At 35.6% G+C, this 144,179-nt stretch overlaps 1 protein-coding gene across 3 annotated transcripts; it reads left to right on the top strand.

Moving 5' to 3' along the window:
• Nucleotides 1-6,554: 6,554 nt before the first annotated feature.
• Nucleotides 6,555-88,367, top strand: LOC115441082 (spondin-2). 3 transcript variants are annotated; one of them, XM_037440423.1, is made up of 8 exons: nt 6,555-6,745; nt 41,693-41,948; nt 68,696-68,895; nt 80,356-80,460; nt 80,759-80,938; nt 84,974-85,194; nt 86,821-87,005; nt 87,353-87,555. In XM_037440423.1, the coding sequence occupies exons 2-8, from the start codon at nt 41,762-41,764 to the stop codon at nt 87,553-87,555; spliced, it is 1,281 nt and encodes a 426-aa protein (XP_037296320.1). In that variant the 5' UTR covers nt 6,555-6,745; nt 41,693-41,761. The 3 variants fall into 3 exon arrangements, with proteins under 3 accessions (XP_037296320.1, XP_037296321.1, XP_037296322.1); XM_037440424.1 differs by having other exon boundaries at nt 6,563-6,773; XM_037440425.1 differs by lacking the exon at nt 6,555-6,745 and having other exon boundaries at nt 41,762-41,948; nt 87,353-88,367.
• The last annotated feature ends 55,812 nt before the right edge of the window (nt 88,368-144,179 follow it).

Here is a 144,179-nt window from a genome sequence, read left to right on the forward strand (position 1 = left end):
TATTCGCAGACAAATCGATTTGTCTACATTCTAAACTTGTGTACGCGACTATACTCAGATTTCCCCGGGGTAGTCCGAGTTCTGTTGATGTTTGTACACGCCTTTATTTTGCCGGCACAATCGAGCTGAATGCATTTTGTCACTTTCCGCCTGAGTTTGTGCTTGAATTTATCCTTGCGAATGGCCTTTTGTACTGACAAAAAATAAGTCGCATTTGAGATTTTAAAACGTGTTTTCGTTTCATTATTGTGTGGAAAGATTTAAAGATGAGTCCGTTTGTGTTTCGATTCGGTTTTGATGACATTAAATTAGACTATTGCTATTAATCATGCAGTAAAAATTACTAATGGATTTTGATAATGACTATCTACTTTAATGAACTCTTTGGTATCTTTTAAAGTTTAGGACTTAAACCATTGCTTGACTAGTGGAATGGATGCATCCCACTACATCAAGAATTCGACCAGATGGTTACTGGTCTCTCATGTACGAGTATGAGAGTCCGCCTGGGCAGCACCGCAATGTCTATTTCTGTTGCCAAGCAGCAGTGTGTAGTCACTGTTGTGTTCCGGTTTGTAGGACATTTTAGCCAGTATAACTACTGGACATAGTTAGACTTAACATCTCATGTCTCAGGATGGCGAGCGCAGTGGAATACCAAACATTGTAATTCAAGGTGCTGGGTGGTGTTTTTACTATTGATAGTTGGTGGTACTACTTACCATCAGGCGAACGACAAGCTCGTCTCGTCATTCAAAGCAATAAAAAAACATGGTCAAAGGATATGCTCTAGTTCTATTGCTTACCCCTTTAGGATAAAGGCGTGATGTTTTTTTTATATCCTATTCCTATAGTCAGGTTTCTATAGCCTCGCTCTACGTTACTACAACATTAATGCGTATTCCATAGCATTGTTCACAAGTTCTTGCACACAATGCGTACGCACTGAATGCCCTTTGTGGGTGATGCGTGAAAAAATGTAGTATTCATGCAATGCAGGATCGGGTGTGACGCGTGTTTATACAGGCTGCTCCTATCGCCAGGTAGTAGAGATATAGTATAATGACATTTATATAACATCATTTTTATATAAAAATTAATTTTGGTCTATTTTACATATGATTTGTGAATGCTATAAGGTGGTGTTTAAGAAGAGCGTCTTCACAATAAGTTAAGAATTTAAAAACATTCTTGACACTTTATTTCTGTCAGTACTTACAAGTCGTAATATGATCCGAATCGCCTGTGTTATGTTCGTCTGTTTTGCGAAAAATCTTATCAGAGCACAAGTCAAATGCAGTTAGGTGGAGAATCTTAATTATTGATGCTGTTGTACCTAAATCATACATTTCTTTCTTCATTCCAGGCACGGAATGCAAACTCGTTCTCGCGAGATCTCGTGTTCTCCAATTTCGAGATCTCGCGGTATTGTTATTCGTAAACTGGCGAGATCTAGCCTGAGACCCAATCTCGCAATATTGCATTCCCTAATTCCAGATCTTAACAAACTAAAAACATCTCGTAAACATTATTTTCACTTACCATACTGTTCCTTACTGTACACCATGCTGATACCTTTTGTCCGTTCGACATCCACCGCATTCCGTTATTGTATCCACAAATTGATTTATTGAATAAAGTCATTAACGTGGTCTTTTGTCGCTGCGCGTCGGATTTTATTAAAACCTGTCAGTTCGTCGATGTTATATCGCTGCTGTGTGATTACATGTTATAGCATGTAATCATCAGCTTGTGCATATATATTTGGTGGTAGGATATATTTTATATCCGGCCGGATAGCGACCACCGTATACAAGGTGTTAAAACTCGCAATAGTGGCTCACGTAATTGTGTCGCGTTCTAGGATCAGCCTGTGTATAGCTGATTCCAAGAGGCCGGCATAATTGTGTCGACTATCGAAGGGTAATCATCTGTCGTCAGTCGACATTCTCGTGGACCTCACTCCGCTTACCATCAGATGCAGTCGATAGACAGTTATGTCTTTTATCCCCTAAATATATATCTACACATTTATTGCTGGACCAGGACAATAAAAAAATCCCTTGGGTGCGCCTTTTTGCTTGTTGTATTAAGTTCAATGCAAAATGTACTAGAAATTAGTTACATTTTTAAACATAGGTTTATTATTTCCTGGTCGCATTTTATGACTGAATTTTTACAAGGGCGTCAATAATTTATTTTTCTGTGTTAAAATTCAACTGTATATTTTTTTTTTCAACAAGTTACACATTATATTTCTGTTTCTCAGGCTGCGAATTGTACACGAAATATCAAAAGAATTAAAAAATGCTATTAGCAATGCTATATTAAAAAAAAATGCTATTAACAATTACTAATATTATATAGGGTTTGTCATATGTAAGCAGAAATAATATCGGCAAAGCAAGATGCACTAACACGCGACCACTTATGGTTTTCATAAACACGCGAAGAAACATCAAATACTATCCAACCTCGAACACAACTAAAAACGCAATGGCCATGGACACCACCAAGCCCTCCACACTCACCAATTTATCAAATTAAAACACTATTTGACAAGTTTATGGGCACACCAATTACTGAGGGTATATTAGCCGGTGAGGTCGGCCATTCGCTCCCATTGCGGGAATGTGAGTTTTATGCGAGACGTAAAAAACCTCGGCACGTTTCAATGCTTTTATTAATATGTATGCGGTCTTTCTTTCGTCCATGTGCTTAGTATTTTGGTATAAGCAATATTTTAGACGTGTTCATGGACGGTTCTGTGCAGCTATCTTAGTGCAACGAGATACCTCGGGGATGTCTCGTATGATGAAGAAGGCGACTGCGGGTTTTAGTTGGTATGCCGGTGTAGGCTGTACATAGGTTAGGAACTGGTTCAATGCTCGCTCGGATGATGCTATGCTTCCGAGTACCATTGGGCCGAAAGACCGATGAAACCAACTACCGTTCCACTCGTGGTAGCAATATCACGGTTTTATCCGCGAAGAAAAAAAGACCCGATCAGTTAAGTCAAAATTTGTCGCTTACTATTGCAGCTTGCTCGTATAGCTAAGGCAATAAAAAGACTAAAGGCGTTACACTGGCTCATGTGGTAAGCAACGCCTCGTAATTATATAAGATTTATGACGGTTTTTTTATGTGCGTAGTGGTGACTGGTCTGCAATGTATAAGGTGTTTTAGCATTTTGAGAAAAAATCTTTTATCATAGGTCATCTGTCATGTGACGTGGTTGTAAAACGCCAGCCTCTAACTGTCACTGCACACCACGAAAGTCGTCACATAAAGACTCATCAGGGCCCTTATTCTGTATGATAGTGTAAACGCGTAATGCGGCCGTGTCATGTTATCTTTGAGAAATGTGCGTGGAATGGTATTCTGTAATCCAAATTTCTATAGTCCTAAACATGACGCGTTGTGTTACGTGCTTGTTACGCACTGTTAAAATAACGTGCGGGATAGAGAATAAGGCCCTAGTACAACATTCGTACCGTAATTATATCGCCACCGAAAATTAATAAGCATTGTAAAATCAGGGTCTGAAATAACTATGGTAATGTCCCTTTACCCCGTACTGTAATCGTATGTCTTTTAAGTTAGGTGTCAATATTTTTAATAGGATACCATTTATAATATCAACTTTAAAAATGATGAAAACAAATTTTACAACTCCAACACAACAACAAATTAACCTTATCGAGGCGGTCACTATTCGCCCCCTAACAACGTAATTCAAAACTCCACTAGAATATGTTATTAAAGCCAAAACTGAGAGCCGTCCCATGAATTCTAAAGAAGGTGGTGCAAAATCTACGCTAACCGTCTCTCACACGCCATCATATATTTATGTAGAGTACAGTTAATGAACGATGTCTACAGCGTCGACACGCCGCGATGCCCGCCCTATCAATATTTATCAAGCTAACACTGTTAGGAGACCGACTGTGTGCTCGCTACTGTATGTTTAGTTTGTATTTGATTTTGTAGATGGCGTTGGCCTCTTTAAACCTAAACCTTTGGATATCATAAGACCGGCTGCCAGATTTTAGGACACTGTGAGCTCATTCTGCGTGGATCGGACCGTTAACAGCAAAAAACGATCAGCACCTCAGCCCCCCCCCCCCCTCCCTCGTGACTCTGAACGCTGCAAAGTCTCGAAACGTCAGGAGAATATCATAATATAAAAAACCGTGATAAACTCCGAAAAATAGTTTTATTTCAGTGTCTAACATTCGCGTAAACATAAAGAATCGTTATTTATTAAATTATTTAGAAAATGTATTATAATTTACACGGGCATCAATTATAATCCCTATTTTGAACTTTAAAATCTAGAGCGTTTAGTAATAAACGTCAGTTATAAACTATAATCTTTGCCGAGAAATGACAGAGCAAACAAGTTTAAAGTAATAAATTCGAGATATTCTCAGCGTATAAACAACGGATATAAGCATCCGTTAGCTTACATATTATCTCAATTCTGAAAATATATTTATTTGATAATGAAACAAAACAATAGTTGATTAATGTCTGTTTTCATCAAACCACCGCTCAGAACGATTGCGTATTTTATGAAGATATAAATGACGTTGGACTATAGCTGCATTGGGTAATGGATGTACAGTTATAAAATATAATCGAGCTGGGTTGACAATACCAGTTTCAGAATCAAATTTGTATCGCACGTTACAGAATTTACTAATAATCAAGACATGACTTTCTACTCAGATGTATATTTATTATCGTGGCTATTCAGAACTAGAAGCCTTTTAGTTCCAAACCTTGATTAATTATTTCTATCAGACTTGGTGTTTCGCACAATTTTTTTTCGCTGCGGGTGTCATAACCATTTCATCATACGCTACACGGAATTTGTCAAATTTTGTATAACTTATTTAATAAAGAAGTTCTTTAAAAGCCTAAAGGAATAATACTTGAACCGACTAAACCGCTAAATAACAAACTGAGTCAGCAAATAAATCCATATCAAATCTATAGTCATCTGTCGATAGCTAAATCTAACCACTGAAACAAAACGAAACTGAACTGTCAACACAACGCATAACAATCTCAATCAATAACTCAACGGCTTAATGAAAGCCGATCGGCTGCCCATCGGCGGCATTTCTAATCGACACCGCAGAAATAGACGTGTCGAGCTCCTAGACTATTTATTTTATGCATTCCGACCGGGTGATTTTCGGGAACAGTTAATTTAGTACCCATTATATTAACGCGGGGTGTCGGATAAATTCGGCAGGGCTACTATCTTTTTGTGTTAAAAATTGAATTTCTCTTATTGAATTTGTCAAATTTATCGCGGGATACAGAATCGCTTTATCAATTTAGATGGCTTTCAATGTTTTTTTCGATACGATATAAATCAAGCGGATTGTGAGGATCTTATTGTTTGAGTTGTGGGCTTTTAAAGGGGACTTGACTTTGGTATTTAAGGGATAACAGTGCGATGACGATAAGTATTTTATTGTTGGCCGAATTTAAAATGGAATCACGTTGAAGTGGTTATATGATATATTTTATTTTACTAATGTATTCTCGAGATTATTTTTATCGTAGTTTAAAAAATAAAAACAAACATAGCTTTGATTATAATTTTAATTAAAATAAATCCCATCTCTATACGAAGCAAAGAAAAAAGTGTAATAGAGTCCGTATTCTCACAATTAAATTCTTGATAGCCAAAGCATTAATAATACCAATATGCTCATGATTAATTTCCAGATATCCGAAACCAACTCGGACAATAATTAATAACGTTAAGTCAGGAAAAGGAAGTATATTCTTATTGACTTTATTTTACGAGGTATAGATAATACGGAATGGGAAAGATATTAGAGGTAAATCAATTCATGTTCGATTGTAATATTGAAGAATAGTTAGATGCGTGTAAAATAAATTAATTGCTGTATGCTTCTGATAATAAGAATGGTTAATGCATATTTTGTCCCCTCCGCTGTTTTGTAGAATGCTAAAATTCGTTACTTTAGTACTTTTTCTCTGTGCAGGTTTTTTTCATCGTCACAATATATGAAAATCTGTTTACATGAAACTTTAAATACATTTATAAGTTCCTTGGGTTCGAAATCTAGACGTCTATGTTTGTCTTTAATTCTACTAGATACGTTGTGTTTTTTTGTATAAAAAGACCAACAAAAGATTTTAAATAAAAAAAGAAAAGTTAAAAAAAGGGTAATAAAAAACACAACATAAAAAGATCGCATCTATTAATCGAATAACTAATAAATAAACAGATCGTGGCAAACTTTGAAACGATAACCTATCTAAATTATCAGAGCAAACTACCAGGGGGACATAAACTTTCAGTAATTATCTCAAGAGACTTCAATACTCGAAACTCGGAAAGTACGAGCTTCTGTTATCCCATTACTCGTAGCCCAAATAAACATCTAATTCTTTCCTGCGCACCTCTGCACCTTCGTCTATCCCGCTCGCACATATACCCGTCCTCTTCCAGCTCAATTCGGGTTTGGAAGACTGCGAGCGCCGAGCTCTCAATGCTCCTAGTTTCGCTCGCGGCCTCGTGGCGTGCGGCCGTGTCGTGTGCAGGGGGATATTTTAAACTTGACACAGGCGTGTTTTTTCGGGTATTATTAATGAAAATTTAATGGAAAGTCGCATTTAACGTACAGATATTGGGAACGTGTACATAAATTAATTTAAGTGCTTGTGTGTTGTGTGAAATGTAGGACTCTACCGAACGGTGAGTGCAGTTTCAGTGACAATTTCAGGTAGATAAAGCGGCTGATAATAGTACTTCGTTGTGGAGATTTGATTATTGTACCTGGTAGTTGTGTTCAATTGTTTTTGGTTGTAGCTATTGTTTGTTCAAATTGTTTGCGATAAAACATTGATATGCTTATGTCTTTCCTACATACATGTAGAGTTTTGTTATCACAATTTTTACGATAATATTTTATTTCAGTATATTTTATATGAGATTATATTTAAACGGTATGATTTTATTGAGATTTAGAGATGTTTTACGTGTTATTGTGTGTGTATTGGATTTGTTAAAGAGATCGGTAAACAATTAAATGGCTCGTCTTTTTTTTGTACTTCCTTTCGTCGGATTTTAGTACATTTTTTTATGGCATCTTATTGTTATAATATGTTGAATAAATGGGGCTTAGGGATCATTTTGCTCTTTAATAATGTGGCTTTATTTTTCCTTGCCCTACTGTTAATTTTTACGTTTTGCTATAAAATTCGTGGGTTTACCCTCAAAGTCATTTTAAACTACGTATTCCTAACTCACTGCATAATATATTCATTCCATTTTTAAAACAGGCAGTTATAATATTATTATCCATTTGTCCACGTGTTTTGAAAATTAATCGTGAATTTCACGAAAAATATATAAAATAAATAAACAAAACAAGGGGAAGTAAAATTAGGGAACAAATAACACGTACGTTTTATTAAATAAATATGGATGTACGCGAGGCCTCTACACCGTAGCACATGTTTATTCTACGGCGCTACGCTCGTAACGCGTCGCTACGGATCGTATCTATAATGATTATAGGGTTTACTCTCTGCCGTGTTTGAAAAATACTCGACGCTCGTCCGGTGAGACTGTGACTCATCTGCTTTTTAATTGGATCGAGTCTAAATAAATACTCGGATATTTGCGAAATCGAGCCTGACCTATTTTTCTACGTATGTATTTGCTGAATCACAATTCTGGTCTCATTTTATAATAATACGTAAAGCGAAGAGTATCTTTTTTTGATCATTAGGATGCTTTTCTTTGCGTTTTAATTTTACTCTATCACTAGACTCTTTGACCGGTTGTGATTAGTAAGTTTATTTTTTCTGTAATAATAAGTAAAAAAACTATATTTGTACTAACCTTACGTCGAAAAACGGAATGGGATGCTGAAAGATTTTTTTATTTATTTTTATTCTGCCAGAATAAAATGCCTCTAGTACTCCCAATATAGGTATCAAAAACGAGTATGTTGAGTGACAACGTTTTTTTTGACGAATTCATATATAGTAAAAAAAAGAGCTGTGACTCGACACTCACCTGTACTATGCCATTCTATACTACTGGATGTATACCGACTAACCCCGGAACATGACTCGTTGTTACTACTAATGGCGGGTTTTTGCATGTACAGATAATTGAGCGAATCCAAAATTTCAAATCTCCTTTATCCTTTTATGTGCTTATTAATAATCGTTTCTCTTTTAGTAAAGTAAGTTTCAAAGGGTTAACTTTATTTTAAATAAAAAAGAATATTTTGATTTACGTTAATATGTTTATCAAATCACTATAAAGTTTCGTAATTTTTCAGTAATTTATTTGGCTGATTACATGCACGATTATGTTCCGCTTTGAAGGACAATGTAGTCAGAAGTCCGTTTACGTCCCAGAAGTATCAAGCATCTCTTTGTACTTCAAAAGTTCTGTGTCGTGTTGGTATTGTATGAAGGCAGTCTTTGGCAACCGACTTGCTCGACATTCAGTTATTAAAAAAACTAATTTCGTCTAATGATTTCTTATGTTTACGCGAATGTTTGACGACCGTTAATAAATGCTAGAAAATGACATAAAACTAGTTTACAGATTTTATCGCTTTTTTTTAATATTATAATCATTTTTGACGTTTCAAAGACTATGCAGTGTTCGAAACGTTCTTTATTGTTCTCCTTTATGGTCACGAGGCAAATTGAGGTGTTGGCGTCCGAAAAGTCAAACTTACTATATCTACTTACATTTTAAAATTGTATATATTTTTATTTGTTTACGACCCGAACTACGCAGAATGAATTCGCAGTCTAATAAGATATAAATATACAAAATTCATACAAGAAGTATGAAAATTATGTGTGTATTCTTTGTGAATTTATCGTTCGCTGTAACGGTGAAGGAAAACATCGTGAGGAAACCTGCACATCTGAGAAGTTCTGTATAGAAATTCCGAAGGTGTGTGAAGTCTACCAATCCGCACTAGGCCAGCGTGGTGGACTAAGGCCTAATCTTTCTCAGTAGTAGAGGAGGCCCGTGCTCAGTAGTGGGTCAGTATATAATACAGGGCTGATATTATTATATACAAGAGGGCTATAACATTATGGTATAAGTATCCTTTGTACCGGAGATTAAATAGGCTTTGTTATCACAAAGTAACTTTTCATTTTGACGTATCTTTTACCAAAAGTTTCAGCTTTCGCTCTTCAAGGCACTTGATGAAAGTATTAACTTGCATGTAAATTATATATTAGGGTATTAAAATGACTAAACATTTTTATACCGCTTTGTACATTCACGCTCGATCCGTAGGGGGGGAGCAGAGGTAATAATTAGAAAACCTCCTAACTGCTAATAATATTTTTTGTCATTTTGCTGGCAGTTGCCAGCCGTGATTAGCAGAGTCAGTTGGCTCCAGCGACTTCTTTTTGGAAAATTAAGCCTCGGTTCAAAAACTATCATAATTTTGCTGATTCCAAATATATATAAAACTTAAACTCGCTTAAGTCAATTCTTACCAACCGATTAATATGACATCCATTGCACCCTACTTACTGTCAGTTGCAGGATCATATAATAAAAAAGCATTTATAAATGACTTCCCACATTTCCTTATGTTTTCAGTATATAAGGCCGAGCCGGAGCTTTCCGGTCCTATTTCCTGCCACTTAACTCACATCCTCGTGTTACGTGACCGCCTCGACCGTATAAAAACGTTCTTATTAGCAATACTGCGATAGAGACATGGTAGAGTCTTGGTTTATTTTTATTAGCGGGAATCCCGACTATATACTTTATTCCCAAAGAGATATGCAGAAGTGTAAGGCTTTCCACTTTTTGTCACAAGACCTGATTAGAAGTATGTTCTACTACTTTGATATATTAACTGCTTTGGTGGTGTAGTTAGCATTACGGTGCAACTGCCGTGCTGAAATCCCAGGTTTGATTCCCGGGTCGGGAACAGTAATGTTGGGTTTTTTTTATATGTCAGTCCGGAATCTAGAATTTGTGTTCAATATGGCGGTAGGCTCGCTCCTTATCACATCATGGAACGGAATACATACGGCGGAAAATGGATGCATTAGTTGCGCTTCTGTACCCTTCAAATATAAAAATGGAAGATACGTAAAAATAGTACTTACTAAAATTATATTAGGTACTTTTTCCTATAACAAATAGCCGTTACAGAGGTGGATGCCCTGAACGTTAACCGCACTCAAGAAAGTTGGAACTAATCTAGAACTTGAATATCTAGCCTTGAACAAACTCTAACAGCAGAGCTAATCGTATCACAATGTTATTTAACCACTTTTCCGATGAAAGTACAATTTCAATAGCCAATGTTACTGCAAGTATTTTTAATTCTATCTTATTAATATTTCATAAGTTTGTGATTATGTTATCTAATAATTTTTTATTGCCTTTGGAGGCAGGCAAACGATGTCAGACAGAATAATAATAAATGTAGAAATCGTTCGGATTTCGAAGAAATGTGACCCACAGATAGGATTTTTTTTGTGTATTGAACCCTGCACTCTACACTGGAATCCCCCGGCTTCACGGCTGCAGGGGCCTGAAGGAAAGTTGGGAGAGGAAGGATAGGAACCTACTTTTAGAATGAGCGGAGGAGAGAAGGACGGGAAATGTTCGCGAGTCCTCATACGCTTCCATGTGTAGTTACAACCAAGAGATATACACACAGAACTTTGTGCTTAGAGCCGGGGTATCTGTTCCCCCACACATATAGTTTCTATCCTACATTATATATGCAAATTACCAGAAAAATACAGATTTTCAGGAAATACAGAGCGAAGCCGCATGTAACACCTATCTCAAATATTTCATCCAAACAAACGTTGAATACTCTCGTTACGTCTCGAATAAAACAAAAGTCTCCAGGAAACTCAATAAAGCTAAATTACAACAATTACGCAATTTGTTTAGAAGCGAGCAATTTGCGAGGCGAAACGTTGTAGATAATATTACGTTAACAGTGTCTTGCTCGTGGAAACGTTACGCGGATAAGATCTTGTAATTATTCCCGTTTGCTTTGGGGCAAAGGAAGTTTAACGGAATGCCAGCAAGACAGCTAACTAGCACTCCTTGTACAGCGCTAGTATACCTCCTTGTATGTAGCGACAATTGGGATAGAATAAGTTGTTTAGTACTAGTATACGTTTGTATGTCACAAAGATGGCTTGGAAATCGAGTTAATATAGTATTATTTTTTTTCTATACTTGCACAGTTAAGTGACCCCACTGGACCTGATGGTAGGTGGAGTGTGGTCCAATAGATCGTCAACTGACGCCAGATGATTACTGCCCGGCAGTCGACAGGCTAATCCCGGAACACACACATTTACGTGCACCACTATGGCGGACTTGAACACGTTGTGCACGGTGGAAACTATTCGGGCGAATATAAAATATATCCTACCACCTTAAATTGACTGGTAGTGCAAATCGTAAATCCATAGATTTAGAAAATTAAAATTTTATACTTAAACTTTTATGTAACGCAGGCGAGAATACGGAAAAGACAAAATATATCTCTTTAAGTTATCCAATCACATATCATCTAAACATAAATGTCAAATGAAGAAAGCTTATGATGTTATCGGTCGGCGTGTTTAGAACAAACCTTTTTCTATTACAATTAAATGACTGGCATTCCGCTCGCGTGATGGTAAGCGATACGACCGAACATAAACAGTAGCAACATCATACAGAACTTTAAATTACAAAATACTGCGTGATATTCCACTGCACTCTTCACCCAAAAACATATAAAAACGTTTAGGTTTAGAGGTTCAGAAATTACGCTGGCTACACTGTCCATCAAACCAGAACACAACAGTGCCTTCACTGTTGCTTGACAGTAGAAATAAACACTACAGTAGTACGTAGACATTCCTCGTATACAAGAAACCTAACCTTAGATACATGCTTGTTATTAGCAAATGGAAAATGTGACTTGTGATACTTCATAATGGACTATGAAATAAATTTTCAATCGAATTGTCCCATTTGAAAACGGATCACAATGACCATAACTCAGAGTAGATATTAAATCATCTCACACTGAATTTAATGGTATGAAAGTCCATTTAAATGTTTTTGTGAATGTAATATATTTCATTGCTATTGAGGGATGATAACTCTAAAATAAAACTGTTTTAGAGATTTTATAGCGGCTTTTATATCATACTTTTATGTTATAATTTTCTCTCGACGTTTCGAAGACTTTGCAGCCTTCATGGTCATGGGGTGGACTGAGGTGTTGGTCATCAGCAAAGACAAAGTTACAATATCTACCTACAATTTACAATTAACATTTTTTTTAAATTTTAGTTATTGGTGGTCCGATATGCGCAGATTGAGCTTACAGCGTCTTGAAGTCTGGCAATCGCGATAAAATCCATAAAATTGTTTTATGTTAATGTCTAACATTCGCATAAGCATAAAAGATGATAACTCCTCTAATAGTTTTAGTTTTGCGATAGTTGTGTGCTGATGGTAGTCCAATGCTCGCTTATATGATGCTATACTCTCGATTGTTGACATTGGACTGTAAGACTAGTGAAACCAATATAACCGCTCCACTCATAAGTAGTGGCAGCGATAACGCGTATTCCTCCGCAAAAAGAATAAGGATATCTACTTGGATAGCGACTACCGTAAACAAGTGTAAAACCCGTCATAGTGGACCACTTAAATATGTCGCGTTTCGGGATCAGCCTACGTATAGATAAGTTTGAAACAGGTTTGTATATTTGTGTATAGTAGCGAGTGGTCAGTCGACACTCTATCTGGACTCCCCTCCACTTACCATCACGTGCAGTGGAGTCATTTAACCGTGATCATTTAAAAGTGATGGCGGTCTTGGGTTTGATTCTGGTATTCTAGACGTTTCAGAAACCTTCAATCTACAAATGGAGTCGATATAAATGGCCAATCATGTTGCAGAAATAATTTGGTTTAGTTTTTAGAACCGATTTGTTTGCGACTCCGCCCTTGGGATAGAGTTTTTTCGGGATAAAAAGTAGCCTATAGCATTCAGGTAACTTCGTATTTGCGAAAAATAATCAGAATTGTTTTAATAGTTTCCGAGATTAGGGTGTTCAGCCTGTTCAGCTTTATAATATTAGTATAAATAAGACAAGCTTACGTCATATATCATTTTCTTAATATCCCAAATATTTGTAAAATAAAATATCCAAAAATATATGTACACTTTAATAAAAAATAAAAAAAAATAATAAAATACTTTATTTATCACGTAGGCGAACAAAGTTGCACTTATGATACGGCAAAAGAAAGCATAAGAATAATTATTATTATTTCTAAACAACTATTAATATTACTTATATAACTATGGACATTTTAAATTAGGGATAAAATTTATAATAAAACAAGGTACAAACCCAAGTAACCAGCTCGGGCTGCCAGGTAGGGGGAAATACATGTACAATTTTATGGACGTGCACCAACCATGTTCTATCTCTGCACCACCTTAGGTTGACTGGTAGAGAATGCCTCTGACATTAAGTCCACCTTTACATGTTTTGTATAAAGTGCAATAAATAAATAAACAAATATCACTTTAATAACTACGTAATAAGTAAAGTTTCTCACTTTTTATCCAACTTTGCTTTCCTCAACTAAAATCATAAATAACTCAATACCTTTAAAGTTTTCTTACTCAAGGAATTCATATTGCCATGATAGAAAGCGCTGTTCAATACGGAGTCAATTAAGTCTACTGCAAAACCCCTGCAAATTGGAAATATTACTATTGGAATAGATTATTGGGGATTTCCGTTGAATAGTGATCGAGTAGGCTGGGAAATGCGGTCTGTTTAGATTTACTTTACGACAAGTAACTTAGAACAGTACGGAGAGTGACTTCATAAGTGGCAGTGCTATGTTGGGAAATGAGGTTCTGTGTTGGATTTCCAAGTCAGAAAAACATTTTGTTTTTGATGAAATATAAATTGTTTAGAATTGGAATTTTGGCAGTTATATGGGCAGAAATGAGTGTAACAAATCGCGAACATAATATTTTATGTAGGTAGCCTACCTGCCTCGGTGTAGTAGTTGAACTGCTTGCGCGGTACGGCAGCGCTCTGAAGTCCTGGATTCGAATCCCGGGTCGTGCAAAGTGATATTTGGGTTAGTCTGCTTAGCCTGGAGTTTGGAATTTGTGCTCGATTTGGCGATAGGCTCGCATATCACATCATGGGACGGAACACACTTGGTGAAAAGCGGGTGCCCTAGTAGCGCCTTCGGAGATAAATGCGTTAGGTGTGTATAAAGCTTTACGATGCGTATATAACCAACTATTATAATTTTCAACGCTGGCTTTCGACAACGCGTGACGTTATTTAAACTTCGGATCAACAGACAATGTCGGTTTGATCTATACGTTTAAAAATAGAACAATAGCACGAATCAGGACATACTACGCGGAACACTGGCCGAAATAAAAACAAATAAATCGTCAAATATATCAAAGGCGAAAGTTTGAAGGACTCATATTGTTCTCGCGAGATGAATGTATTTCATGTATTTTTTCGCGGTTTTCACATTAGTGTTGAGGCTCTCGACAGTACAATACATACATTATTCAGTGGAACGTTCAACAGTATTTTTTGTGTGTTCCTATTTATTTTTAAAGATACAATGAATAAATTAGGTATGCGTGAAAGCGGGCACCTGTTAAATTCTCAATTAAAAACATCTGCGTCTTGCGAACTAGGCTTACGTAATTTATAAAATTGTTTTTTTGATAAGTTTGCATTGTTATTCATAATTGCTGCTATTCATATTTGCTGGTAGTAGGATATATTTTATATCCGCCTGGGTAGTGGCCACGGTACACAGGGTGTTAAAACCCGCCATAATGGCCCACATGTCGCGTTCCGGGATCATTCTGTGTATATCCGGTTCCAACAGGCCGGCATAATTGTCTCGACTGTCGAGGGGTAATCATCTCTCGTCAGTCGACACTTTATTGGACCCCACTCCACTTACCATCAGGCGCAATGAAGTCACTTTGTTATGCCCGAAAAAAAAACTATTGCGTTTTTTTTTGTTATTATAAAGTTATGTTATGAATACTGGGTGATTTGTTTTACATTCTTCTTGTTAATAAGAAAGGAAGGTCACTTAATTTTATACACCATGCCAGCTTACCGCATCGCTTTCAATACACGTTATGTTTCGTATTGCCTCGAGATCAATTGTTTTAGAAGTTGTTATTATATCTCCTTAAGGTTATAGCTTAAGGTCCATTTTCATACATTTTGTTTCACCTTTAATCTGGGTAACTAAACAAGTATTGACAAGTAAAGAACAAAATGTATGAAAAATGGACCTTAAGCTATAACCTTAAGATCAGTTATTTTAGTAGTTGCTATGCCCTTTAATATCTACATACATACATACATAACATCACGCATTTATCTCCGAAGGTGTATGCAGTGGCGCAACTAGGGCACCCACTTTTTGCCAAGTTTGTTCCGTCCCATGATGTGATAGGGGGCGAGCCTATCGCCATATCGGGCACAAATTCCAGACTCCGGGCATCAGCCCGTTGCAGCACCACCCGTGGCATCACCCGTAAAGTGATATTTGGGTTTTTTCTGCTCAGTTGATACTGAGCAGAAAAAACCCAAATATCACTTTACCCAACCCGGGATTCGAAACCAGGACCTCAGAGCGCTATTGTACCGGGCATGCAATATAACTACGCCACCGAGGAAGTCGCTTGATATCTAAGCCGCACATAATCACTGAAAATAACTGAAAATAACTTATCTACAAGGACTATAGTATACAAATGATTGTAGAAGTTCCGATCAAATTACAACGGGCTTCGAACAATTTGGCATTAGATTAACTTGACATTTCTTTAATTTCGACAAGAAGTCAGTCGTAAAGTAACATTACACCGTCTAATTTGCGTAAGCTATAAAAAGTAAAACGAAAACTTTATACATCACGTTTACATCAAGGTAACATCTGTCCGAGGCAAAAAAATTGAAAAGATTAAGAAATTTTACTTCTGCGCCGCACAGAAATCTGTGCTTTACCCTGAAAAAATAAGGTTCTGGTTTGAATAAGCAAAGCTTGAGGAAATCGGCAAATCTCACGCGACTCCACTGTGGATGGAGACAAGTTGAGGCTTTCTCTCTGGAGGTTTTATGCCCGTCACGCTCGAAGTAAGCTATAAAGCGCTTTACGTCGAAAATTGAAAGTGACTTTAGCTGTAAAACGCACGCGTTGTATGTATAAAGCGCTGTAAGAAAATATCAATTTCTGCTTTCAGCGCTTTTATGTAGTTTTTAGTGAGCGGTTGAATAAGTTTCGCTCGTTTATGTTTATAAAGATGTCTATCAATCGAATGTACTATGTGGATATTTTTTAAATATTGTTTTCTGTCAAGGTGTCTTTGAGTCGCGGCCAAAATGTCGCAATAAACTGGGATAAATTAGGATTTTCAACATACATATATTAATACTATATTCTTGGAAGAGGCCTTTAGCTGTGAGGGGTTTCTAACTAAAAAGAAACACAGAAACGGAGTTTGTGAAAAATTTTAACATATCTTTAGGAAATATAAGGCTTTTTTATTTTATTATTTTATTTATTTATTATATTAATATTCACTTTCTTTATTGAATCAAAAAAAAAAATTACATATCATAAATTTTGTAGTACGGACTACGTATGTATGATTCACACGTAATTTTAAACGGACTATATTGTTGATATAAGTTTACATTATGTATTTATTGTGGCCGAATTGGTTCAGTTAAACTGTATATTTGTTAATTTCGTGCATTATTGGATTTGATTTATGTTTAAATATTCGTGGTTAACGGTTTATTATTTTTTCTTTTTTTTAAGTAGGGTAAAGTGATATAAAATACTTTTGTTACTGTTATCTCTTTTTTCATATGTGCACCGAAAAATGACCTTAGTGCACCTGATGGTAAGTGGAGAGGGGTCCAATAGAATGTCGGCTGACGAGAGATGATTATCCCTCGGCAGTCTACATAATTATGCTGGCCTGTTGGGTCTGGGTATACACAGGCTGATCCCGGAACGCGGCACACTTACTTGGGCTACTATGGCGGGTTTTAACACCTTGTGTACGGTGGCTACCCGGGCGGATATAAAATATATCCTACCATCAAATATGATTAGCAGGAGTTATGAATAACGATGTAAACTAATCAACAAAACAATTTTAATTTCTATTCTATTTTAGTTCTTAAAAATTATGTTATAAAATATTTTTTTAATCAACCTTTTCGGCTTAAAATCAAACCCAAAACCGGACACTTCACAGCTGACTGCGCCACGACGATTCAAATATTTAAACATTAGTTTTCTGTTTTTAGTTACAGCCGATGCCCAGTAAATCGACTCACGAGGGAAATTAAGGGTTTAAGCGCGTACACCCTGTAATCGAATCTACCACCCACGCGCCTTATATTAAAGGTGCTATCCGATATTAATACAAAAATGATTTAATGCATAACCCAAGGTATGAAGGTCGAAAACAGACGAGCGTTTTAATCGGCTTTAGTTATCCGGTAAAGAGCGATTTGTCCGACGTTTTGCCCGACTGGAACGTACTACGATGTATGTTTTGTAGTATGGCTAGTGTGTTGAAGTCTTAGGTACGGTCTTGGGTCGGGCAAAGTATTCTTTCGTTAGCACAATTTTTCTTTATTATTGCTTTGAATAACGAGATGAGTTTGCCGTTCGCCTGATGGTAAGCGATTCGACCGCCCATAAACAGTAGAAACACCATTCAACACTTTAAATTACTTTGAATTATGTTTGGTATTCTAGTGCGTTCGCAATCCTGAGACATGAGATGTTAAGTCTTATTATGTCCAGTAGTTACACTGGCTACAATGTTCTTCAAACCGGAACACAACAGCGACTACAAACTGCTACTGTGCGGCAGAAATAGACATTGCGGTGGTACATACCCAGGTGGACTCTCACATATGAGAGACCTGCCAGTTAATATCAGGCCGGAGTCTCAAATTTGCGCATTTTAGCGGGATAGGCTGGTTCTGGCACATTGGACGGATCTTTTATGACGGAAAGTAGGTGTTCTGGTCTGGCCTTCCCTTTTGGGGATAAAAGGCATCAATATGTGTGTACGGAACACTCTTTTTTCTATAATAGAGAGGCAAAAATGAATCCAAATAAATATTTACATACCACAGGAATCATAAATGCGTAGTTGGATTAATCTTAATAGATTAAGGCACTTTGAAGGTTTAAATAGTTAAACTTTGAAATTTTAAAAATGTTTGACTATCCGAAGCTTGAGAAAGACCTAATATTATTCAAGGAAATGTTAAAGTGAGGTCTCCTTTCGAAAGGCGAGACAATTACGAATGGGTACAAAACACAGGAAATATAAGAAATAAACGCGACACTGCAATGGGTCCATGGATCAATGGAGTAACGGGGCAGGATGCTTAAACCGAGACCAATGTTGGCGTGTTTGGTAAATATTTGTTTATGGTTTGATAATGCTGGGCCCTTATTCTGTATGCTAGTGTAAACGCGTAACGCGGCCGTGTCATGTTATCTTCGAGTAATGTGCGTGGAATGGTATTCTGTAAGCCAAATTTCTATAGTCCTAAACATGATGCGTTGTGTAACGTTCTTGTTACGCACTGTTAAAATAACGTGCGGGATAGAGAATAAGGCTCCTGGATTGAAACTTTCTCGATTAACATGATGTGTGTGTCGGATTAGGGTTGTGTGCAATTATCCACTGCACCTGATGGTGAGTGAAGTGATGTCCAATAGAATGTCGACTAACAATTATGCCGGCTTATTGGAACTGGATATACAAGGCTGATCCCGGAACGTGACACACTTTGTGGGCAACTATGGCGGGTTTTAACACCTTGTGTACGGTGGTCGCTATCCGGGCGGATATAAAATATATCCTGCCACTAACAAAGATAGTTCGTATACTCGTTTCTATAGATCGAAAGCAACACTCATTGGACGTCAGCAATTTATTCCGACCGGCCCGGTGAGTTATTATTGTCGAAATATGAGTTACGCTGCGGGAAAATAGGTTAACAACTGCAGTTTTGGCTGTTTTTCCACGTATCAGGGTTGCCACTAATCAATTAATTGAATTAAAGTAATTTTTACGCAAAAAAGCGGCCATAGTCTATTTGGTCATGGAACGGACTGCCGATACGTATATATGCATTTTCAAAACCAAAAGGCACGTCTCTCTGACTTTTCTCAAGTTATATGTGTATTCTTTGTGAATTATCGCTTCCATTAACGGTAAAGGAAAACCTCGTGACGAACCCTGTATAGCTAAGATGTTCTCTATAAGAATATTGGGGGTATGTGAAGTCTGCCAATCCGTACTATGCTGGTCTAGTGCAGATTAAGGCCTAATATCTCTTAATGGTATAGGAGGCCCGTGCCCAGCATTGGAACATACTTACTAAAAGGCCCGATATTATTACATTTTTATTATTTTTTAATAATAAACAACTTTGATTGCAACTTGTAGTTTACGCCAATCATATTTTTAATCACTTAATAAAATAACTATTGTACAGAATATTATGTTATTATTTATTTTTGGTTTTCGTATTTTTTTTGATGATTTGACAACCCTATTCTGACCACGCTTGTTGTGTTGACGTGAAGTCGACGTGTACTGTTAATTATTTTTTTAATACGAATATTTGCTGCGGTATCAATAAATTCATTTGATTCAGCTATTGAAATGTTTTCCAACAAGTATTCAATTAAAAGCGTAGTACATATATATCGATGATTAAAAGTATTTTATTATGTATGCAATGGCAGAAACAATCAATTTCTTTGTATATTACGTCTGTAGCGAAAGGGTGTCTATTTTAATGAATGTATAAACAAAATAATTTAAATCTTGCCTTACTCATTAAATATTTGCCGCTGACCCGGAATTCAAAATTATACCCTGCCATTACTTGTTACAAAATGTAGAGGAAAATGTTTTTTTTATTTCTGTTACATGTGAGATGTTTAAATTTTTCCAATTATTACCAAATTACATACAATCATTATAAATTGTAGTCTTTGTGTTATTTTGATGTATAACCAATATTACTGTAAAGTTTCATCCACATTCGTTCAGTAGTTTTTTCGTGAAAGAGGAACAAACACATCCATCCTCACAAACTTTCGCATTTATAATATTAGTAAGATTAGTGAAAAGATAATTAATAAAATTGTCTTTCTTTTTTGTATTTGAACATGAAATATTTTCACTCAAATTCGTCCATACTATTCAGTTAAAATGCGAATTTTCCTAAGTTTGCTTAGTAATTATAGCGCTGCAAACACAGTGGTCCGCGGCTAAGTACTATTAATTTCTTGGCTTTGTGTGATGAAAATTGCTACGAATTAATCCAGGGATAATTAATAAGGGACGTTTTGGGACTTCGTGTTTATTTCTCTGAATTCCTTTGGAATTTGGAAAAGTACGGCAGGAAAGTGAGGACAATTTAATTATTTAAAGAATCGTGGCTTTAAAGTGTCTATTATGTCAAAAGATGAGTACCATACAGACAACAATATCGAAAATTCTCTATTGCAAGACTGATTTATTTATTTTTTATTTACACTTCATAATTATAACACAGAAACAAATCACGCATTTATCCCCGAAAGGATATGCAGACGCGTAATCAAGGCACCCACATTTCGCCAAGTGTGTTCCGTCCCATGATGTGATAGGGTGCGAGCCTATCGCCATATCAGGTACATAATTAAAACAAATGAAAGCAATAACTAAAACGAGATTTTTTTCTACATTCTCGCCTCTGTAATACTAGATACTTATATAAACCCTATAAAATTCTCTGTCATACGAACTACACGTGTAAATGAGGCATTAGTAAGCCAAAACTTAAACCAAAGACCGCAAAACAAGTCGGCGAATGAGCTCCGCTGTATTTAGCTATGGTTATCAGAGCTATAACTCGACCAAATTACGTCTGTACCAGCTTAATGAAGTTTAAATAATTCAAGACCTTCTCAAACTGTTGCCGTTAAGTTTTACCCGAAATGGTCGGTTTAAAATGTTAATTGGAGGACTTTGGCTGAGCTCTATCGGAACATCGATTTCTTAAACTAAGTTATTGTATTGAATTATCGATGTTGCTTGAGTGGAATGAAATTAAAACTTATGGAGCGTTGCATCTTAAATTGTCTTTTTAGGGGTAGGCAGGAAATGAAATAGTCTAGATTTATGTTAATATCACAAAATGTAATAGAAGGAATGAAGGACATGTCCGCTTTTTAATGGGCGCTGGTTCTTAATTTCGAACAAATTGTAATCAACGAGAAAATATACATTCACAGGTATTCTCAGAGAATAAACTAGATTTATGACAACTTTATTTTCTTGGGTATGCGTTTCAAAGCAACATTTATATTTCCAAAGAGGTCATTTTGAACGTGATATTGGTTTAAGTAAAAGTAAAATTTTAAAAATTTCAAAAACTGTGGTCTTTAAAATTACATTATTAATTTCAATAAGCTCGTTTTTAAGATTTATATTCAAATATACATGCATTGGAATTTATGACGAATACAAAACCCATTTTTGGACAGATCCTTTAAAACACGTTGTGGATAGTCATTAGCCACGGACAATAACCGTTTACATTTTTTTATTTGCCCGAGCGTTCACATAATCCCGTAATTAAGATAGAAATATTGCTCATTCATTACACCAGAATACGGTTCCAATAATAGAATATCTATCAAAATAACTAAGGTGACACATCCAATCATCGCTGCCAATGAGTGGAAATCGAAAATAGAATTCCATCTTAATGACTTCGCACATTAGGCGCCGCGCAGACGATTGCTGGTGGTACTATGTGTTTTTATCCGTGCATGACAAAATGATCCTACTGCTCCTGATGGTAAATGGAGTAGGGTTCAAAAGAATGTCGACTAACGAGAGTTGATTACCCCTCGACAGTCGACATAATTATGCCGGTCTGTTATACACAGGCTGATACCGGGACGCAACACACTTACGTGGGCGACTATGGCGGGTTTTAACGCCTTGTGTGCGGTGGTCGCTATCCGAACGGATAAAAAATATATTCTACCTTTCTTTTCTATATGGACCTTTCTACTCTTACCATTAGATACAGTGGGATATTCAGCCGTGCTCGTAAAGAAATAGAAAGAAAGAGAACACTGTCAACTATGGCAACATGTACACATTTATATAACATCACGACTTTTTAAGGGTAGGCAGATGAATATAATATTTTGATTGCCATGTTTGGTACTACAATATAGAGCTTATCGCCTCTCAAATATGATTGATACCAAAAAAAATACGACAGACTTATGACACAAAATAGTTAACGAACCGTAACTATTTTGTTTCAAAATTCAAACCACATTTCGCTGACTCACTATTACAGGGCTCTATGTTGAATTTTTATGTATGTTTCAAAAACGATATAAAAATCATGTTAACAATTAAAAATCACAGTGACTCATGATTCCGCCTTTATTTACCTTCAGAGATTATTGGAAATTTTTACTGAGGAACACATAGAATTATGTGATATATAATTCAATTTGTACATCAAATATAGCATAGAACTTTGTAATATTGATCCAGAGGTTCATATCTTAGAGTCTATTTTACAATGTTCAAGTAAATGTTATCATTCAGTTAACGTATTGATTATTATATTTGAGACCATGACTTTTGTACTTAGTCGACCTATAAAATTCAACGATTATCGTTTATTCAGAGATCGTGAACAAGCTTTTAGATTTATAAACAAGTTTTTACTTTTTATTAGAGATTTTTTACTATACTTTTAGCTAAAGCAAGCAATAACAATTAACACATTCGTATTTTAAAGTTATAGGTAACTAGTAAATTCGATCTTTGTCATCACAAAGATACAATAAAATGTTTCATTTCCTACTCTCATTCGGTTAGAGGTGATTGTTTATCTAGAATCAAAAATATCGCGCAAAAAATTTTGTATGCGCTCTCCCATAAACGACTTACGCATTTCCATTTGATTATATCTCATTAATTATAAAAATATATTTATTCTCAATATGCAATAAAATTTCGCGATGAGTGATGTGTTTACTTTACAAATACGAAAGATTTGATCGATTTGCGACGCTTTTGCACGCAAATCAGATATTCTCAAGCATTCGCCAGCTCTGATATATTTTCTTTGTACTGAAATACATTGAGATTATTATTGAAAGGTAATTTATATTTAGAAAGCATTTATTAATATAATATGTACTTTAATCTTGTAATTCTCATTCTTACTAATATTATAAATGTAAAGGTTAGAAAAATCTTTGGAAGTTTGTGTGTCAAGATGTTTAAGAAGTAAACTCAGGAACAGCTAAATGGATTTGAATGAAATTTTGCATACGGGTACATCATGTCCTAGATTAACAAATAGACTTTATATCCTGGCATTTTACTCCCATGGGAAATATGTTTTTTTTATCTGTTCAGCTACTTTTGTGGCTAACGGTACATGGCGTAATTATTATTAAAATTCAATTATACTACTCTAAAAACTATAAAAAACCATGAATAAAAAAAATTATATGCTAAAGGAATTTTGGATGAACGTATTTTCGTTGCTCAAATGTTTCAACCATCTTGCCAAATCAAAAGTCGTGTTTTAATGTTAAGAGATTTGTCACAAATGTATTACAAACAGGCGTTGACAACTTTAAATATCGTCGTTTTTCATAACAAATATTTTTATTTGTTAAATTTGGATATAGGTACTTATTTAAATAAAAACTAAAAACTATTTAAACGGATTTTATCGCGGTTTTTTATATTATTATTTTCTCCCGACGTTTCGAAGACTTTGCAGCCTTCATGGTCACGGGGGGGACTGAGGTGTTGTTCATCCGTAAAGTCAAAGTTACAATATCTACCTACATTTTTAAATATACAACTTTTTAAAATTTTATCTGTTGACGGTCCGATCTACGCAGAATGAGCTCACAGTGTCTTGAGGTCTGGCAGCCGGTCTTTTGGGATCCGATTTAATTAAATGTAGAACAGGATCCCAGGCTTGTGCAAGCTTCCAACCATCTTCCCTCTTGAAATGTGGGTGTTTTTAATTTCAATAGCCTCGCGAATCATCCTAGGCAGGAATCGGTGTTCTTTGGCAAGGATTTGTGGCTTGTCTAATCGCAAATAATGATTGGAGCCTCCTTCAGAATGTTCAGCGACTGCAGACTTCGTAGAGCGTCGGTGTTTCACGTCAGCTATATGTTCTTTTACGCGGGTCCCTATATTTCTTTTTGTTTGTCCTATATAAGAGAGGCCACAGTTGCAGTCTATCTTGTATACACCCGGTTCTTGCAGAGGTATATGGCACTTGACAGGTGGTAAAAATTGACTAATCTTCTTAGGCGGCTTGAAATAGGTTTTTATTGAAGCACGCTTCAGGATGTAGCCAATCTTGTCGGTGACTCCTCTCACATATGGTAGTACAACCGGAACACGTTCAACTGTGGCTGGTTTCACTCGGTCTCTGTGACGGCGGCGTGGAATTTGGAGCTTGTTGTCTCGCAGTACTTGCTTGACATGTTGTAGCTCAGCGGCCAGGTGTTTCTCGTCACAGATTCCTCGTGCTCTCTGAAACAATGATTTGCCCACGGTAGCTAACTGTTTTGGATGGTGGTGAGATTCACCGTTCAGATATTTATCAGTATGGGTCTGTTTCCGATACACAGTATGACTTAAGGTCTGATCAGGATTACGAATGACTAAAACATCCAAGAAAGCAAGAGATTTGTTGTGTTCTAACTCCATAGTGAATTGGATTTTATTATTGATGGAGTTAAGGTGATTTAAAAATGCAGATACTTTGTCCGATGGTAAAATTGTGAAAGTATCATCTACGTACCGTTTGTAAAACCTTGGAGAGACCGGTGATGTTGTCAGGGCTGTCTCCTCGAAGTCCTCCATGAATATATCGGCGACTACCGGAGATACAGGGGAGCCTATCGCTACACCCTCTACTTGTACATAGAACTGATCATTCCACAACATATAGCCAGATGTAAGGCAGTGTTGGAGTAGTTCTGCATATTCCACAGGTATGTTATTATCTACTAACTTCTTAGACACAATTTTGATGCAATCTTGTAATGGTAAGCTCGTGAAGAGAGACTGGACATCAAAACTGACCATTGTTTCATTGTCAGCTAACTGTAGGTGTTTAATGTCGCTGACAAATTGGTATGAATCCTTCACAGATGCTCTAGTGTTTCCTCTGAGGGTTGAAAGCACTTTTGCTACGTGCTGAGCCAATCTGTAGGTTGGTGTGTCGATCTGACTCACAATGGGACGTAGTGGAGCATTTAACTTGTGTATCTTCGGCAGTCCATACAGTTTAGGCGGTTTTGCACACGAAGGAACGAGTAAGTTTACGTCGAGATTTAAGTTATCGGAGTAATTTTTTATTAAAGTGCTAGTAGCCTTCAATATCTTGTTAGTCGGGTCTGATTTGACTATTCTATACGTGCTTCCATCCGATAAAAGTTGTTCCATTTTATGATTGTAGTCTGACGTATCCATTACTACTGTCGCATTCCCTTTATCTGCACGGAGAATGGTAAGGTCTTTCCTTGATCGCAAGTTCTTCAAAGCGATATATTGATGTTTTGGAAGATTTGGTTTCGGCATTTTCTTTTGACGCAAAATTGACGAAATGTCTTGGCGTATTGCCTCCGAATCTTCCTTTTTTATATTATTCATGAAAAGACTGTTCTCAACATTGCAAATAATGTCTTCATACGGCATCCTTCGTGGTGTAACAGCAAAATTTAAGCCTTTGGATAAAACCATATATATAGGACAAACAAAAAGAAATATAGGGACCCGCGTAAAAGAACATATAGCTGACGTGAAACACCGACGCTCTACGAAGTCTGCAGTCGCTGAACATTCTGAAGGAGGCTCCAATCATTATTTGCGATTAGACAAGCCACAAATCCTTGCCAAAGAACACCGATTCCTGCCTAGGATGATTCGCGAGGCTATTAAAATTAAAAAACACCCAAATTTCAATAGGAAAGATGGTTGGAAGCTTGCACAAGCCTGGGATCCTGTTCTACATTTAATTAAATCGGATCCCAAAAGACCGGCTGCCAGACCTCAAGACACTGTGAGCTCATTCTGCGTAGATCGGACCGTCAACATATAAAATTTTAAAAAGTTGTATATTTAAAAAATGTAGGTAGATATTGTAACTTTGACTTTACGGATGAACAACATCTCAGTCCCCCCCGTGACCATGAAGGCTGCAAAGTCTTCGAAACGTCGGGAGAAAATAATAATATAAAAAACCGCGATAAAATCCGTTTAAATAGTTTTTAGTTTTTATTTCAATGTCTAACATTCGCGTAAACATAAGAAATCATTAGGTACTTATTTTTATATAATATTAATTAATTAATTAATTATATCCAGTTTGATATTTGAAAGAAAGAAAGAAAAAATGTTTATTTGGAAATTGTCTGTGGACCAGATAGCTGAAAGTAATAAATAGGTACACACGGCAGTACAGGTATAGCTCTTGTTATGCTGTGAAGAATAATATGTAGGTAGTTTATTTTTAAGTTATGATTACTACGGAGTTAAATATCTCTATAACTGTCTGCCATTATCGAATTTTATAAATTGCATTAATCTTTTCCATACTTCTTAATTTGTTATCGTACATGTTTATTGTAATTTCGCTTATAATATTAATTATAAACTGCTAAACCGATTTCAATGCTATTTTTATTAAGAAAATAGCATAGGTAAAGGTTTAGCTGTTTTTATTATGACTAACTGAAAATCTATAAATGTGACTAAAGAAAAAACTAGTTATAAATGTTAAAGTAGGATTTAACAATTCATTGAAATTCACGTGTATGAAGGAAAACATGCTTCTATTAACAAATTCGTACGAGTCTCGCCCACAGAGCGATTCATTCAGACGAGAAGTGGGCTCATGAATAAATTATTATACTGGTTCAACTATTTCAGTAACCGCGCTGAGAAAACATTCAACTATTTTTGTGTCAACTGTAAGGTAGGACACGATGATTTTCTGGGAGTTTATAATGTTTTATTTTGCTCTCTGTTTTACTCTCAGTTCGCATACGTGAAGAGCCTTGCCAGTGCCAAAAACCCTTAGACGTTTTAGTGATTCCTAGCGTCATCTATATGACACTAACGCCATCTGTTTAAAAATCAGATTAAATAATTATATTATTCCCCATGGAAGGAAATTATATATATATAAAAAAATACCTAAGTGTTTGTCCAGGACATGGTTTATATATGTGCGGAATTTTATCTAAAATCGTTTAGCTGTTTCTGAGTTTGTTTCTAACAAACATCCACACATTTTTGCAAGATTTCGTATTTATGTTACTAATAAAAAGTATGATAAGATGTAAAAGAAGCAGGTAGAACTACACATAAGTTATTTTAATATGTTACATTAGTAATGTAAGTACTATATATGTTCATATTACACGAAATGATAAAATCAGCCTTGTAGTAATATAACAGGTCCTCCTCTACTACTGAGAAGCCCTTAGTCTACCACACTGGCCTAGTAGTAAGCTTTCCTTACGATATTTTCCTTCACCGTTAAAGCAAGCGATAATCCACAAAGAATACACACATAATTTTAGAAGTCAGAAGTGTGTGCCCTTGGGATTTGAATCTGCGGACATTCCTCTAATCCCCTCTTATAGTTATCAAAAAAAACCTTATCGCTTGCTTATGTTTGACAACGCGATCGATACAGCATCATTCCATATTCTAAAAATCGTTGATTTATTGCTTATTCCTGTTGTTTCCAAGTGTATAATGGCAATTTATCACCAGGAGACAAGTACAAATTGCGCTAGAGGTGAAATTCTGCGACCTAAAACCCACATGAGTGTTTCAGAGCTTATATACATAAATATTTTCCTAAGGGAGAAAGTAATCGTTGGTAATGCAACAAATGTAGTTGAGATATTGTTTAAAAAAATACTTTATTTATAACGTAGGCGAACATAGTGAGCGATAAGTCAAGGTTCATGAGAATATTTAATTATCACTTAAATAAAGTTGCTTATATAAACTAAAGACAATTCATATAGGATATAAAATAAATGAAAGACTACAAAGTAAACAAAGAAGACAGCTCGGACTGGCAGGAAGTGCCTGTTTTATAGGACTACCTTGAAGGTGTTGCGTCCGCGATACCACATTTCTCTAAGGACCCAGGTTCGACTCGGGTCGAACAAAGATATAATATTTTGTTCACAGTACCCAATAGTAGAATTTTAAAAATTCCCACTTACATCATGGGATGGAATACACACGGTGAAAAACTGTTGCTCTCGAAGTACACGTCTGTCTACCCCTTCGAATAAAAGAGTCATGTATGTTGTTTTATGTGGATATGTTCTAATGCTGTTATTTTCTAGAAAGAAAATAATTTTACTGTTAAAAGCCACATTATCCATGAATGATAGGGTTTATTCCTGTGAAGATTACGCTAGCGGAAACACGAGTAAAAGCTATCATTTCGTAGAGTCGTATTCTGACGTGCTAAGCGTAAAATCGGTTTGTCAGGGAAACCTTATTTCGAGATAATTGAAGTATTTTAATAATAGTTTTATAGTTTTTTAAGTAAAATTGAGACAGAGAAAACTCTTAAAAGGTTTTTTAAACAAGTTCTAAACAAGGTACCTTTATTTAGGTGAGTTCACTGGATGGGCATTTCTTTAAGCTCTCAAAATCAAGTTTTTTTTTGAGATACCGCTTTTGGTCTTAGCACAGCAGTATTGATATAATATTAACGATGTCCGAATGCAAGCTATTTACTAAGTTATATGATGATTTGAATAAACGATCTTAATATTCGATTGGATTTTGGGAACAATTAAATCAAAATAAGTCATTTTCATATCAAACACACTTGATTCTGATTAGTTCATTTATACTATGGATCGAAACACGGTCGAGATCGACTATAGAAATCAGCGGTAGTTCCACTAACTTAATACCTCATTTGAATACTATTCCAAAGCATCGATAACCATTCATCTTGTTGAATTATTTTTTAAAGCAACATCCATTAGACTAAATCAAATAATGTTTGTCCGAAAAAAGTGGGATTATGTTGACTATTAAAATGGGTAGCTATCTTTAGAGCTCATTTATTCAACCAAATAATATTAGAATTTCACTCAAGGTCCTTAAAATTTATTCTACTTATATTTTATAACTTCCTAATTGCCCGGTCCCAAAATTATTAGTAATAAGGCGTACAAATGACTAAAATAATGCCTAGATATAATAGTATGACGTGTCAATTGGACACAATGCCAAATCGTAAATTTATTTCTACACTCACGAAATTCTGGAGTATTTTAGAAGATATATTTTAAATGTCGCATTTTAATGCAAGTGCGGGAAGTTCGTTGAGTGCTAAGCGCCACAACTGTTAAAATTTTCTGAATTTTGAGTATAAGATCGAGTAGACTCGTAGAGTATCCTCGGTGGCTTAGTTGTACGGCATGCGCGGTACGAGAGCGCTGTGAGTTCCTGGGTTCGAATCCTGGGTCGGGTAAAGTGATATTTGGGTTTTTCTGCTCGGTATCAACCCGGAGTCTGGAATTTGTGGGGTGAGTGTCCTGGTTGTGTGATGATGTATGTCTCTCTCTGTGTGTGTGTGAGTATCTTCATCAAACTGAACCAATAGATGTTAAATCTCAACTCAATAATTCACTGGTGGTAGGATATATTTTATATCCGCTCGGATAAAGAATACTGTACACAAGGTGTTAAAACTCGCCATAGCGATCCACGTAAGTGTGTCGCGTTTCGGGGTCAGCATGTGTATATCCGGTTCCAACAGGCCGGTATAATTGTGTCGACTGCCGAGGGGTAATCATCTCTCGTCAGTCTAAATTCTATCAAACCCCACTCCACTTACCATCAGGTGCAGTGGAGTCACTTCGCTGAGAATCATAAAGAAATCGTTAGTAATAAAACAGTAATAATCCATTGCTCATTTTAAGTTCAGTTATAAATGCTACTATTTGAGTATTGCGTTAGTAAATTTGTACTACAAATTATTAGTAGAGGCAATATCAGTTAAAACCGCGTGTTCTCGGAAATCCGGATGATGTTTTCATTTGCAACTCGATTTTCAATAAAGTAACGTTCATATGCTTTTTTAGTAGTATAGTGTTATTTGATAATGGAGCCTATTTTTAATAGCATAGAATTTAAACTCCTAACAAATGTTTTGTATTAATTAACCGGCGAATTAAGAGATGTTTGTATTTTTGTCAAACGTAAACGTAAACCGTTGAATAGATTTTGATGCAATCCAGCATGTAATATTATGCTATGGATAACATTATCATCTTTTAAGACCGGAAAAGTCCTCAATTGTTCTTTTATTCTGGGATTTTCAAAAAAGCAAAGTCTTGAGCGAAAGCAAATATTGTAAAAGGCTATCAACACAAACCGTAATCGAGACTTGAAAGTTTCTTACTTTATAACTTCCATCTTCACAGGTATCAATCATTGAACTTCTAACAATTTATACGCTAAACTTAACAAATATGATAATACCTCTCATATACCCAATAGAGCTGTGGTAGAGACTTAACAGTGTAAACCCGCCATAATTCATAGCATATTGCATTTCTATATATATAAAAATGAATCCCTATTTCCCTTGGTCACGCCATCACGCGTGAACGGCTGGACTATTTCACAATTTTTTTTGTTGTGTTTGTTATTGTCAGGAGAATGTTCTTATGAAAGAAAAAAATCAAAAAAATGCGCAGAAAATTAGAAAATTTAAGAAAACTTAACGAGAATATTAATTTTATATAACCGTCAATTGTTTGAAATAACTGTCAGCGATTGACAGAATGTGCGCTGCAAATTCATAGCTAAGACAGGACAACGTCTATCGGGTCAACTAGTCTTACAATAAATCCAAGACAAAAAACATTTGAAGATAAGATAAAACTAAAAACAAACAAGACCGCGTCTACACCGTAACAATAACATTAACATTTCGCTCTCGCAATTCCTGAAATAGCCGCTGAAAATGCTGAAAATATTTTTGTGTTAGTGTGTCATAACTTTTGTTTGAGCAAGGTCAGAGATTTTATTTCGTCGCTTTAAATTTTTCAACACTTTTTCGAGTTGTTTTAGATTTTTACAATTTAGATGTCACTGGGGCTTGAATATTACAATCGTAATATACAACCAGGAAATTGCTGATATTTTTTTTAAGAGTACCTGATCTCCCTCTTCTTTTTCTTGCAAATCATATTCTTCATCACTGAAGGTCCTACCCGTCTCGGAATGGCTTGGCGGAGTTAATGACGAGCTGTTTCCATGCCCTCCTGTCTTCAGCTTTCCCCAAGGCAGTGGTAATACGAAGTGCTGTTACAGTTATTATTTGAACAGACCAACGGGTAGGTAATTGTCCACGTGGTATTCTACCGTCTACTTTTCTTACAACCGGCTTGGTCGTAATTATCTGGTCTGCGGGCGATGTGACCAAAATAACTTAGAACTCGTTGGTAGCATATTGTGGAGGGCCAAATCATGATCTTCAATTGTGCAAGTATGAACTTGGTGATTCTATAGTTCATGATCAATAATTACCCAACTAAATAATAGAAAGTTAACATAATGCAAGTGAAATCCCTCCATACCGTTGCATTCCAGGGTCAGCCAGGTCATTTAGTAAAGTAGGTCATGATTCTACGATTATCGACAGACGGACAGTCTGTGGTTAGACGACATTCTATTTCGAGTGCGCTGTATATTTTAGCAGGGGTACATATTGGACCTTGTACTCCACAATTTTGATTTTAGAAATATCTTTCTCTACAGAGGATCGTTGTTATGACGTTGGTAGAAGAAACTAAGGAAATCTGCAATATGCTTGATAAACTATTGCACTGACCCCACTTCAGTTGGTAAAGTTTTTCAAAAGTGCACGGAAAAGTGACTCCACTGCATCTGATTGTAAGTGGAGTGGTGTCCATTAGAATGTCGACTGACGAGAGATGATTAACCCTCGGCAGTCGATAAAACTATGCCGGCATGTTGGAGCCGGATATACAGGCTGATCCTGGAATGCGACACAATTACGTGAATCACTATGGCGGGTTTTAATACCTTATGTGCGGTGGTTGCTATCTGGGCGGATATAAAATATATCCTATCACCAGAAATCGTCCCACCAAACCATCAAATCCAACATAGCCCACGTGAATCGCGTTTTGGGATCAGCCTATCAGGATTCAAATAGGCCGGCATAATTAAGTCGACTGGCGAGGGTAAGCATCTCTCGTCAGTCTCTCAATTTTATTCACCACCTAAGTAAAAACTTATCAGAGCATTTTCTTATGGCACGATTAGCACACTGAGCAATCTGGTCACCATCACATCGGAGTCTCCACTGTAGCGACGTAGAGATGATCGCCATTCTAGAGGAACTGATGAATGTGTCCCTTTATGGAAGGGCTACAGCCGATCAGGCGCAACATCTGAATGACTGAAAATATTTTCTTATCGTCGTCTAGTTTCATCTGTAAAAATATCAAAATAGCGTCAAAGGATTTAGACCACTTCTACATTATAATTGATGAATGCGTCCCTTTTTGGAAGAGCTACGACCGGTTAGGCGCCACATCTGAATGACTGAAAATCTTTCCTTTTCGTCGTCGCAGTTTCATCCTTAAAAAGATCAAAATAGCGTCAAAGAACTTTGGCCAATTTTGCATTATAGTCTAGATGGCCTATACCATCTAAACTCACGTAGGTATGCATAATGCATGCCTTATGCTCACAATTATTACCTATTACTATATACTAAAAACAACCATTTATAAATCTGATATGACACCCCAAATCGATTTTTGTTATGCTCGCGGAAAGTCATTAAAATAATAAATAAAATTCATTACAGATACGTTTCAAAGCCTTTCAAAATTACTCCGTTCACTCATCGGTCATCATTAATTACACGTCGTTCATTTTTCACTCGTTCATTCATGTAGACCGTTGTGGAACGTGACAAAATATTGAGTGATTTATCAAAATGAACTATCAATGCAGCCATCGACGCGTTTACATTTTGTTTACGTTGTTTCGTCCAATCAGTACAATAAAAATTGCCTTTTGTTTTTTTTATGCCTTAATTATGGCCAAAGATTACTGGCTTTATTAAGCTTCTTTTGAAATTATTCCCAGTATTCTTGAAATGGCAGATTTAAGTTATTTAAATTATCGCTGAGCATCCCTACCCAACTAGATATTTTTTGTAATCTAGTTGGGTAGGGATGCTATATATCTGCCTAATAGTTATTATTTTGCTATTAATATAATATAGGACATTTGTATTTGCCCAGATATCGACCACCATACGCAAGCTGTAAAAACCGCCATATTAGTCCCAGGTATTTGTGTCGCGTTCCGGGATCAACCTGAGCATATCTAGTTTCAAACAGGCCGGCATAATTGTGTCGACTGGCGAGAGATAAACATCTCCCGTCTCTCGACATATACTGACCTCACTCCGCTTACCGTTAATGCAGTGTGGATATTTTAATGGTATAAAAATATTACCACGGAGACCATACAAAATGCAACACTTTAATACACGGCGAGGTTCTGACCCAGATCACGAGCAACTCCTATGGTTTGCTCGTGCTTATATATAAATTGCACCATTTGCTAGAAATGCAGACGGTCACGTGACTCGCTTCGTAATATCCGCTATGTCACACGTTTTGAAATAAGAACGATTGATCGATAAAAAGATTAAAAACAAAGTAACGTTTTGTTAGATTATATTTGATCAGAAGTGTACAAAATAAGCGCATCTATTTAAATAGGGGTAAGGTCCATTGTTATTGTAAAATGCCTTAAATAGACAGATTTTATTACTTGAAAAGAGTATGATACAGTATTTTAAATTAGTGTAATTTTCTTACTACTACTATATATACTATATACTTCCAATTACTATACCAAATAGGGCTTTAAAGTTATTATACAATATGTTAACACAACCCATACTACAAGACGTATGCCTTGTAGTACACATATTTACGACTATCAACTCTGAAGGGGTAGGCAGAGGCGCAACTAGTGCATCCAGTATTCGCCCGGTGTATTCCGTTCCATGATGTGATAGGGGTGAGCCTCGTCACATACACACACAAATACATACACACAAATTAGCCACAAAACTCTCTTGTTCTAAACACATCCAAAAATATATTCCATAAAATCTCAAACACTAAAAACCATTTGACATAGAATCTATTCCCTAAAGAATTAATTATTAGTTCAAACGCGCCAATTATGCCACCAACGTTCCATTTCGACTATGTTTATTGGACAATGTTGAATGATAAATATATCTGTGGCGGGTACCGTGCGGTTGTCACCGTTCGATGACCTATTTCAAATCTATTTCTGTTCCACATATCGAGGGATCACTTGGCTGAAAGCGTCGTTTCCTACGAATGAAAAAAAGTGACGCGTGTCTATGGTTTTTTATTTAAATATGGCGGACTGTGTCATTAAAATTTTATTGTTTGTTGACGTTTTAATCGATTAAGTTGACTGAATATTGGGTAAACCGCTTTTTATGCATAAGGTAAAGGCATACAAATAATGGATTTTAAAAATCATATTTATTAAAATTACAGTAATCGTTTAGAGCATGTTGTTAAAAAAAATATATATTTTACAAATTGGGTTGTCGTTTTATGAACCAGAGATAAAAGTTCCATTTGCTGTTATGTGGAAAGATAATAAAATTTAACAAGAATTTTATTGGAGCGCTTTAGTTATTTTATAACACAAATAACTTGATTGCAAGCTCAGAACGAATAACGTTGCAATCGAATGCGTAATCGATAAAATAATACGTGCTACTGGACGCTTAAAATCCCATGTTGTTTTATTTTAAAATTGAAACTTCAAGCCCTTTTGAATTATTATTAAAAACATTTTTTTAATCTGTGCAGCTTTTAAAAATCGAATTTAAACCACTTTTCACTTAAACTTGTATTACATTCAAAATTTAGACTTAGAATTTCTAATAAACACTCCATTATTCTTATTTCCCGCATTAAGCTATTAGGAAATCATAACTCTATAGCAAAAACTTGTTCAATATCCAACATAACAACCTACCTGTGAAGAATACGAGCACAACAATCACCGATCCATCCTGAGTGGTTCCCCCTGCAAACAACTCCAACTTGCTCCCCCTTTGTTTTTCAACTCTCTCTACGGAGCGATAATTCGATTACATTATTGTTTTATGGTCTTATATTTGCAAACTGTTTCGCGGTTTTTGATGTTTTGTTAGGTACTGAGGGGGAATGAGTTGAGTTTTTTTTAGTTTTACTTGTTATAAGGTAATTCAACACCTTTTTGTTGTTTTAAAAACTAGATTTGAAAACCGCTCGAGCAATACTCTGGGATTAAAATACAGCTATGTATTTAACGGGAGGAAAAGTCACCTTTATGTCTATCTACAATAAGTCTTGTACATAAATGTGCAATAATTAATGAATCCTTCCTAGCCGAATTTCGGTCACGACGGCCTATCTCAACGGATATCGGCCAGGTACGCAGGAGATATTATAGTGCACAAGTGCAGGCGCAGTACACACGGCCACTCGCTGTTCCTTCACTCTCATAGTCCGGTGAGACGGTAATCTGTGATAAGAGATAGATGAGATGTACAATATCAAGTACCTTCAAGAATTGAATTCATAGTTTCCAATCTTGATCAAGAGTTCCAGAAGATTCCTAAAAACTTCCTAAGTCCCACATAATCTAAACTTATTACATAAAGATCAAGTATCAAATACGGAATTCGAACTCTTTTCGTCAACACAACAAAAGTAAGACATCCCGTTGTCTCCCTCTGTCCCACAGGACTAATAAAGCGACCAATCCTACATTAAATTCGCGGAAGTGTTTGTTTTGCGTATAAATACCTTTTGGGTCATTGAATAAATGTCTAGTCGGAATAACTAATTTAAAAGCATTATGTCGAAGTGACTATTATACAATGTAAATTAAATAGTTTGAAAGGTTTTTGTATAATTTGAAATCTATTTTTATGGGTAACGGTAAATCTGTTATTGATGACAATGATTGGTAGTTTGTTACTAGAACATTTGATTGGGTTGATTTTGAGGTATTTTAGGTACAATTAAGAATTGTGTATGACATATTTCGGCCTCGGTGGCGTCGTATTGCGTGCGCAATAAGACACTGTTCTGAGCTCCTGGGTTCGAATTCCCAATCGGACAAAGTGATATTGGGTTTTTCAGTTCAGTATCAATTCGGAGTCTGGAATTCGTGCTTAATATGGTGATAGGCTCACCCCCTATCACATCACGGGACGGATCACACTTGATGAAAAGTGAGTGCCCTGGTCGCTCCTCTTCCTACCCGTATCGAAATGAATCTGGTGGTAGTAAGTATATATTTTATATCCGCCCGGATAGCGACCATCGTACACAAGGTTTTAAAACCCGCCATAGTAGCCTATGTAAGTGTGTCGCGTTTCGGGATCAGCCTGTGTATACCCAACAGATCCAACAGGCCGGTATAATAGGGTACCGGATTCATTTTTGTTCTTTACTATTATCAAATATTTATATAATACAAATTATAACACAGAAGGAATTATTAAAATCCGGTAAAAAATCAACAAGTTATAAGTTTTGGAATTTCGTTGGTAGGGGTATTTAGCAAGAAACAGAAAAGAGACGAAAAACCTACATGTGACGTCATCGGGAATTACGACGCGTGCGAAAGAAAGAGATGAAGCAATATCCCCACATCGCGCCCACTTCTGCATGTTACAATATTTTAAATATGAATAACTCGCTCATTTTTTGACCAATTTTTATGCAGTTTTCGCAGGAGTGCTTCTTTTTCGTATTATTAACCATTACATATAGAATAATGTACAAAATCAAGCATAGGCCGGTCCCCTATTGTGTGGACTATCGAGGGATAATCTCTCATCAGTCGACATTTTATTGGACTCCACTCCACTTAACATCTGATGCAGTGGAGTTACTTTCCATGCTCGATAAAAAAGCGTGATGTGTGTTCGTTAATAATAATAATAATATCAGCCCTGTATTATATACTTGCCCACTGCTGAGCACGGGCCTCCTCTACTACTGAGAGGGATTAGGCCTTAGTCCACCACGCTGGCCTAGTGCGGATTGGTAGACTTCACACACCCTCGAAATTCCTGTAGAGAACTTCTCAGGTATGCAGGTTTCCTCACGATGTTTTCCTTCACCGTTAAAGCAAGCGATAATTCACGAAGAATACAAACATAATTTTTTTTTGAAAATTCAGAGGTGTGTGCCCTTGGGTTTTGAACCTGCGGACATTCGTCTCGGCAGACCGTTCCACAACCAACTAGGCTATCGCCACTTTTTTTTCGTTACCTGAAATAATTCTAAAAATAAAAAGTGAAAAAACAACAACTCGATAAAAAAAACTGAGAGCGTAGAAAAACGTCTATAAATATTAATAACATTATCAATTTATCCAAAGAATTTAAAATTCTTGACAAATTACTAAAAGAATTGGTAACTTTCGCTTAATAATCAATCTTTAAACTCAAAATGGATATAGTCGAGGACAAGTCGAAGTTTCGCTCAAGCGAGTCACGCTCGCTCGTTTCGCTCCCGAGATATGTACTGAATGGCTGATTATTTCGCTCTTTCATACTTTCAGATTTCAGCGGAAACTTCAGCTGAATTCGTGTAGATATAAAGTTTATTGGGAAATGTTATGTGGCAGTTTCTCCCATATTTTCCGTTATTATGTTATCAGAAATGTTTGGGTTATAACTATTGAGGAATAATGTCTTGATATGTTGTTTTTAAGCGGGTCAAACAAACATGGCGGTAGGATGTATTTTATATTCGTCCGCATAATGACCACAGTATAATAATATCAGCCCTGTATTATATACTGCTGGGCACGGGCCTCCTCTACTACTGAGAGGGATTAGGCCTTAGTCCACCACGCTGGCCTAGTGCGGATTGGTAGACTTCACACACCTTCGAAATTCCTATAGAGAACTTCTCAGATGTGCAGGTTTCCTCACGATGTTTTCCTTCACCGTTAAAGCGAACGATAAATTCACAAAGAATACACACATGATTTTTTTTAGAAAAGTCAGAGGTGTGTGCCCTAGGGATTTGAACCTGCGGACATTCGTCTCGGCAGACCGTTCCATACCCAACTAGGCTATCGTCGCTTTTTGACCACAGTATACAAGGTGTTAAAACCCACCACAGTAGCCCACGTAAGTATGCCCCGTTTCGGAATCAACCTGTGTATATTCGGTTCCAACAGGTCGGTATGACAGTAACTAGATCCCACTCCGCTTACTATCAGGTGCAGTGGGTCACTTTGGCCGTATAAAAATACCAAAAGAGTTGGTTGTAACGCTTCTCTTTCTGAAGTAGAGTCAGTTTGAGAAGTGTCAGTAACTAAGAATCGTTTGTCTTAATAATAGAACTTAGCAGTTATAAAAACATAATTATTTGTTATGTTTTAAATGTTCAATATTAAATTCAAATCAGTTTTTGGATATTATCCCCGTATTTTTTTTATTTATATAAAAAATTTATACTTGTTCAATTTAGGTGTACGGTACATATTGTAACTTTGATTTTCGGTCGACCAACACCTCAGTCCGCAACGTCACCATGAAGGATACACTCTTCGATATGGGGTAACCATGATAAAATCCGTAAACCAGTCTTATTTCGATGTCTAACATTCGCGTAAACATATGAAATCATTATCCATTACATTTATGGAACAAAACTACGAACCAATTTCTTCAAAAGTCAAACCAATCAGCCCGGTGGAGAACGTAATATACTGTAGTGGCCAAATAAACGACGCACCCACGGCTTGACGTCATCCGAGCCGCCCTTTTTGATGTATTAGCAAAATATTTGGCAAAGCTAGTTTATGGACACCGCGTTGTGGGCGATTCATGGAATATAAATGATAAGCCGGCTTATCGTCGGCGTTGGCTTCAAAATGGCGGATAAAGACTGTTCGAAATTCGAATGTGACCATTGACAACTTGCTAACGGAAAAATGGCTTATAGTATTATGTATATTAGATTAAAGGTTTATAAAATATTATTAAAATTATAGAGATTAATGAATACGAAATTGGACAAAAAGTAATTAAATTAGGGCGTTTACCGTTAAAATAAAATAATTAAATTAATCTTGGGTTCTAGTATGGAAAACATTTTCTTAAAATCTATAGTTAACTTACTTTCCTATATCAAGGAAATTTACCAAATATCGTACTAAAACATGCATTAAATCACATTTTTACGACAAAAAAAGTCTCAAACCAATCTTCATATCCATTAACCGAAATGACGAAAACAACGCACATTATCTGCCGGTTCGCCCGGTCTATCCGGACATCCGGATGTTTTTCGGTGGAACATGTGAAACCGGCCAGTCCGTTACTGTTTTTATTCTCTCCGACCGGCTAACGAGTTGTAGTGAGAGCCGGCGCAGGTGAATTATGTTTTACGAAGTTTTAAGTATCTGGTTTATTTATTGATTTTTTTTTTAAATTAAGAATGGACAGGAATTGCAGCCTTAGTAAGAATTAACAAAAAAAACGATATTATGACATTACATTCCTTTTTTTATATAATGTCTACAATTCAAAGCACCTACACACTGCACTGCACTCGAAAATATACTAATATATTATTCAAATCAGGCGTAAGATGGCAAAAATAGACTAATCCCGCCATACCTAAATAACATGCCTGATATGATCAATATAAATTATATATTCTTACCAATGTGATAGACATCGGCAGACTAAAATTTGTATTCTTTGATAAATGACATACTCTCAATAAAAGTTTGTACTCAACTCTACTGAAAGCCTGCATTCATATCTACCGAAATTGTATTGACACTGGCAACGTTACAAACAGCTAGACAACGTCCTTTCATAGATGGATGTGTTCCGAGAGCCGATATCTCACCTCAAAGGCACAGAAATAGACGGTTCGATGACCCCTCTAACGAGCTTATTTTGTCTGGTTTGATGTTGAGGTATTCCTATTTTAAATTAATTATGTTGTGTTTTTAAAATGTTTGTTTTTAATTAATTAGAGGTTGATTATAAAGTGGCCTATTTAATTGGCCTTTGGATTAGATTAATTATAATGGTTTAGGAAATTATTATTTTTTGTTAATTATCCAGCCAGTTCAATTTATTATATATAATATATTTCAATTAAGATTTCTGTTTGACTTATATTGGCAATAAACTGAAGCTAAGGCATTTTTGATACAATTCTAGCATGTTATTAAAGACTATGAATATCCTTGGTAGTTACAATTTCGAAAAGCATGTGCTTTATATGCTGAAATAATCATTTACATGCTGTTTTCGTTTCACTAGCAGCTCTTCTTTTCAATACGATAAAAATACTTAAATCATATATTTTATTCCAAGTAAATTTTACAATGTTAGACTTAGAACTCTATTTCAAAATGCTCTAATGTTGAACGCACTGAAGTCCCAGTCCCTGAGTTATTGATTAAATTTTCATGTAATTTAATCAATAGCTCCAAAAACCTATGATTAGATTTACACTAAAACAGAATTGAAATAGTTTGATGGAATTTAGAAATCTCGTTACGGCGAAATGGAAGTAAATCCAAATTGAATTTTCAGACAGGTCGTATGTAAAGCATAGGGGCGTGATATATTTTACTCAATATCAGAATTACGACGGGAAATAAAATACATTTGGGAATTCATTTTTTGAAGAATAAATTCGTAGAAAAATGTTTTGGTTGGCTGGTGAGATTTTTTTATATAGCTAAATATGGGAACTTGTCTTATAGTAAGGAATACGACTTTATCCATACATGTTATAAAACAAAGTCTCCTTTTCTGTCTGTCTGTATGTTATCGATTTTCTCAAAATCTGCTGAACGGATTTTTATGATATTTGGTATGGGGATATTTTAAGACCCTGGGAAGGTTATAGGCTACTTTCTATCCCAGGAAATATACAGTGGGAGTTTTATCCCGGAAAACACTTTCACGTTGGCTAAGCCTCGAGCAAAAGCTAGTAAATGTTATAAAGCACCGCGCGCTCATATTGTAATGTAAAAATTGCGCAAAACTTCGTAAAGAAACTAGAGATTCTACAATGTCCTCATGAAAATTTCACATTTTCTAGTTTATTCACATTAGCTTAATAATGTTCCTAATACCATATTATGGTCTTATTTAACTTTATCAAACCTAGCTGATATTAAATCTCAGCAAAGGTCCTGGGTCACAACCCGGTCTTCTAAACTATAAAAATAAGTGCTGCCGTTAACACGCAACTTCCTAAAACATGTCAGAATGCGTCACGTGTATATTTAACATTTTTCTAACGTTAAAATCTCTTCCGCAGGTACGCGAAGTGACATGTTGTGACACAGGCCAACGATGTTAGTGCAGTGACAGTGTCGATATCGATAAAATGGCGCGGCTGATGCTAGCGCTGCTTGTGCCGGCGATCGTCGCCGCACTATCCCCGGACACGGACACTTGCAACCCGGACAAACTGACCATATACAGGATGGTGTTGCACACGTACTGGACCCGAGAGAAGTTCCCGAAACATTACCCGGATTGGCGGCCGCCTGCGCAGTGGTCTAAGATTTACGGTGAGTTGCTTTTAAAATATCATCTTTTAGAGGTACCTAGTTAACATTACGCAAGCGTACTGTTTCAATGGTCGCTGGTAAAAGCTAAGGCAACTTTAAAAAAAAAAACGTGTAAAGTGTTGCACTGACTACATTTAAGTGCGTGATGCACAGGAAAAAAAAATTAAACGTGTCGTCTATAATCGAAAGAAATATACTAGGCAGGCTATGGCAGCATAATTAAGTTCCTTAATTTGCTTTGTATGATTAGATCTAGTTCTGTTATTAAAGTCCAGATATCTACTGGGACTCTGATATTGATTCTAGCATTAATATTGTCATCGAAAACAATCGCGCTACTGCCGTCACCGCATATTTGAGATATATTTTCCTGAACTGATGACTTTATATTTAAGTTAATTAACCGACTTTTATAAACTTTAACTAAAGAACTATTAACCTACCCTTAACCTATAAAAAATATAATAATCCAAATTTAGAATAAAATATATTTCCCAACGTAAAAACAATAGCAAACTGTTTTAAATGCCGATGCAAAAAATGACAATAATCAAACGTCAAAAAATAATTGTGAAACCACTTTCGATCGAAGAACGAGACACTCCAAAGTTTGAGCCAGACGAATAAATTATAGTCCATTGTGTGAATTTGTACGTAATAACCAGCAATGAATAAATTACAATGACAATTTACATTCATGCCGCAGTTAAATTGTAATAAAAACGTAAAAGTGAAAAGTTTTCGTGTTGACAACGATGTATCGCTACACAAATGCAAACTGTTGAAATTCGCTACAAACTTGTTTTTACAAATGTTTATGTTTTTAAATATAACTCGTAATTTAATACAGAGATGATTATTGTATTTCGTAATATTTGATTTGATATTTCTCTTACAATTCTAGACTAGGAGTTCCCAATTTTTTTTCCCTTACGCCACTTTAAAATTTTGCTGGATCTGGTGGAACCTTTTTCTTTTTTGTTTCGCGAAGAAAATGCTTTACCTATGCTGCCCAGCCTTCGCAGGGGGTGGGGGGGGGGGATTGGACAGTTATATTGCGATCACCGTGCCTTACGACCCCTATCAATATTACCTGCCTACATTGATATGTATAACCCAACATTTAAGTTCTATACTATCAAACCAGATACATTTTCGTGTGCACACTTTTTCCACATGACTTCCACTTTTAAAGAGATGTTTACACAATCTAACGTTGACTCAACGTATGTTTTGCTATTAATTAAAATATTGTCACTATGCAGCGGTATGCCAGCTTTGGTTTCAATTGCTTTTAAGGTCATCAGGTAGTATAATTATCCGGTATTATGAGACTTTTATGTCTACCACTTTCAAGGTGACTTCAACCAGTATAATTATCAGGCATTATGAAAGTTAACAATGTCTCATAGAAACAAGCGTAGTGTCACGCAATGCGTCCTATTTGTAAATTAGGGTAGTAAAACTAGTGTTTAAATTGTCACGAAGCCTTATTTTGGGCTAGCGGTCGAGTCATCATTGTTACACCATTTATGTAACCAATTATTGATTAGGAGATTAACATATCACGTCTCAGGATTTTAACAGTTTGGGATGGTGTTGCTACTGTTTAGGGGGAAATATGTTGGTTACCATCAACCTTATTTCTCATCTCATTATTACCACATACATCGCTAATATAAACATAATATGCTCATTATTTAGGCATTTCAATATCCCATTTATCGCAGTAAATGCTAATCACATTTTTGACGCATTCAATATCAGTGGAATCCATGATTGCATGATTCATGCACCACAGTAAGTGTATGCAGCCTCCATCAAGTTTGCAACGTACTTATCGAAGCAGCTGCTATACATTATTCATAGCTGAATGGAGTTTGGAGATTTCATTATTCTTGTTAAATTATTCCATAATTATAAGCGCGAGGGTTTTAGAAATATTTTATCGTGAAAAAACTCTTCATAGAGCTTAAAGATATTTTCTGCAGCAGGTCAAAAAGCAGATAGGTTAATCTGGTGGTAGGTAATCTCCATTTTGTATGGACCCTTATTTTAGAGGAATCATAGATGCTTTACCCTTTAAGTAGGAGAAATGGACTTGGAATCTTTAGGTATCAGTTAATTAAATGAGATACTATTTCACGACATTTTTATGTAAGGCAATAATATCTCTAGAAGTCTGCCATTACAATATGCATGACAAAACTTTATAGCGTGGCTTTACCACCCGTAATGTATGTTTTATTGGTTTCATAATAAATAAATCTTTTTTACCACAATTATGTAAATGTACATTTTATTTTGAATCCCAGCAGTCCCAAACTAGTATTAACAGTATCTCGGGAGTCAGACTTCTCACAAACGTTATTCATAATTGCTACAAAGAATAGAAATTACTATTTATTAATAATATAAATTGACGATATAAAATTCAAACAATATTGTTTAGAGTATGAATTTAACTTCATTAAAAAAAGCGAAATATTTCACATTTATAAGACTAATATACGTTGCTCTGCCAATGCCACTACAATTATATTGTCAAATAAATTGTATTCGTATATTTTAGTAGTCTAGTATATTTTTAGCAGTTATAATAACCATTCCCCAAGCCCCGATATTTCATTCATTTTGATTCACATGCTAATCCTAATTTAAATCGAAAATGTGTCATCTTCGCGTGCGAGTCGGTCTGTAGGGACCACTATAAACTTCAAACAGCTTTAAATATCATATGCAAATCATATTAAAATATGTGTATGAAATATCTAACTCATTCATACGCTCGTTGCTCTGGTGTGAAGATCATTTGTATGTCACGTGGCATTCCTTTGAGATTATTGCATAAGTCTGTATGATGATGTAATAGTGCTTATAAAATTTATTTATTCTTTCTAATTTTTTATAACAGTGAAGGAAAATTTTGGTTAAATTTTAAGTTCTTCTGATCAGTTACATTAGAATAACTAACATAATATGATTTTTTGAATGAGAAAATGGTATGTTCCCCAGATTAGGTTTTTATCAGCCCGGAATCTGGAATTTGTGCCCAGTATGGGGATAAGCTCGCCTCTTATCGGATCATGGAGGTATTTGTAGATATTTTTAAATTAAAAAAAATGCTACTGATATCCCCAGATTAGATTTTTATTAGCCTGGAGTCTGGAAGTTGTTCTCTATATGGCGATAGGATTGCCTCCTGTCACATCATGAGCCAGGACACACAGATGAGTAGTGAGTGCCCAGTTTGCACCCCTGCCTACCCCTTTTGAGATAAAGGCGTGATGTGTGTTTATTTGCTTTGATCTCCAGACAATTCGGAAAGAACAAGAGTGTAGTAGTAGTGTACTAAATGATTAAATCACAATTTTACCTAAGACTAATATGGTTTTATGTTCTGAAAGAGTATCAAAATACGGCCAACCTTTCAAAAGCAACATTATTACATTTCCAATTTACGAATTACAGATAAAGGAAATAATTGAGGCAAACAACGCACGAGCCCGTCCGATCTCCATTCGAAACGTATACAAAAAACAGAACGCTTTTTCTTTTATAATAACACAAAGGAACGTTACAAATGGGAACACCCTTTATCCGTTGGAACACGCCTGCCTTATTAACTCAAATGAGTTTTGTTAGATTTATATCGTGTATTAATAATAAATCTTTAGAAAAACTTACACCGATTCAATTAATAGCAGAGACTGGCACGGCGCCAGACTAAAAAAGATATCGATAAAGCCAGGAAACGTGTGTGTCAACACTATTCGGTTACGGGAAGCGATTGATATCGACAGATTAGAAAATTTTAGTGACGTATTTATGTTATATGTTATAGTGTTAATTATGGTTGCTTGTAACTGGGTATTTTGCTCAATGTTTGTTTTCTTTTATTTTTAATGTATTAACCACTGACGACCCGAAAAAATTGTGTGTTATTTATTCCTTTCTAATAAAAATGCGAAAGTTACTCTCATTGTTACACTTTGACAGTTAAATCACTGAACTGATTATGATGCAATTTGGTACGAAGTAAGCTGAAACTATAAGTAAAGACGTAGAGAATTGTATATTTCGGAAAAGTAAACGGTGGAGATTTGATCAAATAAAACTTTTAGACGTGGGCAAAGCCGCAAGTAAAACCTAGCGATATATTAATAATAAGACATAAAACAGTCTCCCTTTCTGTCTGTATGTGATTGATTTTCTCAAAATCTACTGAATGGATTTTTATGAAATTTGGTATGAAGATAGTTTAAGATCCTGGGAAGGTATATGCTATTATTTTTTATGGTAGGAAAATATATAGCGGGATTTTTATCCCGGAAAACTTCTTCACGCGGGTGAAGCTGGGAGCAACAGCTAGTTAATAATATTGTATGTTTGTTCAAATTACATTATCCTCAAATATTTTTTCAACAGAATCAATAAATTAAATAAATTCACCATTCAATGTTTCCATTGTCGAAAAAATAGTGCATTGCTCGCTTTACAAGAGTGCCTCTGAATGGTCGGCTTGTTTGTTATTTGATCACACTCAAATAGTTAAACTGATTGGCTATTCACTACCATACTTTATACAATCGAGTACCAATTGTTATTTAATATGTCCACATTAGCTAAAAGGGACGGCCGTATCACAAAAGGAAACATTATACTCAAAAAGATACTTTTCTAATTGAGGGTCAGGTTCGATAATACTAAAGCGCACTATTCTATCCAAGTATACAACGGTAGATCCGGTGAAGTCTGTACAGATGTACTATTTAGCTTGGTCTATTTCTGCCTTCAGACAGCAGTATGCATGTCCATTAAATGTGATCAATGTGCCACACACACCAATTCATGCCTTTAGAGGCCTTCCAAGTATATACGTAACGCAATTTGGAGGGGTCATGTAAAACGTTACGGTGCGTTACAGGCGCGGGAGGGGCGGGTTCGAACAACGCGTTACGTAACATTGGATTTTTATTTTAAAACAATAACAAAGGTATTTTAGCGATTTTTTGGTACTTTGTGAAAAAAAAAAATTTTAGAGTTACATCACTTTAGGGGGGGGGGGGTACAGGAAAACGTTACGGAGCGTTACTTAGGGGGGTAAAATCTTCAAAAATTGCGTTACGTAATACTTGAACGGCCCCTTATGCCTGAATGGGTTGGCAGAGACGTAACTGGTAGACTTTCTGCCGTGTATATTCCATTTCTTGATGGGAGCGAGTCTATGGCCATATCAGGTACAATTCCAGACTCCGGGCTGGTACTGAGAGAGAAATCTAACATCACTATGCCCGACCCGGTGATCGAACCCGAGACCTTAACACTGTTGTTATTTCGTAATGTAACTGCGCCGAGGCAATCTCATTGTTCTCATTCCAGATATAAAATAACTTGTAGACTGAAAAAGATTAAACAGGAAGCCATACAATCACAAGGGCGTCCTGCGATCTTTCAATAAAATTAAATGCGCCGAAATCGTTCAAACTTTAATACGAATAGCTTTCAGAGCTATTTACTAAAAACGTCGGTGCCTAAGTCTCTGGAATAATAGCCTAAAATCCCGTTAATTACTTCGGAAAATTTCCTCCGAGCATTCCGTTTTGGGGTAATTTTATTATATTGAATAACTCCGTCCAACACCGTGCTTTGAAGTCGGCCAACTTTAATAAAATAATTAGGAAAATTCTCGAATCTTACAAGAGATTCGTGACCTAAATTATGTATATTCGGAGTGTTTTTCCACTGAGGAGCTTCAAATTTAATTTAATTGACACGATATCGTTGCTAAAATGGTGGATTATTCGTTACTAGCTTTTACTCGCGGCTTCGCCCGCGTGAAGGAGTTTTTCGTGATAAAAGTTCCGCTTTATATACCTGGATTAGAAAGTAGCCCCTAACCTTCCCAAAGTTTTAAATTGTGCCGGCCTATTAGAACCGGATATACACGCTGATCCCAGAACACTTACGAGGGCCACTATGTCGGGTTTTAACACCTTGTGCGATGGTCCCTATCCGGACGGATATATACTACCACCACTTTCGAACAGCAGCATTTGAACTGTTATTGTCCTTACATTAACTAGTCATTATCCCCCTCTCACATATAAAAGACAGTCATCCAACTCGTCGTCATTAGGCGGTGATAACCTAGTTGGGAGTGGAACGGACTGCGGGGACGAATGTCCACAGGTCCAAAACCCATGGGTACATAACTTTTCTTAAAAAAAACATATGTTTATATCGTTCGCTTTAACGGTGAAGGAAAATATCAAGAGGAAAATTGTAGAAGTATCTGAGAAATTCGCACTAGGCCAGCGTGGTGGACTAAGGCCTAATCTCTCTCAGCAATAGAGGCCCGTGCCCAGCAGTGGAACAGTATATAATATAGGGCTGATATTATTTTCATTTTATACTTATTCAACTCGTCCTTTACTTGGCCGCAGGTGCAAAAAATAAGTTACAAAACACACTTAAGTATACAAATCAGAATAACTAACATTTTTCATCCAAAAGTCGTTTCACAACACCTGATCCCTTAAGGTGACCCCGTAATGCCTCCAACTTTATAACACAACCCATTTTAAAGTTGCCTTGTTTATAATGTAGTGAAAAGTAATGAGTAATGTTTTTTTGCTTTATAAATGTCACGGTTAATTGAAATCGTGACGTATTACTTTTTTTTAAGGTTGAAAATATCATTAATTCCTACGCGTTAAATTGATTTTTGTTATTAAAATTCTCTGTGGTGTTTCTCTGGTTAGTTTTATTGATCTAGTACATCGTAATGGGTCTATGAATTATGGTGTTCTAGGTATGATATCCAGGTAACAACATTTCTTTTTTATTTATGTTTGTTGTTTTTGTGCTTGTCTTTTATCGTGGGACAGATATAATAGGCCCAAAATGTAGGTTAAATAACCACTGCCTACCTATTGAAAAGTCGTGATAGTGTAGGTATGTTGAATAAAATACATGAAATATTATTCCCATATTCTATCTTCGATGATATTATTTTAATACATCACGGGACCCAATTTTCTGTACCATAATATAATTTCATTCGTCAAATCATTTTATATCACTCGGGGGAGTTTATTTTGTGTCTTAAAAATACAGAGTCCTTTGACATGGCTTTAAAAAAAAATCACATGCTCGTCTTTACTAGCTAACGTTGTGTCAAAACACGAATAACGAATATTTTCATCAAACATCCCTGTTTCACTTTTCTGATTTTTTTATCATATTGTAGTTTATTTTGAATATGCGTGAGTTCTGATTGAAAATGTGATGGTACCGCTGCGACGAATTCTTTTAGTGTAGTGGCATTAGGGGATGTTAAATGAAAAGTCCTTTACAGATGATTAAAAAAATAAACATGGGACACTCTTGGGTCCTCTCAATGTGACATTGACATTTACGTGTGTCGCGGGAATATAACCTTATATACTACATAATAAGGTTGTTTTTCCCTGACACGCGTAATGTCACGCGTAATGTCATGTGGCTGTCGGGCTCGCCGGCAAGCCAAGAGCGGACAGACGAGTTAATAAAAGATTTTTTTACCATTTAACCATTTATTTTTTTACACACACGTAAGAACAACAAATAAAGAAGTATAAAAAAGAACACACACGAACATACATTTTTATATTTGCGACAAAGTTTTAAAAATGCAGATGTTATCGAATATTGTATTTAAAAACTATATTTTTAATATTATTATTAATTATAATATTATATATTCACCATAAAAATCATCCATACGTAAAAAATCGTATTTCATGGTAAATTCAAGCTAATTACCCACATCACATTCCACTGTACTTACTTGGCATGGAATATTTTAGAAAAAACACATATTTGAGAGTGAATCACGCTACACGTTCAGGTAAATTTGCATCAGTGTAAATATAACCCGGTCATTGTGTCGCTGATTCAATATTCAACAGGTGTATTTCTGTTTGACGACGACATTGTCTTCACATTTCTCCGAAGAATACTGAGTGTAAAATAATGAGTGAATTTGTATGTTATATATATTTATTACTAGCTTTCGCTCGCAGCTTCGCCCGCGTGAAGGAGTTTTCAAACTTACTCAATATGTATCGTTATATTATGACCAAATTACACAAAATTATTATCAATTTTAGCCTATGTGTTATTCTAAAGTAAACCCAAGATTATTGTAAAGTTTCATCCAAATCTGTTCAGTAGTTTTTTCGTGAAAGAGGAACAAACATACATACATCCATCTTCACAAACCTACACATTTATTATATTAGTAGGATAGGATGTTTACGCGAATGTTAGGTGTTAGATATCGAAAAAGAGACTAGTTTTCGGATATTACGGTGGATGTCAGTCCGCCCCGTAACCAAGAAGGAAGCAAACTTCTCGAAACATGGGGGGCATAGTAAAAAAAAAACTTTCTGAAAACTAGTTTTATTCTGATGTTTATTAAATACTTTTCTTCATGGTTGCATCCGTTTGGTGTTCTTAGCGCGATAGTTCTACTCTGGTTTCAACAAACAAGTCAATATAGGTTATGGTTATCTGTGTGTCAAATATCCAAATCTTGTTTGATAATTGATATAATAAATACAAACATGTAAATAATCTTTTTTAAGTATTATATTAGTAAACCTAGTTTTCGTTTGCGGTGTCGCTTGCGTAAATAATTTTTGCTTACATAAAAGTTATCAAATAAAATATAGCTTTTGTTTGTCACACCCAGTGATATTAATAACGATATGATGATATAAATGTTTTTAACTACGCTATCTTTGGCAGAAAATCCAACTAAAACACACTGTTTTCGAAGCAACTTCTCAAATCAGAATGAGGAGATGCTAAACCTTTTATTATTAGGGGTAAACATTCAGTTAAGAGGATTGATGACGTAATTAACAAGTAAATATACCGGCTCATTACCAATGACTTAACCATTGTCAACATGATCGAAATTACAGAAATTGACAGTCGTGAAACCACGGCTCGACCGCGCTCGTGTTAGGCGGAAGCGGTTCGACTGTTTACGACAGTCGTAAACTTGTGGGGGATGTCGGATAGTAAAATGGATTGTGGTGTTATTTATTTTAAGTACATTCTTCCGTATTTCTTGTTATGTAGGCCGATGTTCAGCGAGTAAGATCTCTTAAATGTATAGACGATCGTGTCATCTTTGATAATGTCAATATATTATAGCATTACATAAAAAAAAAAAACAATAAGTTAGTTTGTAATGAGCCATTTTTGCAATCTCGTTATCAAATATTGTGCCTACTCAAAGATGAAAAAGTGTATGGTAAAGCATAAGAAGTGGATAAAGAAAGGCTCTGTCCAGCAGTAGGACTCTATTATACTCTGATGATAACTAATTTACTGTCAGTATTATTGTGTTTTAGATAACTATTTTCTACATATAATAATAGAAAATAAGCATAATATTTTTTTGTACAAAAAAGCGGCGACCGCCTAGCTGGATGTGGAACGGACTGCCGATACGAATATCCGCAAGTTCAAAACCCAAGGGCACACACCTCTGACTTTTCTAAAATGACGTGTGTATTATTTGTGAATTATCGCTTTAACGGTGAAGGAAAACATCGTGAGGAAACCTGTATACCTGAGAAATTCTCTATAGGAATTTTGAGGGTGTGAGAAGTCTACCAATCCGCACTAGACTAGCGTGGTGGACTAAGGCCTAATCCCTCTCAGTACTAGATGAGGCCCGTGCCCAGCAGTGGGACTATTTTTTTTTTGTACCCCCAAATTAACTTCACAGCTAGAAGACGCAATACATTATACATATTTATGACTCAATCAAAACAAAAACAAGTAATAAACAACCAATTAAATATAGTGGTGAATCAATGTTTCCGATTACTAACAACGTTCCCAGGCGAATTGTTTGCACTACTCTGCATGAAGCAACTTGCGGTTGAACATAAAAGGCATCCATCGCAGTTATTAACCTACTGCAATCCAACTATTTAGGTCACCGATGAGCAATATTAATTGTTTTGTTTATTTATATAAAAAACATTGTTTTTGTTAAAGGTCAAACTCGGTAGTTTGTTTCTTAGTTTTTTGTTTTATTGAAGATGATCACCTATATACAATATTATTTTTCAATTACCTCAAAAAAAAATAAGATTATGTGCTGCCGTCAGTAAACACATATTTCGCAAAAAAAATTAAACCAAAAAAACAATGTTATAAAATTGTCTTCCATAAACGGTAATTTTTGGTCAAAGATTACATTGATTTATAATTAGGGGTTTCTAGCGTCCATTAGTCATATCTCTTGTTTTAACTTTGTCTTGCTGTGATTTATTAAATAATCGTTTCTTATGCACATAATATATTATATTCTATGATAAGATATATTTTATATCCGCCCGGATAGCGATCACCGCAAACAAGGTGTTAAATACGTAGTGGCCCACGTGTGTCGCGTTCCAGGATCACCCTGTGTATTTTCGGTTCCAACAGGCCAGCATAATTGACAACATTTCATTTTTTCAACATACCCAAATGTTTATATTTTATGAAACTAGATCTGAACTTATGAGACCCATATTTTTTCTTTTTTCGAAATTCAGATATTTTCATTCATGATTTTCACTTTGAATTTTGTTTTATTCTAAAACGACGTAAGCACCAAATGACGTCAAATATACGGCTCAAAACGCAATGACCTTTGCTTTGCAGTAAAAAAGAAGTGAAGTGACAGTTTTTTATTTATTGCACTTAATATACAAATGTATACAGGCGGACTTAATGCCATAGGCATTCTCTACCAGTCAACCTTAGGGTGGTGCAGAGATAATCAAGGTAGGTGCATCACGATAATACGACATTGAAAAAGAAGGTATATATAAAATACCTATAATAACTATAAATATAATATAAGTAACATTGTAACTATCAAAATACATAAAATACATATTATAATTATATAAACATATACGTATAAATATACATATATACATAAGAATATATACATATATACATAATATTATAAGTTAAGGTGGTGACTATTCCGCTTCATTCAGCAGTAACTGTTGAACTCTTTTTTGAAGGCAAACCGAGTGGTCGACGATCTGATTTCGGTTGGGAGTGAATTCCATAGAAGAATAGATTGGACAGCGAAAGAACAGTGAGTAAAGTCAGAGCTATGACGTGGGCATTTAAGGAGAAGATTGTTAGCTGAGCGAAGGTTCCTATCGTGACTATTACAGAGGTATTGGAAATTTGAAGATAAGTAAGTAGGAGGAGTAGGGGAGTTAAGAAAAGAGAATAAAGTAGTTAGTGCTCGCAACGAACGCCGCTGACGTATAGGCAGCCATTTAAGTTGTAGACGATAGGAAGAAATGTGATCATATTTACGGAGGTTAAACACAAATCGAATGCAGTTATTTAGAAGTCGGTCTAGTTTGTTGAGTAAGTCTGCATTCAGATCAAAATAGCACACATCACCATAGTCGATTATAGGAAGGATTAAGGATTGCACCAGCAGAGTCTTGGTTTTGGCCGGGAGAAAGTTCTTCAGACGGTAAAGAGCACGAAGGGTACCGGTGACTCTCTGACAGACTGACGTTACCTGGGGCCTCCAGCTCAGGGTAGAATCGATATGCAGACCGAGATCTCGTACACTAGAGCTCCAAGGAATGATTGTATCGTTGAATCTAACGGGTGGAATGATCGTATTATCCACCTTGCTGATCATCCTGGAACTACCTACAATAATGGCCTGACATTTCACAGGGTTCACGGATAAACCGAAATTGTCGGACCAGGTTTTAATCTTAATTAAGTCCCTGTTCACCCTGTCAACGGCCGCGGATACGCTATCGACTCCATCCTGAGAATATATTTGCAAGTCATCGGCATACAGGTGGTACGCACACTGAAGTTCTTGAGTTAAGAGATTGATAAATATTGAAAACAACAATGGGGAGAGTATGCCGCCTTGAGGGACTCCAGAGTTTATATGGCACCAACTGGACGAGGAATCGCCAAGTCGCACCAACTGCTGGCGTTCCTGAAGATAAGACGAGAACCAATCCAGAGCCGAAGGAGAGATCATGAGGTGGGAGAGGATGGCTAGAAGGATGTCGTGGCTGACGGTACCAAAGGCGTTCGAGAAGTCAACCAAGGCCAATACAGTGACCTTGGTGTCCTCCATGCCCGCCCTAATATCGCCAGTCACTTTGAGTAGCGCAGTTGTAGTGCTGTGACCATGTCTGAAACCGGATTGCAGTGGGCACAACAGGTTGTTCAGGTGCACAAACTCAGACAATTGTTTATGTGCACAAGCCTCAAGCACTTTGGAGAGGAAAGGAAGAATGGATATAGGACGGAAATCTTTCGCATGGGAAGGGTTAGGAATTTTCGGAAGAGGAATCACAATGGCTTTCCGCCACAGAGATGGGAATATGCCAGAGGAAAGGGAGCCATTAATAATGTCCGAAATGGCTGGGAGTAGGTGATCCAGGATAGGGATTATCATACGACGACTGATGTTATCGCAGCCAGTCGCATTGGATTTAATGGAAAGGATGTTTTTGTTTGGATGTTTTTTTGGATGTTTTTTGTTTCTCTCTCTCTCTTTGAAAGTAACAGTTGTGACGTATCTATTGTAATATTTTTTTTTTTTTTTTTTTTATTTATTTAAGGAACAAACAGTCACACAACAAAAAATATTACAACATTGCTAAAAGATAAAATGTTATAGACCTATAGTTCCCTATCTGTATAACAAAATATTTAAAGCATTGTCGAGGGTAGTTGAAAAAAAAATACTAAGTACATATTAATATGTCTGATATTACACAGGTATATGTTACAATGTTTGTTATAACTCCAGATTGCAATTCGAGTACAACAATACAACTACAAGAAATAAAATCAATCACAAGGCAGACTTCAATCCATATCCCGCCCGGAAATGTAATTTAAAGCTTTTTTTTTAAACATACGCAAGGTTTCATTAAAAACATCAACATTAACAAGTTTGTTATTATATAATCTACAAGTCCTTCTTATAAAAGTATTACTGGCATAGCAAGTTCTACAACCAGGAATAACGAATAAATGTTTTGCACGACAATCTCGCTCACGCCTGCGAGGTACTCTAAAGTTAAGTTCTTGTAATAACGCAGGAGCATCCGTACTATTATTTAAGATTTTATAAACGTGCATGGCATCAGTCAAATCTCGACGGTGACTTAAACGTGACATATTGTATCTTTGTAAAGAAGTATCGTAATTTATAGAACTGTAACCAGTACGGTAATTAAGAACCTTTAAAAAATATTTTTGAACCGCTTCAATTCTATCAATATGATTATTGCAATAGGGATGCCAAACAGCACTGGCAAATTCCAAATGACTACGAACGTAACTATTATATAATACTTTATAAGTTAATATTTGTTTAAAAGGTTTACCAACGCGTAGGATAAATCCTAATTGTTTATAAGCCCTATTTAAGGTTTTATCAATATGAGGAATAAAAGTAAGTTTTGTATCCATTACAACACCAAGATCACGAATCTCTGTTACTCGTGTCAGTACTGTGTTACAAAGTTTATATGTATAGTTTATGAATGATCTTTTCCTGCTGAAACTAATAACAAAACATTTTTCTGGATTTAAGAATAGATTATTAGTGTTACAATACGTCTCGAGTACATTTAAATCATCTTGTAACAGGTTACAATCATCCGAATTTATATTGACATTTGACGTTGACAAATGACGGTGTCTTAGTTTTTTTAAAATAAATAGTAAGGTGGACCGAGGATCTATTTCATTCAACCGTATATGTGACGTCATCAAGCATTTTTCGGTGGTTTTAGGCATGTTTACATTTTGAAATGTTGTCAATTGTGCAGATTACCAAGGGGTAATCATCTTTCGTGAGGTGACTTAGCATCAGATGCAGTGGGGTCAATTTGTCGCGCTCACATAAAAAAAGTAGTATGGCACATACCTTACGAGTAACTGACCTGTTTCATTAAACTGTAGTCGTAATCAATTAAATCGACTTTCAACTTGTCATTTAATTCTCTTCGTAATATACTGGCGTCCTCAAGTACCGTTACTGATTATTTAATAGGTTGCAATTGAAAAGCATTTACTGTCATTGATTGATGCGCTGTGTGCAAGCTAAGATAAAACTTAATATAAATGGATTTAGATTGAGATTTGTAAAATATATTTTCTATATTATAGTTATTTAATATAAATGATATAATCTTTGTATCGGCAGGAAGTAAAAATAGTAATCACTTGCAAGGTTAGACGGAAGCGCAACTAAACCCATTTTGCAGTTCTTAGGATACTTGAACGATAGGGTAGAGAGGATGTCGCTATATCGGAAAAGATTGCAACAACAAAAAACTAAGTAATGTAAATACCACTAGCATGAAAGCTTAGTTGAGAATGGAAAAAATTATCAAGACGGATGTTCGTAGCTTTAAAACCCAAGACACGCCGCTCACTTGTCGAAATTATGTGTGTATTATCAATTATCGTTCGCTTTAATGGTAATAATATCGTGATGAAACCCACATACTTGATAATTCTTCTATATAATTTTGAAGTTATGTGAAGTCTCCCCACCCACACTATGCCAGCGTGGTAGATTAAGGACTAAACTCTCTCTGTAAAGGATTCCCGTACTCAGCAGTGGGCAGAATAAGCAGGGATATTATTAGTATTAACTAAGGAAGTACATTTTTGTAGCATAAAACTCACATCGTTTGATATAAAATACATAAAATTCACAATCTGCACGATTTACAAACAAAAACAGTTTATAAATTGAATTCAAAAAGACCAATATTGACATGTGGCTTACGTAGAAAGTACGCCTTTTGGTACATAACGCTAGTAAGAAATAGACAAATTAAATTCGTTCAGACGTCGCGAGGGCTGGGTAATGTGTACCCAGTTGTAATTAATGAGTTTTAGGAAAGTTTAAAGTATTTGCCATTTAAATATGTCAGCGTACATGTCACATGTGTTGGGGCTGTCGGCTAACCTCAAGGTTAGGGCTGTTTCAGACTAAACGAGCGGCTTAATGCTGAAAGTTTCGAAGTAAAATTAACGTAAAAAATTGTGTATGCCTTGATGTTTGGTAGAAATTAACACATAAATCCTTTAATGTATTTTGATTGATGTACCACGTGGATAGAAAACGTTCTAAGTTTCTTTGTTTTATATTTGAAAAGTGTTCATATATAATAATATCAGCCCTGTATTATATACTGTCCCATTGATGGGCACGGAAATATTCTACAGCTGAGATTTGGCCTTAGTCCACCACGTTGGCCTACTGCAGATTGGTATATTTCACACACCCTTAAAATTCTTATAGAGAATTTCTCAGGTATGCAGGTTGTCTCACGATGTTTTCATTCATCGTTAGCAAGCGATAATTCACAAAGAATACACACATCATTTTGGAAAAGTCAGAGGTATGTGCCCCTCGGTTTTTTTTTTGGAGATCTGCCGTGATTATCACCGGGGCTACCCTGCTAACGGTGTACAAGCGATCCCCCGGCTTAGCAACCAAGGCAGTCCCTGTGAGGATTTGGTGGACACTACCATTATCGCCGAGTGTGCCAGCGGACGGTACGCCGGCGACCCGCGGCTATCCCGTCACAGGGCCCGGGAGGAACAAGGGAGGGGATAGAGGGAAGGAAAAGAAAAGGAAGGAAGAGCTTTCTTAAGATGGTTGGAAGGGGGAGGACGGGGAAATGTTCGCGAACCCTTATAGGCCTCAATGTGTATTTAGCAACCACGAGGTATACACACTGAACTGTGTGCCTAGGGTCGCGGCAAATGTACCCCCATGCATGAGCGTGCATTTGCTGTGGTGACCAAGCGCACAAGAATTGACTCGTGGTGGGGGGGAAGGGGGGGAGTTTAGGATTTGAACCTGCGGACATTCGTCTCGTCAGTCCGTTCCACACCCAACTAGGCTATCGTCGATTTTTTCCATTCTTATAGCAGGTGTTATTCCAATAAAGGTTTTATACCAGCGTATCAGAAAACATCAACAGTAATATGATCTATGTTTATTGATGACATTATACACGCTCTAAAAATCATCGAACTTCATCCAACAACTAACAGATATTGCTTCTATGTAAATTGACATAGCTTTATTTGGCACCCTGCTACCATGTTACCAGGCCTGATATTTTTATATTTATAGCACATAAGCATTAGCATTTAGGTATTTATGTCCGCCTGGAAAGACCATCGAAAACAAGATATAAAACCAACCACGGTGGCCCGCGTAAGTGTATCGCGTTCCAACATCAGCCAGTATTTGATTTTAAGCAGATCATAATAGTATCGACGAGAGGGTAATGATCCCTTGTCAGTCTATTTACCATCAACGATCAGTAGTGTGGTCACTTTGTCAAACCTCTATAAAAATACAGTATAAATCAAAATCAATATAATAATGAAGGGATTTCTGACGTTCAATCAAGAGTCTATCGCCGTCCACTGCTGAACGTAAGCCTTATCAAGTGAAGTCCAAGCTGACTTTAAAGAAATTGAAGCGGTTTTTGGGCCTCCGAATATTTCAATCACCATGCGAAATGTAACAGTCCGTAAGCGTTGCTAAAATCTATCAGTGACACTTAATATTGAGCTTTATGGAAAGAATGAATTTCTATTGCTAAGATCGAAACATTGTTGGCAATTATCGCTAATGGGGCTGAACTGAGTATTTCAGAGAAGAGTTTGAAATACAGAATTGAGACAGTATTTATTGAATTAAGACATGTTAAAATAGGATCCTGTTTTAATATTGATTTTGTATTTTATACTTAAGTAAATATGCTAATAGGTAATTTATGGAAGACTATGTATTCCTCGTGTTTACTTTTACCCGCTACAGGCGTCCTTATTTTTCATAGAGAGCAAATTACCGGAAAAACAGCCTATGTTAATCAAGACATGGTCTACTTGTGTACTAGATTTCATCCAAATCTGTTCAGTTGTACTTCTAACCAATTTTCACAAACTTTCATATTTATATTCGTAAGAAGTAAGATGACGGTATACTAAAATGAAAATTCTAGAACAATATTGTTTTTTTGCAGCTCAGGATTAGGAATAATGAGGGTCATTGATTATCATCTTTAACCCTAGAGACTAAAAATACGCAGAATATATTTTCTATTTACTACTAGAAACCAACAATTTTACGATCATGATAACCCAATTACCCACGCTTTGTCGAGTCCAAGCAAGTCTATCGTGACGCGTAATGGCTTGGTTTTATTAATAGCTCGCGGCCACGGCGACTAGTTGGACAGCCACCTGTGATTCAATAAAATATTCCAGTCTTTATGAAAAGTACGATCTGGGTCCTTCGATGGAATGAATCAGGGTATACTGTTTAGTTATAGTAAAAATAGACAATGACGGTTCGTTTGTTTCGTTCCTTTTTATCTAAATCCTTTCATAGTTTCTAATTTCTTATGTTTTCTATCCAAAGGTTGTCTGGAAAAAATCTCCGATTACTATAACACCGCCATTTGTAGTTCCTATTTGTTCTTAATTTCTATTGTATATTTACTTTTCTATAAGACTTGATGTACAATAAAGAGTTAAAATAAATAGAAATATTTGTTTATAATTTTTATGATAATTCTATTTTAGTTTTATTATAAAATCCGAATGCATTGTTTTAATATATCGACTTCATATTATTCAGGCGTTGCATTTAATGCAGTAGCAAGAATTTTAGGAAATTTCACATGATCTATTTTATTATTAATAGATGTTATATTATGTTTTGGTTAAGGGTTTCTATGTTCTATGTTCAGGGGCTCCTTTTTCCGCACCTAGCCTGTAGTAGGTCGGGCCGTTGTGTGGGGTATGCCGGCTATGGGTCTAACCAGCCCAACTCCTTCCAGAAACGCAAGATCTTCCTGGTTCCTCCACAGGCTTCTCGGAGTGACCCCCTAGTTAAGAGCCTATCAAAACCGTACCGCTTATTGCATAATTAATTTATATAAAAGACTGAAAATATATATTAGATGATTCACTTACCCGTTTGTCTTTGCCATAAAAAGAAAATGAAATTTATTATCTTTGATAATATGACCTTTTTTATCATCTAGTTATACCGTTTTAACAGAGTAACCAGTTATACTGAATGAAAGTGACAGATTGACATACATGCCAGTTGCAATAACAACTAGTGATAATAGAGCGTCGGGCTATTTAGTATCTATTGCTGGCGCTAGCATTAGTCACTATTGGCATCGATTCATGTTTCTAATGATTCCGTAGTACACTTATACTCAAAAGATTTTTAGTTGAATGATGAGATATTTCTTATATAATTTAGTTTTTGGCCATGTTTCCGCCTGCGTGTATTTTTTCTGGGATAAATATTTTACCGGGATGAAAAGTAGCTTCGGAATAATGTAGCTTCCTATTAATGAATTTTCAAAATTAGTTCAGTAGATCCAGAGATTAGACTCTACATCGCACAAACAAGCAAACTTTTCCTCTTAATAATATTAGTATAAATAATATAGCAGTCTTGTTTAAAATAATGCCCACTGCTGAGTAGTGACTTCCTCTATTATTAGGATTTTGGCATTAATTCACCACGCCGTCCTAGTGCGGATTAGCAGCTTTCGCATACCTTCGATAATTCTCAAATTTCCTCACGATTATTTCCTTTGTCGTTAATGCGAAAAAAATATTAACAATACGTGCACTTATCTTTCGAAAAGTCAGAAGCTTGGGTTTGAGTCCAACATTTGTATTCGGAGTTTCATACCCAAAAAAGCTATCATCTTCTTTTCCTATATTATTGCGCAATTTGTTACTGAATATTATAAGACGTCGACCTATAGTTAATTTGTTTACTTAGGCTTCTGTGGCAAGAGTTTCAGTAACAGTCTGAGTGATTTGAGCAATTACATTTATCTTGACTTTGGTAAACTTGTTCTGATGAGTATATTTAAATTGTAATTAATAAATTTTGGACAGATCTAAGAGATAAAATCTGAGGTAAAGCAACTAATATTAAATAATTACTACCTAGTTTAAAAATTCTAAACTGATATCGTGTTCATCTCTGTCCCACTCTAAGGTTGATTGGGAGAGAATGCCCACAATAGATCCGCTTATGTAAAAAAAAAAAATGTGAAGCGAAAGTAAATAAACTACCACAAATGAGAGATCTTCTCGCCTTGACATCTTATCCTATAAAAAGAGCACAATATTTGTACGGTATAATTTTCCCAATTTCGGCATTTCTCAGTAATTGTATTTTCATACTTGGCACAATTCTTGTGTTACATTCATGAATATTAATTGAAGTCACGTAAGCTACGTGTCGCTGAGGACTCTTGTGATTCTCGCCTTTTTATAAAATTACTAAGCCGTTTCTAAGAAATGAATGGAAAATTATGAAAATTAAAGATAATTTGAATATTGTATGTAAGGATTTCAGGTCGTTTCTCTAGTGCCCTATTTATGTTAAAAATACTGCCGTGCTGAGCGCTAAAGCGGTATGTCAGGGAATCCTTATTTCGAGATAATCGCCGTTTTGAAAGATAGTTTTATAGTTTTTTAAGTAAAACTGAGATAGAGAAGACTCTTAAGGTTTTTTTTTTAACAAGATACCGTTATTTTGGTAAGTTTATTGGATGGGCATTTCTTTAAGCTATGCGACGACATAAAAATCAAGATTTTGATTTTTCTTTAGATACCGCTTTTAAGCTTAGCATGGCAGAATAGTGGTTTTAGATTAATTTTCTCAATCAAGTCACAGAAATAATAATAAAAATAGTTTCAATTATTAGTGACTCTTTTCGAAATTTATGTGATTCAACTAAGTTTAATTTTTCGATAAATAGGAAAGGATTGTAGACATTTGCTGCTGGGGCCGATACGCTATCTCTAATATGTAGACTAAGTAACGCTTGTATACGGTGGTCCCTATCCGGGCGGATATAAAATATATCCACCAGCGTCTGGTCCATTGGAAGTGGACAATTAACATTTCCAACTCCTCCCTATCTTTCTATTTGATTTCGTTGCGGGATAATAACAAATTAGTTTTCCCCGAGACTCGCCTAGCTTCACCGCTTGGTGTCATAATGCGTGCCACTGCTGATCCTGGCTTACAGGAGTTGTAACATGGGTGTGAAGGTGGGAAAGTATCATCAGAATTCCCAGAATCAAAACAATTTCGTAACCAAAACACTATATAAATAAGTCAGTAAATAATAACACGACAGAATAAGCTCCACTTTGTCCAACAAATTCCAAATAACACGGTAACTAAGTTGGACAATAAGCCTTGAAACAGTAGCGCTCTGGTTGATTTTGTGGTTTTTAATACTTGATCAAAGAATGGAGTTGTAACAGTGGATTGATTTACATATATTGTTTGCTGATACTATTTTATAAAATTACTAGTATTTATTCGTGATAATACTGGCGTTAAAATTGTTTAAAATTCGTCGATAAAACCCTAATTATGTAAATAAGGGGCTTAGACTTTAAAACACTTCGCTTATTATACCAAACGCAACAGCAACCTGTTACTTTATTGTTTTGAGACGGTGATATTACTCCGGTTAGCTTGTCCATTCATGCTGTCAAAATGCCTACAGAGTGACTCTAAAAATGTTTAATATTCTTTGGTTGCAACTCTGTATTGTCAGCATTGGTAGGTAACATAGTACTTGAGCTATAAAACACAAAATTCTGCTTTCTATTCTAACAGACAACATATTTATCAAACTTTATCTTCTATGTTACATCTATACTATTATATAAAGTTGAAGCGTTCGTTTGTTTGAACGCGCTAATCTCAGAAACTACTGGTTCGAATTGAAAAGTTCTTTTAGTGTTAGATAGCCCATTTATTGAGGAAGGCTATAGGCTATAACCATTTATAAAAGAGAAAGTGTGATGGCGCTCGCGCATAACTAATCACACAGGGCTAGGATAGAAACTCTAAAAATTCTTCTACAAATAACAAATCAATATTCTAATTGAATCACATAAACAGCGCAAAGTTCATGTAAGCTAACTACAGATATAAAGTTTCGCGATCAAGATATCTCTAATGACCGCATTTAGCGTCTTGTCTAATGACAGCGCGCTAACGATCCTCGTAATTGCTCCAATATCTACGTACATTTGTTATTGATGTCGCTTACGTACAAATATGGAACTTTGGTGGTGAATCGTGAGCATTGTGTGAGCTGTGTAAGAATAAATAATGTTTCATTTGCAACTGTTTTTTGTGACTGGCGATGGATAATCTATCGTCAGTCGACATTCTATTTAGACTCTTATTACCAGTTAGTGTAGTGGGTCACCTGTCCTGGCCCGCATAAAAATGCCGAGCAATGTTACCATTGGAGGTACACTGTCACTGTCCATATTTTTAATATTTATTTATTTATTTTGAGAGTTTACAACAGAGAACACACATTACATTATTTTCACATATAGCAGTATAAAGGTAGAAGATAGCTGTGTTTCTCTACTTACAGTAAACTACAGAATGCATTACAAACATCATTGGACCAACCAAAAAATCCACAAGTTACCAAGAGTATTTTCTTTTGATTAGCAAACGTGCTCCAAGTTTCAGGGTAGGGTCTAAGCAATACACAAAGTAATCTTAATATTTGAATAATATACCAACTAGTGGGAGAAACTTTGATGAGTTTTGCGCCTTCACATAATTAGAACATATATAATGTAAGGTTATCACGGCTAGACTAACACGGGACTAGTCTGTATGCATAATTAAAGACGTACAATCGTTCTGTGCTGGGACTTGTTATTAACTTCAGATTGTTGGAACTATAAGGATGCTGAAAGTTCAAATTGTTGGAACAATTGTGCGTATGTTTATGTTAAATACTAATGCTTGCGGGATTGCGGAATTCTGCGAGATTTAATAATTTATATTGATTTAGGTTTTCGTCTATTTCTGTGCGAACTTCACGGACATTTGTTGACTTTTACTACATTTATTCAGATCGGGGTGTTTATGTTTGCTTCTAACGAGCAACGAAATGTTTTCGCAAGCTTTCGCATTTATAAAGTTAAGAATAAGACAGAAATTAAGTAAGACGCAATTGTTAATTAACTGTATTGTGAGAGTGAGTGTGCTACTATGGGTTCATTATGCGTAGATTGGTCCGTCAAATCTAAAACAATTTAAAACTTTGTATAATTGTAAAATGTAGGTAGATATTGTAACTTTGACTCTTCGGACCAACACCTCAGTCCCCCCGTAACTATGAAGGCTGCAAACTTCGAAACGTCGGGAGAAAATTATAATATAAATACCGCGATAAAATCCGTAAAATAGTTTTATTTCAATTAATTAACCAAAATGTAACTAAAACAACTAACCCAAAGCGACAAATTTCATACCTAAAGCATGAATACATGTAAGAAAAGAAATTAATGTTACCGAACGTAACGCCCACGTATTTTTCTCTAAGGGAAGAAATTAGCTCCAGGCCCCTGTGGCAAAACAAGCACATTAGTTAAGGTGGGGCTTATTCTTAATTACCTACGCTGGACAACATATGGCAATGTTTGTTTTCACTACGAGTGTACTGAGAGGTAATAAGATTAGGGTACAAATATTTTTTCGTGTACATTTCACATATATACAGTCTGAGTTTACCTTGAGATTATACTAAAACTGATTATAATTTTGTTTTGAGAAATTTAATAAAAATATTTTTTGTGTGAACTTGTTAAACTGATTCTGAGTGCTATAATTATCTTTAGAAGTCGGAATCAGATTATAGCGAAATTTGACTTTTGGTGAAAAAATCACATAACACAGCAAGCAATGCTGAATCCTACCTGGGTTTGTCGACGGCTATCGACTGTGATGTTAACTTACATCAAAACTAGACTCTTATTAAACTTATAAATATGACATTACGTAGACTAACGCGAATTTCCCTCTAAGTTTTTTGACTTACAATAGACCCAAGATGTAAACAGGTCACTTGCCTAATAGTCTGAAATACATACAACTGATGACATTGTCACACCCGAGCTGTTCAATAATAGCCCTGCGACATCTGATGTGAAGTTTCACTAGGCCCAGTAATAAGGTATTTTACCTTATTCGATTTTATCAGTTATTCTATAAGTAATAGCAAACGATACAAAAAGAAGCTCCTTCATGAAAGCAGTAATAAAATTGGTCAAAAATAGGGTAGTAATACATATTTTAAATAGCATAGTGGGGTAATCGTTGCATCTTATTCCTTCCCACTAAGATTATTGCGTCTCTTTCATTTTTGACATCTTGCTCTTCTACCAGTTTGCAAAGGCTTATATTATCTTGTTGGCTTAAAAACGGATTTCCATCGTAGTTTCTGCGTTACATTTTAAATGACGAAAATGTTTAATTAACTTAATAAAAAAACACGACTAAAATAGCTTGCTGTAATGTTCATCAAATTAGTACACTTCAATGTTTACACAAAGCAGCTTCACGGCAAAAATACTATACCTACATGCAAATAAATAGAAAATTTGATTAGTAATAATCCCCAAAATCCAAATTTTCATCTATCCCAAACGTACAAATTGGAAATTCGGCCAAATGAAAGCATTAAAATTTCACAAACCTAATCCATATCACAAAACGAACTGCACAGCCGAAAATCAATTCGTCAATAATAAATACACATTAAATATTACGTCCCTAAGCTTAATAAAGGCTGGCAACCCAATTAATAACAAAGGTAAGCTACTAATGAAAGGTAGTAACGTCGACCTAAAATAATATTAAATTAAGTGCTCTCGGAAATATATTTAATTCATGTGTCGCCAGCCCTTTCCCAATTATTTCGGGTTCGGCTCGTCCGAAATTATACTCAATAGAGACGTAATTGTATAGTTCGGTATTGTTGGCGATGTTTATTGGTATTCGATATTATAATACTTGTACAATGAGCCGCTTTGGGGTTTTACGTGATTAGTCTTTGTTTTTGTTGCGTGTGTGTTTTATTAGTAGTGATTGTATTATCATCAGTATAAAGTCTTGTTTTCCGTAGCAGGTTGTGTAGTGGTCGGTAGAATTACCAGGTGGTGTAAGAAAACTATCGATTTTATAATATAGCAAATAGAATCTAGTTCCTGCTAGTGTTACAAATACTTTACAATTATAGTATTTGTTTTAGCCTGTATAGGAAATAAAAAATCGCCATATTGTGGTAAGATGGATCTTATTTCTTGTACTGATAACGATAGCTTTAAGCGAGAGAGTTGGTTTTTTATTCTCCTGGTCAAGCTGTACATGGATTAGTATAACCAATAAACTTCATCTTGCATCGTATTCTTCAATATTAAGGATTGTAATCTCTCTTCCTACATCACTTTCTCTCAAACAAGCGTTGTAGATCTGGTCGCACCGACGTATTGGATCGTGTCGAGTCCTTCTCCTTTCTACAGTGGGCTTCACGAGGTTTTCACTGTCTTTTGCAATAGGACCGAAATATTCTAAGTTTCTGCGTATTGGAATCAACAATACCAACGAAACATAGCAACAAAACTAAAATACTATCGAGCGGACCGATCGTAAATCCACCACTGGTTATAAAAGATTATATTTTTCGGTCGGCAGTCGTAATTTCAGTGCAATATTGTTTATCACTTATTGTAACGCTGCCAACTGGCAGAGCGGGAGTTCAGTACACTCTGATATCACTCGTGAATCATACGTTACGCAAAACTACGGAATTAGGAAAGTGGGGATAAATTCTGAATGTTGACCTTTAGTGTCTGACCTTGAATATTTTTATTGGAATGTAGATCTCTTGTTTGCTTGGTCTGTTTGGGTAGTCAGCAAAATGTCTATTGTCTCTAAACTGTATTGCAAGTCCCAGTATGTTGCGGTTAAAAGAATTGTAAATGGTAGGTGATCGTAGATATTGCTCTTAAAAAATAGAAACTTAAGCCAGGTTAAACTTATATCAGCGTGTCAAGTTTTGTCAATAAAAACATTCCTTAGCAACTATCGGTTAACAATATTCGTCGTGGAATCTGAATCGCACTTCAAACGGCTAAAGGAAAATTTTATTTAATGTGTCATGACAAGACATCCATCATTCAACTTACGTCTTCTCATATTATTTTAAGAAATTATATTCTCAAGTCACCCCTACGAATTATGTACACGCCAATAATAATTTTAAATTCGGAAATTGCGCAACCAAAATTAACGGTTAAAAGCTAAAGGGCCAAAACAAATAAGCGCTTTTAAAAATAAAACATCGCTTTGAAAATCGAACGAAATCTTTTTAAGCCCAGCTTTGCTTTTGAGCCAACTTTTCAACAGGGACAAAGAGTAGGCGGGGCGAACATTGTTTTTTATTTAATTAGACGTGTGTAATTCTTAAATGTGTTAATGGTTGTTGTCTAAATATATGTTTATTTCTTGGAAAATTGAGAAAATATATTCCAATAAATGAATGAAAGTGAAATCACGTGCACATTTTAATCTTGGCTCCAATAATTCGTTTTGAGTCATAAAATTGAGGATAATTAGGCTATAAAGAGATTATTTTACAAATGCGAGGCATTGTTTTCGCAGAGAAGTTGGTTGAGTATTTCTTGCTACTTCGCAGTACGTAAGTACTTGGCACCATATTTCTCTTCGACTGAAGTCGATCGATATCCTATATTTGAAGTCGTTAATGTAATTAAGTCTACAGTGTATAGATGTAGTCGAACCTTACTATCACATTCTGAAGTGAAGATTAAGAGTTTACAACACTTTTCTAAACATGGACACTACTACTGCTTCAAGGTGAAGGAAAACATCGTTTGGAACCTGCATGCCTGTGAAGTTTACCAATTCTACAGGCCGGCGTGGTGGACTAAGGCCTAATCCCTCTCAGTAGTAGAAGCCGTGCCCGGCAGTGGGACAGTATATAATCCAGGGCTGATAATACTACTATTATATTAAGTGTGTTGTAGTCTCATAAAAGCTGAAAACCGAGACCAACTTCGGCAAGATTAAACGGCTAAATAAATTATCTCTAACAACAAATAAAAAATGCGTAGATTAAAAAGTTACGGCACAAAGTGCGGACCAGCTTCACAGTACGCTGTTTACAAAGTAATCCGCTAGCCCTTTCACCCACTTTCCACTTTCACGATTCATCTGAGATTAAATAAAACTTCATTAGTCGGCACGCCTTTTTGGATTAAAAAAGTTCTAAATATACTGGTGAGTGGATATATCTGCAGTTAGTCTACTATGAGGGAATATTGAATGGTGACGCCTTACTTATGAAAAAAATGTCCTAAAATAAATTAAGCTGAATGGAAGACTCTATTAACTGATAACGACAGAGTAATATAGTATACATACAAATATTGATAATTATATAATCTACTTTAGCTATTTAAGCAGTACTTCAAAAAATATTACAGTCAATATAAATACAAATATGATTGATCATAAAATGTACTCTATACCTACTTTTACAATGTCAGTAATCAGATTTGGGAGATTTAATGACCATTTAACTATGCGGTTTATTTTATTTATATTGATGAATAGATAAAAATGTTAATTTCTTAAACATTACCTATCTACACCACTTAGAAATAAAATGTTTATTATTAGTTAAAATCCAGTAACATCCAAAAATTAACCAATAAATCTGTATTGTCTCCAGGTGTATCACATGACCGGTCGTACGTATTATTCAGACTTGGTCGCCGAGTGTCGGCCCCGGTCCGTCAGTTCGCGGAGTCTGGTCGCTCAGACGCGCTGGGCTCAGCGGCAGGCACTATGGATGTTTTTGGTGCGCCTGCGATCGCGCAAGGCGCTGGGAGGACAGAAGCTGAGTTCTTTGTCGACGGAAATCACTCTAGAGTAAGTAATTTTTGATATACAATCATTTGTTAACTAACATAACATTGAGATTTGGTCGCCGAGTGTCGGCCCTAGACTGAGTTCGCAGAGTTGCTCAAACTCGCTGGGCACAGTGGGCGGTACTATAGACGTATTTGGAATGCTAGCAGCCGCTCAATGTACTGGAAGTACTGAAGCTGAGTTCTTTGTTACCGAAAATCACTCTAAAGTAAGAAGTTTTCGATATAAGACCGGTTATCATTACTGCGATTTGGTCGCTGAGTAAATTTGGTCGACAAGCTGACAAAACCTGTTCGCTTGATTGCACTCGTCTCCAGCTTAGTAATATAGAGGTTGGTAATTGATAGTTTTACAGTTGTTGAATTCTTGCTACCATAAAAGTACTTAAGCATATTTTTATATTTTGGCCTGATTTTATATATTTATTCTAAGATATTCAAGCAAATTAGTGGCTTAAACAACCGAAATAAATTTACTACAGCACTATAAGCTCTATATTTAAGATAAAATTATAGAACAAAGCATCATGCTCCGAAGATAATTCGATCCTCAATTACTCAATTACACCACCAGAACAACTCACTATTTACCCAATATTTCCTGTAATAAAAGAACAGTAGCTTTATGTCGGTGTTTATTGGCAGTTAGGTCTAATTTCGTTTGTACCGTTTTGCTCCATGGTTTTATGTGTTATCTATAGGTTTATAACCGCAATTGGGTTAATGGATTACTCGATAATGGAAGAGGAAAATGTATTTTTGCCGCGTGTATTGAAGACATCATTACGCCGTAAAATAGAACGAACTTGTTGCACAGGTTTAAAATAAAATTCGTTAATGATGTTTTCGATTTTCAAATAATGTTCTTTCGGGGTGATTATAATTATGCATCATTCATTTTCTTTCATTTCTTTTTATTAAATATTTCTAGATCACGTTTTGATGTAGTAATGAGGTTAACAATCCAGAAATACGTTATTGTTTAATATTGTAATATGAAATGTTTTGGTAATTTTTTACTTATGAAACTGACAAAACTATTAAGTATACATAATGTTATTTGAATTCGCTAATAGCTCATACTTTTAACGGTAACATAGAAACTTCTTGGTTGGGTGGTATATAACTTTAATATTTCATAGTATGACTTTATTTAATCTAAAGATGATTTATCTTTCTAGAGAAATATTTTCATTAATATTTATTGCAGTAATAAGGTTGAAGATATTGTGTTTCTAATTAGCAAAACATGATAATACATTGTACTTGCTTGTACGAAACGTCATATTCACAACTATTTATATTACGCGTGTTAAGGCAACCTTACTCTACATTCATATCTATACTATATTATATAAAGCTGAAAAGTTTGTTTGTTTGTTTGAACGCGCTAATCTCAGGAACTACCGGTCCAAACCGAAAAATTCTTTTTGCGTTGGATAGCCCTTTGTTCGTGGAGTGCTATAGGCTATATATCATCACGCTATACCCCATAGGAGCGGAGCAGTAATGGCTAATCTCAGGAAATACCGGTCCAAACTGAAAAATTCTTTTTGCGTTGGATAGCCCTTTGTTCGTGGAGTGCCACAGGCTATATATCATCACGCTATACCCAATAGGAGCGGAGCAGTAATGGCTAATCTCAGGAAATACCGGTCCAAACTGAAAAATTATTTTTGCGTTGGATAGCCCTTTGTTCGTGGAGTGCCACAGGCTATATATCATCACGCTATACCCAATAGGAGCGGAGCAGTAATGGCTAATCTCAGGAACTACCGGTTTGAACTGAAAAAATCTTTTTGTGTTGGATAGCCCTTTATTCCTGGAGTGCTATAGGCAATATATCATCACGCTATGACCAATAGGGGCGGAGCAGTAATGAAACATGTTGCAAAAACGGGGAAAATTATAAGTTTTGAGAGCTTCCATTGCCTGCGCTGCTTAAACAGTTAAAGTTATGCAACAATGATGTATGACGAGATTGTTCCACTTTAAAAGTTCTAAAAAATATATTATAAAACAAAGTCCCCCTCTGCATCTGTCTGTCTGAACGTGTTAAACTCAAAAACTACCCAACGTATTAAGATGAAATTTGGTATGGAGACAGTTTGAGACCCTGGGAAGAACATAGGCTCCCGGGAAACTACTACTTTTATAACGGAAAACTTTAGCCTGAAAAACTATATAACGCGGGCGGAGCCGCGGGCAAAAGCTAGTATTATATATATTTTACCATATATTATATATAATTATGTAATATATGGTACAATATATATATATATATATATATATATATATATATATATATATATATGAATATTATATTCATCCTTACCTATTCAAAACTAGCTTTGACCTGCGATTTCCGGGATAAAAATGCCTCTTTATATTCCCGGAATAAAAGCCTATATTTTAAGTTAGACCTCTAGTAATAAATTGTTTAAAACTGCATTCAAGTTCATGCAGTAACTTTTCTGTGACGTGTGTACAAACAAAAAGATAAAACATCTAAAAACTGCTGTTTTGCTATAGAGCAACGGAAGCCAGTATTAATAGTAATACTTCTAATATTAGTTTTTCAATATCTATAATGTGCAGGCATCAGCCTCTTACACTTCATTATATTATGTAAAATTTTATAGGCCCATCGGTTTTAGATTTATTATCACTTCCCGAAATAATATTAAAATTGAAATTATAAATAAAACAAAATAATTGAGTATAATATTAATTAATCTCGCCGCACGAAAGTAAGATAATTAAATTGTTGAGCCCAGGAGGCTGATGTAAAAATGTTGATTACGCAAAGCTTTGATGGTCGTAATAATTATTAGTGCTGTCGTTAAATCTCGCAAATGATTCTCGCTAAACGAGAATTTTATCTGGAAGGTGTTCTCGTTCTCGGAAAATTTACGGAATTTAGCTCGGTTTATTGTATTTCTTGTAATTTGTTTTTCGGTTAATGAATTTTTTTTTTTTTTTACAAATCATAGGAATTCCATACTATCAGTACAACTGAGAATACGCACTAAGTTAAAAGCTTATTTCGCGCATTCTTTACAAACCCGTTACAGTAATTAGAATTAATTCGTTTGTCGCCTTCGCAACCTGGGTTCTATTTCTAACTCGGACACATGTATTTGGGGTTTTTTACACGCTTTATGGGGGATTGAATCCGCTAGAACTGTTCGACATCAGTCAAGCGGCTGGTTGTATAACAAAGCCAAGTTCTTCCTCCAATTGTGGAAATGTATGTTGTACCGACCGATATTGATTTGAACAAACTCACTACCTTATTCACTATAAAATTCCTATAGCATTAAAAAGTCAGTTTATCTACCTAAAAATACCTTTAAATATTAAAAGCTGTTTAAGATAGAATTTGTAATCTTGAATATGAAATGTTCTTCTATCTCTACCTTTTGTCAATACTTCATCTATACGACACTCCTGCTTCTGGTGGTAGGATATATTTTATATCCACCCGGATAGCCACCGTATACAACGTGTTAAACCCGCCATAGTGGCCCACGTAAGTGCTTCGCGTTCTGGAATCAGCCTGTGTATATCGGATTCCAACAGGCCGGCATAATTATGTCGACTGCCGAGGGTTAACCATCTTTCATCAGTCGACAATCTATTGGACCCCAATCCATTTACCAAAGGGGTCACTTTTTAGTGCCCGTATAAAAAAAAAACTCCGTCTTACCATTAATAATTTGTTAATAGGGAACCGGCCTATGTTTGATTTTGTTCATTATTCTATATGTAATGGTTAATTTTACGAAATAGAAGCACTCCTGCGAAAACTGCATAAAAATTGGTTAAAAAATGGGCTAGTAATTCATATTTCAAATATTGTAACGTGCAAAAATGAGCGCGTTGTAGGGATATCGCTTTATCTCTTTCTTTTGCACGCGTCGTAATTCCCGATGACGTCAGATGTGGGTATTTCGTCTCTTTTCTGTTTTTTGTTAATTACCCCTTCCACCGACATTCAAGGACTTAAAACTTGTTGATTTTTTACCGGATTTTAATAAATCTCTTTGTGTTATAATTTACATAACGTAAATATTTGATAATAGTAAAGAACAAAAATGAGTCCGGTACCCTATTGCTCACGATCAGGTACAGTGGAATTTCGCCGGGCCCACAAAAACTCTTATTTCACAATACGAGTACCTCTATTTAAATATCAAAGGCGGTTTAAAAGATAAAATCCGTGCTGGATCTTACATCTGCCCGCGACATGTTAATTACCAGCTCCGCTGACCTGTCTGGAACAGATCTTTTCTAATAAATTAATTACCCTTAGAGTTTTCGGTTGTAACGGAAAGTAACGTTTTGATTAGGGATGTCATGTTACGATGTTTTTAATTGAATTTGTATTTTGGTGTGTAATTTGTAAAATATGGGTTTCACAGTATACTTACCGGACGGTGGAAATTGCGAATGATTTTATAATTTTACACAAATCCGAATTAAAGTATTAATGTTGTATTTTTCAAGCACTGTTTTGTAGGTCTGATAAAATTATTAGGTTTATTAATCTTTACTGATATATTAAACCCGATATCCTTTAATCGTTGTACCAAATTTCATGAGAAACATTTCAATGGTTTAACTTGGAAACTGTGACAAAATTTCACATTCTATTAGAAAATAATTAGTATGAAAATATGTTTAATTTTAAAATTGAGAATTGTAACCAAGTTAAGTAAAATATAATTTCAACTAGGTGTTGCTCGCGGGCGACCGCGTGAAAAATCTTTCTCGCTACAGAAGTTCGTAAATCATTGTACAACACCGTCGTCAACTATTGAAAAATGTAAATAAAATTCTAATTATTTCCCACAGGAGCAAATTACCGGGATAAAAAGGAGCCTACGTATTAATCCAGGAGTTGGTCTATTTATGTGCCAAATTCCATACAATTCCGTTCCGTTAATTTTGCGTTTACTTCTAACAAACATCCAAACATTTTCACAAACTCGCATTTATATAATAAGATCTCCAAATACAAGAGTAGGTATCCACTTACACCACTAACGAGTAACCTCATGCGACAAAGGTCGATACTTCGCCTCCGTCCGTGTAGACGTAAGATCGATAGTGTTTGGTAAAGAAGTGTGTAAACACCCCATTAACCTCACGCCGTCACTAGTTACAGGTCATTTAAACTTTATGAAGATAATATTTTAGTAGAACGTTTTTAATTTATTTTAAGATCACGTTAATTATTTTAGTAGAACGTTTTTAATTTATTTTAAGAGCATGTTTAATAAGAAGGGTTTTAAATAGTAAGATTAATTCCGATGCAGTCGAGAGAGTTATGGCTAGTGTCCACTAGACAAAAGTCGAATCGTATCGACCTAATTTGCCTGTTATACTAACATATAACGCTGAAGAGTTTGTTTGTATGTTTGAACGCGCTAACCTTAAAATATAAAGCAGGACTTTTATCTAGTAAAAACATTTTCACGCGGGCGGAACAGCGGGCAAAAGCTGGTTTACAATAAAACTACGTCATCATCGCACATACGGAATAAATGCGATTCTATTCAATTCGACGCGATACGCAATTGGAGTTGTAGTCAAACGCCTTTTTACAATTTTTTACGCCAATAGAAAACAAAAAAAATATTGGAATAACATATCGAACGACAGACTTATCGCTAGAATGTCATTCCCATTTTTTTTTCTATTAGCGTATATGATTGTAGAAACGCGTCCTGGCCTCTGCTCTAGTCAACGTCAGACTTTGCTTCTACATACCTAAGTGCGTGCTAAGGTCCTCAGAGAAAACGCATATAAAAATTAAGTTTAAGTTTGTTCAGTCTTAGCCGTCTAGTTATTGACTTTCTCTGCTTATCGTCACTTTCCTACGTATCTTTTAATATTTTTTTTATAACATACAGAGGACTTTTACACAACTGAGTGTTTACTGTAATGAAATAGTTATTAAATTAGACACGTTTAGATACTTAATTACGTCTCCAAGAGAATAGCGCTGTAGAACGAAATACGAATTCTTCCTAGGTCGGCTACTCATACTACTAATAATAATAATAATAATAATAAGTAATTTATTGCCTTTCAATTAACAAATAATAACAACAAATTAAGCAAACATAATATTAGTGAAAGACAAAAGGAAATGACTCAGCGTGTGCTGACCGAAACCAGAGTTTAGATCAGCGCTGGTTTTCAGTCACTCCTATCTCCCTATGGTCTTGTGCGGGAGTTAGCGTAATTAATGGCGTAATTGCAACGGAAAACTTCAATTATGAAAAATATCAAAGGAACATAGTACATACAAAACAAAAAGTGAAGCAACAACATATAAGTTACAATAATTAAAAAAAAAAAACAAATAACAAAGGAATTTATAAAATGAATAAAGTAAATAATAATAAACTTTAAATTAACTTGAATTTATTATTAATGTGTGAGTGTGTGTCTGTGGGTGTGTGTGAGTGAGTGTGTGTGAGTGAGTGTGTGTGTGTGTGTGTGTATATGTGTGTGTGCGTGTGTTTATCAACAACAGAACAATTTTCTTATATGTAGGGTTATAATATTTGTAAATATATTTCCTAGATGTAGAATTCCCCAGCGGGAGTGTTTTAAGTTCTCTGCAATAAGCTGTCTTTCTAAAAGACCTACTTTATATTTTTTTTTGAAGCAGCCTAGACTCATTTTTTCCCTCAAGGGAGGAGGCAGGTCATTCCAAATGCTCGCTGCAGAAAACCTAAAGCCACCCCTGTATCGTGCAGATCTATGAGAAGGAGTCACAAGCAGATTTTGTGATGCTGAACGAAGTCGATTAGTTTTGTCCTTCACCCAAACTAGTTTTTCATATAAGTATTCAGGTTTCTTGTTCCAAATGATCCTGTGAAGTGTACATGCGTATAACAACTGTCTTCTTGAGGTCATATTTAGGATACCTTTTCTATTTAGAAATGGCGTAACATATTCCTGACGTGGAATATTAAAACAAAATCGCGCACATGCATTTTGAACTCTTTGAATTGCCCTTTCTGTCTCGGAATTTAGTCTGGGTCCATATATAGAACTGCAGTAGTTAAACTGGGATAAAACAAGTAAATCTGTTAAAAGAATACGGACTTTTTCAGTAATATATGGTCTAATTTTATACAGTATTTTTAACCTAAAAAAAGCATTTTTAACTTTGGCATTCACATGTTCTACGTATTTCTGTTCCCTATCTAAGATGAGGCCAAGATTTCTTGCAGAAGTAACACATTCAAGTACATTATTATTTAAAGTTATTCGCTCTTTACAACTAAGGACTTTATCAATTTGCAGTTTTGTGCCCATTACCATCATTTGCGATTTGGTTGGATTTAAGACTAAGGAGTTATTTTTAGACCAATTGTATATATTACGAAGATCACTATTAATCTTATGAATAGCTTCCGTGGTATTATTGTTATCGAAAGAATAGTACAATTGTGTGTCATCAGCATATAAATGGTATTTGCAATATTCAATGCAATTAGGTAAATCAGCTGTAAAAAGAGTAAAAAGGACAGGACTTAAAAGTGAACCCTGCGGCACCCCTTTCTGTATCGACTTAAGAGCTGAGAACTTCTTTTCACCGTTTAGACCTTCGGTAACTACCCTTTGTTCTCTACCTACTAGAAATGATTTGAACCATTGGCAAGTGTTTAAAGAGAACCCATAGTTTTGTAATTTATTCAATAACAAATCTGAATCTAGGCAGTCAAATGCTCTTGAGTAGTCAAGAAGAATTATGATACTGCTTTTACCCATATCAGATGCTTGAGTCAAGTCATCTGTAATGTGTAGGAGTGCTGTTTCAGTGCTGTGTTCTTTACGGAAACCAGACTGGAATTTTGGTATAATATTATTCTCATTAACATAAGTAAGAATTTGATTTAGAACCACTTTCTCAATCACTTTTGACAATACTGGCAGAATAGAAATAGGCCGAAGATCTTTCAGTTGGGTTGCAGGGTTCTTTTTAGTCAATGGTTTAACTAACGCCCTCTTCCAAGAAGATGGGAATGTATTTGTTTCAATTGACCTGTTTATAATATTTGTTATTACAGGTAGAGTTACGTCTAACGTGGCTCTAATCATATCTATATTAAGTGTATCATACCCCGATGCCTTAGTTTTAATATTATATAGAATTTTTTTAACTTCGCTATCCGTCGTTGGTTTTAAGTTAAAATTGTCACTATGTGACTTTATAGTTTCAACACATGGCAGGTCTACCAGATCTGCAACGTCGTATTGGGGTAAATTTAAAAAGTGGTCATTGATTAAATCAGGATTATTGAGGTGGTCAGAAATTGAATTTGTACAGGGTTTATTGAACATTGTTGTGTTTTTTAAACCATTCCATAGCAAAGTTGGGTATTTTAAATTATCATTTACAAATGTATTATAATATGCTTTTCTCTCCCGTTCGATAGTTGCTGTTACTAGATTTTTGAGACTACGATAGTATTTTTGTGAACTTTCTGTTTTGTTTTTTTGTGCTTTTATCAATGCATCGTCACGCAATTCCATCATAAATTTTACCATATCTGTAACCCAAGGTTTTGATTTGTCTTTTACTACTATTTTCTTAACTGGTGCATGGACATCAAATAAGGTTAAGATAAAATTATTAAAAGTGTCAACCATGCAATTAACATTATTCAGACTGTTAATACTATGCCACGGAATTAAGTTCAAGTCTTGCGTAAAGAGATCTAAATTGATATTTTTCAGTGATCGCAAAAATTTCACTTGGCGTGGCACCTTGGGCATTTTTACATTAAAATCTACTAATATCGTGGCGTGATCACTGAGACATCTATTGTGAATAACTTGCACTCCTAAGCATTTACAAAAGCTATTAGTCATCACGATATCTATTAATGTTTCGGAATGATCGGTCACTCTAGTTGGTTCTTTAACTAGTTGCTCTAGATTATGTTGATGACAAAAATTCACTAATTCTTTAGTATGGGGTGATTCTGTTTGGCGCAAATCTATATTTAAATCTCCTAAAATGCAAATGTGGTCATAACGAGCCATATGGTTTATCGAGTCACTGAGTGCATCTAATGCATCTGAGACTGCTACACTTTCAGGTCTGTATGCTGTACTGATAGCTAAGGACGTTTTTGGTAAATTTACTTTGAGCCAAAATTGCTCTAGGATAGAAGACGGGTGCTGTCGTACTCGATATTGAATACCCTGTCTAATGTAAAAATCCTACACCACCGCCTTTTTTCCCTTGTCGAGCTCTATGCAGAAAGTTGTAATTTGGTATGGCGGGTGCTTCCTCCGCTATCTTTAGCCATGTTTCATTAATAGCCATAATATCGGGCTTGTGATTTTGAATATTTGTAACAAATTCATCCCTTCCTGTATTTAAGGATCTAGCATTTAGTAACCCTAACTTTAAATAGCGTATCTTTAAGTTAGCCATTATTTTGATGTTTAAATTTTCGTATATTTAACTACAATTAGAATATTTACTATGATGTGAGTGTGAAATGTAATGCGTTTATTGTGAGTGTAAAGTGTAGCGTGAGTTTTTATAGTTATTATAAGACTAGTGTTGTAATTGTTTAAATAAAACGAATAACCAAAAATTAATGAAAAACTAAATATTAACAATAATATAACTATGTCACTATTCTGAAGTGTCAACAGTTGCTTGTGGAAGCCCAATTTTCGTGTCAAGGTCCTCAATACACCAGATAGGTATAACAGGTTTGCCCTCCGCTTTCCGTACGTAAACTGTGCCGTCACGAGTCCAGCAGAACTTGAAGTTGTGGGTTTGAGCGCGTTGTCGAGCTTCACGAAATAATGTCCTGTTGGTCTTCGTCAGCCGTTCGTTTATAAATATTTTTGTTTTGGTGCCAGGAACAATGTCTTGTGAAGTGAGCGGCCGTCGTTCTTTAGCAGCTTTTAATATCTCTGAGCGTTTAATCCGACGTGTAAGCCTAAGTGCGATAGGTCTTGGTTTTTCTTTGGACGTATTGGTCTGTTTCGGTCCTACTCGGGATACTTTGTCAACGTCAGATTCATTTAAATCGACGCCGATTTTTTTAGCTGTTATCATAGCTATGTGAATAAGACTTTCGCCGTGATGCTCCGGGAACCCAACTAGCTCCAGCTCATTTGCTAAGTGATCGCGTTCGCGCTGATTGAGTTTATTTTCAAGTTGAACTATTGAGTTTTTCAAGTCAAAAATCTCATCGTCTTTCTCCTTTATTTTATTGTTAAGCTCATCAAACCTTTGATGAAGCGTCTCCGAAACTGTATTTAATTTTGCACCAATATCAGTATTTTGTTGTTTTAGATTTAGAACTTCTTGTTTCAATTGTCGAATTTCGGAAAGAAGAAGAGAGATGTCGCTATCGTCGGAGGATCGTGTGTACAAATTTGTTCCTTTCAATCGGGCGGCACTACGCGTTGTGTTTTTATTATTACTTGGTGTAGACATTTTAAATGATTCTTTAAATAAATTTAAACAAATTTTAATACACAAAAAGTCTTTACAGCGGCAGCGGGTTTCGAACACACGTCTCAACACTTAAGTTTTTGTCAAGAGTTCTGTTGGTGCCGCGAGGCCAACAAGTGTTTTGGCTAATCAGTCTAAATAAATAAGTGTATACGTTAGAACAATGGATTTTATAACAATAACAGCGCTGTGATTTTATATTTTAAAATGTAGGTGGTTAACCGTCACTTTGTTACTTTGCACTTTTTTGCACAATTATGCACTGTTCACACTATTTATCACAGTTTTATTGTTAATTTTGAAATTTGTCCGTATGGAGGTGGTTAAATTAATATAATAGACTTTTGGACTTTCTTTTTTTTTAAAAACAGATATAACGGTTTTAGTTCCAAGTCGTAAAGATAGTAATTATTGTCACTTTCAGTGCAATTGATTGCACTTACATAACTCCACTAAACATTTAAAATGTATGAGACAGTATGCACTTCACTTTTTCGTCTATACTATGTCCTAACTATTTTTAAGCATTTAAAATACGCGGAGCCGACGTTAACCGTGGCACTAGCGCCAATCAACTACCATATTTTATCAAAAATGTATTATTTTTATATCAACTCAGATTGTTACCCCCTTATTCATAAATGTTATTTATCTAAGGCTTTTTTTATCTGACACCTTGCTGTTTGTTCAACTTTGTTTAGCTGACAGCCAACTAGATTCAAGTTGTATCTTAATATTAGCCAATCACAGCGGCCCTATGTCTACGCACTGCGAAGGCTGCCATGCCGTCAGTACTGAGAAACGACTTATCACAGCAATGCTCCGTCCTTAGATAAATAACGTCTATGAATAAGGAGGGTTAGAGTTTAAGTATTAGTACTTAACATTTTTTAAATAATAATAATTATTATTTAATTTTTACAGTATGTTAATTCGATAATATTGTTATAGGTTTCCGTGATGGCAAGAATGGTACCTTCCCCGGACTGGTTCATTGGAGTAGACAGCTTCGATCTTTGCGTTGATGGCAACTGGCTGGACAGTATTACTATTGAGGTATTATAACTTTTTATGTTCGGAAATATAAATAAAATTCTTAGGTGATACTTGAAAAATAATTTTAGTCGTTGAATATTCTGACAAACATGTAAAAATTTAAATTATTTTGTATAGAAAGTGTTTTGTATGATTAAAACTTATCTTTATCAGTAGATTTTTTTTGAGTTGGAAATATTAGCCAATAATTAAATCTGATAAAATTTTTAAAAACCGCAAAAGGAAAAAAAAACTATATCTCCAGTAAAATTATATCAAACAAACCTAAGTTCAAAAACTACATCCTTTTTCCAACCAGGTGGACCCCCTCGACGCCGGCACCGACAACGGGTTCACCTTTACGGCGCCCAACTGGCCGACCGCACCGCAGGGAGTGGCCTACCGCATCACCTCCAAATACCCTTCCCATCCCGCCGGCTCCTTCTTCTACCCCCACTTAAGAAGACTGCCACCCATCGCCACGTTCCAGTTTATTAAGGTAATAGGAATTGACTTCGCTTTATGGATTGTTTTTAATCGTAGCTGAATGTAAGAATGAGAGTTAATTGTTAACTAATGAAAATAAAGCATTTAGGAATACCTAACTGCTACAAGTTATACAATAACATAAGCGAAACCGCAAGCAAAAACAAGTGTAGCATAAATAGGTCACTTGAAACATGGTACTGAATTTATTAACTCATAATTTTAAAGTTTTTAGAGACGTTTATTGCAATTTTTCGCTTCAATTTATAAGAAAGTTTATTCCTTCAACGGTTTTCAATTCGCTTCAATAAATATCTGCTTATTGGTTTTTATTTATGTTCTATGAATCACTTAGCTCTCTCGTTTCGCCAAGATATTTTATTTATCCAACGTGTATATGGAATAGTATAGAAGCATGGAACTTTACACACGAGTACCTTGAGTAATGTAGGGAATGAAAAACAAAATAAACATCAAGTTCTATACCCGAAAGGGTTGGCAGAGGTGCAACCAGGGAACCCACTTTTTACCATGTGTACTGTCCCATGATGTGATAGCCTATGATTACATCGGGCACATATTCCAGACTCCGAGCTACTAACCAGAAAATGGGAGGATTACCTTCATAAATTTTACTCTTTAATTTTACTCTTTAAGGATATAACCCTAATCATATCACCTATTCCCATATTTGTGACAGCTCAAGGGCACGAAGTAGACTGCCGCTTTGACAGCTTGCACCGCCTTTTATACCTTTTGTTCTTAGTCAATAAATATAACTACCCTCCTTTATAATTTATGTTGAAGCAGACTAAACGACCTACCCTATTCCATAATATTGTTATTTTATGAATATGTAAGCTATCAAAATCCGGCAATCATGACATTTGGTTACAATTTTGAATCATAGCGTACAAAGACTTCTTCAATAACATTCATCGAAGTGTAAAACATTTGCTAGAGACTTAATAATGATCACAGAGAGTAATTTGATGCAGACGGAGCTACGAACAGTCGACAGCCACTTGTAAGTCATCCATCTGGGATAACGAACCACATATTAGATTCTAGAGAATGAGCAATATCTCTAACCTAGCTTGTATAAAGGCATGTTGTCAAAAAAATCATTTTAATAATTAAAGGACTCTTGAAGTAAAAACTATGCAGAATGTTGTATACGAATGTTAGACGTTAAAGTTTTATTTCAATGCAAACATTCGCTTAAATATAGGAAATTATTATAAAGACCATTGACGTATATTCTATAGACACGAACGTCCATATAAACTATTTTTCCAAATCTGAACTAAAATGGCAACCAAAAAGTCACTGTTATAACCTGTTTATTCACTTAAACAACAAATAATTTTACTTATTTAACTAATATTTTTTATTCAAATCCAGGTTTTCACTTAGACTCGAGTTCTTATATTATGAACGCCGCTCTGTAACAACCACAACCTGTTAATGTTGACACGATACTATAGAAGTTGTATGGATTGCAGTTCAATTCAGTTGAACACATTGAATTTTGGAACGCCAAATCTAGTAGGTAGTACATATATTGATGCAAGGGACTCTTTTTTTTTAATCGTATCAGCATCTACACGAATTATGATTGCTATATCTTAAGCGATATCGTTTATATATTGAATAACACTAATTGCAACGGAATTAAAAGATACTTTTATCCTTCCATTATCTAACTCCAGCGTGAAGTTGACAGAATACACTTTTCCAATGTTGTTGAAGTAACGATTTTAGATTTTTACGATCGTTAGCTTTTTGCATCAATCCTCTTTGAAAGGCTTCTAATGTATTTGTCAACTAATTTCTTTAATAGCGAATATCAACAAAACTCAAATATTTCACGAGTTATAACTTAGGTGAACAACAATCGCGACTAATACTTGCAGGTTTGATATCTAAGAAATCTATATATATATATAAATGAATCCCTATTTCGCTTGGACACGCCATCACGCGTGAACGGCTGGACCGATTTCAAAAATTTCTTTTGTTGTGTTTGTCAGGAGAAGGTTCTTTTGAAAGAAAAAAATCAAAAAAATTGCGCGGAAAATTATAAAATTTAAGAAAATTTTACGAAAATATTAATTTTATATAACTGTCAATTATTTGAAATAACTGTCAGCGATTGACAGAATGCGCGCTGCAAATTCATAGTTAAGATGGGACAACGTCTCTACAGACGTTGTCTAGTAAAAATATAAAATGTAGTTACACTTAGCTTTATAAAACGTTATCATGATTTACAGTCGCGTGCAATGACATAAAAAAACACACTGACGGAACTTGTGATTGACATTTCTGATAATACAAGGACAAATTCGTATAAATGTTAATATTTATATTGACCTACTTTTTGTGACGTCAATAAAGAACTGATTTACAATCTGATATTATAGAAACATGATTAATGGAAAGGCTCTTAGACTATGATTTTAAGTCATCGTTGCCTTTTTATTAGTCAAAAGACTAGATTAAGTAGTGGATTTGGCCTATTTGCCTACAAAATATAATTGAAATAAAACTATTTAGATTTTATCTTATTTGCCTACAAAATATAATTGAAATAAAACTATTTACAGATTTTATCGTGGTTTTTTATATTATTATTTTCTCCCGACGTTTCGAAGACTGCAGCCTTCATGGTCACCGGACAGACTGAGTTGTTGGTCGTCCGCAAGTCAAAGTTACAACATCTACGTACATTAATTACCTATCTTGCATTCGCGTAAACGTGAAAAATCTTTATAAACTATAATTTTAAATAGAAAATTCTAGACTTTGGTCACACAAACTTCTCATCTACCAAAGCTGACTTATATACCGTCGCCTACAAAACTGATAAAGCATTAAAAGCAATATCATAAAATGTGAAGCGTCCATTTTGTACTGCAATACTCCCGTGGGAAGAATTGAAATAACCGGACACCACTTCTCTCTAACATTATTTACCTTGTAGCTAGCAGCTGCAAAAATGTATACTTTATTGTCCTAGTGGAGTTTATTCCATTTTTCAGTGGAATATGGGTCAACGAGTGTCCGTTCTTATATTTACTTTATGAGTGCATTTGGAATAGACCGCGGTTCAGTAAATATAGTTTGGGCTGAGATGTGAAAGGCAGGTAATTGGATGAATCGAGGCAGAAGTCCAATGTAGTTGGATAGGTTTTTGGTGTATGCCGATGATTATTGATAATGTTAAGGAATATACCATTACATCTTGTAAAAAGATAATTCAATTTTGTAGTTTGGGATATCTTTGGTATTATAAATAATAATATTATCAGTCCTGTATTATATTCTACTACTGAGAGGGGTTTAAGTCTCAGTTCACCACGCTAGCCTAATTCGGGTTGGTATTCACCATCCAAATATTTGGTATTATTCTGGTTGAACTAAATAAATGTCATTTTAATAGACTGGTTTATATGCACTTTAATATATTAGTTTTAATATGAAATAGGAATATATTATAACGTAGGTACATTTATTATCCACCATTATTATCAATTTACTAATTATTGTTAAAGGCTCCCCATTAAAATAATTTATTGAATGGCTAATGATGTTTGCATTTGTTAATACTAGTTAATAACAATAATTATTTATTTAATAAAATATGTAAGCAATAAAGTATTTAATCTCGTAATATCCAATTAGTTTTATTGTTTTTAGATGCGATTTAAATTATCAGATATGACACCAACGACAATGAATTTAGAGTCTATGGGTCCCACTTTAATAACAGCAACAAAAGTTTTGATAGATATTATTTACCCTCATTGTTTTTTATGGTTCCAATTCCAAGTCTTTTGTGCTCAGTAATTACTCCGGATTCTGGAATTTGTGATGGCTATAGGTTATCACTTCATGCAACGAAGCACACATGGCGAAAAGTTGATCCTCTGGTTACACCTCTGCCTCCCCCTTTGGGCATAAAGCATCATTATGTTTGCTTTCTTATTCCCAATATTTTAAAACCCAATCATAGCACAGTACTGCCAACATTCACATTGTTTAGCTCCGCGAATACGAGCTATCAGAAGTGTTCCACCGAGCCAGCGACGAGCGAAAATACGACGTCCTGCAGCTGGACAAGCTGAGCCACAACAACATCGACGTGCTGGACGGGAACCGGGCGCTGTCCGTCGCCGAGGAGGTGGAGCGTGCGGAACAGGCACCCAGGATATACTCCGATGGGTCGCTCACCACGCCTGATGGGGCCTACTCCTACTACACTTTGTAAGTCTGACATCATAAAAAAGTGCGCTGGGATAATACCGGACCACGGGGTTATTCGTTCAAGATTACTGCTAAACTGCAAGTTAATAGTAGCAAATAATTTCGGTGTATAATAAAAACAACACTACTAACTTCTTAAAACAATGGGATCACCCGTTAACCTGTATTACCCCAATACACTTTAATATATATATGTAAGCTTTCCTATTTACTAGTACCAAAGAGACCGTGTACTACAATTGTTACTGGTAAGTAAGGTCTGAGACTAAATTCCAAATTTAGAGTTTCATATTCATCAGTGCTGAATGGAACCACGTATACTCTATCATCATCATCATCAGCCTACAACTGTCCACTGCTGAACATAGGCCTCTCCTAGGGCGCGCCACGTTGCGCGGTCCTCCACTCTCCTCATCCAGCGTCCACCGGCGATCCTACGAATATCGTCGTCGTATACTCTATATATTTACTGAATACTGTAACTGTTCTTTTGTGGTTTTGGTCGGCTATGGATGTTCTGGAGCTGATGCTGATAAGTCTTCTTTTATTTCTTGCTAAATAAAGCCTCTTTTATTTCTTCCTCAATAAAGTTCCTTTTGTTACATATTTAACATAATGTCATGGTAGTAGATCTATTTTTCTCCAGCCTCGACAGCAAACGAATTATGAAATCTTCTATAGTCGTATACCTTATTATAAACGTAGATATATAGTATATACAAATTAAATTCTTACCATAATGAAACATCTTGAGCAAACCATTTCGCTGTCTGGCGTCACTTCATTAAGTTCTTAGAATTCGTCTCAGTCTGAAAAGTTGTGACATATAAAGTGCTATAGCATTCCAAGAATATCAAACAAACTTAATGTTCGGTTTATGTGTCAACAAAAATATCTTCCAAACATTATATTGGGTTAAGAGTTTTAGAGGTATTCTAGAATTTCGTACGATAATTCTAACCTATTCTAAAGTTATGATAAATAGAAAAATAGTCTGAAATTTTATATAACACTTTGAAATTGTTTTTCTGATGTTGAGATATATTTTATATCCGCCTGGATAGCGACCGTACACAAGATGTTAAAACCCGCCATAGTGGTGCTATTGTCTCGCGTTCCAGGATCTGTCTGTGTATATCCAGTTCTAACGTGCCGGCATAATTGTGTTGACTGCCGAGGGGTAATCAGCTCTCGTTAGTGGACATCGGACCGCATTCCACTTACGATCAGTTGCAGATGGTTCACTATGCCGTGCATGTGAAAAAAAAAACGAACTTCACTCCGTATTTCGGACAAAAAATGGTAGCGTTATATTCGTGTGCCGTTTTATGAATTTCCTTCCTTATTTTCTCAATTTTTATTACTAGGTTTGGAAGGGATTAATAATTCTGGTAGTGTGGGCAATCGTGGGCAGAAACACACCTAAAGACGACCATTCTACGTTTTCCTACTCTCTTCACATTCGCCTCTTACCTGCTAAACCTAATATATCTTTAAAAAAAGCTTTGTTATTCATGTAAGCATACAAAATACAAAAGGCTCTTATGAAAAGTCAATTCAAAAATAAGCATAATTCAAATTTAGGTAGATCTTTTCTATCTGCTTATTCTCCTTTATTCGTTTTAGATCGAACACGACATCAAGTACGACCGAAGAGCCCCGCTCGGCCAACGAGCTGCCGACGTCAGGGCCGACCGCGAGCGAGCGGTCCGCGCTGCGCAGCCTCGCGCGCCGGTACCGCGCGCGGCGCCGGCGCAAGCTGCGCGTCGACACCACCGACCCTGCCGAGCGAAGGAAGCGGAAAAGAGCTAGTGAGATATCTAATATTGTTAACACTAATTTCTTAGTTGTTTCACTAACATTTATCAAATATTTACGGTATTTGAAAAAGACTCATATAGTTTTGTGATATTTTGGCAAGGTACCTCATTTGCGCGTGATTTCTAAGTCGAGATAAAAGTTAAGGTTTGCACAATAATTTGTCTGATTGAGACGTAGATAACAGCAATGTACTTCATAATGCTGTCTTGTTACATTGAAACCAGAATACGTCTAAAATGAATTGTCTATTTGAGACGTAGACAACTTACTTCTTAATACTGTTTTGTTACATTTAAACCAGAATAGGTCTAAAATGAAAAATGCTTTTGGTGCACAGGACTGTTAGATTGTCGCGTGTCTGACTGGGGCGAGTGGAGCGCGTGCCGCAGTGACGGCGGCTGCGTGGGCTCAGCGTTGCGCACGCGCAGGATCATCCGCCGGCAGCGACCGGGCGGCGCGCCCTGCCCGCCCACCGTCCAGTCCCGATGGTGCGCTACTAACTGCACCCAATCTGACAACTGGCGGAACAACCTCACGTAATTCGAAATTCGAACGGTTGATTCAAAATTCGAAGTTTATTCTTTTTACGACAAAATTCATTTCCAGCTAGGCACTTTATGTTTTAAAACTTCGACGTTAAAGACTTTTTCCGATTTTGGTTGACTTCGTTATTCTGTCTGTCCGTCCAATTTTTTTTTAACTATTTCGGTTTTATTGGAATTTTTGGATGTAAATTCATCGGTGTATAAAACTAAAAAAGTGTATAAAATAAATTTAGTAATACGACATGAAGACTTATTGTTTCCCGCTGTACCTAATTAAGCTTCTTCCAATTGTTTCGTTTATTTGTCAATTGTTAGACGTTACTAAGACTTAGGGTAAGTGGAAAGGATTTTTTAAATTATTTTACGTTTACATAGTATTACAGATGCTTGTATTAGTATAATTTTCGATAAATTCCGATTATTAATAGAATTGTAAAGCAGATTTCCAGCTCTAGTACAAAGTCATTCGTGTCTTATGCTGTAATGTAACCTACTTAACCCCTGACAATATTACGGGAGATGTTAAAATAGATGAGATACATATCGTTTACGGAAATGATTACTTCGTGACAGTTCAATAAAACGTAGCATGTTTAGTGAATGAATCCAAAGATGCAGCTTTTATTTTTCATACTAATAAGTGTAAAGAATTAAATAAGGTAAGGTTAGGTGAAGCCTTCTGTAAGACTTTTTTAATTTCTATTGAGTCGGTTTGCTTAGTAGTTATGGTTAGATGCCGTCCACGGAGCGAAGGGGATAGTATGTGTTTCGTATACAATACATAAATTGTTCTTCATTTAAATAATTCCTTTTTAAAAATATATTATTTCTATTTCCATAAAATAAATGCTATTTTTTTTTAAATCAATTTATAAATAAATCCACTTATTAACTAATTATTTTAAACTCTACATTGTGTACTCTAAGGTCGAAACTCTCCTAACCGCTTCGTTCCGTGTGCTAATTGCATGATGAAGTATTTCGAATACGTTACGTCCTCTATTTAAACTCGACACTTTCAATATTTCGTGTTTCGAATACTCTGAGACCGCTTATGCGATGCCAAAGAGATTTAGGCTAATTTTGAACCGATATTAAAGTTAAAGTCGATTCACACGTAAATGAAACGATCCGAAGACCAATCTTGTATCCTGTATACCAAAAAATATGAGTGAATTTCGCGTATCAAGATTTTTAAAAGCAATAATTCGATCAACAATTAATTAAAAAAGTGTTGAAATTAGGTATCAAATGTGTGAATTGGCCTTAAACTGTTTCTATAGTCTAGGTACCAAATGTCGAAATCAGGTAACAAAAGTTGCTGTAGTAATATAAAATTGAGCCAAAAAGCTGAAATGTTAACCTTAGTGTATGGGAGTATGGTGTATTTTTTACAATATAAATTATTCTGATTTCAGTAATAAAACATCTTCAATAAAACACAACTGGCGTTTCATTTTACATATATTAGTATTACATACACGTATGTAAGCAGAGAGTAATACCTGAAAAAAAACTACAATTCCGAACATAATTACAATTATAATAGCTTTAAAAACTGATAACTGAGGGTCTACTTCGTAAAACGAAATCCGTAGTATCGGAGCGCACGTTTTGATACTACGAAGTGTTACGGATCTGATGACGGATTCGACGGATCCGATCCGTTCATCGCAATATTTCAGACATGGAATTTGTAAGAACTTATAGGGATTCACCATCCCTTTTTAAAACCATCTGCGAGGATAAAGTTCCACTGCTTTCACAAAAAAAGACCAATTGATCCCCCCACTAAGGTAAGCTACAGAACGGTGACGGACCCGAAGTAATTTGGTAGTTAAGTTAAATCCGAAGTTCGTCGTTTCTTCGTTTCGACGTTCGATTTTCGAAGTTATTTATTTAACATTTAACAGGCTTAATAAAGTTACAATGGTATTTTGTTAGTCGACAGCATCGAGAAACCTAGTAGGTTTATATTGATGCTATCAGAGTTGATATAGTAGGTAGTAAAGTATGTTATTAAAACACCCTTTAGTTCGATTATAAAATTTCTTTCATTAATCAGAAGTTACTTAATTGTCAAGGATTGCGAAAGCCTAAAGTACTCACAAAAATGAACTTCGATCCAGACTAGCAACTGATTATAAATTATAAGCAGGAGCATTTAAAAATCAATATGGATTTCAACCAGGTAAAAGTACTGCACAGCTATTATCTGCAATTACAGACTCTGTACTCAGTCACCTAAACAATAGAAAACATGTGCTTGTATTGTTTATTGACTACAGCAAAGCATTTGATACACTAAGACATGACTTGATAGTACAACATTTTGAAGACTGCGGTATAAGAGGACGGGTCCTTGAATGGTGTAAAGAGTACCTTAGGGGCCGATCTTTCCAAGTTAAAGTAGCAGATAACTTAAGCTCAAAAACGTATATAGACCAAGGTACGGCACAGGGATCGGTTATAGGTCCATTACACTATATTAGCTATGTTAATAACTTAATAAATGTCATCAAGCAATGCGAGATATATCAATTTGCTGACGACACGTGTCTCATTGCGTCTAGTAAAAACATAAATGAGGCATTGAGACAACTACAATCTGATTTCACAGAACTGATCAAATGGTCTCATGACGTAGGTCTAGTTTTGAATGATAATAAAACTAAGGCAATGTATATTAGCTCAGCCCAAAATAGGATCAGGCAAAACCTGCAACTAATTGCACATCAGCATGATTGCCTGCACTTAATAAATCACTTTTATCAATTTGATAACTGTAATTGTTCCCAAATAGAGATAGTTGAAGAACATAAGTACATTGGACTTATAATAGACAGTCGTTTGAACTGGAAAGCACATATTAACTACATTTGTGATAAATTAAGAGGTATACTTGCTAAATTTAATTTGATAAAGTACAAAATACCATACCGAACACTATTGTACATGTATCACGCACTAGGCGAGTCCATTATTGCCTATGGTTTAAGCAGTTATGGGCGGACATTTATAACTCATTTAGATAATATACAACGGCTTCAACTACGTATTCTTAAAACAATAGTTCCACAGAAAATAAAGGAACAATACAGTGATAACAATTATTATGCCTTATTCCACTTTTGTAATATTTTACCAATTCGAGAGAAATTCAACTTTTCTATAATTGTAGATCACGCACAGAACACTGATCTCCAAACAATACGGCAGCACAATAAAAGTACACGGTTAACATTAAAATCACAGTACAAATTACCTCGTTATAACAACCTTTACGGACGTCGTACACTAAAATATATGGTACCCTACCTATTAAAATCATTTACCGATTGACATAATAAATAAAATTAATTCCGAAAACATAAAAGTAACACTCAAAAAGTATCTCTTAAATAAGATTAAAATATAACATAGATTAGACAAAAAATAATAATAAAGAAATAAATAAAAAACAAAAATATATATATTTACATATTAAAAAGCAACATGATGTATTGAACCATTTAATGATCCTGTTGAACGTTCCGCGAGAACGCATGCAAACACCTACCTACCTGCACTTGATAATTTACAATAACTTATTGGAAATATAAGCAGCTACCCTCGTAGGCCAGCCAATGTAGAAATATAAGAGGTATATATATACATATATATATATATATATATATATATCTCCTTAAGGTTACATTAAATTTATGTAGTTACTTTTAATATTAACGGCACTTGATTTAATCATAACTCAATTCTTTATTAATGTATTTGTTATATTTAGTCAAATTTGCGGATGACGGATGATGTAGATGTACACAAAAACTTAATCTAGTTTATGCTACATCTTTTGCTATATCAATTATTGTTAAGTGTTTTTGATTATAATAATAAAATAAATAAATAAATAATATTTTATATGCTATCGCCGCGAGACCGGCTCAACTGTTGCCTGATATCACAAACAAAACTGAAGTCAAATAGGAGCTAAGTATTTTTTGTTCACATAGTCGGGAAAGCCCGATAAATCATTCATCATAATCATCTCGTTGCAGTCTACTGCTGGACATAGGTCTCTCTCAAATGTAAATCATTCCCTCCCTATTCCTTCCTTGTAAAATTCGACAGTGCAATCCAGGCAATGGTTACAGACAGTGCTTATTTACCATCATAAACCCCATCTGTGTATACCCAACCGTCTGTTACAAAAAGTTACCCGAGTATAAAATAAATTCCCGATAAAATAAAAAAGAAACTCTCGCTCTGATATCAAATAAAAAGGTCCTTAAGGCAATCCTGTACAAACATGTCAAATGAATTCAAGCGAGTATTCGAGTGTGTGTGTGAGTATGTATAGGTAACTGTGTGTGAGTGTACCAACAAACTGAGCTCCAATGCCCTCGAAGAGTAAAAATCTAACGACTTGATGGTAAATGGCCACCCTTGCCTTTCGACATTAGCTATGAAAAATTCGTCATAATTAAATAAAAAATACGCAATAAACTATATGAAATGGTCTATGTATCTATGTAGATCCTACGTAGTTATAAGTGCTACTGTATTAACTTTTTTAACCAAGAAGCAGTGATCAATATTCTTCCTCATAATCTCATCAAAAATACGAAATAAATTAGCATAAATAGTGTGTGTATAGGTCCTGTTGGTGCTACTGATTTAAATTTTTGTAGCCAAGAAGCAGTGAGCAAGACAGCCAACGTCCTTATACCCAAATCTCATTCGTCACCTGCCTGTAGTCTATTCCTGATTCTTTCTTCTGTCTAGGTGTTCAAAGCCGTTTGTGAACAATTACGGGCTCCTTCTGGTTTAAATAAGCTAAATAATACCTGTTCATGACTATCGTTTGCATTAAAATTGAACTAATGATATACTGAGAGGAAAATTGCGGCCTAAACCTTTAGAAGGATGAAAAAACACAGTCGAATTGAGAACCGCCTCCTTTTTTTGAAGTCTATTAAAATAGGTCCAATCATTTCTCTCAACGTATCGCACACAAGGATTTTTTAAAGTCAATCCCTAAGATAATCAGTGATGTAATTTTATATAGAAATTCATTATAAAATAAGCAAGAAATTGATAATTCTATCGGCACTCAGTTAATGTTATAAAATCCTCAATATACGTCACACAAAGTTAGCAAATTGTTGAAGTTATTTCGTTACATTGTTGCTAACTCGCACGCGCATTAAACTCATCCCGGGAACCCGAAAAAAATGACTCCATTTGGTCGCTGGATAATTGTGTCCTCACAAAATATTCGCACAACTTTTAATAGCCGTGGGCGGTTGGAGACATTAGCGTAATTGTGTCACTGGGTTTTAGCTGTGGGTGGATCGAAACCTTTATATTTTAGGGTTATCAGACGTTAGGACGTACATGGAAAGTCACAGAAAATTCCATTCAATTTCAAACTAATGAAGTACCTAGAGGTACATTGTTTGAGTCGTCATCTAGATGATACAGAAGTAGGCTCTTATACAGTATCAAAATCTTTCTTAACACTAAAAACAGGAGTGTTTAATTAATATAATTCTGGGTCAGTCGCCGGATCTAATTTCATTTAAGAATTTTCCAATTTTTAGCTCCGAATGTAAGAACGAGAATAAACGTAATCTACTAATCTTGATATGGTCTTGTGGTCAACCAACCACAACCGCGAACTTATGACCAGACGTGATCACGTTCTCTAAGAAATATCCAATTGTTAATTCTAAATTTTAGAACGAGGATAAACGTAGTCTACTGTTCTTGATATGGTCTGCCAACCACCACCATCAACTTATGACCATCAGTGATCACGTTCCAAGCGCAACATTGGCTTGTTGACAACCTTCAGCCTAATAGAGACTCAATTCAGATTTTTTCTTTCTCTAATCATACAAATGTGCCGAAGATTAATTATCGATATAAATACTTCAGTCAGTTAAAATACTCCATAGGTACAAGTGAGAGGACCCAACAAGAGATAAATTAAAAACATTAAAAATAAATTGGACCTTATTAACTTACCAGATATGCTAAGTTTTGAACGAAAAAATGTAGAATCGTACCGTGATAAGATCTGTTGTCAAGAACGTTGAAATTAGCTCTCAGGAAAAAGTAAAAAACACTAGTGCGCTTGGATTATTTAAACCTGGTGTTTTTACTGGACCTTTTGGAACATCTAGTTGGAAATTCTAGAACTCTTAGATTTTCAAATGTAACTTTGTAACAAAGATCAGATTTATTGGAAGCTTACCTAGTTGGAGTGATCCTAGTTGTAATCTGCAATTCTGGAAATCGATATTGGGAAATTTTTGATTTTGAAATCAAAGGTGAGTGGTTTAAGAATTGAATTTGTACTTTTCATAAAAAATAAAATAGGCTCGTCCCCTGTCCCATTGAATTTTTTATTCTAAATATAACAATTAGCGTAGCAACGAGATATCATAAACATAAATAAATAAATGATTTGCACAAATTCTAGAGTCCATAAGACCTAAAACCGCAAACCACACAGCCTTCTTAGAATGTCCCAAGAAAACGGGACTCGTAAGTCAATGTTTAATTTTGATGTTTGTGATTGGTCGAGAGTCCAATGCGTCGGTCACGTGTTAATCTCTCAACCAATCACAATAAAATAACACGGAGTCCTATTCTTTACCATATTTTAAGCACACAGATACACAAAATGTCTTAACAAGAAAATGGAACACCCTATATAAATTAGTTGAAAACGTCTTATTTATAAATAAGAATTTCAAAGCACACAACTTATGTTGGAAAACATAAGCAAAACTTCAGAGTTCTAAGCCCAGCAGGTAAAGACAAACAGCGACCAGCTTTCTTATAATGGTCTAAAGTTTCACCTCGGAACGCATTCAAACAATATCAACCCGTTCACTAGCAACGACAATATCGACTCTATGGCCTAGTAATAAGAAAGGAAGTCGCGTGTATTAAAATTTTCTAAGAGTTTTGTTCTGTTTAATACTATTCCAAGTGGGAGTTCGTTACGGAGATAGAATCTTTAATTTCCTACGTTTGCTCCGGTGTCATGGATTTTACAAAAGGTGTCCTGCACGGATGCCGGTTAAAATTGTGAATAAATTAACATATAGAAAGGTTAACGTGTACTCGACGCAGTTAAAAGGACTAGAATGTCGTTAAAAGGATTTGAGACGCAGTTTTATTAAGTACTATCTGCTAAAGCGGAGCGTAGACTCTCAGCTTATTGTCTTGCACTACATTACTGAGAATTGCTTTGAACGAAGCGTAAGATTGTACCTAAGTAGGTACTAAAAGTAGTGCACTTTTAGTACTATCTTTTTCTTTACACGGGGCATCACATCGTAAATACACTGTTAATTACAAATGAAATATTAAGCGTTAATTACAAATTAAGTAATTTTCACATTTATTGATTACTGATGAAAATAATTACTGCGAAGTGTATTTTGATTGGTGATATACGTGTTATAAGATACGTATTTTATTGTCATCTTCATGAATCGCTGTGTTCAGGGTTTGATTCCCGTGTGAGGTAATTTTCTTGAATGATTGCATAATATCTTTAAGGAAATAGATTTTTTCGTACAATGAGACGATATGTCGGCTTTTTAATTATGTGCGAATTATCGTTTGCTTTAACGGTAAAGAAAAACATGATGGGGAAAGGTTTCTTGTTTTTAAATTCTCAGGTAGGCAGAACTGTGAAAATATGTGAAGTCTGCCAATCTGCACTAGGCCAGCATGGTAGACTAAGTCTTAAACCTCTGTAGAAGAGGTCCGTGCCCAGCAGTGGTGTAGTACACAATACATAGCTATACTTTAAATGAGACATAAAATAATGTGTATGTGTGCGTCACACACTTTTCATTTAATTTGTTAGGTTATGAATTTCTCACACACATGTATACTGTTTGAATATCATTGATGCCATAATTGTGACGACGAAGTCCATAAGACCCGTTTTTTGTCTTTCCTTTCGTAATGTATATAACATCTAGTATTATTATTACTTTGAACGGAGCGTAAGATTGTAGCTAAGTTAGTACTAAAAGTAGTGCACTTTTAGTACTATCCTCTTCTTTACACGGGGCATCACATCGTAAATACACTGTTAATTACAACTCTACACCACCCCAAGGTTGACTGGGAGAGAATGCCCACGGCATTAAGTCCGCCTGTATACCATGTGTACAAAATTTATAATAAATAAATAAATATTAGTACCTATATGTTGTATTGGGTTCTCTTTCGGAATACTTCAACCTTTGCCATTGCATAAATGCTACCGGTAAAACGGTAGAGGAAAAGATATACAAGGAGTATGAGTATATAATGGAGATAAAATCTATACTTATAATAAATCTGTAGAGAGGTTAAGTCTGTACATGAAATATATTTCCAAAATAACTATCAGGGGGTGATTAGGGATCGATACTGATGCCAAAAATGCAATAAGTAAAATTTTTGTCTGTCTGTCTGTCTGTATAACCGTTATAGAAACAAAAACTACTCGACGGATTTTAACGAAACTTGGTACAATTATTTGTCATACTCCTGTGCTGGTTATAGTATACTTTTCATCACGCTACAATTAATAGGTATAGAAACACCAAAGTTATACATGAAATACGCTAATAATAAGCCATCACGCGTGAATACTGAATCTGAATATAAGGTCGCGAACGCACAGGCAGGCGGCTTGCTTGGCACCTAGAGGCTAGCGAATCACCTAGCGAGTAGCTTCGTAAAACGAACATTCTCGAACGTTCGCGACCGGCACCATTTTTGAAGTCCGAAATCCACGCGGGCGAAGCTGCGGGCGGAAGCTAGTGCAGCATAAAATTATAATTAAGATAAATATGATTTATTGAATTAAATGGTACAGAATTTTCGAATTTATATAATGAGTTCCCGTAACAAAGAATGTACAATCAATCACAAAAGTAGATGAGTATATTTAAATTTCATATAGCCGTTAAAATTTTTTGTTCTTATCAACAGTCGTATTTTTGGTAAATTTCAAAGGCTGACTTTATTTTTGTTAAATAAAGAATAATTCGTTTAAAGTTTTGAAATTCTTCAGCTACTTTTGTTGCTGACTATACAAAACAATAAAATAAATTGACATATCAATCATCCGATCGAGTTAATGGCCTCCACAAATAAGACAAGTTAATTACAAATTAAATATTAAGCGCAAAATACAAATTAAACATATACATTTATTGATTACTGATGAAAATATTTACAGAGAAATGTAATTTCATTTGTTGAAATATCTGTTTGTAGTTCGATATTCTGTTTAATGACGTAATTATAAATCGGTGAGTTCTGAGTTTGATTCGCGGATGGAGGAATATTGTTTTATATTTGCAATAATAGTTATATGAAGACAAAATATTTGGTCGATACTATCAGCACAATATAGAACATAATACTAAGTTAATAATACAAATATTACTCTCGAATACAACAAAAGTCACAAAACCATACATGATGTTATGTCCATTAACAGTCCCCTAGAGAGGAAGCGGTGGGAGTGGCAACCGACCAGGACCTCGTAGAATACAACCGTAATCACAAAGCCATAAATGCGTTATTGTTTAGTGGCAATCCTCCGAAGGAAGAGGTGGGATAATGTAAACCGCCCGGGACCTCGCGCCTTACATGAGATGCCTCGCACGTTGGATTACCTGTAGGGCCGTTTTTAATCCATCCTCTGAATCATCAAGCATCATATGTACCGAAAGCTAAGGACTTTTTTATTCACTTCGTCTAAGGCTGTTGGCGACGTGACTACTTACTTACCTAAGTACTTTTTAGCGAAATATAGTTTTGGTATTAATTATTTGAATTCCGATCCTTCGATGTAATGTTCTTTTGTACTTGTCACTTGAGAGTTTTTCGTCGTATGTGAATCTTTCCTATAATTTCTTTCCTAATCTTAACTGGTTGAATACTGGTTCATCGTCAACAAAGGCCATCTTTGTAAAACATACAAATCCGGAACTACTTGAACCTTATCAAATTTTAGTCTGCTATTTGCTTTCTCCTATAACATCATGGAATCCAAAATATTGGTGTCCCCTTTACCTTCGTACGCACCCTAAAGGAGTCTTGAATGTATTGTAAATGTTTATTTAAATTAACGTTGTTACTTGTCTGTTTAGATTGTATTAACAGCCTCTATGTGTCGGCAGCTAGTTCTGACGGAGAAATTCTTTGTACGGTTTGTAAATATTTTGAATTTAAGTCTTAAAAGGTTGTTATCTTAGTTTGGGATTAAGAATAAGTGACTGTTAAACTTAAAAGCCTTTTTTTAATATCAAAGGAATCTATTGATTTATTCCTTTCGAATTTCGGTCATGGCCAATGTTTTTTTTTTATTGCCTTATTAGGCAAATGAGCTAGCAGTCCGCCTGATGGTAGGCAGCATCCGCTACTATAGACTTTGTAATACCAGATGCACAGCCAAACCGTTATCTACCTAGAGGTGAACACTATCTTTAAGCCTCGTTTATACTCTGTCATCTCTGATATATGTGTATGTCCGTCTGTTTGTGTTCATGTGTCTCTATCTGTAATCTCAACGGAGATCAGCAAAGTACGTAGGAGATATTATAGTGCACGTGTGTATGCGCAATACTTACATAGGTGCACTCTCTGTTCCTTCACTCAAATAGTCTGATGAGATGGCAATCTGACATGACCAGAGAGAGATCAGGTGCAGGACATGGCTTTAAGTGCTTTTCGAGGCACGAGGGTATCACACCGCCAACTCTCTCTCCGAGCTGCGATTGAGTAATTTTTTAAAATGGAAAAACCCAATTGCAAGTATTTTTGCCCGACTCGTGATTCGAACCCAGGACCTCAGCGCAGTAGTGGTATTCGTACCATTTACAATTACTACTACAGCATCAAGGTAATCAGTCACGAATGCCTTATGAGACGACTAGAAATATAGGTCATACTCCAAGTCAAAGATTAAGTCATGTAACACAACTTCAAACCTGTGATCAAACTTCGTAACAAAAGATAGGAACGGTATCTTATTACGTATCTTGGAGTAAAAGATGGATATGTACGAGTCCTTGTGGATAGGTATATATATCAGGCCTTAATCTCTGAAGTGAAGGCAGAGGTGTAACCAAGGCACCCATTTTTTGCTAATGTGTTCCTTTCTATGATGTAATAGGGGAAGCGAAACGCCATCCTTGGAGCCACTATATATTTATGTATTGTATGCCAAGGCTTTTTGTACATAGGTGTTACCGTATTACATCGGGAGACCTACTACCCGCATTGTCGTCCACCTCAGAGTCGCTGTAGTCGGACCAACGGCTCCCTACTGCTCGCCCCACGACCCTCTCTAAGTCCTAATTAGTCGCCTCGTACGACACTATTTCTGCTGCTTGTTTAATAAGTAACTGTCTATAAACTCAGAGTAATTAATACTGGGAGAATCATAACTAAAGTTAAGATGCGAAATTTGCCAAAGATGTTTGTTAGAAGTTAGCACAGAAACCGCTCAATGGATTTTTAAAAAATTTGGCATACAGAAAAATCATATACTGGAATAATATATACGCTATAGTTTACCCAGTGTTCATTGTTAAAGTTTTATTGCTGAAAAGGTTTTTCGCTCGAGCTATGACGCATACGACAGAAATATCAACACATTTTTTGACTAATCACGAATTATTAATATTGGTTGACTTTTTATTATATAATAAATAGCTTTTGTCCGCGGTTCTGCCTACGGGAAAACAAATCGGAGATGATTTATATATTCCCAGGAGAAAAAATTGCCTATAGCATTCAGGCGTAATTTAGATGTTAATGAAAGAATTTTCAAAATTAGTTCAGTAGTTCCAGAAATTAGCCGCTATAAACTGTTCCTCTTTGTAACATTAGTACAGATATAGTAGTTACACTGGTAACCAAGAGTAGCCAGTGTAACTACTGGACAAAATAAGACTTAACATCTTATGTCTCAGGATGGCGAGCGCAGTGGAATACCTAACAATACTTTGTAATTAAAGGCGTTGGATGTTGTTTGTACTGTTTATAGGCGGTCGTATCGCTTACTATCACACGAACGACAAGCTCGTCTCGTCAATCAAAACAAAAAAGAAAAAGATATTCTCACTCACCTATCTGTGTACGAGTAATCTATTGCTATGTATTTTAGCACACGTAATAAACACAATGCCGCGCCGGAATCCTTCAATAGCATTATTCATAGGGAGCTCAAATAAAAACTTCGCATGCCCAAACTTCGGTCCCGCGTCGGCAAAGTTGGTGTTTGAGCACTGAATATTTACAAAAATATTTTACATTTGTATTGTATTTTTATTGATGGTGTTTCGTGTGCTTTTTATTGATATTTATATGAAGTTGTTTACAGGGTTATTGTTTGAATTGTGTTAAGGAATAAAAGGCTTTTCTTGCCGCAGCCACTAACATTATGTATACGTACCTTACTGCATAGCCACAAGTTGATTCCTTAATGGTTATGTATAGAAGAGTTATGAATTTTATCAGTTTCTTTTGTGTCTGACTGTAAAATAGACTACTTTACGATATTGTTGCTACTTTAACAAATATCTACAATAATAGCAAGCGTTGGACTACAATATAGACGACCTGATAAGGTTCGCGAAAGTCGCTAGACGTAGGGCGCTTTTGATAAATCGATGTTTCAAGATAGTAGGATATAATTTATATCCGCCCGGATAGCGACTACCGTACACAAGTTAAAACTCGCCATAGTGGCCCACGTAAATGATTCACGTTCCGGGATCAGCCTATGTATGTATATCCAATAGGCCGGCATAATTGTGTCGATTGTCGAGGGGTAGTCGGCCAGCGTCAGTCGACATTTTATCGGACTCGACTCCACTTACCATCAGGTCATTAGGGTGATTTTAGCATGGCCGTTAAAAAAAAATCTGCCTAATATAGAAAAGATATTCCAGCGATATGAAGCTTCTCCATAAATTATTTAACTATTGAAATTTTATACAAAATTAGTTCGAATGTTTAACACAATATACCCAGGCGGACTCTTACATATGAGAGATCTACCACCAATAAAACATCAGGATAAATTCACCAACGTCAGAATATGTCATCAATACAACCTTGCGAAAAAGGGCGTAAAAAATCTTGACTTATTTCACGACAAATTTAATGCTTTATATTCAGTAAATTGTCGAAACATTCGTAAATATTTTTTTGGTATTTTACTTTATTATTATGTTTTCTGTTCACACAACACGTTATATAATTGGTAAATGCTGTGTTTACTTGTTATTGTTATAAATCAGCCACAATACCTTATAGCTTTGTTTGTGTATAATTGTATATATCAATATGTATGCTGTTGGTATTCGCTTGGATGATGTTATACTCCGGAGTGTCGTCATTAGAACGTAAGCCCGGTGAAACCGAATAACCATTCTATTCACCCTCCAAATGGTGGTAGGGAATAGGCGTTGTTTCCCCACGAAAAAAAAAAGTTATTGCTAAGCGCAAATCTCGAGAGCAGCTGAATCGATTTCGCTAATTCATATTTTATATTATTCCTTGAAGTACGAGGATGAGAAGAGAAAAAATAAAAAAATTGCCTGAAAAAGTCTAAAAACAACACTTTTCTATATTCCCATACAGAAGATTCGTAATAATACTTAAAAGTCAATTTGAACTTTAATAGAATACCATAAAGTTTAAGTGTTAGTGGGGGGGTTCCGGGAAGGCAAAACAATTAAGTGAAGTTAGTATCGTATAAATATTATTGTCGCGGTACGAAATTCGCCGGGTTAGCTAATAAAAAAAAAAAAAAAAAATAATAATAATGGTTGAATAATTTTTAAAAATATAGAAACATACAACATGTATCTGCTTCGTGAACTTGATTCCATATGAAAATAATTAGACACCCCAAGATAAACAAGATCATGCCACAAACACGTGATAAATGTAAATCGGCTTACAATGGCGTTATCTTCGCGCGATTTGAGGGGAGTAACGCAATAATACCGCGGAAGGAAGCAATTTAGAGGGTGCGACGAGATATGAGTTATGGCACTAGCTCTGGATTACGGGAATATTTAAGGGGTGAAGTGAATATCTACATTACGTAAGCGCGTTTTAAAATGTTTATGATTTGGTTCAAGTTTCATTTAGGCACAGAACAATTCGCTTAGAATAACCCAAAAATGCGACTCGTAAATCGATGTTTAATTTTGATGTGTGTGATTGGTCGAGAGTCCACGCGTCAGTCACGTGATGGTCTCTCAACCAATGAAACGACGCCGAGTCGTGCCGTGTTCTTTTTGACTCATTCTAAACACAGACTAATTCCAAATAAATATTTATGTGTTTTATTTAAGAACTTTTAGCCCACTAGATTTTCGGCTCTCTACCCGCTTTAAGAATAAAATACCTATTGCATTCAAAGGTTATTTTGATACCTATTAGTAAATATTGGAGCAGTAAGTTTAGATATAAGTTCATTCAAATAATACAATATCTTAAGTTTTTATGATCATACAGATTATCTGTTTGTAGTAGGTACAGTATTTTAGTCGCTTTTAACCATGACCAACGTTTATAAGAAACTAATTGACCCGACAGACGTTGTCCCGTCTTAATTATGAATTTGTAGCGCGTATTCTGTCAATCGCTTTCAAACAATTGACAATTATATAAAATTAATTTTTTCGTTAAATTTTCTAATTTTCCGCGCAATTTTTTGAATTTTTTCTTTCTAAAGAGCCTTCTACTGACAATAACAAACACAACAAAATAAAAATAGTGAAATCGGTGCAGCCGTTCACGCGTGATGACGTGACCAAGGGAAATAGGGATTCATTTTTATATATATAGATGATAAGAAATAAGAAATTAAACACTAAGTAAAATACATAATTCCTTCATGGCACTGTATTTCGATTAGGACATCATGCCTTAGAGCCAATATCTAATTTACTTCTCAGTCTTTTACAGCACCTGTTCAACTTTATATTATTTCATTTTACATTATTTTTATAACGTGTTTAAATAATTATGATTACTTAAAAATAAACATATTTTTCATTATTACCTTACTTTTTACAATCTGCCTCATTAAACCTAGAGTCTTGCTATAGTCATATAACCATACCTATGCATATAAGCCGTTATCGGAACATTATATAACACGCTACCCCTGTCATGCGGCCGACAGGTCGACAATAGGAATGGCGGCCACTTCTATCGTTACCTAGCTCTGATTAATTTAGCCCTTATCATTGATAACAGGGGCCGGCTTATGTGTTATTAGAATTTCTGAAATTAGAGCAGCAGTTTGTATCTCAGTACCTTATTCTCAGATCAAATTGGGTTGAACGTTTTTAGAATAAAACTGTTAATAGTAGTATGAAAAAAATTTTCAAGCGCGTTGTTGAAAGAATTTGATTTCACAACCTGATATTAAAATAAAACTATTTTACGGATTTTATCACGGTTATTTATATTATAGTTTTCTCCCGACGTTTCGAAGTCTTTGTAGACTTCTGGCTGACGGAGCGGACAAGTTAGTCCGCAAGAGACAGTCAGTAAAATAGTTTTAATATCTAACATTCGCGTAAACATCAGAAATCATTTCACTATCTGATGTAAACCATTTCTAATGGTACCCCTTCCCTCTACCCCGGAATATTAGAAAACCCACACAAGACACCTACTGTCCCACTCGAACATTTGGTCTAATATCTGAAATGCAATAGTCCAACAAAGCGACCACAAAATTTCTTAACATTTAAATTTGCATATTAAACAGCACTTACATCTAATATGAAAGGGATCCACAGGTTACAATGGATGAAACAATGCCCTGTTTTCTAAACCATCAGCTAATTAGACGGCTGCATCGAACCTCGCTCGTTACCGTTAATTGCTTGAGGGGCCATCATGATCGAATGATTGTATCTGACCCATTTCCAATGGTCATTTGTACCCGCCCGTAATTCTTTGATTACAATAGGCTATATGAGGCAAATGGATTATTGATTTATTGAATTGTTTCTTTCTGTATTGACTTTGACGTGTAATAGGTTTGATTGCTGAGTACTGACCCATTAGTGTTTAATTCTTGGCGACTTTTGGCCAAAACGAATGTTTTGGAAGAGGTATAGTAGTACGCAAGTGATACTTATTATTATGGAGGTAAGGTCTATGGTATATAGATATACCATTTGTAATTAATGAAGTTATAATAAATAATTTTCATACAAGAACAGTATAATAAATATCCCCACAGGATGCTAATTTTAAAAGTGGAATTGATGATATGGTGATTTAAAAAAAGAAATAGAGGTTACAAAGGCAGGACTAGGATACTCACTAAATCCTCCCAATGCAAAGAAGTCACTTACACGTTTTTAATTTAAACAGCATTTATACCCGAAAGGGTAGGTAGAGGTGCAAATGGTGCACCCACTTTCCATAGAGATAGAGGGGCGAGTCTATCGCCATATCGGGCACAATTCTATACTCCGGACTTATACTCAGTACAAAACCCAATATCACTTGTCCGATCTGGGCATTAATTACGAGATCCCAGCACTGCAGTTGTACCGTAATACAACTATACAACAGAGGCAGTCTCACGTTTTCTATTTAATGAAAACAAAAATATGTCACAGTAATTCTTAATTGGTAACGAATAATAAATATAAAATATTTTAAAATTTATATTTAGTACTTAGTGCGTTTGCATCCCATGACTCTTCATTACGATATATTTTCCTCAAATATAAATAAACAGAAGAAGTGCAGTCACGCACTGAACTAAAAATAAGCTGCGTTGATAGATTATAGGTATACAATATGTGTTTGAAAACACGATAGGTAAACTATATCATATTTGTCTTCAATAAAAGGAATCATTCGTCATGTAAATCAGTAGTGAAATGAGGACTTCAAGTTCTAATCATGCTCGGAGAATCAAGATAAATGTCTGCATAACCCGATAAACTGAAAACACGTTTTGCGAGTTATTGTGGTAAGAATGTTCATAACAGTATCAAAACTTGATATTCATATCAAAATTGTTCATTATCAAATTAGTTTAATCAAGTATCAGAATTACCCTGTAATCTTAAAGCCATAAAGTAAATCTTCATAATAAGATGTATTCATTAAGCAATATAGATAGACTAACCCAGTTGTTTTAGTATATAATTATGTGTATAAAAGTAAAGTGTAAAGTAAACTGTCCACTAGTTTCATAATTCGTCATTTTTAAATTGTTTGAAGTTTTACAATACTCTTTAAAATCCAAGGATACCTACAAGTCCATCAGGTAATGGTTGGCAACTGCTAGATTAAGCTCTGTCTACCCACCAAGTCGTTTGAGGTTTACGTAGCGTGGTTTATGGTAGTCAACAAAATAAGCTTGAGTAGTTTAGAAACACCTAGAAGCAAAAAAATAAGCCATCCAAAGATTTTTGCACAAAATACAACTCAAGTTTTAATTTGTTGTAAAAACAGCGAGAAAACTCGTCTCTAGAATGATAAATTCCAATTTCCTCGACGGCAACATAGTTCCCGTCGGTTGTCTAGAACTAAACCGCGGCGGAAGGCGGCTGACCTACATCCGCACGTCCGTCCGCATGCGGGGAATTAAGAATATTTTAACTTCATGTACTGAAATGTTGGGGAATAAGTATTGTGGTGAAGCTGAAATTCGACGGTGCATTTGGCATATGGCTGAGTATGTATCGCTAAAGTCCAATTCAAACTGCACTAGTCTTTAGTCAATTAGTTAGTAATTAAACAAACCACATACATCTCAAAAGCCAGTTTAATTTCTACGCAATAAAAGACTAGCCCCCTTATTCATAGACATTTTTTATCTAAGGACGGATTTTTTAGCTAAGGACGGTGTAAAGCTGTGATAACAAGTTTGTTTCTCAGTGCTGACGGCATGGCAGCCTTCGCAGTTCGTAGCCATACGGCCGTTGTGATTGGCTAATATTGTTGTATCTTACTATTATCACAACTTTACTCCGTCCTTAGATAAAAAAGTCTATGAATAAGGGGGTTAATATATAACATATTAAGTCCATGTTTTTATTATATTAAGTCATAACTAGCGGCGATAGCCTAGTTGGGTGTGGAACGGACTGCCAAAACGAATGTCCGCAGGTTCAAATCCCAAGGGCACACACCTCTGACTTTTCTAAAATCATGTGTGTATTCTTTGTGAATTTATCGTTCGCTTTAACGGTGAAGGAAAACATCGTGAGGAAACCTGCACATCTGAGAAGTTCTCTATAGGAATTTCGAAGGTGTGTGAAGTCTACCAATCCGCACTAGGCAAGCGTGGTGGACTACGGCCTAATCCCTCTCAGTAGTAGAGGAGTCCCGTGCTCAGCAGTTGGCAAGTATATAATACATGGCTTATATTATAAGTCATAACTACATGAAACGATCCCCCAATTTACCAGCGTCAAAACGCCCGAAAAAAACGCGGCGTTTAATCAAATCAGCGCGAGCTACATCGGTGATCCCTGCGTGTTCATTATCATTTGTATTCACGTTGAGAGGGCGGCACCTAGCTGTCAACGTGACAAGATTTATGCCTCCGTGAGAGCAAAACGCGCTTTTGTATGGTAATGCTCGTATTCTTTTGACGGGTGTTTTGTTAATAGTAATTCCTTACTTTTCTGACGTAAATAAGTATACGGGCACTGTCTCTTTAACAGAAGAATACTTGAAGACCAAATCCTAATCCGAGATTCATGCAGTTTCAGTTAAAGACTAACCCCCTTATTCATTGACGTTTTTTATCTAAGGACGGAGTAAAGCTGTAATAACAATCTGTTTCTCAGTGCTGACGGCATGGCAGCCTTCGCAGTGCGTAGCCATAGAGCCGCTGTGATTGGCTAATATTGAGATACAACGTGAATTTAGTTGGCTGTCAGATAAACAAAGCTGAACAAACAGCAAGCTGTCAGATAAACAAAGCTGGGAAACAGACTTATTATCACAGCAATGCTCCGTCCTTAGATAAAAATCGCCTATGAAGAAGGGGGTAAACATTTGTCTTTAATTTAATTTTAGTTTTTGTAAAGATTGACTGTAAATGCTTGTATAACATGTTTTCATCCTCTATAACAATAAATTAAGATTAATATGGATGGAGATATATTTATCATACAACTGAATGATAAACATATAAAGGGTAATAAACAAAGCATAAAAACAAGTATGGAAGTTCTTTAAACAAATCAGTGCAAACTCGATTCATTTCAATTAACTGTTATTTGATTATTTAATAACGTTATGAATGACTACAAAATCGATACAGATATTTGAGCTGTGGACCATTTGTGGATTTTATTTGATTTTATTATTATGTGGAACTAAATTCGTATTTTGTTTTAATACTAGTTCTCTATGTTTATGGTTCGGCAAGAAGTTACGAAAACCGTGCGTAACAAAGTGGTGTGTCCTAGAAATGTACCCTCACTATATTTTTCGAAGCACAAATGAACAGAAGGATTACATGGTCAATGGACATGCTGAAATAACCCCAATATACCATTTATTATAATTGAGAAAATTCGCTGCTAAGCAACTCTTCTTTTCATAGTTACCACACATCTCTATTTTTATACTTAGAATATATTCTAAACACCCTAACCATATCCAAAAAAAAATCCTTTCTCGTTGAAAGCTGAAACGGTCAGGTCAAAACTCATGAAAACAAAATACTGAAATGGAAAACATCCCTTATAAAATCCGTTTTAAAAGTCGAGCATACATCAAACAAGTGCCACTAAATTGAACTCATTTTTAATTCAACCGTATTCAACCTTCAAAGCCATGTCATCTATACAGGAAACGGAAAGAAGCGAGTTCATTATCATTTCTTTTCATCGGATACACCTGAGATTTCGCTCTGCTCGCGAGTTGGAGAAGCGACTTTACATCGCCGGATTAAGGTTGATTTTTTGTAGGTTTAATAAAAGCTGTTAATGACAGGCTAGGGATTTGTGAGCACAGAAAGTAAAAATAGGCGTGTGACTTGGTGTGAAGCCGACGGAAATGTAGAAATAGAGCGGCTCTAGATTTGAATGACAAGGAATGATTTGTTTTTGCAATATTCTATAAAAATAATTATTCGGAATTGATATGGTAATAAGCTCGCTTCCTATCACATCATGGGATGGAATATACACGGCAAAAGTGGGTGCCCTAGTTGCGCGTCTGCCTATCCCTTTGGGGATAAAGGGGTGATGTGAGTTTCTTTTTTTATTTTATACACTCAGTTGATATTTAAAAAGAGATTTTTCAAATAATAATCTTTCAAATTTTTCAAATAATAATCTAAATACATTTAACTCAAAGGTGACTGATTGACTGACAAAGTGATCTATCAACGCACAGCCCGAACCACTGGACGGATCGGGCTGAAATTTCGCTTGCAGGTAGATGTTATGACGTAGGCATCCGCTAAGAAAGGATTTTGATTAATTCTACCTCCAAAGGGATAAAATAGGGGATGAAAGTTTGTATAAATCTTCTTAGATTTTCGACTGATTAAACTAAAATTAAAGATTGGAGCTACTATAATGAAGACGTTCGCTTAAATAGGATTTTAATAAATTCAACTCCCATGAGTATAAAATTTGTTTAAACCTATCAGTACCTTAAAAATATGTAGCAAGACTTTTATCATACAGTAGACTTTTATCCCCGAAAAACTCCTTCACGCGGGCGAATCCGGGAGCAAAAGCTAGTCATAGTATAAATGACCATAACAAAATATAAATAGTCGGTTAAATAACAAGAACAAGCACTAAGAAAGTATTTTTAAGAATACATCTAAGGAATAATTTTGCATGAGAGGTACACGTATAACCTCACACTAGCATCACAATAACTTATGGGATTAGCACACCGCGTCACCCACATGCGCTTCGGTGCAGCCGAATCCGAATATGTGACTATGGAAACCCGCTATTATAGAGCAAAACACGTATACTTTTCAATTTGATAACCGCAGTTACTATTGAACCCGGAATTTGAACCTAAAGTAACCATATTGACGTTAAAAAAAATTGCCATACCCAAAATTTGACCAAATTGACATTAAATAGTTTTTTAACCCAACCTTGATTTTTTTCTGGCACTTAAACTACAATGTCGTTAACTGAGCAATCGATTTATTACAGATATTTACTGGTGGAGGTTTCTCATATGTAAGAGTCTGCCTGGGTAGATACCACCGCAGTGTCTATTTCTGCCGCCAAGCAGCCTGCTCCTGATGCAGTCACTGTTGACTACACCCTACTGTAGTCACTATTGTGTTCCGATCTGAAGAACATTGTAGTAACTGCTGGACATAATATGACTAAACATCTTATAACTCATGATGGTGAGACATGAGAGCAATGGAATACCAAACAATACTTTGAAATTCAAGGAGTTCGATGGCGTTTCTACTGTTTATGGGCGGTCGTGTCGCTTACCATCAGGCGAACAGCAAGCTCGTCTCGTCATTCAAAGCAATAAAAAAATCGAACCTACCAAGTACCGAGAAGGGAAGATAATATTTTGGTAGACAAATGACATTCTATTAACAAAACCGAAATCAACTTTGAATCCACTCAAAAAGCAATTTAACACCAGTGTGCGTTGTAAATCAAAAGTAAAGTATAATTAATAAGCACTGAAACGGGGAATAATAAATTTTAATTATGATGAATGAATGTTGCGACGCGCTGTTGGACTCAAAGGAGGTTTGAATCGAAAGTGTTACGGGATGGGGTAATTAACGAGCCAAACTCGCACCTACCTTGGATGTTTTCAGGGTATTTGGTAACATGGTGAATTCTCGAATATTATTAATTACGTTTGTGATGAATTTTGAATTAATTATGAACTGTATGGTGAAATCTATGGTGATTATTAGCTTGTTATAAATCCCTTGGTGATTCTTAACCACGTAATAGAAGGGGTCATTTGTAATAGCTTTTAAGTAGGTAAAGGATGTTTTGTACCATTATTCCCCGGTCCAATGTTTTGTTTTTCTGGCATTATTTGCTTGGCTCCCAGTGTGAGCTGATGTTGCTTAGTACAGTCAAATCGTTTGTGCACCATTAAAGATAGAGATAGATAGATGTTTTACAATGTTTTCCTTTACAGTTTAACCTGTTGAAGATCATCAGTAGCCACATAAAGTCAACCGCTGACCATAAGCTGGGCTCCCCCAATGATTTCCAGACAGATCTGTCGAAAGCGGCCTCCATCCAGCGTGTTCCTGCGACCTTGGCGTCATCTGTCCACTTTGCAGGTGGATGTCCAATGCTGCGCATGCCAGTACGTGAGAATTGAATATCACTTAGCCCGTATTGTATAGGTAAAGATTTTCGTTACCAAAGGCAGTGGACATCAGGACCAAATTTGTGCCCTAAAAATTATTACCAAATTGGTACCAAGTCGTTGTCTTGTTTGAAATGTGCGTAAGCAAAGATGTCACAGCGCCTTAGATATTATAACAAAAATAACATATTTAGAGAAAATATGCTAATATGCACATTAAAAACGTGTAAATCATGATATGGAAACAATATGAAGTATTTTACATCGCGGTTTTGCTATTACGGTAGATTAACCATCGCAGAAGCGCAATTTTTTCTATAGCAATCTTCCCAATGTACACTCTATATAATCTTGCAACTCTGATCCTTGCCATTCGATGCTCTGTAATCACATTACCGTAATTGGAATAAGACAAAAACATACGTAGACTACCATGAATAGCGTACCAGTCCCGTACCAGGAAAATATCGAATTACTATGGGAATTTCCATTCAAAAGTAATCAAGCGCAGTAATTAGCGACACCGAACGACTCACATTAGCGTGTTCGTGAAACGGGTTCGCTGTAGCCAGATGGGGTATTTTTTGCTGTAACTTGTTCCCGAAAAAGTCTGTTCATAGTGTACACAAGGTGATTTATACCTACTTGCTAATATAGCCGGAGATCTTAGTGGCTTCTTTGGTGTAAAATTATGAGCCATTCGTTTTACGCATTAGGTATCCTTATGTTAAGATTATTTTGGCTTCTGTTGCTGTTATAAAGATGCCTTTATTCGTTTTTTTAAATATCTATAATGTACAGACATCGGCCTCTTATAATTTTATTATACGTAAAAATTATTTAATGTTTATTGTGCGTGTAATTACTACCATCGGTCCTGAAACATTGGTCATTACGTGCTTACATTACGGGCATTATATTACAAGCATTACGTGCTTTCCGAGCCACGGGGGTATCATATCATCTTCCTGACGAGTTACAACTAAGTAATTTTTGGATTGAAAATCCCAGTCGCATTACTTTTTTGGCCCGACCCGGGTTGCGAATACAGGACCTCAGCGTGATAGTCCAGCCGGGTACGGATTGCACCTATACCAACAAGGTATTCTCAAATGAATAAATGAATCCCTCCTAGCCGAATTTCGGCCACGGCGGTCAATCTCAACGGAGATCAGCCAGGTACGCAGGATATATGCACAAGTGTGTGCGCAGTACACAGGTGTACTCTCTGTTTCTTCACTCTCATAGTTCGGTGAGACGGCAATCCGACATGACCGGAGAGAGATCAGGCGCAGGACCAACGGCTTTACGTGCTTTCCGAGGCACGGGGGCATCACACCGCCAGCTTCCTGACTCCGAGCTGCGCTTGAGTCATTTTTAAGATGGAAAAACCCAATCACAATTATTTTGGCCTGACCCGGGATTGGAACCCAGGACCTCAGCGCGGCAGTCGTACTTGTACCGTGTACACTTACAACTACGCCACCGAGGCAGTCAGCTGATTCTCACATATTATATTAATTAGTTCCAATATTCCAACTGTCCAGCGTCACGTCGGCGTCGTGCCCCGTCTTCTCTTTGACAAACCCACTGCCTACGTAACTCTTAAAGCTATGTTTCAAAGTATCTATTTATAAAATAAAAACAATTTAACTTATTTGATTCGCACTTGTACTGGAGCGTTAACATTAATCACGCCCCAAAAGAATATAAATCAAAGGAGTTTCTCTATTAGTCAAATAAATGATGGATACATTTTTCAAGTCGTATTTTAGGTGTGGACCATCGATCGTACTGATGAGCACTTATTTATGTAACTGACAGGTAAAGTTTTGTAAAATATGCTGTTTATAGTTTGAATTAAATGTTTTCAAGTCTTGTGTTCTATGGAAGCATAATGTGATTGATCTGTACTTTAACAAAATTTGTTCGTAGTGACAAGTTAAAAAAAAGAACAGACCAAGTCAGTTGGTATGGTATAGTATGGTTATGAGCTCCTTTTTCCGTATTTAGCCCGTAAAGTAGTCGGGCCATTGTGCGTGACGTGCATGCCGGCTATAAAGCAAGCCAACCTAACTCCGTCCAGAAGCGCAGGATCTTCCTGGTGTCTCCACAGGATTCTCGGAGTGAGCCCGGCGAATCGAGGATTTTTGCCCGTTGTGAAAAGTCATTCACAGTCATTGACAGTCGTACTGGTCAGTTGGTTGGTTATTTGTGAAAGTATTTCTGAAGTGAAAAATAGCTATTTTTATTTTAAAATAAAATCAATCCATCCTGATTCTATATAGCCGGAATAAATGAAACTGCTTGACACATTATTATTTAATACTTTATCGAAATCGCATCACCAGCAATCATAAGGTTTAATGAAGGCATAAGACCACAGTAAATTGCTACCGCAGATGTCCTTGTATTTAGGCGCTGTGTATGTATTAGGAGCAACAAATGGGTCCCTTAACACCAGAATGCATAATGAGATCATCAATCAGCCTCAGCTCTAATGTATGGATAGTTGGGAATCTTGAGGACTTGGATTCTATTTTCGTGATGGGAATATTATATTCATTTCATTTTTAGACAATTATGAACAGACGATAATTAACTGATTTATTAAATATTATAATAATGATCATATTTACTGATAATGATATGGTACTAATAAATACAACGAATTATTATAATTGATTGATAATAAAAACAACAAGCGGCGATAGCCTAGTTGTTTGTGGAACGGACTGCCGAAACGAATGTCCGCAGGTTCAAATCCCAAGGGCACACGCCTCTGACTTTTTTAAAAAATCATGTGTGTATTCTTTGTGAATTTATCGTTCGCTTTAACGGTGAAGGAAAACATCGTGAGGAAACCTGCACATCTGAGAAGTTCTCTATAGGAATTTCGAAGGTGTGTGAAGTCTACCATTCCGCACTAGGCCAGCGTGGTGGACTAAGTCCTAATCCCTCTCAGTAGTAGAGGAGGCCTGTGCTCAGCAGTGGGCAAGTATATAATACAGGGCTGATATTATTAAAAACAACAAAAGTGCTGCCAGATTTTGCACCTTCGACCTTCGTCTCGGCAGTCCGTTCCACTTCTAACTAGGCTGTCGCGAACCATTATTTTGTATAACAGTTGTTCTTACACTTTACCGACACTGCCAAACTTAACTATATCACAGTTTTCAAAACTAGATGTGAGAAGCATTCAACCATTGTATTTACTTTAGTATTGTTATTTTTTTTGGTTTTATATTACTTACGCAACTTGTGTCGAAACTTAAGACGCGATTTAGAATTAAAATATAAATGGAAAAACCTCTTATTGAGCTATAAAAACTTGCAAAAATACGAATGGATTAAACATGTTTTTAAGCTATTAAAACTTGCAAATAAACATAACCTTTTTTTTAAAGTCGGTTAAAACATTCTGTAAACTAAAATGAATTTTGTGAGACTTCGGAATCTGCAGCAATCAGCCAAAAAATTAAAATAGGTATACACAAGTCTGAACATACCATATGCGTAACATGTTCAAACTAGTCCCAACTGCAATACCCATCTGTCCCTGGATATAAACGGTATTGTATCGCTAAAGCCAACAGTTCCTGTGACTGATGCCTTGCACGGCAAATGCTGATAGAGGTATGTTAGACCAAGAGCTGTTACCCTAAATCCATGTAATTTATTAAGCTGAAATGGTCTAAGTTATCGTGAGTGGACACGTTCTCCCTTTAAAATTAGCATTAAAATCGTAAATAAAAAGTTAGTAAATAAAATTATTGTATATATGTGCGCGTAATGATCTTTCGTATCGGCTAAATCTTGGCTAACATTTGATTTTTGTCTAATATCTCCACTCTACTTAACTACTATAGTAAAAAAAAAAAATCCCAATCATTTGTTTTTTCTCTTTTTTCTATGCCTAAACTATTTTTTTTTTTCATCTTTATTTAAAGAGATTTATCTTATTACAACAATGTCGCTCTATACTATGAAATTATAATCAGGAGTTGTCTTCAATAAGATCATAAATCTCTTTTTTTATAATTTTAAACTGTATTTTTCATGTAAAACGAAGAGTTATAATTGATATGAAGTTAATTCAAGCATACAAAATTTATTTTAAAACGCAAGGCAAACTCTTCGTCTAAGATAACGCGTAGGAACCCACTGAGCTAAAGCACCCAAATGTTCATTTATCCGAAAGTGATAAATAGGCCTGTATGAATTCCGTGGAGAGTGGAGGCGACCTCACCCCTTCCCGCCCATCGGGTGGCTTAATGAATATATTATTAACAAAATCCGTACGTCTAAAATGAAACTCCTGTTATTACAAGGAAATTATAATTTTAAACATGAGCTACAAATGAAGCCTGTTTGAGTTTAATCTAATAGTCACTATAATAATGTAGGCAAGGTTTTTTTTTTGTATGAGCGGCTTAATTGGCTTTATGTGGGTATCACTTCTATTATTACAATCTTGTAAGGTTATCCGGCATATTTTGTTATGTTTACGTAATAAAGGAAACTACATATGTATTTTTATTTTTACCATTGTACTTTTTATTTGTTTCTAATTCATTTTAACCAGTGAATTATTATCTGATGGGAAGGTATATGTCTAAATTTATTGCCAAAGAAAAGTACTCACTTACACTTCCTAAGGAACTCGTGTGCGATATTTTGTGACTTCAGTGCCACTAGTTTAAGCTGCTTGATTACAAAAAATCCTTGTTAAGAATTTTATCAAGTCATTAGGAAAATCAAGCCGTAGTAAACCTTCTACTTCTAAACTTCTTACGAACACTCTAATCTATAAATAGAGGCCTAAAACAACCAACGAAATGAACTATTAAACGCATATAATAAACTATTGAACTCAACAATTTGAAAACAAACTTTCTGATTAACGCATAATTAATATTTGGATGAAGTTTCGTGGTTTATGCTCTCGGTCTAAGTTTGGGAATTACCGTTGTGTGGTTACCTTTATACCTATAATTATAACTTTAAATAGTTTTTGCAGTTCCGCACTTTAGTCTTTTCGTGGGGAAAAATAATTCTGAATTTTCCGGGTTAATTAGCGAGTTTAGGTTGATCTAGAATTTGATCAGGTAAGGTAAAAGGTGTACTTAAAGTTAGGGAATCGGTCTAATGTTCACTCGGAACATGTCATACTCCCGAGTGTCGACATTGGGCCGTTAGACTGGTGAATCCAACATAACCGTTCCACAAGTGAAAGTAGCGAAAACTCGTTTGTTCACAAAAAAAAGATGTATTGAGTTATAATCTTAACAAAAGTTTAGCTTTTTATCAATCGAGTTATTACTCTGATTTACTGTAATGGTATTTCTCAGAAAAAAAATTAATCATAGTTTTTTCATTCGAGTTATTACTTTGACATAGTGTAATGATACGCCCTGCAAAAATATAAAAATTCTACATGCATTAGTCTGCCATCCTAATATAGAGAAACACGGCTTGGTTATAGACAAATTCTATAGGACCATTCTGGAGGAATATTCTTTCGAATAAATGTATATTCTTCCGAATAAAAAAAGATTTTTCAAAATCGGTTCATAAATGACCGAGTTTTGAGGTAACAAACATAAAAAAATGCACGTCGAATTGATAACGTCCTTTTTTGAAGTCGGTTAAAAAGGCGATGCGATGACGTCTAGCCATAGTCGCTTACGAAACTAGCAACTACTTTGTAAAATTACTCGACAAACTCCAAACAAAATAAATTCACTGTACACGGAACATTTCTTTACTAAAGCATTACGACCCCAATTTTATTCAATCGAGTGGATATTGAATAAACGTATTGTAGAATCTTACTCCTTTTGAAAATTCCAATGTTAATTTATTGAAAGAGGACCGCTTTCATTATTAACGGTGTAATCACTTAAATTATTTAATGGTTTTGTATTGAATTATCCGATTATTTGGCAAAGTAATTTGGTAGCTCGTTGATAGCCTTATTGGTTACACGTATAATATGCATCATACCACAAGCAAAAATGAACATCGCGCCTTTATTCCTGAAGAGACAGCCAGAGAAGCAACTGGTGTACCCACTTTCCGCCATGCGTATTCCGTCCAATGTGGTGATGGCGAGTCTATCGCCAAAATATCAGCTCTGTATTATATACTGTCCCACTGTTGGGCATAGGCCTCCTCTACTACTGAGAGGGATTAGGCCTTAGTCCACCACGCTGGCCTAGTGCGGATTGGTAGACTTCACACACCTTCGAAAATTCCTATAGAGAATTTCTCGGGTTTGCAGGTTTTCTCACGATGTTTTCCTTCGCCGTTAAAGCAAGCGATAATTCACAAAGAATACACACATAATTTTTTAGAAAAGTCAGAGGTGTGTGCCCTTGGGATTTGAATCTGCGGACATTCGTCTCGGCAGTCCGTTCCACAACCAACTAGGCTATTGCCGCCATATCGGCCACAAATACCAGAGTCCGAGTCGTTACTGTGAAGAAAAACTCAATCATTTTGACCAACCCTCGATCCCTGGTCCTCAGTGGAAGTTGCACCTTAAGAAAACTACCCCACCAAGACAATAATCTGTTAAATAATGTCAGCCCTGTATTATATACTTGCTGACTGCTGAGCACGGGTCTCCTCCACTACTGAGAGGGATTAGGCTAAGGCCTAAGGACTAAGGTCCACCACGCTGGCCTAGTGCGGATTGGTAGACTATAATATATAATCTGTTTAATTTCCTTATAATGTACGTAATTACATCACGTTAATTACCAATAGATATTACGACCTTCAAGGGAATTCTATTTGCAAAGACATTAGATAATATTGTTTGTCTTATGATTATTAGTAGTCAATCAGCTAACTAGGTTGATATGCAGATCTCCGCGCTGTGGCCGGACGCAGTCCGCAGTTATTAAGCAAATCTCTATGATTTGTGATGTAAATAGAACTATCGAGATTTTATCGTTCCGGTGCAGTCAATTAAACATGCCAGAATGAAAAAAATGCTTTAGTGGTCTTAAAGTAGAATTGTGTACATTTAAGGAATAAAAATAACTTATATTTTACTACTCTGTGTATATAATGAAATAAAAGGGTAGATGTTTCGTATTTGAATAAAAAAGAAAATGTCTGGATGTAGCAATAAGTAACAAAAAAAACAACTTTTGAAACATTGATTTTTTTCTTCAAACGATGGTTGTATTGTCACGCCAAAACCGGAGAATTTATTAATTTATTTCATACGCGTTCACAATTTCCACTTTCTTTAAATATTTACTTGTAAAACATGAAGTTTTCAAAATATTTGTGAAAATTTTATCACAAAACCAATGTCTCTATTAAGGTGATGCCTGCAACGGAACGCAGTCACCCAATTAACTAATGAACTTGCCCGGCTGAGTTAACTTTTTGTGACACATTTTATGTGACGTGTTTCCCACCCTCAGAATAAGAACAAGCATAGAAGGAATCTAAATTACCCTCATATACTTATCCTATTTTTTCAAATAGGCCAAAACCGTTGAAAAGAACGAGACAAATATTATGTTGCTAAGGTCGGCTTGCGTACACTTTAAAATAACCAAATGGTTACCTTTGGTCCTCTTTATGATGCCAAATTAAAAGCAAATAAAATGTCAAATGTTCCAACTTGCCAATCCCAAACAATGTCACAAACGCGCCCACACAATTTAGTTATGTTATACTTCAGTGCGTGCTTTTCAAAAGTGGCTACATGTTTTGTAATATTTTTGTTGTTAATTTTAATAAATACACAGTGATAAAGCGGTAAAATATAGCCCTAGGAACAAGCAATGGCCTGCGTTATTGTGGGGTGTAAATCTCATTCTTCTCGTAAAGAAAATGAAACTGAAATCATCAGCTTCCATCGGTGAGTAAACAAAAATCGAATATATTTGCTTAAACCCTGTATATAAGTGCAAAAGTGTTATTAATTATACTTTATTATGCTGTAGTCATATTATAATCTGCTGTTGGCCATTCGATCCAGTCATTATTAAGTATTTTTCATTTTTTACCAATTTACGTAGTCGTGGTCAATAGTGTTGTGCTGCATATTCTGTCGATAACATAGATGTTAGTATATTGTAGTTTACTATTTTGAATAAATTGCCTTTTACTTTCAATGTATGGTGGTGTAGTGGTAAAAGCCACTTGGAAACCGTGCGCGAAGGCTGGGATCGAGGAAACTATCTGATTTTCATAGTGTGTTTCATACAATGTGTTTCATTGCAGATTCCCCACAGATGATGCTATGAGGCAAAAATGGATCGTTTCCATAGCTCGTCCCAATTGGCATTGAAAAAAACAGCACCGTGTTTGCTCTTAGCATTTCGACAAAGTTTTATTAACATTGAAATAAGTTATCAAACATATGTGACATGAATGATACCGGTGTGTTTTAATTTTACTGTCCCATTTTAGTAGCTTTTGTCAAATCACACCTCTTGGGTATCTTTTAATCCCTTACTGCGTACTGGCTTTCTCCTAGACGAAATTCCGGCCGATTTCTTGTTTGTTACAGCGGTTTCCATTCCTTCCGAAATTTCTAACATTTTCTTAATTTAATAATCTAAATGCTAGACCATTTTTGTGTGAATGATATTGGTATGTTGTAGTGATGTTTTGGTACTTGAATACCAAATCAGGGTTTTGATATCTTTTTTAGCCTCTATCTAAAATAGCAATTTGCAACGGCTTGTAGTTGACTGACCGAAAAGTGTTTATTTTAGCAGGTCTGTGAATTTACCATAGCCTATAGACAAAGCATTTATCGATATCGATAAGATGTCAGAAGGGATCGCAACACAATTAAATTTCTTGCTGTCTAAGACAGAGTACGCTCAAATGTCATAGTGTTACTTCTATGCTTGTCATTGTTCTGAGTTCCCACCTGAGAATGAAGATAATTGGAAAAGTGAATGTCAGGTTACTTTTTTATAATAAACTAGCAAACTCGACAGACGTTGTTCTGTCTTAACTATGAATTTGCAGCGTGCATTCTGTAAATCGCTGACAGTTATTTCAAATAACTGACAATTATTTAAAATTAATATTGTTAAGTTTTCTGTTTTCTAAAAAATACACTCACGCCTTTTTATTGCCAAAGGTGTAGGCAGAGGCGCAAATGGTGCACCAATTTTGCGGCGTGTATATTTTGTCGCATAATATGATAGGGGCGAGCCTATCTCCATATCGGGCACTAATTCCAAACTCCGAGATACTAATAGAAAATCTAAATTTCACTCTGTTCGATCCCGGAATAGAACCCGAGACCTCAAAATCGTACCGTTATACAACTACGTCACCTAAACAGTCTTTGTACTTTCTATCCGTCATTATTTACTTTGTATTGTGTGATAGGTATTTAACCTTAAATAATATCACTCAAAGTTCAAATTGAATAATCTCACATGTTTCATTGTTCGACTTGAAAACCGCATCAAGGATCTCATCGGTTTGATGAACTAAGAACATTTAAACTAACAAGCCATTAAGAGAATATTTGAGTACAACATACCTACAAGAATAGATCAACGTATACTAGCATTTTGCGGTGACTCTGCCTGCAAATTCATACTTCAATACTTATAAATGCGAAAGAAACTGTCTTACTGCGTGTTACGCTCTCACGGCTGAACCACTGAATCGATTTCGATAAAATTTAGTATAGGGCAGCCATACTCAATATTTTTTATAAAGGGGCCACAAAAACGGTTTCAGTCTTGATGCGAGGGCCGCAATTTTTTTTTAGTTAATAAAAAACATAATTTAAAATTGGAAATATATTAATTATTGAAAAAAGAAAAGCTGGTCACAATAAAGCCAGCTATACAATACATGATTTTCTGATGGGTGCGAAATTTAAAAACTTTGCCTGTAACTCAAGATGGGTCAATCACAAAGGTCCGGCGGGCCGCAGGTTGACAATGGCTGGTATAGAGACAGTTTGTGAGCCTGGGAATAGCATAGACTATTTTTGACCCGGAAGAATATACTTATAGCGTTACCTACGATCCTGGAAAAACTTTCACTCAGACGAAGCCGCGAGTAAAGGCTAGCAAACGAATAAAAACTGGAATAAAATTCACACTTTTTCGGGGTATTATTTTAATCGAAGACTTTGTCTAAGTGCCAAGTATCATTTTAATCCATACAGAAGTTCTAAAATTTTTCCCAATCTTATAATATCAATACTCATTAATCCAAATATCTACACAAATATTCCAACAAAGCAAATACCAAAACACAAAACATCCTCGGAATTAAAATAAATAGAATCAATTTAGGGGTGTCCTTTGTTATAATATTGAGGACGGGTGTGGGGCGGGCGGTTAATTAATCGCTCGTAATCAAATCACGAGACAGGTTCCGATAGTTGGGGACTGTTGTTGAGATAGTGATGTCCCTTGACGTAAGAGCAGGGACGAATTCAGTGCTTTTTGAAATAAGAACAATTATAATTTACTTTTGCTCATTGACGTATATTATATAGACACGAACGTTCATATAAACTATTTGTTCAAAATCTGAACTAAAATGGCAACAAAATGTCACTGTCATAATCTATATATTCACTTAAATAACAAATAATTTTACTAATATTTTTTATTCATATCCAAGTTTGCACTTAGACTAGCGTTTTTATATTATGAACGCACTCCGTACACAGCCACAAGTTCAATATAGACACCATACTAAAATCAGTTTGAATGGATACAATTCAATTCAGTTGAACACAGTGAATGTTCGGAACACCAAATCTAGTACGTAGTACATAGTACACAGTATATCTATGCTTTTAAAGTAAATATAAAAAATTAACAAAGCTTTTGTTTAAAGCATATATAGCCGCATTGGAAAAAAATACGTGCTTCGAGGACGGCATTTTCTTTTCGTTCTGAAGTAAACGTTGTTAATACAAGAAATTAGTTCCATATATTACCAACCCATAGCAAGCTTAGAAAGCCTGTCTCGATAAATAAAACACGTTTAATAGCTCATGTAATTCTTTTACTTTAAAAAGTATGAGTATATTTTATCAACATTTTTGAATGTATTTATTCGATATAAAAAAACTACCTCGATGCCTCAAGATGTCTATTATGAGTTCAAGAGTAAGTTTAATATTCTATCATAGCAGTTAACAACTTGTTTAAAATAGTTTGTAATATTATTATCGTTCGGGTAACTTACAACTTTGCGAAACATTGCCTAAAGACTGTTGCAATAACGCAAGAATATTATATTAACCCTGCTTAATAGAGGGTAATGTTTTTGGACACTTATTTTGTGGAAGTGATAGCGGACAGTGACGTCACAGTAATTACTCAGGGAAGCGATTCACCATCGACACCTTAAAAATATATTTTAATTAAATAAGTAAAGGATCTAAGTATATAATATTGTAATCTTGGTATAAGATATTAAAAAAAAAATGTATTCATTTTTCTGTATTTAGTGTATACAATAAGGTGTATCATTCATTCATTCAAAAAAGAAAAAAAATATTTTCTGAGCAAATTAGACACAAACATACATCGCTCATTTATCTTTCGTCGAAAGATAGAGAGGAGTTTCTATAGGAAATACTAGGTGGAATTATATCTCGAAAGAAGATCACATGATCAGGGTCATGGTCTATCTATACATACCAAATATAAAACATCAAATCGCGCTTTTCTTTCATTATATACCGGGATATAATGAAAGAAAAGCGCCCAATGAAAAAGAAAGAAAGTAATCGAACACAAATCAGACAATTTTCATAATATTTTCCTGTCTGTTTTTGCATGTAATTTTCATAGTTGGATAGATCTGGCAGCAGAAAAAAGGCTTTGTTTTATTACAGAGAATATAGGAAATACATATTGTTATTATAAAATATTTACAATTCACTTTAAAACTGGTTAAATTACTTCTACGACAAAGGCCTACTTCGCTTGGGGAAGAATTTAGTCTTTAATATTATAATATATTTAGATACTGATTTGATTGATTCCTTCCTAACCGAATTTCGGCCACCGCGGCCTATATTAACCAAGCCAGGTACGCACGGGATATTATAGTGCACAAATGTGTGCAATACACAGGTGCACTCTTTGTTCCTTCACTGTCATAGTCCAGTGAGACGGCGATTCGACATGACCGGAGAAAGATCAGGCGCAGGACCAACAGCTTTACGTGCTTGATCTGAATGATGATGATGATTTTTTCTTAACCGATTTCGGCCATGGCGACTGTAGAAATTGGACAGGCATATTTAACTTGAGCTAAGACTGGGCAAGACTAAGCGGCGATAGCCTAGTCGGTTGTGGAACGAACTGCCCAGATGAATGTCCGCAGGTTCAAAACCAAAGGGCACACACCTCTTATTTCTCTACTAAAATTATGTATGTATTCTTTGTGAATTATCGCTTGCTTTAACGGTGAAGGAAAACATTGTGAGGAAACCTGCACACCTGAGAAGTTCTCTATAGGAATTTCGAAGGTGTGTAAAGTTTACCAATCCGCACTAGGCAGCGTGGTGGACTAAGGCCTATTCCCTCTCAGTAGTAGAGGAGGCCTGTGCCAAACAGTGGGACAGTATATAATACAGGGCTGATATTATTATTATAAGACTGGGTATCCTCTAGCATATAGTATAGATCTGAATACATACCTGTAGTAAGAGAACAATATAATAAAGTTTGTTAGGTTTGTTCAGCGTCCTTGTCTTGACCTAACATTATTCCCTCGATGATACTATCGTAAACTCTAGTCGTTAACTGCGCTTTATGTTATGTTAATTTATATTATTGTCAACAGAGGGCTCGTATCTTACGTAAGCGACAATGGGCCATCAAGTGCTATGTCTAGGAACCTGCTGTAATACCTCTTATTTACTAAAGACTAGTTTATACGCATCACGCCTTTATCCTCGGAGAAGTAGGCAGAATTGCAACCGAGGCTTCTACTTTTCGCCTGTGTTTCGTCTCGTGATGTGATAGGCGAGCCTATCTTGGGCACAAATTTCAGATTCCGAGCTGTAATTGAGTAGAACTTAATATCACTGCCCGGCCCGGGATTCGAACCTAGGACTCAGAGCGCTGCCGTACCGCGCATGCAGTATAATTACGATACCGATGCAAAGTATAATTCTATCTATCATAATCTATCTATAAGTCTATATGGCACATTTATAAAGTATAAATGATTTATAAAATACCTTATAAAGCTTTCAAGACTTCTTATCACTCTTATGAGAGGTTAGTGCAACACACTTTACACGCAAGTTGTAGAGCAGTGGTGAAGGATCCATATCATCGAATTCCTAGCGGCTTTCCTTTCTTAATTGTGTAAAATTGAATTATTATTAGATTAGATTGCAGACCGCATTCATTCATTAATAATTGAGTATTTGTTATGTCGAGTTTTCTCTAGATAAATTTTACTGTTCGCCATAATGTACAACTGTTAATTGTAAAAATACTACGACATTGTTTTTATTATATGCCGTGTGTCCTTCGTTGGAGGTCCTTAAATAAATAAATAATGGGCCATGGAGCGGTCGCGTTCCGGGATCATTCATACATATGCAATTCCAACAGGCTGGCATAATTGTGTCCACTGTCGAGGGGTAACCATCTCTCGTCAATCGACAATCTTTGAGACCCCACTCCACTTATCATGAGGTACAGTAGGGTAACCTTGTCCTGCCCGTATTAAAAAAAACTGTTTCGGAGAGGATTTGACTTAGTTTTTACGATAGGCAGTCTGTCTAACGCCACTTCTCAGCACTGACGGCATGGCAGCCATCGCAGTGCGTAGACATAGGGCCTTTGTAATTGGCTAATATTGAGATACAACTTGAATCTAGTTGGCTGTCAGATAAACAAAGCTGAGAAATAAACTTGTTATCACGGCAGCGCTCCGTCCTTGGATAAATAACGTCTATGAATAAGGGTGTAAATGACCTACCATTTTTTTTTATCAAAGTACAATCTAGGGTCGTACCGCGTTAGATAGTTAAAAATCTGTATGCGCGAATACGGATACGGATCGAATTATAAGTTTAGTTAATCTAGATACTTTTCGAATCATAATATCTAATATCCCAGGGTAGATGATGGTCCCCCAGGATGAATGGTCTAATAGCTGGTACAATTGCTTTCAAATCCTGAATTGTGGCTCATAGACACTTGTAACAGGCAATGAACTTATGTCCTAATACAATTGAAAAACACATCTAATTTAATTTCTAAAGCGAAAAACAGCAACCCAAAACCAAATGAAGCACAACACCCATATTTAATTGCCCCTCGTATTAAAAACCCGAGAGCATAAGAGCTCTCCGACATACGCTTACAAGAAGGGCTCTCGTCACAGCAAAAACCCTAAAACGCAATTAACTTGAACGATATCTTCAGACTTTGAGCGTGTGATTAACCATTTTTTTTGCAGTGGAATGTGTCCCGATATCGCTAACAAGTCTGTATTATTTTATTGGGGACTTAGTATTATGTGTTAAAAGGCGTTAAGTCATTCAATGATATATCTCCTTTCGTAAACGACAGGAGAAGAGATATATCATTGAATGACTAATAGGTAATAGGTAAACCTAAGCAGGATAGCTGCTTCTGTGTTGGGTCGACGCTTTCTCAAGCATGGAAAGATTTCGCTCAGTTTTTCAATTGGCCCAGCACAGGATTCGAACCCGGGACCGCAGAGCAGTGACGCCAACGAGGTAGTTTTTGTTACCGGTCCTCAAAAACGAATCGCAATTAACAAGGTATTCAACCGTGAATGTTCCTTAAGCGTCAAAATATCCATCAATGTATTTAAATAAAACTTATCGGGACATATCTATTTTCTTGATTTTGAAATCTTGAGTACATTGGTAGGAAAATCTTGACATCGTAATTCAGTTTTTTATCGTTTTTATACAACACCATTCATTTTACATATTTGTGGTTTAAATTAACACACGATTAGACACAAGAGTTATAAATCATACAACTTCAATTAGGTCACTTTGTGTTGCACTTGAAAACTGACCTAAAACCTCCTATCAATATATTTTCAGTTGCATATTATGTTTCCAAAACAGACGGTGCCTGTACAAACATCAAAATCAATAATACAACGGGATAACGTATAAAAATTCCGGGACGTGTCCTGAATCGGCGTCCCGGTCTCAATGGGATCAATTAGGGTACGTTCCCGTAGCGTGGGTGTTCCCCAAGTATAATGAGCCGCATTATATATTATGCACTAACAATGATACTGAAGTGGGGATTAGATACAAGGACTTGTGTTGTGGGTTCGTTAGATTAATATAGAGACACGAAAAGCGTAGGTGGAGGAATTTACTTGCAATGCTTTCTTCTCCCATGATAATCGATATAAAAAAAGTCAAAAATTGCAGACAGTTTACATATTTTTCGAAAAAAAATTACTATTTATTTCCCAATCTGGGATTGAACTATGCACCTCACTGCAATCACTGAGGCTTGTTGCTAACTGCCTAGACTATTAAACTAGTGGAACGCTTATGTTGGATTTACCTTACAGCCCAATGTTGACTCTCAGAAGAATAGCATCATACGAGCGAGCGTTGTATCGAGTCACAGCCTACATTCACTCACTGCAGGACATAGACCTTTCTCAGATTGAGTCATTGTCCACTACCTTCCTCATAGAACTGCTCTCTACAATGACCTTATCATAAGGTTTTTTCTATTGTTTTGAATGACGAAACGAACTTGCCGTTCGCCTGATGGTAAACAATACGACCGCCCATAAACAGTAGAAACACCATCCAACACCTTGAATTACAAAGTATTGTTTGGTATTCCACTGCGCTCGCCATCCTGAGACGTGAGATGTTAAGTCTCAGTATGTACAGTAGTTAAACTGGCTACAATGTCCTTCAAACCGGATACCAGTGACTACACACTGCTGCTTGGCGGCAGAAATAGACATTGCGGTAGTACCTACCCAGGCGGACTCTCACATATGAGAGACCTACCAACTACCACCACTTTATCAAAAGTTTAGGCCAGTTTCCAATTTTAAAAATAGAACCAACCCGTAGTACATAACAACACAAAATAAAGCAAAAGAGAAACAAAAAGATAATGACAGGCCCTTGTTCTGGATAGAGGGACTAAAAAACCCTGTACATAGCAAAAAAACAGTTTTAAAAACTGTTATTTCTACAATACAATAAACAAACGCGAGCGGGAAAAGGACTCAGCCCGACGTGTTTACGGTTATACCAGAGACGTTAAAACGAACGTTGTTAACGCTTTACAATGGAAAATGGTGGCAAAAGTTGGCTAACTTAGTGTTACCGACCCAAATAAACTGCTAACTTCGTGCGGCTGTTTTATATTTTGGTTTTTATTGATGTTTTGTGTAGTTTTTGGAATGTTTTAAGGCACATCCAAGCTATGTAAAGAACGGAATGTATTAACGGTATAATCTAAGCTATACCTTTTAAATATATTTACAATTAATCAATCTTTTCTTATGTTTACGCGAATGTTAGACATTGAATTTAAACTATTTTTCAAATTTTATGGCGGTTTTTTATATTATAATTTTCTCCCGACGTTCCAAAGAGTTTGCAGCCTTCATGGTCACGGGGGAGATATAAAAAACCGCGATAATATCCACAAAATAGTTCCAATTCAATAAATCAACTATTTAGTTCTTCTTTTTCAGCCTATGGAAGTCCACTGCATGACATAGGTCTCCCCCAAAGATTTCCAGACAAACCTGTATTTTAGTCTAATCGTTCATGCAATATGCGTGATAACATATTTGAAATAGTTTTAAAATTATTATGGTATAACCGATGTAAGCAATTAAACAAGCGAGCATAATTTTGCCAATCGACAAGAGATCCGATGTTTATCAAAATTATTTTGACTTCACGTATTAAATCCAGTTGGTTTGCCAGGATATAAAGTATTTTTAAAGGAAACACAACCTTAATTACCTTCTTTTTCCAACGCGGAACACATAAAACTCCCCTGTACTCTTCAAAATGCAAATCCCACCGCTTGCACAATACATGAATCCGAAGCAGAGACAAAAATCACTCCCGCCTCAAAGAATTCAATTATTTATTTTTATTTTAGGTGCGTACTTACTCGTTTTATAGTCCTTTTAGAGTGAAGTTCAATTTATTCGTACGTTGCTGTATAATATTATAGATAAGGTAAGTGACAAAAACAGGTTTAGTATTTAAAAATTTTGTAGGGAAAATATTTTTAATATTATGAAGCATTCAGACAAGAACGAAATATTTGGCGCGAATCATCAAAATAGCTGAAAATCAATAAATGTGTAGGCCTTAGTCCTTAGTTAATGTGAATTGGTAGACTTCAAAAAGCTATGAAATTTTTATATTCGTACATTATTATGCAAATAATGTACCAATTAATTAATTATTGGATGCAATTATTACTAGCAATGCCAACTGTCACCCACATTTGGAGGCATTAATTACCTGGCTTAAACAATAATGGTCTTTTGACAGATATTTAAAAAAAGACAATATGGCACTCATTCGTTTCAAAAAAAAATATCCAAAGAGAAATCTCGTTTGACAGTGGATCAAGCGATTATTATATGACATAATCGCCTAAATGTAAGTCAAATGATGCAATAACATCCTAACAAATATTACTAGTAATGAGCTCGCTAGTTTATCCAGCTAAATAAGGCTTAAAAAATTGTAGCATCTTTATTCATAATACGTTTTTATAAACATTAAAATATACTATACATACTATACGTTTTTATAAACATTAAAATATACTATACATTATTGACAATGCATTCACAAACAATATTTCACAATAGACCAAAAACTTGGCAAGACGTCGGAGGTCTCACAAACCACGGACAATAAATAAAGCCCGGCTGTCATAGACAGTCTCGCAAACTGCAGACAAGCCCTTATATGTATTTGTGTTATACACGAATCTTTGAACGAAGTTTTTTGTTACAAATGTTACTTAGATGTTTTGTGGATGAGGAAGTGTTTACATGTGCGGCGAATTTCAATATTCTAGCCTCGTTTTTAACTATGATAGGTTTATATCTGATGATATGCAGGTCTTCCTTTTTTTGTATCAATAAAATACAAACGCAATAAGAGAACTTGCTCTTTTTGGAAATTGGTTAAAAATCTGATATTATTTAATACATATATAGTAATGGGTACTATCGACTAAAGAGGTTTTTTTATGATAAAGCATTTTCAAAAACCCGCGGGTTTTGAATTACAAAAAAAGAACATAGGTAATGATATTATATAGTATAGTACGTAGATGCAAATGCACCTACTTAAAACTAATCTTGGCGACATCCATGTATTTCAATGTTTAACGTTAAAATATTAAAATGAAATCTGAAGCATTATACACTGTGATCCTTGAAGATCGACTACTACAAAAATAATACTTAGAAAGAGTACGAAGGTTAAGGGACCTATTGTAATATATTATTTGATAATAATAGGTCCTTGTAGAGAACTTCACATAATCTTTCGTAACTCTACGTATGTTGTCACAAAAAACGACATTACAGATGCACCCCTCACATTGGAGGCTTTTATAAAATTAGCCCTTAGTAACGCGTAGTTCCTGATCTCATCAGCTTAGTGGAGTTTTATGAGCCTTATTACAATGGACGAAGGTTAAAAGCTTGTTGCGTTGACTATAGCTTTGTATGGGTCGTTTTCATGGTGTTTTTAAAGGGAATGAGTTTCTGCAATTGATAGGGTTTGAAGGCATTTTATTTTATGTAACATGCTTGATAAAGTGTTGTATTGATCCCACTTGAGAGTGAAATAAGACCAGGTAGCGGATTTTACCTACAATCCTTTAAATTATTCCCATTGGCCCAATGAGATTTTTATAGGAGGTAAAAATTAAATTATATCTTCAGTTTATAAATAGCTTTTGCTTATTTTACTTAATTTCGTATGGTATAAGTTGAAGACAACCGTCTATAGAAGATACAATCTATACATATTAGAAAATTCTTAATAACTGTCTGTCTGTATGTTATAAAATCCTGTTTGTTTATTACACATTATTTGTGACATACTGATATATAGGCAGGCGAAGCCACGGGCAAAGCGAACGAATAAAAACAATCTAGTAATAACGAACGCCACAGAATTAATTATTCGTAAGTTCACATCCGAGCCACCCCACAAAGGAATTAATCTCGTGGAAAAACTATCATTTACACCCCGTAGCGTTAATAATCTACTATTGTATACGTACACTAGTGATGTAGCGAATGTGTATAGGTTTACAAATACTGGCATACGTATTCAGAAGTATTGTCTGTCAAAAATTAACAAAAATAAACCTTATTTATGTTCATTAAAGTTGGCCTCAAAAAGTTGCCTGCAGCCGATTAACAGTTGATAGTAAAGAGATGAGTTAGGTATTAACTACGTTCTGTCTTAAAAGTACAATAAAATAATTTGAGGTTGTATATACAACATAAATTTTTGTATACCACAAAGCCGAAACACTAAAATTAGATTTTGGTATAAAAGATCACTGAAAAATATTAAAATAATAATAAAAATTAAAACTCACGCTGTGACAGGCACCGCCCGCGCTACCGCAGGGAGCGAGCGCGACGTGTGCGGGGCCGCGGGGTGAGGAAAGGTATGCTTATAACGGCATACGTAGTGGGTATAAGTGAGCGACCGATATACGCTGGATTTTTATTAATGGAAAAGGTAACCGGCTTGACGAAATTTCTATTTGTTTTTGGTATAAAATATGTTACAAATTAGTGCAGTGGAGTATGGATTGTGCTACTGATTGTCAACAATCTGGCTTCGGGTTTGTAATATATTAAAAAAAAAATATTGAATACTTTCGCCATAATTCAAGACCAAATATTCATATATTCGCAAACAGAGATGTTCCCTTTCCAATTCGCATTTGTGAATATGCGATCGACGCACGTTACATCACTACACACGTTGGTAGGCGATAGCAATGGCAACATCTGCGGAAACTGCGCCATCTGTTATTCCATTGTAGGAAACAACAAACAGCTCGTATGTTTGAATTAACAGTCGCATGTTCTAGCCATTCGGTAGGATAACTCTAGGAGAATGTAATAGGAACATATACCACTTTGCTTGAGGTGGGGGACAAATCAGTGGTGCTTCCTAATAGATTATATTGAAACACATTTACATTGCAGTGATAGCATAGACTACCTTGGACTTGTTCATCATCATCAGCCACATAAAGTCGACTGATCATAGGCCTCCCCTAAAGATTTCCAGACGGGTCTTTCGACCTTGGACTAGAAAGAAAATAAATTACCAGTCTTGTTTAAAATTCTATAACTAGAGTTTATTAACCGTCGTATCGGTTACTATCAGACCAGCGACTTGATGGTCTCCTTATTTTGTTTTTTTTTAAAGTTCGTCACTCCAGTGTATAAATTTCATCAACAAAAAGCATGTTACTATATATAAGAACAAACAACAAACACTCTTTCAAGTTATTGACGATTATTCTATGCTCTTTCGTGATAACCTATCTCCACGAATAAAAAAATGGTATATTTGTTTAATTTTATAAAAGTTCCAAATTAAAACAATAATACGCACTTCACTACGTTCAGAGATACTCGAAAGGTTGCCCAAAAAATAACTATAAAAAAGTGAGTTTTGTCGAAAAATATATTAACGTTACCCAAAACGTCAGAATTACGTCCATAGTTTTCGCTTTCACGAATTTTTACAAAGCTTTGTTCATGTTTGTCACTCGCATCTGAATTTCACAAAGCTCTCTTTGAGTACGTCATATTTTTTACACACACACTCATGCCTTTAATACCTGAAGGGATAGGCAGAGGCGCAACTGGTGTACCCACTCATCGCCGTGGGTAAGTATTTAGCCCTATAATGTGGTAGAGGGCGAGCCTATCGCCATATTGAACACAAATTAAAGATTCCGAGCTAATACCCAGTAGAAATACCCAATATCATTTTGCCCGATCGGGGCATCGAACCCGAGACTTCAGCACTACAGTCGTACTGTTATATCACTACGGCACCGAGACAAGCATATATAGCAGCCGATACGTCATATTTTTTACAGCTATATAGCTTAGCTTAATCAGCTTTAACAAAGAAAGAAACGTGAAGAAACCTGCGTACCTGAAATTTATAACAATCTTTGAAACATGAAGTCAAACAAACCCCCTTAGACCAGCGAAGTGGATTGAAGTCCTTAATAAATTAACCTTGCAATTCTAATACTGGTTTATTTTGTACGAAAGTCGGACTGGGTAAAAACTACTTTTCTCCAAAATAGGTACCTGAAAAGAGTTTTATATCTACCCTCATTACAGTGGTTATTGATGGTGATAGGCATCTCGTATGGAGGGGAAGGGCGATATGATGGTAGGCTTCTCGTAAGTAGAGGGAGGGCGATTAGGTAGTTCACCTTAATAACTCTATATGTTGCTAAGTAACATTGTGCAAGAAATGCTATGCTCTTGTTTGAAGGTCAATGTTAATATTGCGCATTACAAGATAACAGTGTTTTAACCCAGTGACCGTTCTGAGCCGAAGTTCGTAACCCGTTAGTGTCTTGCTTTCAGCATGGTCGTTTAATTTTCAAGTGTTGCGACCGCCAATAGCGTTCACGCAAAAGTCTGGTATGTTTGTATAAGCTGGCCCTTGGCTGGCTAACAAACGTAAGTCAGATAAAAAAAAAAAAATTTAGGAAGTCGAGTGCAATGCCATATTTTGTTTACTGTTAATGCATCGTCGTATCGCTTACCATCAGGCGAGCGATTTGCTCGTCTGGTCACGCATTTAAGTAAAAAAAATTTAATGTAGACGAAAGCGATGTCAAAAACGCCTCCTTCAACCAATTTAAATCTAATTCCCAGAATTTAAATTTAACAAGAAAGTTTTTAACCACATTATATTTCTTTGCATAATTGTACGTTAATATTCTTGGTGAAGAAGATTCAAAGACATGAGGATTTGAATGATTTAATCAACTAACTCATTCAACATAGGGGTGACGTTGCATAAATTGTTCAATGTTAGGGTTGCCACTGAAACGCATTTATTAAATTATTTTTGTATGTATTGTTTGTGATGCTTCAAAATAATAAGTAGTCCTTTTATACGAGTTGTCTTTCGAATATATAACACTCCTTAAAGATTAAAATAGGTGTTTGAATGAAGGTTATTATAATTTCAAAATCCGAAATCTATACTTTTTTTTACTTTCAATTGCGCAGTTTTTATGTAACTTAAAGTTATATTTAAATATTATAACATTTTATACAAATCTTAAAAGCCGAAACTTGAACGAAAACCTTAACAATACTGAGTATAAAATATTTTATTAGTATTTCACAAAAACTAAGTAACATATTTGTATACACTGGCAACCCTGTCATCAGTGAATGATTACATTTGCCCACGCATTTAAGCATACTTCAGGGAAATGTGCAAACGCCGCGTCTAATTTCTCCCTCCTCCCTCCACGGAAAAGGGGAATTCAAATAAGTCTTAAATTGGATTTCTTAATTCGAAGGAAATCGTTTATGCATCATAAATATTTGCGCGTGGATTGATATATTTATACCTTCAACCCTATATGTCTTAAGGGTAGGCGAGAAGTAATCGGTATAGGTACTAAACAATTAACAAACCTTGCATAACTATTTTTTATTTTTAAGAGTAGACGAAATGGTAAGAGACCCACAATCACCAATTATAAAATAAATCGATTTATTAATGATTTTTGATACCTTCCTAACCGAATTTCGACCACGACGGCTAATCTCAATAGAGATCAGCCACGTACGCAGAAGATATTATGCTTCACATGTGCGTGCGCAATACACAGATAGTCTCTCTGTTTCCTCACTCAAACTGCGGTGAGACGGCAATCCGACATGACGGGCGAAATCAGGCGGAGAGCCAACGGCTTTACGAGCTTTTTTTACATCATTAAAAACCAATTAACAAACTAAAACAAGGGCGTAAATCACTCAAACTCAACCCACAATACGGAACAGTACTTTCACTTAACAATTGGACAGGAGTAAGATCATTTTTCGTCATAAAAATCAGCCGGCAATGCCTAGGGGGCATTTTATTGTGGGGCCAACAAAACGGTTGACAGACAAACTTTGACTGCTTTCTTTATTCGGCTGGGCCTTTGAGCTGTTTGCCATATGGGTGGAGTAGGTATGTGGCCTTTAAAATTGTCTGTATGTTCTTTTGGAAAGTATACTTTTTTATTAGTTAAAATGTCGCAGTAACAAATAAAAAGCTTTCAGAAAGAACATAATGATATTTCGGATATGTAGGTATTCCTAAAAGACGATTCAATATAATGTAACTAGAGAAATTCATGATATTATGACCTAAAGGCTTGGCATGATGAGATTTACCATGTGATTAATCAAAATACTGCACTTATTGAAATTAAACTAAACTAATTTTTCGGATTCTATCGCGGTTTTTTGTTTTTTATTTTTCTCCCGACGTTTCGAAGACTTTGCAGCCTTCATACTGCACTTAATAAAGCAAAAAACAATAATATTCACACCAATAATTATAGCCTGGTAAATAAAATAGAAAAGCTTATTTTATCAATAGATATTCAAGGCAAAAACAAGTTATTATTGAGTGCCGTATAAAAATGAAATATTAGACGTTTACCGTAAGTCTTCTGATGAACATAGACCTCCCCCAAAAATTTCCACGAGTCGTAGAGTTTGCTCCCGCTAATACTATGTCCTTAAAAAATATATATTTATTAGATTTACTATAACAGAATTTACTATCACCTCGCGACATACCCTATCCCTCTTCACAGCACATCAACCCTCATCTCTTAGGGGAGTGCCATTTTATTTAAAGAAGCGAAAGTTCGGAATCGAGCGCGGCCACGCGTAAACATTTACTACGGAGGTTTATTGGTGTTGGTCAACGCTTCGTTATACTCTTGCTGTTACTGCTTAGGGATTTGCGGTGTAGTTTTTTTTTTTGTATGAAGAGACGAGCTTGCCTTCGCCTGATGGTAAGCGATACGACCATAATAATAATAATAATATCAGCCCTGTATTATATACTTGCCCACTGCTGAGCACGGGCCTCCTCTACTACTGAGATTAGGCCTTAGTGCACCACGCTGGCCTAGTGCGGATTGGTAGACTTCACACACCCTTGAAATTCCTATAGAGAACTTCTCAGATGTGCAGGTTTCCTCACGATGTTTTCCTTAACCATTAAAGCGAACGATAAATTCACAAAGAATACACACATGATTTTTTTAGAAAAGTCAGAGGTGTGTGCCCTTGGGATTTGAACCTGCGGACATTCGTCTCGGCAGTCCGTTCCACACCCAACTAGGCTATCGCCGCATACGACATACGATACGACCATAAACAATGGAAACACCATCCAATACCTTGAATTACAAAGTATTGTTTGGTATTCCACCGCTCGACATACTGAGACATGATATGTTAAGTCTCATTATGTCCAGTAGTTACACTGGCTACAATTTCCTTCAAACCGGAATACAACAGTGACTACACGCTGCTGCGTGGAGGCTGAAATAGACATTCCGGTGGTACATACCCAGGCGGACTTATATAATATAAGAGACCTAAGTAAGAATCTATCAAATATGACTAACTGTTCAAAGGCGCGTATTCACAGACGATACTTAGCTAAGTACGGAACAATGTTTTGATAATTCGTGTATTATACCTACTTAGTGTCCGTACGTCACCCAGGGTGCCTCATTGAGAAACAGCGCTGTGGTATTAGACTTACCAGTCTAATACCACAGGAACCCTTACTCAGCTCCTTGCTACATGGTAATGTAGCAAGGAGCTGAATAAGGGTTCCTATTGTTGGCACAATAGGTATAATTTATATTACTAGATTTATGTTTTTGTTATTATGTGCATGGTATACTGTTTGTGTGCAATAATAAATCTTTTCTTTCTTTTTATATTATAACACTATTGTAACACTGAGAAACTTATTATAATATATAAATATGTTTCCCAGGCATCCTTTGCAGTAAGTAGGTATAGGAGAACTGTGATTGGCCAATATTGTAATATAACTTGACTTTAATTGGTTGTCAGATAATCAGAGCTGAACAAAGCCAAAGAGAACTATGAAATTGCCAAAACTACGTCCCCTTAGTATTGTTTATGAATTCGAATGTAAGAGTGTTTTCACGCCAGTGAAGCTCGTATTTAATGCGTTTTCTGCGCGTTTTTAAGGCTAGTAGCACTCAACATTACACTATTTACATTGGACACAGCAGTCATCATATCAGTATATTGACTTCCTTTTATCATAACTTTATTAAACTGTGATTTCCTGATTATTTTACATGTTTTCAAAAGCAGAATTAAAAAGACCTAAAATCAAATAATTCACAAACAGGCAAGAATTTTCATTACTCATACAAGAATAATGATTACATATTCTATCATTTTAAACTGCATTTCTCTTATACAACCAATTAAAAAACAAACTCAACAATTGTATAACAAAACACTTTTACAATAAGAGTTTACTCGCGGCTTCCATGCAAATCATTCACGGAACAAGAGTTGCAGTGAGCGTGCATTTCCCGGGATAAATTTCCCTATTCCCCAGCCTATAAACAAACAATCGCGTAGATCTGTTGACTTGCCTCCATCGCTGTGTAAAATGCACGATACAACGCACAACTGCATTAGTTAAGGTTTTATAGAACTAAGGAAGAAGGTGGAAACGCAGTGTCGGACGAGTGCAGACAGATGTCCAAATAAAAGTCGCAGAAGGTTGGATGCGAGCCGCTTCCAATAAGTCGATCTGGAAATCTTTGGGGGAAGTCCATTCAGTAGTGGACATTCTGCGGCTGATGATAATAAAGGAAGGAGCAAGCGTTATTAAACAAAACGTAGCAGAAAGATGTCACCGAGGCAATGGGTCTGCTTCAGTCAATCCGGATATGCGATAGACGAATGGAGGTCTTAGAGGGTGACGAAGGAAGTAAGGGCCTACAGCCTCGTACTTGCAAGGAACTCAGAAAAAACAATTTATTTCGGCAAGTGGGTGAGAAGGCAAATATTTATTGCCGAGTACGTCTTTACTAATGCAAGGTGCATTAGTATATAAATGATGTTGCGATCAAGCCTCGTTTAAACGCATCAATGAGTGCTAGCGATTATCGCAATTATTGAACAACCTCTGCATATCAGCAATGACGAGATAATTTTCGTCCGTGTTGACGTATTTTGACAAATATTCAAGAGACAATTATTGTTACCAATAATTGCGCACGATTGTTGCTAGCAACAAATTTTCCGTCTAATTGAGGCTTTAGTTAGCTATCGAATACCTGTCTCAATATTTACGTGAAAATAGAAATTACTAAACTCAAACGTTTTATCAATAACTTTTAGTATTTCTTACAAAAGCATTTCAGCATAATACACATCTACTACAAGCTATCTAAACAATTCGGCGCTCCGAGTCGGTGCATTTGCATTCATTGCATAGTTAGCTACTCCCGCGCGAGTTGCTATTTGTATGCATACGACAGCATAAGCCGGCAGTATTAATATTGTATTTTTATGAAATACTGGAAAGAAATGGAGTCGAGAATTTTGATCCGCAGAAGGGGTGAAAGGCTTTTGATTTATCAGCTTACTACACTAGAATTATTTCAGAAAAAAATACACATGAATTGAGAATCTTCGCCTTTTTTGGAACTCGGTTATAATTGTAAACGCGTTGTTAAATCAGTTGGCAGTATGTGATTACAAGATCCTATCAACAAATAGTTTTCAACATCTTTTTTATGCTAAATAGGCTCGTGTGTAACCGCTATTCGCCTGATGTTAAGCGAAGATGCGGCCTAAAGTAAAGCCCGCCTATCCAGCTCCAACTAAAAGAGCCCCAAATTGTCCCCAAATCTCATTCCTTTTATGTATAAGCTCATAAAAATCTTCTCCAATTACAAAAAAATCTATTGTTCCCACCACAGCTACTGTAACGTCTCACAGTTAGTGCTGGTTGTCTGCATCAGATCCCTTTTTAGCTATAAGACCGCGTATTGTATAGCTACTCAGATTCATATTATTTGTATTTATTTTGCTGTATGTGGTGTATAATACAGTGTTCCATCCATTGCATTGTGATCATAATATACTATAATTTCTTTTTATTTTAAACTCTATTACCAAGCTCTTATCATAAAAGACTTCAATAAAGAGTTTATGTCTTCGCAAATTTAGCCTTTTGCCCCCATGTACATAAACAAAAAATCTCATTTTTATTTCATCGAAGTAAAAGCACATTTTTTTGACGACATGTGAAAGCGAAAAGGAAAAGCATGCGTCCCTAATTCTGTACGGGCGGGCAACCTTCATTTACGATGTATTGTGTCTGCCGGATTATTACCCCCCTATCGGGGACGGATTTGGGTGTGAGTTGGGGACCATAACTCCCATGTGAGCGTTGCTATTTTGTGTTTGCTATACAGATAATTCTAGATTAGTCTAAATTTATGATTGTGGTTAAACGAAAGAAATTCTTAATAGAAAATCGATTGTTTTTTTGAGTGATAATTAAAGCTAAGAGTTAAAAATAGTTTAATTCATAAAAGAAAAAAAAAATGAAAAGATAACAATCATGATACTTAACTTCTATGTACCCAACAATTTTTTTTATTTAATACAAAATATAAATATCATTAATTATAAAATAAAAAGTAATGGTGCACGACATTTTCAGAATAAATAATAAAATTTACATCTTTAAATTAATATTTAAAAAAAATTATACCAACAAAAATCAACCTGATTGCTACCCTGCGCCCCTCACAATACCCGAACGGTCCTCTCTCGTAATGAGTGGAATTATAACTTTTTTTGTGCCCAAATTACTCTTAAGCCGCATACAGGCAGGTACTCAGGAGTATTGCCGGGACTTTGTCTCGGATTAAATACTGCTCTTAAAAATGACTTAGGACAGAGATAAATTGCATTGTGGGTCGGAGAAGTGGCTTTTTATCGTACTGTTAGAACTTGAGTGTAGTTGACGATCTTATGGGTTTGAGATTAATACCTTTGAATGTATATCGATGGATGGAATACTAATTTGCTTAAACGACATTTTTGACTACACTAAGTTCCATACATATGTAAAATCAACACGTTTTTCTGTTTTTTTTTTAACCTTTGTATATCGACGGATAAGAGATTAACCAACTTAAGCGATTTATGATAACACTAAGTATCATACATATGACGGCGCGTCTCATGAAAGTCAACGTCAAGAGTGACACCGTCAGTCACTTTAGCGGAGCGTCGTCGTGTCGACGGTAGCGGTGCCGACCATCTTTACTTGGCTTTTGGTGGTACGGAACGGCCAGCGCACCACGTTTGCGACGAATCGCTACAAAACGTGTTAATCAGTGTATCAGTGTTATAATGAGGTCAGATGAAGGCCCGCCTGCGCTTTCACTAGGTAAAATCAGCACGTTTTTCTGTTTTTTGAACCTAGTTCAAATTTTTCGAATATAATGTCGCTTAAGTTAAATTAGTCTATCACCCGTCGATATGGACTTTTGTTCAGGAGTTGTATTGGATGATTGCCGTGTGGTCTCCGGTTTGAATCACGAGTCGGGTAGTGATAATAGAGGCACGTATAAGAGTCTAAAATCATCATGGCAATAGACCCCATATTAGATGGCAGCTTTCTTACGAAATCTAAGAGTGATAACATCTCTACCTACCCCTGAAAGGTATGTTTACTATGTTGATTTGCAGTATCCAAATTGTCCATTGTGACACAGAAAATCAATGTTAAACGGTAGCCAATGCGTTTCGTAGTCAGATTTCAGAGTCAGATATGTGGAGTTTTGAACGTCAGCCTCTACGACGTGTCATCTCAATTCCAATTCCTATGATTCCAGCTTTGTGTTGATGATTGTTGTTGACTGTTATGTCTCGGGATCTTTATTGACCTATTTTAGAAGTCGTAAGTGGAAGCAAATTTGCGAATTTGTCCACCTGACCAACGTATCGGGCAACTATGACCATTTCATCAACAGTGTAAAACTAAGACGTAAATATTTTTTTCAATAGTAAGTATAACGATAATATTATCTAAAAAGAATTGGAAAATTTACTAGAGGTACAAAAAAATTAACATAGCATTAGCAAGAAAATTTAATAAACGATTTCCCGTGAATAGAGAATAATTATTACACCCGAAAGGCAAACGAATTAGTCAATATTGTGTCTGGAAACTGGACCAAAAAATATTATGTAGATCCTTATTCCTTTCTCCCCCATTTAATCGTAACGAAAAGATTGAAAGATATCCAACCGACTTGACTAAAACTTTGTCATTTCCTTCATGCAAAATTACATTCGGTGGAGACCTCTTACGCATAGGAAATTTTTAGGAGGCCCTTTGATACGCACGCGAAACGTAACCGATACGATGTGGAATTTATATTATTATTTTAAGATATATATTCGTTCTCATCAACCTACTGTCTACTACTGAACATAGGCCTCCCAAAGATTTTTACACGGACCCGTCCTATGATGTGACCTATATCTAGCGACTTGTATTATATCGCTTGTCCCCGTACAAGAAGATCTTTTATAGCTACTCTCAATCATTGGGAAGAAGTTATCACAATCGGTGTAGCTAATATTTTTATAAACAAAGTGGTACAGAAAGGTCAGTGAGTAGAGTAGCAAAAAAAGTTTTACGCAGGTCAAAAAGGTTGGCGATAAATTATAGTTTTTACGTCGGAATTGTTTCCTTGTTGTGTCTATAAAATGTATATTTTACGTGAAAGTGTGAATCGACCTTTTTAGGGTCGGGATCACATTGAGCGGTGAGAATATTAAAAAACTTTCGGTCGCCCAACTTGGATTGTCTTTTTCCAAAGACTGTTTACTTGTCGGGTTCGAGTTTTATTTAGTTTTTGTACGGGATGAGTTTCGGTGACCGCGGCCTGTCACGCATGTGTCATGTTTTGTTCAAGGGCGTAGTGTATACTATACTACACAGTGTACTTTTTTTTTATTGTTCAACAACAGGCATAACACAGAACACAACCATTATAAAGAATACTTAAGCACTAAATTACATTAAGACTAGATTACTGGATTCTCATAGTCATTACTTAGGTTAGTGAAAGGCTGATAGGTTAGCTAGGCTAGGACTTATCACCGATGAGGATCGCGACGCGTTATCCTTTCGACACCAACAATTTATACTACGCCAACTCGAAGTTTAGGTAAAATCGTTTTTTTATGCCAAGTTGCTTAAAATATGTTGTTTTATATGTCATAAAAAAATCGTGAAGAAATATTTAAAAATAACGAAGTTACAAATTTTATACAACGCTAAGTAAAGGTACTTTTTGAAATCAGTCGATTTTAATTACGCTAACTATTGTTAGCGGAGTATACGCGGGGCGGGGACGCACCGCTTGTTCGTTTATATTAATCTAACGACACTTGTCGCTGTGTTAGATGTGATTGCGCCATTTTAAAAACATTATCAGTAAATCATGATTAATAGTCTCATTGTTACAAGTTATTTAAAATATGGTTAGTGTTACTTTATTATTACAAAAATGTCACGAAAACGAGCTAAATATTTAGTGGATTTAACGAAAAAGGAGGAATATTCTTTGAGCAGTGTTGATAAAAATTGGGAGATACTGCTTCCTACTGTTGAGAAAAGTAAGTTTAATGTGTTATTAAAGATTATAATGTATGTCAAAGTAGATAAATATGTTTTATAGTAGTACCGCTCAACTCAATATCCGTGTAACACTACGCTAACACTTAGTTAGCGTACTTTAATACGTTCGTTTATATTTGTATGTTTGTAAAATGCACGACTTAGCGACTTTTCCGTTGAAATACTTATGAAAAAATGTATTTTAATTAGTTTATTGGTGGTATGTTGACTGTTTTTTTACATATATATGTTTTTTTTTAATAAAACAATCATATTTTTTTTAAAGATTTCAATACATTATGTCTATTATTCTATAATCGTTGCCATTACCTGCCGAAGTTGATAATCCTGAATTTGTAGTTTTGTATAATCACATCATGTTGGATGAGCCTATTCACGAGTATGCTTATTCTATATTCAGTTCTACAAGCTAAGATATAGTCAATTACGAAAATGATTATAACATATAAATTTAGACCACGTTCCACATAATATTTATTCACCAAAGGTATTGACTTCTATCCAAAAACCTTCTCTATTGATGTTAACTCCACCAAGTATGGAACCTGCATGCATAATACCCCCGTACCTTCACCATATTGTGATTTTGGGAATCTTCACAAAGTTTAAACAATACTTTGGTGCCAACTTGTGAAGATACCGAAGACATTCACACCTGAAATCAGTAGGTCAGCCTAGGAAAATCTTCTCGATTCTTATATGGATAGCGACCTCAGTGGGAACACAAATTCAGTATCAATAATATCTACTCCCAGTAATTCAATTTCTTCGCCTGAAGCATTTAATGATAGTGACTATTCAGCAGTATCGACCCCAAAAAACAATAAATGTAGATCTAAAAAAAAGAATGGTGTAGGTCTCAAACGTCTTAAACTTGAAGATGAGTGGATAGTTAGAAAGAGAAAACTTTTGTGTAATAAAGCATTGGAATATACCACCTGAAAAGGAAAAACTAAAGCATCAAGAAACATTTAAGTCGGTTGCGTCAATTATCGTCTGCAATGGCATAATAATACAAGCGAAGAAGTTCGTATTGACCTACTTGATGAGTTCTGGGGTAATCACGCGAAATAATGGAAAATCATCGCCAAATATGTGATACAAAAAAGCTAAAAAAACTGCCTCTAATGTTGACAGCGAATCTAGTCGTCGCTCACACATTTTGAATTATCATCTTCCCATAAATTCTGACAATGGTCACACATCACCTAAAGTTTGCAAAACAATGTTCTTGAATATTTTTGATATTAAAAATCCAAGTAAACAATGATTTTACTGGTGTTTCTGATGATAAAGGTCGGCATAAAAACCATATCTATTTAATTTCAAATGAAATGAAACAGAGCATCATAGATCACGTTAATTCTTTTACCCCTGTGGAGTTTCACTACGTTAGAAAACGTATAAATAAAAAATACTTAGATCTTACTTTAACTTTTACAAAAATGTAGTTGTATGTTGAGTTGTTTGCCGAGAATAATTATAATATTAGAGTACAGATAGTATAGAGATATTGTTAACGCTAATTAAAAGGTAGGTTTCTATTTACCAAAAACTTTTTTACAAAAATTCATACCGCCTTCAAGAACCACTAAAAACCAAAAAAATATTTAACATTATCTATTTACTGGTTACCAATTTTGGAGTCGGTACCTAATAAAAAATAAAATATAGCAAAATATAAAGGCCACCCATAACCACGAAGGCTGCAGTATTCAAAACGTCGGGAGAAAATTAAAATATAACAAACCGCGATAAAATCGGAAAATAGTTTAAATTGAAAATATAGAGATTTAAAATATTAGTATGATAACAACATTACACCCGAAAAGTATCATACATTTTATAGAAATTTATTAACAACTGAACACGAGGAGAATGCAAGTGATGATAAGGCTTGAATGTTTAGAAGTACTCAATGATTACAACCTACTGCTTAAATTATGTGATTTATATTTACTAATAAGAAGTTTTGTTTTCTTTTAAAAATAACAATATTAAGTGCAATCTTAAGATAGATATCATATACGAAGTCGAACTGTGATTAACTTGATCCTTTATCGTAAATTAATAAGAAAGTACTTACCTGTAATTTTAATAAAAAGTTGATTAATATACTATTTTTGTTTTCATTATATATTTACCTATATAGAATAATATTATGTTCATAATTTCGTCTATAATTTATACAAATCAACGTGTATTATAGCTCAATAGAATGTTAAATGATACGCTAACTTAGAGCACAGGTCGATGTATAGTACGCTATGTATAATTTGTCGGCTTTTAATGCGATATCTGCCAGAAAAGCATGTGCCTGTAAAATAAGGCTAAGTTAAATATTTTTTTATATAGCATAGGAATTTATAATAACATATCTTGTGAATATATATAGGAACCTAATTTTATATTTAATGTATAATATGCTCCAATTTTCTTACTGCAACGTAATAAAAATAACACTTCTTTAGGACTGTGGTCTCCCGTAACACACTACGCTAACATTAGTTAGACGTGTGTAGTATGTATAATCTTATTGATGAATTACATGTATACACGGCTAACTTGCGCTAATTTAAACAATATAAATAATTAACGAAAAATAAATATGAGAAATTACAAATAATAAGTTAATCATTAAAGGTGCCAAATTTCAAATAAGTATCTTAACTAATAAAAAAGTTATCACGTTTTTCCCTTTAAACGCCTCTCCTGTAAAGTACGGTTTTTTGAGTTAGCTTAGTATAAATTGTTGGTGTGGCTTTTATTTCCCTTACCTATCAACCCGAGTTGGCCACTTTGTTTCACATTATGCCTTGTATTCCTTTTAAATTTTGTGCCTAATTTAAAATTTCATTAGCTATATAAGTGATCTGAAATGTTATTTAGAAATAATAATTATTATTCTTATGAATAGTGTTGACATAAGTGCACTGTCAAACGGATTTTAATGAAATTTTGTATGGAGATAGTCTTAGACCCCGGGAAGAACATAAGCTACTTTGTAACCCGGGAAAATATACAGCGAGAAAATATATAAAATCATTTAAATTACCACTAAGCAGAAACCTCATTCAGGAATACATTAAAACTCCTCCATAACCCTTTCATTGCCCGTTTATCTGTGTGTTTTACGAATTAAAAGCAAAACCGAAACCCCACATAAACGGACTGTTGATACAAGAGATCTGAAATGGAGGGGAGACTTTCGGCAAGGGGAATTGTAAAGCCTTTCAGATTCAGAAGTGGAAAGTAATTGTAGGAAGGTTTTTGTAGCCATGATTCGTTTGCGATTAATTTTCGGGAAACGATGGACTGTGTAAATATTATACTTATTATTTGTTTCATTTGGATTTTTATGTCTATTGTACTTTCATTTTATCTATATTTAATTTGGA

This window comes from Manduca sexta, chromosome 19, assembly GCF_014839805.1.
Source record: "Manduca sexta isolate Smith_Timp_Sample1 chromosome 19, JHU_Msex_v1.0, whole genome shotgun sequence".
In the NCBI taxonomy this organism is placed as follows: Eukaryota; Metazoa; Arthropoda; class Insecta; order Lepidoptera; family Sphingidae; genus Manduca; species Manduca sexta.

Excerpts from the sequence above, each read along its gene's own strand:
- LOC115441082 (XM_037440423.1), top strand. The coding sequence starts at position 41,762 with ATGGCGCGGCTGATGCTAGCGCTGCTTGTGCCGGCGATCGTCGCCGCA. Across the intron at positions 41,949-68,695 it reads GCAGTGGTCTAAGATTTACG|GTGTATCACATGACCGGTCG; the intron begins GTGAGTTGCTTT and ends TATTGTCTCCAG. Across the intron at positions 80,461-80,758 it reads TGGACAGTATTACTATTGAG|GTGGACCCCCTCGACGCCGG; the intron begins GTATTATAACTT and ends TTTTCCAACCAG.